At 42.3% G+C, this 144,179-nt stretch overlaps 6 protein-coding genes, 1 long non-coding RNA gene, 6 other non-coding genes and 3 pseudogenes across 15 annotated transcripts; 7 read left to right on the forward strand and 9 right to left on the reverse strand.

Annotated features, from left to right (window-relative positions):
- Positions 1-14,256: 14,256 nt before the first annotated feature.
- On the forward strand, positions 14,257-19,003 carry LOC135549158 (V-set and immunoglobulin domain-containing protein 1-like). Its single transcript, XM_064979201.1, has 7 exons — positions 14,257-14,474; positions 14,665-14,828; positions 15,896-16,100; positions 17,336-17,494; positions 17,595-17,711; positions 17,821-17,956; positions 18,060-19,003. The coding sequence occupies exons 1-7, from the start codon at positions 14,414-14,416 to the stop codon at positions 18,208-18,210; spliced, it is 993 nt and encodes a 330-aa protein (XP_064835273.1). The 5' UTR covers positions 14,257-14,413; the 3' UTR covers positions 18,211-19,003.
- Positions 19,004-24,054: 5,051 nt separating this feature from the next.
- LOC135549159 (P2Y purinoceptor 14-like) lies at positions 24,055-25,963 on the reverse strand. Its single transcript, XM_064979202.1, has 2 exons — positions 25,925-25,963; positions 24,055-25,703 (listed from the first exon to the last, which is right to left on the reverse strand). Exon 2 carries the CDS (start codon positions 25,688-25,690, stop codon positions 24,611-24,613), a length of 1,080 nt encoding a protein of 359 aa, XP_064835274.1. The 5' UTR covers positions 25,691-25,703; positions 25,925-25,963; the 3' UTR covers positions 24,055-24,610.
- Positions 25,964-44,684: 18,721 nt separating this feature from the next.
- LOC135550444 (55 kDa erythrocyte membrane protein-like) lies at positions 44,685-68,910 on the forward strand. Its single transcript, XM_064981239.1, has 12 exons — positions 44,685-45,038; positions 60,535-60,663; positions 60,830-60,908; positions 62,035-62,120; positions 62,269-62,337; positions 65,451-65,647; positions 65,955-66,058; positions 66,197-66,277; positions 66,394-66,474; positions 66,564-66,766; positions 68,029-68,103; positions 68,257-68,910. The coding sequence occupies exons 1-12, from the start codon at positions 44,916-44,918 to the stop codon at positions 68,431-68,433; spliced, it is 1,404 nt and encodes a 467-aa protein (XP_064837311.1). The 5' UTR covers positions 44,685-44,915; the 3' UTR covers positions 68,434-68,910.
- Positions 50,352-51,752, forward strand: LOC135550446 (uncharacterized). The gene is made up of 2 exons (XR_010457111.1): positions 50,352-50,695; positions 50,828-51,752. It is a non-coding gene; the product is annotated as an uncharacterized LOC135550446 (long non-coding RNA).
- Positions 68,911-69,160: 250 nt separating the features above from the next.
- On the reverse strand, positions 69,161-75,500 carry LOC135550443 (H/ACA ribonucleoprotein complex subunit DKC1-like). Its single transcript, XM_064981238.1, has 15 exons — positions 75,399-75,500; positions 74,534-74,595; positions 74,334-74,420; positions 73,910-74,001; positions 73,505-73,689; positions 73,327-73,391; positions 72,823-72,949; positions 72,562-72,692; positions 72,144-72,287; positions 71,912-72,032; positions 71,589-71,707; positions 71,376-71,479; positions 71,000-71,045; positions 70,558-70,725; positions 69,161-70,178 (listed from the first exon to the last, which is right to left on the reverse strand). The coding sequence occupies exons 1-15, from the start codon at positions 75,460-75,462 to the stop codon at positions 70,113-70,115; spliced, it is 1,581 nt and encodes a 526-aa protein (XP_064837310.1). The 5' UTR covers positions 75,463-75,500; the 3' UTR covers positions 69,161-70,112.
- On the reverse strand, positions 71,779-71,856 carry LOC135551173 (small nucleolar RNA SNORD83). The gene has a single exon (XR_010457219.1). It is a non-coding gene; the product is annotated as a small nucleolar RNA SNORD83 (small nucleolar RNA).
- Positions 73,023-73,233, reverse strand: LOC135551196 (small nucleolar RNA SNORD17). The gene has a single exon (XR_010457240.1). It is a non-coding gene; the product is annotated as a small nucleolar RNA SNORD17 (small nucleolar RNA).
- On the reverse strand, positions 73,782-73,861 carry LOC135551174 (small nucleolar RNA SNORD83). Its single transcript, XR_010457220.1, has one exon. It is a non-coding gene; the product is annotated as a small nucleolar RNA SNORD83 (small nucleolar RNA).
- Positions 74,076-74,283, reverse strand: LOC135551195 (small nucleolar RNA SNORD17). The gene has a single exon (XR_010457239.1). It is a non-coding gene; the product is annotated as a small nucleolar RNA SNORD17 (small nucleolar RNA).
- Positions 75,501-75,640: 140 nt separating the features above from the next.
- LOC135550445 (trimethyllysine dioxygenase, mitochondrial-like) lies at positions 75,641-85,450 on the reverse strand. The gene is made up of 7 exons (XM_064981240.1): positions 84,992-85,450; positions 82,219-82,395; positions 81,503-81,782; positions 80,518-80,637; positions 79,661-79,897; positions 79,169-79,307; positions 75,641-78,994 (listed from the first exon to the last, which is right to left on the reverse strand). The coding sequence occupies exons 1-7, from the start codon at positions 85,164-85,166 to the stop codon at positions 78,863-78,865; spliced, it is 1,260 nt and encodes a 419-aa protein (XP_064837312.1). The 5' UTR covers positions 85,167-85,450; the 3' UTR covers positions 75,641-78,862.
- A 1,008-nt stretch (positions 85,451-86,458) lies between these two features.
- Positions 86,459-95,020, forward strand: LOC135550447 (uncharacterized). Of its 3 annotated transcripts, none has more exons than XM_064981244.1 (6): positions 86,459-86,537; positions 87,880-87,978; positions 91,863-91,920; positions 92,148-92,180; positions 92,368-92,519; positions 92,713-95,020. In XM_064981244.1, the coding sequence occupies exons 3-6, from the start codon at positions 91,872-91,874 to the stop codon at positions 93,409-93,411; spliced, it is 933 nt and encodes a 310-aa protein (XP_064837316.1). In that variant the 5' UTR covers positions 86,459-86,537; positions 87,880-87,978; positions 91,863-91,871; the 3' UTR covers positions 93,412-95,020. The 3 variants fall into 3 exon arrangements, with proteins under 3 accessions (XP_064837316.1, XP_064837317.1, XP_064837315.1); XM_064981245.1 differs by lacking the exon at positions 86,459-86,537 and adding an exon at positions 86,604-86,974 and having other exon boundaries at positions 91,845-91,920; XM_064981243.1 differs by lacking the exon at positions 86,459-86,537 and adding an exon at positions 86,604-86,974.
- Positions 95,021-96,780: 1,760 nt separating this feature from the next.
- Positions 96,781-96,862, reverse strand: trnas-gcu (transfer RNA serine (anticodon GCU)). The gene has a single exon. It is a non-coding gene; the product is annotated as a tRNA-Ser (tRNA).
- Positions 96,863-97,247: 385 nt separating this feature from the next.
- LOC135551171 (U8 small nucleolar RNA) lies at positions 97,248-97,381 on the reverse strand. Its single transcript, XR_010457217.1, has one exon. It is a non-coding gene; the product is annotated as a U8 small nucleolar RNA (small nucleolar RNA).
- A 9,981-nt stretch (positions 97,382-107,362) lies between these two features.
- LOC135550448 (vesicle-associated membrane protein 2-like) lies at positions 107,363-115,411 on the forward strand (annotated as a pseudogene).
- Positions 115,412-120,391: 4,980 nt separating this feature from the next.
- On the forward strand, positions 120,392-129,206 carry LOC135550449 (period circadian protein homolog 1-like; annotated as a pseudogene).
- Positions 129,207-135,918: 6,712 nt separating this feature from the next.
- On the forward strand, positions 135,919-140,700 carry LOC135550450 (procollagen C-endopeptidase enhancer 2-like; annotated as a pseudogene).
- Positions 140,701-144,179: the final 3,479 nt, after the last annotated feature.

Here is a 144,179-nt window from a genome sequence, read left to right on the forward strand (position 1 = left end):
TCCAACCAGCTGATCATATTGTCAGAGTAGCACGAGATGTTCTACCAGCTGTATCATATTGTCAGAGTAGCACTAGATGTTCAAACAGATGATCATATTGTCAGAGTAGCACTAGATGTCCAACCAGCTGTATCATATTGTCAGAGTAGCACTAGATGTTCAACCAGATGATCATATTGTCAGAGTAGCACTAGATGTTCAACCAGCTGATCATGTTGTCAGAGTAGCACTAGATGTTCAACCAGATGATCATATTGTCAGAGTAGCACTAGATGTCCAACCATCTGATCATATTGTCAGAGTAGCACTAGATGTTCAACCAGCTGATCATATTGTCAGAGAAGCACTAGATGTTCAACCAGATGATCATATTGTCAGAGTAGCACTAGATGTCCAACCATCTGATCATATTGTCAGAGTAGCACTAGATGTTCAACCAGCTGATCATATTGTCAGAGAAGCACTAGATGTTCAACCAGCTGATCATATTGTCAGAGTAGCACTAGATGTTCAACCAGCTGATCATATTGTCAGAGTAGCACTAGATGTTCAACCAGATGATCATATTGTCAGAGTAGCACTAGATGTCCAACCAGCTGATCATATTGTCAGAGTAGCACTAGATCTTCAACCAGCTGATCATATTGTCAGAGTAGCACTAGATGTCCAACCAGATCTCGAACAGGAAACAACTAGATCTGGCATCATCTTGCAGTTGTTGTTCTTGTCCACAGCCTGTAGATAAAAAGTTCAGCTCTGTTGATTTTCGTCTGTTAGTGATCCAACATGCACTACACATGTTCCCTACCTATGGTGTGTTTGGTTTGGCCTGGATGGATGGAGCCAACTGGATATTAAATGTCATGCTAGGTAACCTCCCCCCCTCAAGTAGCCAGCACTTGAGTAAAATGAGATATGATTAAATAGCAAATCACCCTGGCTTACATAGCTTCAAGACGGTGGTCACAAAACATTTTGTGAAAGTGTTCAATGGCAATACACTAAATGTAATGATTTAAAGTGCAAAACGAGCCTTACAAAGGCATACTATACAAAGCGTTGAGAAACAAGGAGAAAATACATAAAGCCACCCAACTCTAACAAACAACTTTGGGCCAGATGTACTAGCTCAGCATTTGCACTTTGCATTTAAACTGCGTAGTGAAAATATCAAGTAAAGGTAAGAGATGGATTACAACCTTTTGGCCTTTTGTTTGGAAATAATCCATTTGATCTGAATTTCACTATGCACTAAATAGCTTATAAATGGTTTTTTGTTTTTCACACAATGACAGTTAATTTCATATAACCAACAGTGAAAAATTATTTCATTTTTCCCAGAAGTAACTTTTGATTGGTCTGTATGGAAACTCTTGCATGAGTGCAGTCAATATACTCATTACATTAAACTCACACCTACTCTACGTGCAAATGTAAACCACTTTCATGTCTCAAAAGCTGTGAGGAAATACCAGCTACATGTTTTTCATGTTATGATTTATTTTGGTTATGCCACATATGTTTTGTTGATACATTCATTTAGTGGAGGTAAAAATTAGTGGAGATTTAAAAAAACAAAACAACAGCTGTTGAACTGATTTCAATGTGAATTTTCTTGCCTCTTGTGTATATGTGTAATTATATGTGAATTGTACTGTAAATATGATATCTTTCACTGGATATTTCTTAATGCATGAACAAAACAGGGCAGTACGTAATAGCAGCTAGCTTCACTGCTAATGGCATGGACAGCTTCTATGGCATTGGCATACTTCTGCAAAGAAAACCTCAACAAAAAAAATGTTAAGAAGAGAAGATTAAGGTTTTGTTTTGCATGACCTAAGTTTGGAAAGGTTTATTTTCGTATTTTTCTATTTCACACTTTTCATCAGCTTCATTCTCACAGCCAGGAAAGGAAGGACCCAGTGTTTACATGCTCTAGTTGCACTTGTTTTACAGCCAGCTCGACAAAACACTGTAAAACAAACTGTACATTCAATAAAACTGGAGAAAAACTGAAAAATGGAATGTACATTTATATCTCATGGTCAACATGAATAATATGTACCTCTCAATCATATTCACTTACTGTGTACCGAAGCACATACAATTTGGAATCAATGCACCAAGTACATACTGTAGTTTTATCAGGTTTAGCTTTAGCATTAACATCAATCGCCCTTCAACTACAAAGGATGTAAAGGATGCTTAACAGTAGCATCTGAACTTAAGCCATGAGATTGCATGCTGAGCGGGTATTCCCAGCCGTTTCTCTTAAATGAGTTGCCTCTGGACTGGGGGGGTTCTGGTCTGCTGCTGATTATGATGGTACTTTCAGGAGGCTATGCTGAGTCCCAATTATACATCAGTATAGCTCCCTCTTTCAATAAGTTTTTACCAGGGAAAACACTACTTGTAAAACAAATAGCTATGGGGAAAATTCTGTAAAAATGTTTAAAAAATACATTAAATTGAAAGGCCACCAACCCATATCTATTTTAAAGATTTCAATCAGTATTTTATATTTATTTTTATTTAGATTTTTTTTCTTTGTAATTGGCTGTATTTGTTGCGTTTTGTTCTGGATTGTTATTATTACTGTTGTTTTCTCATAAAAAAAGGACATGTACTTACAACCTACCCTGGAAGTAAAAATGTATTCATTTTTTTGCACTGTAATTGATGAGTTCACATTGGGCGCTTTATTTGATTCAGTTATCTAATGAGGTGTTTTATTTCATTTGGGGTATGAGTTGTACTCATGGAATCAACATTTGTATAGTATGCAGTTGTATTTACTTTTCTTGTCAGTGCCAATTAATGTTATAGTGTCAATCAGCTTTTTTTAGGTGTTTGAGCAAAATGTGTTTTTTACAAATACAAGGTGTTAAAGTATGTGGTATAAAAGGGTTATCATTCAAACAACGGACTTTTTACTAATAAAGGCTTATACAGTAAAGAATGACAATGTCTTTTTGTTTGCCCTTTGAGGACTAATATCTATTGTTTAATTCACATTTTTGCTGAGTTCATTTTAATGTGTTAGTCCCCAAAAGGTAAATAACATACTCTGTTGCAAAAAAAAAAAAAAATCAATTGAAAAATGAAATAAGTTCTTTACCATTGCAATTCCAAGCTGTCGTGGGAGGTTTCACCTATTTGTTTGGTGTGTTGCTTTCTCATAAGGGCTTGTTGGGCTATCAGCCATGAGTACAAAAGAGAGAAAAGACAAGAGAGTGTCTTCTTGTTACAGATTTTAATTTGATTACAACCATGACGCATTAATGAGAGTATACCTCCTTTCGTGCCCTATTTCCTGAATAAAGACACAAAGTGACTCCTGCTGAGAAGTGCAATGTTTGCCCCTCATTCAACTCAAGCCATAGCACTGTTTACCTCTTATCTGCATGAAGAGAGATGGATAACATAATATAGACACCTAGCACTAACTGTGCTCTACTATCATTTAAGATCATTTTGCTGGACCGCTCAGTCCTCTGGCTCATACTGAGTCTGTTCTACGTTTTGGAGTATGTAGAGTGGTGAAGGTATTTGGAGAGATAACAGAGGACAAAGAGCATGTGACCAGAGTCATCAATCTGGTCTTGTGAAGTTAGCACATTGATACTTACAGGAGTTAAGGATTCCCATTCAGAAATGGTCAGATTCTTTTATTGAAAAGCTTCTGTAGATCCTAGTTCCATACATGTTTTCCATGACTTTTGGTGTGGGACATGTTAGACAGATCCAGGAGCAACCCTTACCAGGATGCCATTGGTAGCCAGACATCTTTGCTGTTTTCCCCCCTTTTCGCTCTGTCTTTCTTTCTATGGTAAACTTTGAAAATGGCCCCAGTGGAGGGGCTGGTGGAGGAGAAGCACTCACAGGATTGGAGTGCATTGCTCTGTTAAGAAGATGGATGCAGAGCCATTGAACTAGATCGGCAAAATGTGCCCTCCATTTCCGTGTTCTATTATCAGCACTCCCATATAAAAACATCAAATATTGAAAGGGTGCATTAACATGGGCCAGAAATTGATGGCTGCTCCACTGAGGAAAAAAGGAGCAGAACCGGTCATAAAGAAGATGATGCTTTAGCTTCCTAGCTTACACTTTCTACTGCAGTGATGTATTTTGATCTATTGTGTCACAAGCAAAACTAACCCTTACCCTGCACTGGCTGGGGTTGAGTGGTAAAATCTGATTTTTTTTTACAAAAGATGATGTTGACAAAAAACAGTTAACTGCCAAAATAAAGGAAACACAACTAAATGATGGATAACAATTATTTTGAAAGCAGGTTCTGTCATACAAGTGTGGTTCCTGAGTTAATTAAGCAATTAATATCCCATCATGCTTAGGTTCATGTATAAAGATGCCCAGTTGCCCATTATTTTGGCTACCATGGCTAGAAGAAGAGATCTCAGTGACTTTGAAAGAGGGGTTCTCAAAGGAGCATGGGAGGTTTAAAGGGGTTTGTGTGTCTCAGTCACCAGATCTCAACCAAATTGAACACTTAAGGGAGATTCTGAAACAGCTCCTGAGACTGCGTTTTCCATCATCATCAACAAAACGCCAAATTATGTGAATTTGTCTTAGAAGAATGGTGTCACATCCCTCCAACAGAGTTCCAGACACTTTAGAATCTATTTCAAGGTGCATTGAAGATGTTCTGGCAGCTCATGGTTGCCCAACGCCCTATTAAGACACTATGTTGGTGTTTCCTTTATTTTGGCAGTTACCTGTACATAGTTGTAAACGTGATGATGATATCAAGACAATGGATTCAAAACTGTGGTCATCATAAGCCTGACAGCACCATGCCATCTTATGCGATGAATGGAGTTGTTTAGTTCAAACACAGATTTTGACAATGTAAAGCGCAAGGCAGTAGTTGTCACAATTGTGCTTGATAAAAGCCACTGAGCATCGTCTATTCAAATATCTCATGGAGAAAGATATTTGGTGTTGATTTTTAAATAGACTTGGGAAACTGCTTGAGGAAATGAAATGTCTTGTTACAGGCCAGACTTCCAAAGGACTCCTTATGATTCTCTGGAAGGTGCTTCAGTAGTGGGAGAGAAAATGACTACTTAATATCAGCAGTCGCTTCCCCAACTCCCAATTATTGAGAACACACATTGGTAAGTGATGGTCTTTTAAATAAAAACAAATTAAAGATCAAAATGTTGCTCTTAGAAACATGTATTTCTTACTGGTGACTGATGACTTTATGAATACGCGCCTTTGTTGCTTTTACCTTCATAGAAACCATGTTCTGACTTTGGCCGTGGTGTGTCTCTCTAAGGGAGAGGTCACTTCACTCTGGGAAGTCCATCCATTTTGAGATGTTTTAATTTTGGAGCTCCTGTTTTGAGGTTGATCAGAAAGAGTGGAGAGATGAGGGTGAGTGGAGACGGAATGTGTCTACTAAAATATTAGGACACAGCTCTTTTATCCAATACAATGTGGCCATCGCTGCACGGCTGGATCTATGTCTTTCTCTCTATATATCCCTAGCGCTTTCTCGCTCTTTCTCTCCAACTCACTCCTCTCTCTCTCTCTCTCTCTCTCCCCGTCTCGCTCCTCTCTCTCTCTCTCTCTCTCGCTCTCTCTCTCTTTTTCTCTCTCTCCCTCTCCCTCTCTCTCTCTCTCTTTCTCTCTATATATCCCTTCCTCTTTCTCTCTCTCTCTCTCTCTCTCTCTCTCTCTCTCTCTCTCTCTCTCTCTCTCTCTCCGTCTCGCTCCTCTCTCTCTCTCTCTCTTTCTCTCTCTCTCCCTCTCCGTCTCGCTCCTCTCTCTCTCTCTCTCTCTCTCTTTCTCTCTCTATATATATATTCCTTATTTATTCAGCACATACAAAGAAACCTCTACAAATGTCTACCAAATATACTTGGAACGGCAGAGATGGAAAAAAGACAAGGAAGGCTGACTGTCTCTGTTCAGGCTTCTCTTATTTTATCTTGCTTCAAACAAAATGACTGCAACAATTCCAGTAGAACATTATTGCATCCCTGCAGTTGACGGCAATGCAGGACGATGGTTCATTGGCATTGCATTTGCCTTTGAGAAACGAACCCTGAATGTTTATTTTTAACAATCTAGTGAGAGTTTTTACATGGTTGTGTGTTGTCACTTATCTGAATTTGCAATGTGTCCCCTCCCTATTTTGTGTTGATGGTATTTCCAGTGGCTGTGGGGACTGTGTGAAGTCATGCTACATGCCTGGCCTGTTTTCCCCAGGCTGCTGGGAAGATGGGACGAGGGGCAAGGAGTGAGCCATGTTGAGGACAGAGAGGTCTTCTCTCTGTTGTCATCTCACGCCTCAAACTCCCCTCACCTCCATCTCCCAAATGGCCTTCCCTCCCACTCATCAGTCGGCAGCCAACACTGCTCTCTGTTGGCAGAGGATCTAACTACACCACTGCTAAATCACATCTCTTATGAACCGCTCTGGCTGAACAACAGCAGCCAAAACCAACGTCTTTGTTACCTAATCGAATCTAATATGAGATGATTATATGTAATTACAGGCAGACCTGCACACGGTGTCCTCCAGGCTAATATTCTCATCAAAGCACAGTAAGAGTGAAGCCCTTCTGCTCTTTGCGTTTGAGGGAGCTAGCATAGTTTATCATATCACTAAACATTGACACTTACTTGATTGGGATCATTTGAAGAGACCATAAAAATCAATGAGTGCAAGAGAGAGGTTTAAAATATGAGAGCCACGTTGGAATTTAAGACCATGTCATGACTCCTGGAAGAGTTACAAAGGCCTCTTTTTATGGCGTGATTAATGGACAGAGAGAGAGAGGACAGGTCACAAGCAGGGTTTTAATAGATAGCTTTATTAAACTAGGTAAATATGCTGCATCAATCAGATAGGGCCTCTCTCCATAGTTTTTTGGGAGGCAGGACCAGCGTGCAGTGGTCCTCCTCAGGATCTACATGGGCTGGTACCACTAACTTGGACATCTTCACAACCAGGGTCAGCATGACAGGACGACTGCTATTATCGCTCTGACCGGTCACCATGTCATAAATATGACCACAGTCATTCTCGGCATCCAACACTGATTGGGCAAGGCGCCGAGCTCTTTCCAGGATTCGGTGACGACTCGGTCCACTTCTCTGGACAAGAGTAAAAAGAGATCAAGTACCTGTGAGGAATTCAGAGGGGTCTTTGAAACATCTCCTCTTCTTCATCAGACTCGTGGTGGTGTCTTTTGATTGATGACCTGTCGATCACCTTACACCCAGGCACAAAGGTGTAGGATAGTACATGCCGTAGGAGAGGTTCTGGATGCCCTGGATGGGCTGGGAGTCCTTTGGCTGGGAGGCCCCAGCAGTCTTAGTCTTTATCTCCAGGTCACCCTGTCAGTGTCCATATCCATCGCTGGAGGAGATTACTTGGGTCTCATGAATGATAAACTCCTGTTCGAAACAGTTAACGATGTGTCATTTCTGAACAGAATTCCAAATGGAGTATTCATGATTAATCTAGGCCTTAATGTCATGTAAAATATTAAACTACTGTGTAATGTCAAACTTCAAACTACTGTGAGACTCCCTTTAGGCTGTCCTGTAATGCAAATGTTGATACGCTGTAGTTGTAATTTCAAATCCGGATGCAAAATAAAAATGTATTTAACATCTTATCCATCGTAAAACATTGTTGGGAGACTTTGCGGTTAATTTTTTGTTTACATTTCTCAAAATGGCAGACTGATAATGTTTTCCAAATGTGCTTCAAATATCAGAAGTTGTCTTTCTGAATGCTGAGGATAACTTTGAAAAGGTCTAGAGCATTTCCATGGCAAAGATGATTACTGTGACAAACCATAGACGCTTTAAAGGAGTCAATGGAACACAGAGGGGCGGCAGGGTAGCCTAGATTGGCGCACATTCAACAAATGTAACAGTGGATATTTGTCAAATCCATCATGATTTACTGCATGTATTGTAACAGGCCCACAATGTGGTTACTTAAATCCGACTTGGATACATTTGGCTGAAGTCCCTTTTCAGGTTTAGAAGAAGTGACTACTAAATTATTACTCCGATTTGTATAAGATGGTTAGCATAGCAACCATACATAAATCAATGGTGGTAGTCAAAGTTGTTTTTAACTGTAATGCAGTTGATTGGTGACAATGACATAAACATTTCTATTCATTTTACTAGGCAAGTCAGTTAAGAACAAATTCTTATTTTCAATGACGGCCTAGGAACAGTGGGTTAACTGCCTGTTCAGGGGCAGAACGACAGATTTGTACCTTGTCAGCTCGGGGAGTTGAACTTGCAACCTTCCAGTTATTAGCCCAACGCTCTATCCACAAGGCTACACTGCTGCTGGGGTTGACATCCATACAAGTATTATACTCCGATTTTACCTCAACTTAGTGAGAAATACACATTTAAACAATAGCCTAAATGTAGGCTATTTTGCTGGGGGGCAGTGAGGAGACTCAGGCTCTTTCCACCACAGCCCTTTTCCCCAACACGTTTCCATGGCAATTCCATTGTTTTGGTCGAGTTTGATTGACCTCTTTACCGCATCTATGGCCAATGTAAATTACTTGCATGTTGGATTTTTGGATACTCTCAGGGTCAATTGGAATCATGACCTGAACAGATCATGTTGGGAAGGATGTAGTTCTGAGTTCTTTGATTTAATTGGTGACAAAATGTTATTGTAATTGTTGGGCATTAAAACGTAACTTCCAACAACGTTGCCCCCCCCCCCCACCCCACCCCACCCCCACCAGTATGGTTGCTGTGGATGCATACTTGAGTTTCCGTTTGCAAAAACTAGATGAGCTAGCAGGGCCACACCAGTAAGGCCCTAGAGATTTCAATGATTAACCTATATGTTTTCTTTCTCTTTCGTGTGTTTGTTTAGTCATGCCGTTTGATTCAGGTTTTATTCACAATGGCCACGTTTCATTTTCATAAACCCAGCAGAACTATAACATGGACATGCTTTGCTCTGACATTTCTGGTGCTGTTTCAGATGATCCTTTTCATACATCCTAATGATAGTCATGGTATGACAACTTGGCAGACGTACAGTACCAGTCAAAAGTTTGGACACAGCTACTCAGTGTTTCTTTGTTTTTACTATTTTCTACATTGTAGTGAAGACATCAAAACACATATGGAGTGACGTAGTAACCAAAAAAGTGTTAAAGAAATGAAAATGTATTTAAGATTTTAGATTCATCAAAGTATCCACCTTTTGCCTCGATGACAGCTTTGCAAACTTGAGGCACTCTCTCAACCAGCTTCACGAGGAATGCTTTTCCAACAGTCTTGAAGGAGTTCCCACATATGCTGAGCATTTGTTGGCTGCTTTTCAGTCACTCTGCGGTCCAACTCATCCCAAACCATCTCAAATCAAATTGTCTTTGTCACATGTGCCGAATACAACAGGTGTAGACCTTACAGTGAAACGCTTACTTACAAGCCCTTAACCAACAATGCAGTTTTAAGAAAAATAAGTGGTAAGTAAAATAAATAGATAAATAAAAAATAGAAAATAAAAGTGACAAATAATTTAACAGCAGCAGTAAAATAACAATAGCGAGGCTATATACATGGGGTACCGGTACAGAGTCAACGTGCCGGGGCACCGGTTAGTCAAGGTAATTGAGGTAATATGCACATGTAGGTAGAGTTAAAGTGACTATGTATAGTTAATAAACAGGGAGTAGCAGCAGCGTAAAAGAGGGGGGGGGGGCAATGCAAATAGTCTGGGTGGCCCTTTGATTAGCTGTTAAGAAGCCTTTTGGACCTAGAATAGGGTGGCTGGAGTCTTTGAACATTTTTAGGGCCTTCCTCTGACACCACCTGGTATAGAGTTTCTGGATGGCAGGAAGCTTGGTCCCATTGATGTACTGTACGCACTACCCTCTGTCGTGCCTTGCAGTCAGAGGCTGAGCAGTTGCCATACCAGGTAGTGATGCAACCAGTCAATATGCTCTCGATGGTGCAGCTGTAGAACCTTTTGAGGATCTGAGGACCCATGACAAATCTTTTCAGTCTCCTGCAGGGGAAAAGGCTTTGTCGTGCCCTCTTCAGGACTGTCTTAGTGTTTGGACCATGACATTTGTTGGTGATGTGGACACCAAGGAACTTGAAGGTCTCAACCTGCTCCACTGCAGCCCTGTCGATGAGAATGGGGGTGTGCTCGGTACTCCTTTTCCTGTAGTCCACAATCATCTCCTTTGTCTTGATCACGTTGAGGATGAGGTTGTTGTCCTGGCACCACACGGCCAGGTCTCTGATCTCCTCCCTATAGGCTGTCTCATCATTGTCGGTGATCAGGCCTACCACTGTTGTGAAATCGTCAAACTTGATGATGGTGTTGGAGTCGTGCACGGCAGTGCAGTCATGAGTGAACAGGGAGTACAGGAGGGGACTGAGCATGCACCCCTGAGGGGCACCCGTGTTGATGATCAGCGTGGCGGATAGGTTGTTACCTACCTTTACCACCTGGGGGCGGCCCGTCAAGAAGTCCAGAATCCAGTTGCAGAGGGAGGTATTTAGTCCCAGGGTCCTTAGCATAGTGATGAGCGTTGATGGCACTATGGTGTTGAACACTGACCTGTAGTCAATGAATCACATTCTCATATAGGTGTTCCTTTTTTTCAGGTGGGAAAGGGCAGTGTGGAGTGCAATAGAGATTGCATCATCTGTGGATCTGTTGGGGCGGTATGCAAATTGGAGTGGGTCTAAAGTTTCTGGGATAATGGTGTTGATGTGAGCCATGACCAACCTTTCAAAGCACTTCATGGCTACAGACCTGAGTAATTTAGTTAGGTTACCTTAGTGTTCTTGGGCACAGGGATTATTGTGGTCTGCTTGAAACATGTTGGTATTACAGACTCAGTCAGGGACAGGTTGAAAATGTCAGTGAAGACACTTGCCAGTTGTTCACCGCATGCTCTGAGTACACGTCGTGGTAATCCGTCTGGCCCTGCAGCCTTGTGAATGTTGACCTGTTTAAAGGTCTTACTCACATCGGCTATGGAGAGCGTGATCACACAGTCATCCGGAACAGCTGATGCTCTCATGCATGTTTCAGTGTTACTTGCCTCGAAGCAAGCATAGAAGTAATTTAGTTTGTCTGGTAGGCTTGTGTCATTGGGCAGCTCGCAGCTGTGCTTCGCTTTGTAGTCTTTAATAGTTTGCAAGCCCTGCCACATCCGATGAGCGTCGGAGCCGGTGTAGCACAATTCAATCATAGTCCTGTATTGATGCTTTGCCTGTTTGATGGTTCGTCAGAGGGCATAGCGGGATTTCTTATAAGCTTCCAGGTTAGAGTTCCACTCCTTGAAAGCGGCAGCTCTACCCTTTAGCTCAGTGTTGATGTTGCCTGTAATCCATATGGTCACTGTGGGGATGACGTCATCAATGCACTTATTGATGAAGCCAGTGACTGATGTGGTGTACTCCTCAATGCCATCGGAAGAATCCTGGAACATATTCCAGTCTGTGCTAGCAAAACAGTCCTGTAGCTTAGCATCTGCTTCATTTGACCACTTCTAATTGACCGAGTTACTGGTGCTTCCTGCTTTCATTTTTGCTTGTAAGCAGGGATCAGGAGGATAGAGTTATGGTCAGATTTGCCAAATGGAGGGTGAGGTAGAGCATTGTATGGGTCTCTGTGTGGAGTAAATGTGGTCCTGAGTTTTTTTCCCTCTGGTTGCACATTTAACATGCTGGTAGAAATGAGGTAAAACGGATTTAAGTCTCCCTGCATTAAAGTCCCTGGCCAATAGGAGCACCGCCTCTGGATGAGTGTTTTCCTATTTGCTTATGGCCATATACAGCACATTGAGTATGGTCTTAGTTCCAACATTGGTTTGTGGTGGTAAATAGACAGCTACGAAGAATATAGATGAAAACTCTCTTGGTAAATAGTGTGGTCTACAGCTTATCATGAGATTCTCGACCTCAGGCGAGAAAAACCTTGAGAGTTCCTTAGATTTCGTGCACAAACTGTTGTTTATAAATACACATAGACCGCCACCACTTGTTTTGTACCACAATTGGTTACGGGACCGTAAATCGGCAGCCATCTCCTCCAGCGCCATTATTATCAATTTGATTGAGGTCTGATGATTATGGAGGCCAGGTCATCTGATGCAGCACTCCATCATTCTCCTTGGTCAAATAGCCCTTACACAGCCTGAAGGTGTGTTTTGGGTCATTGTCCTATTGAAAAACAAATGATAGTCCCACTAAACACAAACCAGATGGGATGGCGTATCGCTGCAGAATGATGTGGTAGCCATGCTAGTTAAGTGTGCCTTGAATTCTAAATAAATCACAGACAGTGTCACCACCAAAGCAACCCCAACACCATCCCACTTACTCCTACATGCTTTATGGTTGGAACCACACATGAGGAGATCATCCGTTCACCTACTCTGCATCTCACAAAGACATGTCCATTGCTCATGTTTCTTGGCCCAAGCAAGTCTCTTCTTATTATTGGTGTCCTTTAGTAGTGGTTTCTTTGCAGAAATCATCCATGAAGGCCTGATTCATGCAGTCTCCTCTGAACAGTTGATGTTGGGATGTGTCTGTTACTTGAACTCTGTGAAGTAGTTATTTGGGGTGCAATCTGAGGTGCAGTTAACTCAAATTAATTTATCCTCCGCAGCAGAGGTAACTCTGGGTCTTCCTTTCATGTGGCGGTCCTCATGAGAGCCAGTTTTTACAACTGCACTTGAAGAAACTTTCAAAGTTCTTGACATTTTTCTCATTGACTGACCTTCATATCTTAAAGTAATAACGGACTGTCGTTTCTCTTTGCTTATTTGAGTTGTTTTTACTATAATATGCACTTGGTCTTTTACCAAATAGGGCTATCTTCTGTTTACCACACCTAGCTTGTCACAACACAACTGATTGGCTCAAACGCATTAAGAAGGAAAGAAATTACACAAATTAACAAGGCACATCGGTTAATTGAAATGCATTGCAGGTGACCTCCTCATGAAGCTGGTTGAGAGAATGCCAAGAGTGTACAAAGCTGTCATCAAGCAAAGGGTGGCTACTTTGAAGAATCTCAAATATAAAATACGTTTTGATTTGTTTAACACTTTTCTAGTTACTACATGATTCCATATGTGTTATTTCATAGTTTTGAGGTCTTCACTATTATTCTACAATGTAGAGATAGTACAAATAAAGAAATACGCTTGAATGGGTAGGTGTGTCCAAATTTTTAACGGGTACTGTAAATGAGCTCTGTGCCCAATGACTTGATTTCCTCCCACTCCCCTTCCTCAACACCACCTCCATTCTCCACATCTCCCTCTACATCCCCCTTCCCTGTTTACCCTCTGACCTCCCTCAACACCACCTTGATTCTCCACATCTCCTTCTACATCCCCCTTCCCTGTTTACCCTCTGACCTTCCTCCACACCACCTCCATTCTCCACATCTCCCTCTACATCCCCCTTCCCTGTTTTCCCTCTGACCTTCCTCAACACCACCTCCATTCTCCACACCTCCCTCTACATCCCCCTTCCCTGTTTTCCCTCTGAAAGTTTAGTCACTGCTGATCAACATTTCCACATCATTCATTTCTTATGTCACTTTATTGTAATTATGCATAATTAATTATACTTGATTCATTGTCCCCCCTACCGCCGTGTCGATCACTTAGCACGAGCAGAGTGACACAGGCAAAACAGTCTTTTATAACTCAGCGGCAGTGCCAGGGAGTGAACTCCCCAAAGATAAGCAGGGTATTGTAGTGCTCTGGCTCACACTTCCTCAGGGCAGGTGATAAAAACCAAGTAGAGATTACATTACGTTAATTCCTTTTTCAGAAGCCCTGACCCAGAATGAATTACAAGGTACATTTAGAGCATAGAAGAGGGAGAGATGACCATCAGGCCAAATACTAAATAATGAATTACTGGAACAGTCATTGTCAATACATAGTGGGCCGTTGGAATAAGGTTAACAGACAGAATCAAGAAGGTATACTGTAATGTGTAGTACAGTATGGTGCAAAGTGCAAAAACATAAATTAAATTGTGTTATATATTCTTTAGCACAGACATCATGGCCTGCCTGTAAGTCTAAACATTGAAGTATGAACAAATAGCAGTCATTTGTAAATGCAAATCCTCATTTTGAAAGATAACAGTCAGAGAGTGGTCCCGCCCTGTCTAGGTGATATGGCAAATATGGTTGTGCAAACACCACCATGATACCTACAGGCACAAAATCAGCCTGAACACTACTACAGTGTCACCACGGGCTAATACAGTACACTCTGCCTGGCCATTGCCCATTACTCCTTAGTTGATAGGTAAGGACTGAGAAAGGTGAGGGCTTTTCAGGTACTGCTACGATAACGCTCTCGACTGGCTTATTGAAAGACACATGAACATTTCCTTTAAAATGTCCCCTACACTGAGAATGGCGCTGCTGTTCAGCATGATGGGTGAGTAACTATACGTTCCTGTGTTATACTTTTTTGAAACAATAATGATGAAGTATTGTGTACCTACTGTATATATCTTGGCCTTACATATTTGAGATTAAAGGATCATGTTCAAGCAGAGGAAAATACTCATAAAAGTAAAAACAACATGTGTTTTAAAAAAAAATTTAACAACCTCTTTTTTTTCTAGGATGTGGGCATTTAATCACAGTGACGGTTCCCGAGAAGTTTATGAACGTGACAAACGGTGAAAGTGCTCTTCTCCAGTGCACGTTTGTTACCACCGTGCAGAACACCAGCAACATCATCATCCAGTGGATTTTTGTTGCCAAAACCTCTAATATGCCACAGCAGGTATGTAGGTATGACGTTACTATGTCCTATGTTGCACATGGTCACACTCCCTCTGTGTCCTCAATGTCACCTGGACCGTTTGACACACCTAGTGCGCCAAAGGATATTGTTCTGTTCATGGACAAGAGTGCTAAAGGCAATGTTATGGTACTTACAGGGATTTACAGAGATGTCTGAATTTGAAAATGTGTGATCAAACTGCTTTCGGGTATACATGGAAGTTCAGGAGAGTCATTGCAGTTGCTGGGCATGCTGTTGGATAGCATGACTTCCCACAAGGATCAATGATTTGATTTGTTTTATAAGTACAGTGTCATGCATCTTCTGGATGCCCACATGGGCATATCAGACACTGTATTTTCTGTAGCAAAATAAAATCATTATGTCTATATGTGCACACATACATATACAGTATATAACCATACGTTCATGCAGCAGTGAAAAACTATTGAGAGAACAAATCAAAAACATTTCAAATATACAACTGATCTTGTCTTCCAAGCTGGAGATACAATTTGCAACCAGGAACACTTCTTTCCTCAATAACCATTAAAGTTTTTCTAATTCGGGAACAGTTCCTGTTATCTTTGCAACATTTTATCAAACAGTGCAGCTCTCAAATCATCACATAAAGTACAATAAATTAAGAAGTGCAGTTCATTCTGGACCTCCCCTCAATCACAAACAGTACATCGTCGCTCTTGATTGCTGTGCTTCCGTATTTTCATAAAAGCCAAGGCAGGTACTATTCAATATGGTGTTTGCTCTTGAGCGCCCATTTTGTGACACACCTTGGAACGACAAAAAAAAAAAAGCACAGTCACCAGAGCACAAGTGGCTCCCTGCCCTCTTACCAGAGGCAGTGTTACAGTAGAGCAGAACCTCAGGCCTCAGAATCCTCACGTCACGCAGTCTCACTAACACTTGTGGTTGCTCCGACTTTCCTGCCGTATTGTAACTTGATTCTGTAGAATGAGTAGGTCTCTGAAATATCAGCACGAAATCTGTTGGTTGTCCCGTGGTTGTTTTTATGTCAGCTCTAAGACATTCTTGCTGTTACTTTCTAGGTGTATTACTCTCAGTCAGGAGAGGACGTTATTTCGAAACCGTATGAGGGCAGGTTGAATGCTCCCACCTATCCAGCTACTAGCAATGCCTCAATAACAATAAGCAACATGCAAGTGTCAGATGCAGGGGCCTACACCTGCGAAGTCCACAACTTCCCTGATGTCAATGGGAAGACTGAGGCCACTGTCATTGTCAACATTCTTGGTAAGTTCTGTTTTACATTTGGTCAAATGCTTTGAAATTAGTCATGGTTTACTTCATAAATGAATACAATGATGTCACATTTAATAATTGAATAGAAGTAAATCTTCTTCCTATTTCAGTGTCACCACAACACACGAGCAGATCTATGAAATAGTTTCACTGTTTTTCCTAGTCTGAGTTTGGTGATCGTTGAATTACATGCCTTCTGTGATTCCACTCATCCACAGAGCTACCAGGCCAACCTTGCAGGCCTCAGTGTCCACAGTAGTTTCCATGGGAACTGGAGCAGACTAGTATCTTCATTGTCAGTGTCAGAAATTAGAACAGGAACACCGGAGTACAAGACCGTCTTCCGACATGTCTCGTACTCCTCAGGAATAGACTGGAGAGACACATGACTTTTTCAGATGAAATGAATGATTCCCAGTTTGGTAAAGCAGAGAGGTTGTAGTGAAGCATTATGGTGAAGGTAATACGCGGTATTCAGTCTGACCATGGAAATGGTCTTGGCCTTTTTGTTTCTCATGCTGTGTTTATATACACATTTGACTGTAGCAATGGCTGCTCATCTTACCAATATATCATTGTCTTAATTGGTCATGTCTGTTGTATAGATTCCTCATCTTCGTCACAGTAAACCCTGCCGGTATCATTGTGTACAGTACATTGCCACCTTTGTCACCATTGCAAAGCATAAGAAACACTCAGGGCGATGACATCCAGCTTCACTAGAATGCTCATGCATGAATGTACCACTGTAACGACTCGTATCAATCAATCATCCAGTGTTCGGCGTTCCAACGTCAATGGTACCTAGTACGACCAAATCCTGAGTGTTAAAAACCCCAAGTAGGACCAGAGCGCTGGCCTACAGTTGAATTTGTAGTTGACAGAGTGTTCTGCAGTGTATGGTGTATAACGTACAGATTCATCATTGATCGCTCATGAACTGCCCTTTTCTACCTGTATATATTGCATATGTTCTTTGTCTATGTTTGATCATATTTTTTTATCTATGAATAGAGCCGCAACCAAAATGTCCCCACCGGAATAATAAAGTCATTATTTTAAATAGCTAGCTACTGGTCCAGGGCAAAGTGTTGACTTTTATGTCTAACTTGGCCATACCATTTGGGCACTTTCTCTGATTGCCGGTAGTTGGATCAACTGGGTCCAGCTTGCAGCATATTACGTAAGCTTAACTCTCTCTCTCTCTCTATTACATGGTCTGTAAGAGAGGCCATCTGTGCCCTTCTGTGCTGTCCATGGTGATGTGGAGTCTGGTCACCTGGTTACCCTCACCTGCCACAGTGAGCGGGGAAGCCCCACCCCCACCTATACCTGGATCAGAGTGGATCAGGACAAGACCAAGACACCTGTAATGGGGAACCCTGGTGGGTTGCCATACTGTAACACACATTCCCTATCACTCTGTTGTTCTCTGATTCATTAGAATGCTTTTGCTAGACTTGTGTTCTTTCTCTTTCTTTTCAGATCCGAATATAGGATCCTTGTATTTCCGAAACATATCCCAGTTTGAGTTTGGAGAGTATTGTTGCAGTGCCTCTAACGCTGTAGGATCTGCTAGTTGCACCGTGGAGCTCAGCCATGGTATGGGTAATATATACGTATACTGTTGTTTCAACTTTTATTGAATGTGGCTATATAATCTTTAAACACACTGCTGTAACTAATCTTACCAATAACCCACCATTAACAGAGCTAGGTGATGGAGCCATTGCTGGTGCAGTCATTGGAGCACTTCTTGGTGCTGTCCTTATTATCCTTATTATCTGGTTCATGACACACTCCATGAAGAAGCAGAAATACAAGGCTTCAAAGGCAACAGAGATGCAGTGAGTGATTATGATTTGTGCTGCACTTTTAACGCATTCACACACAATACAATTCAAATGTGTGGTGCAGTGTTTTACCGACAGTTTCCTTTTCCCCCGCCAGAGCCATCCCTAAGAGTTCGGCCACAGTGGCGTATGAAGGCGTCCCTACCAGGGGGAGTGACCATCAAGCCTATGTGACCTCCGGAGGGGTTCCCATGGCAACAAACAGCCACGTCCATTCTGACGCTGACGGAGAGCGGGCCGAAGCTTAGGAGAGGCCTGACATGCTTCTGGGGTGACATCACTACTCTGAAAAACAATGCTCCACTGACGTTTGGGTTTTTGTATAATGTTTTCTTTTTAAGTCACAATTTAAGTAATGGTTCATATTTGTTTTATGTGATATAAGGAATTCCAATTGTCTTGATTTCACACACCAAAAAATTACAAATCACTCTACACCCTGATTAATGTGGTAATCCACCCATTCCCTGACAAAATGTTTATTCCCATTTCATATTCATTGTGACAAATCTAACCAATGCTCATCCATGCTTTCTGGAAGAAAAAAAATACAAATTCAATTTTGCATAACTGAGACAAGTGTTTAATTACTAATGTAGATATACACATGGTCTGGAATGACTTGGGGTACATCCTGATATGTTTGGTCTGAAATGACTGTGATGACTCCCTGTGGCCTTTCCAGGCAACCTGAGGAGAGCAACATGAGAGTAGCACAGCCAATCAGAGGTGGCCTCTACCACTTGACCTTAACACCTTGCTGCTGTCTCCAAGAAATACATTTCGAAGAATGAGCCCATGGAGAAAACTAATGGTGTAAAAGACTAGAATAGAGCTCCGTGTTAATGTTCTGTTAATCCTTCACCTTTTTCATTATCAGGAGAGAGACAGAGCTGTGTGAGTACAGAGTCCATCTGATCCCACAGTCACGATTCAGATATGCATGAAAATAGAGGAGTGTGGACCTTTAAGTCTCTGATGCGTACAGATGGATACTCCAGAAAATTGGCCCGAACAGAAAGGAAAAACATTGTTGTCAAATATTATGCCAGTGTTAATGACCAGTAGAGGGAGCTGAAAGGCCAGGAGTGATGTCACTACTAACAAAATCACAGGAAAATTAACTGACATTAGAGCCAGATACATACACAGATAAGATACATTTTTGTTAAAGGGGCACCTGCCCCTTTGCCCTCCCACTCGCCAAGTGCCCTTTCAGGGGGTAGTATATATACAGTTCATTCAGAAACTATTCACACCCCTTAACTTTTTCCACATTTAGTTGTGTTACAGCCTGAATTTAAAATTGATTAAATTTAGATTTTTGTTAGGTCACTGGCCTACACACAGTACCCCATAATGTCAAAGTGCAATGATGTTTTAGGGAATTTTTACAAATGAATACAAAATGAAAAGCTGAAATGTATTGAATGGCTGTATCATGTTATGGCAGGGATGCAACTTTCACTGGGGATGGGGGGATATGTAACTTTTGTCCCACTCAGTTTTATCATGGGGGGGACACAACGGTGTGCATTAGGACCACGCAGAATCCTCCAAGCATTGGGTAGGTGGTTTGGAGTGCTTATCCGACTGGATACAAAAAAAAACACATCTAAAAACCAAAGTTGCAGCGTTGTGATATGGGTATGCTTGTAATTGTTAAGGACTGGGAAGTTTTTCAGGATAAAAAATAAACGTAATGGAGTTACGCACAGGCAAAATCCTAGAGGTAAACCTGGTTCAGTCTGCTTTCCACCAGACACTGGGAGATGAGTTCACCTTTCAGCAGGACAATAACCTAAAACACAAGGCCAAATCTACACTGGAGTTGCTTCCCAAGAAGACAGTGAATGTTCCTGAGTGGCTGTGTTAGTTTTGACATAAATCTACTTGGAAATCTATGACCTGAGAATGGTTGTCTTGCGATGATAAACAACCATTTGACAGAGTTTGAAGAATTTTGAGGGGTGTGAATACTTATGTAAATTAGATATTTAATTTTCAATACATTTGTAGAAATGTCTAAAAACATGTTTTCACTTTGTCATTATGCAGTATTGTGTCTTGATGGGCGAGAAAAATAATACATTTAATAAATGTTGAATTCAGGATGTAACAACATATTAGTAAATACAAGTTTAAATTGAGGATAGTCTGATGGGTGAAAAGGTCAAGGGTTATGAATACTTTCTGAAGGAACTGTATGTTTTTTGTATACAGTTTTTGTCATCGTTCTGAACACAATGAGTTGACTCTTCACATGGGATGATTTCACTGAACAACAAAAGAAAGGGAATATTGAATGAGAAAACATTTTCAACATACATCTGGAAAATGATAGTCTAGAAACTAAAGCTTTAGTTGTCTTCCTCTCAGGCTTCCATGTCTTCTCCCTGAACCTCCTCAATGTCCACCTCTTGAACATCAGACTCTGAGGCCTCATCTTCACTGTCACTTTCCAACCTTGTTGAGGATGGCTCGTTGTCAGGCTCAAAAAGCCTCAAATTTGCCCGGATGGCCACCAATTTTCCACCCTTGTGTTGGTCAACCTGTTGCATGCTTTGGTGTGTGTGTTCCCAAACAAGGACCAGATGCGCTCTGAGGCGGCTGATGATGGTGGGATTTGGAGGATGAGGGAGGCAACAGGGGAAAGAGCCTCAGTCCTATGTTGGCACGACTGCCATATTGCATCTCCATCCCAAAGCCCTTGCTTGGAAGTGTATTTCGCCAGACTGCCAAGAACCTTGGCCTCATCCAGGCCAAGGTGGGGAGACATGGTAGTGATAACACCATAGACCTCGTTGATCTCTGCACCAGACAGGATGCTCTTGCCAGCATACTTGGGGTCCAAAATGCACGCTGCGGCGTGTATGGGCTCATTGATGACTGCCTTCAGCACATCTACAATGTAGAGACATGTTTGTCATCTCTTGTGTCTGTGCTCTAGCAGAATACTGGTTTGAGGGGTGGAGATGATGAAGTTAATTATTCCTTGCCCACGAACATTCGACCACCCATCAGAGATGATTACAATACAGTCTGCTTTCTCTATGATTTTCTTGACCTTCACTTGAACTCTGTTGAACTCTGCATCCAGCAAATTAGTAGATAAAGCATGTCTGGTTGGAGGGGTGTATGCTGGGTGAAGAACATTCAGAAATTTCTTCCAATACACATGGCCTGTGAGCATCAGATGTGAACCAGTTTCACACACAGCTCGAGCAAGACATTCATCAGCATTTCTCTGACTACGTTCCTCCATTGAGTCAAAAAACTTCTGATTCCAAGAGGACCATGAGCTGTTGCTATTGATAAGGTGTCTGATTCATCATTTTCACCTTGAATAGAAGTAGAGGGACTTTTGTCAGAGGCTGCTTGTTGTGAGCGCTGAGGGAACTTAATGCACTTGGCCAGATGATTCTGCATCTTTGTTGCATTCTTCACATATGATTTGGCACAGTATTTGCAAATGTACACAGCTTTCCTTCTACATTACCTGCAGTGAAATGTCTCCACACATCTGATAGTGCCCGTTGTCAATATTGTCGTATGAGTGAGACCAAGGCGCAGCGTGAGTAAAGTTCCACATAATTTTAATAAATCGAAACTCACTGAACAAAACAACAAACAACCAAACGAAACGTGACGCTACTGATGTGCACTAAGGCAACTATACATAGACAAGATCCCACAACACAAATGAGGAAAATGGCTACCTAAATATGATCCCCAATCAGAGACAACGATAAACATCTCTCTCTGATTGGGAACCATATCAGGCCAACATAGACATACAAAACCCCCTAGACATACAAAAACTAAAGTACCCACCCTAGTCACACCCTGACCTAAACAAAATATATAGAAAAACAGAGATATCTAAGGACAGGGCGTGACACCCGTGGCATTTTCCTGTAAACGTTAGAAAAAAATTAGAGAAAAAACAAATACAATTCCATATACAGATAAATAGTTAAGCAGTTAGATTAAACAACTCCTTTGTAAGATGTATATTTTTAAATGAAACATGTATGGAAACAGGTGAATTAACATTCCTCAGTTAGCAGGCTCAAGCAAGCTAAAGCCCACATGGTAGCATAAACTAACTAGCAGAAATTGTTAACAAGTTCTAAATGATTTATACACACTTTGCTGTAGGCTACTATTTACTAGTTAACAAAAAAATTGTCATATATCCACCCCACCCAGTATTGTCATCAAAACTTACCAGAAAGAATGTAGTCCTTGGCTCAGACAGTGTAGTAGTGTGGGCTCAACAGCATCTCATTAGTGTGCAAGATCTTGAGAATCAGCTGCACATGTGATGGAAGAATGCACTGTGCATGTAGAGGGTTGCAATTCCATAGATTTTTTTTAAAATGTATTTTTATTTATCTGTTATTTTACCAGGTAAATTGACTGAGAACAGGTTCTCATTTGTAGCAACGACCTGGGGAGTAGTTACAGGGGAGAGGAGGGGGATGAATGAGCCAATTGTAAACTGGGGATTATTAGGTGACTGTGATGGTTTGAGGGCCAAATTGGGAATTTTTGAGGATAGTTTAACCAAAATATGCCACAAGACCTAGAATTGCCTTATGTGTATCCCACAAAAAAAGGTTAACTGTTATAAGCTAACTTTTTTGATGAATTTAAGCAAACTTTCCATTAAAAAATTTCGGAAAATATACGGAAATTTACCGGAAAGTTTCCGACCCTTTGCAACTAGCCAGCTTCCTAGTTTAAATATCAGCAGTACTGCCACATCAGCATAATATTTTATTAACACTTGATAACGCTAGATTAAATAGCATCATCAATACCTGGTCTGGTTGGCTAATAAACGCAGCAGAGAGAGGCAGAAAGACAGAGGTGCGTCTTCATCAACGACCCTCTGACTCAACTCCATGCCTTCTTCATTCGGGAGTTGCGTCATGTGTCAGGGCAGCAGCAACACAGGTCGTCTACTGGCGCTGACCACCAGAATACTAAAATATCAATACAAGCCACTTGCCAGCAAGTCATATATCATGAGTTAGAAGATTATGAATGTTACATTATAAAATTATTATTGAAGAATTTAAGAACATCGAGGATAAATCACAACCAGTACAAAAAAATAAAAAAATCAAGCTAGCTAACTAGCAGGTTAACATCAATTATCAACAATGACAAGCTGAAAGCCCACCCTCTTTCCCCTGTCAATCATGTCTTTAGGAGGCTTACAATTTGTAATGAGTGTATTGTACAAATAAATAGCCCTTTTCTTCAAAATAAAAATACATCGCTACAGAGGCAGTTGATATTTTAGGAATATGAAAGTGTTTTTATTTTGAGCACCTACCCCCTGAAAGGTCTGTGCACTGCCTTGATTAAAAAGGATAAGAATCGGTTTGAAATGTCACACAAAGGATAATTTACAAGCTATTATTCAAATGACAAAAAAAATATGTTTGTCAGCTTTGGACATTGTTACTTCAGGTATTGTACGGCAAGGTCAACTCATCCAAATGCAATAAGCCTAAATACGCACCAAAACAGTATTTATCCAAGATAAAGACTGGAAATGGCTTTGTTCTCTTTAATGAAAGGCTGCTGATCATCCACCAGTGACAGTGATATCATCAAAGTGAGCTTCTGGCTTTGAACAACAGGTATTTCACTCTTTCCTCTGCTCCTCCGCTTCTCTGTGATCAATCTATGCTGTTAGTCGAAGCCCAGCCTGTTTTTGTGCAGTAGGTGATAAAACTAAATAATTCAACCCATAATTTATTTGATAAATTACTGAATAACTGAGTGAATCCTGACAGTGATTGGCTTAGACTACTTAAAAGTTTGATAATATACTGCCTCTTCTATACATACTTCTCAAATGCTTACTTAAATTGATCAGTACTCTATTATCATTTAATATACATTTAACAGAAATGTTTTGAAAGCAAGAAAATAAAAGTCTCAGTGTTATGAGACAATCCCTCATGAACTTCAAATGAAATGAACTTTGGTGAACTTAATCAGTACTTCACTTTTGCAACTGTAAAAGGCAAATATCCACATAAATAAACTTCAAGTCTCTCTATTGTGTGGAAATATACATTTATTGATCTCATGGCAGAATTTTTTTTTTTTTTTAAGTGTACAAGACTGACACAACATGGCCATTACAGCTTTTGTTAGTACTTCATTGAATTCATACGTTTTCAGACAGAGGTTGTGACAATAAACCTTTTTTTGGGGACATATCCGTGGCATACCACGGCTTTCAGCCAATCAGCATCACCCGTCAGGGCTCGAACCACCTGGTTTATAATGCCCTTTTAACCATGACAACCTAAGGTCACCATAAGTGTGAGTAATATACTCAAATAACAGACTGTACAGATACTTATACAAACACCATTCTTACTGGACCCACAATTATATCTACAAAGGCCAGTAAGAACCTGATAACAAGAGTTCATATATATATATATTAATCTTTCATAATGTACATTCAGTAATACCCTTCTATACTTTATTTTATAGAGTCAATAGTATCAACAGGATTAACATGTATTGTACATTATACATCATTTCTCAGTTACTAATCTAAATAGATTTTTAACCCCTTTGTGCAAAATGTTAAAAACTCTGCCTTAGATAGCTCTATATCTCTGTAAAAGATTGATTAATACTGATGCGTCTACTGTTGCGTCTACTGTTAACAGCATACATGGTCTTGAACTGCCCCTGCAGGGCACAGAGGATAGTCCTCCTATAGGTGCAAGACAGGAAGTAGTAGATTATGGGGTCCAGACAGCTGTTGAGGGAGGACATGAGCAGAGTGAGCTCATTGAGGATGTGAAGAATCTGCTTACTGTCCAGGGCCTGAATCAGATCCATTTGGGCCAACACGTAGGGCACTCGCACCAGGTGGTATGGCAGGAAGCACAGTGTGAAGATCACCGGCACCACAAAAGTCTTCCGGACCACCCTGCTCTTCTTCCGCTGGGCCTTGGGGTCCAGGTTCCCTAAGGACATGGTCCTCACCTTGGTGGTTATGCTGGCGTAGAAGCAGAGGAAGAGGATGAAGATGGCACAGAAGAAGGCCACCATGGTGAGGTTGGCCAGGCCCCCTAGGAGACCTTTATGGTGGAAGTGGAAGCAGATCTTTTCACAGGGTTGCTGCATGTCATTCCTGAGGAAGAACAGAGACATGCCCAGGATCAGGCTTGCCCACACCGAGAAGGACGCCCGGTGGCTCCACCGCACCCTGTGGATTCTCAGAACCCACACAGGCTTGATGATCTTCAGGTAGCGATCCAGACTGATCAGGCTGAGGAACAGGATGCTGGCATACATGTTGACGTAGAAGAAGATGCCCAGCACCTTGCAGATGTAGAAGGGGCCCTGGCTGTTGTGGTAATAGACCCGCATAGGCAGACACAGCACCAACAGGAAGTCAGCTATGGCCAGGTGTCTCAGGTACACAGCCATAGATGAGTCGGAGTGCTTCTTCAGGAAGAACACAAATATGGTCATGGTGTTGCTGACCAGGCCGAAGAAGCAGATTATTGAGTAGAGAATGGGTAAGGCAGGAGACAGGATGCCGTCATGGATCTCACAGTTGCCGGTTACATCAACCCCACTGGTGTTAACCCCTAGTTCCATCATCGTCCCACTAACGGTGGTATTCAATCTAGTCCCAAAGGCCGAGACACAAGCTGAATCACACGGACGACACATGCTGATCAATCAACTAAAGAAAGGCAAAAGTTGAATTAAAACCCATATATTTCAAAGACAGTGTTTTATAAACACCATGCATACAATTTATTTATTTCAATGTAAGAAAAAGTATAATCAAATCAAACAAACAAACTGTATGAAAGTTGCAATATTTGTTATGTTATGCTGTGTTGATTGAAGTCTGAATAAACTATCAAGCCATGTTATTACAACCAGAAAACAAGAACTTACATGGGTAGCTGCTCTGCCCTCCGCTCCACTCAGTCTCAGACTGAAATGAATGAGTTCCTGTGCATGAGCAGTGCTTTTGACAGAACCATGTCCCATCAAGGAAATACTGAGATGTGACGTGAGTCAACCATCAAATCATCCCTGTAAAGACAGCTTATGTTGCTTCCTCAATCTCAAAGCTTTCAGCGAAGGGAAAATGAGACAGACAGTTCTGAGGGCCCTGTCACGACGTTGATCTCTAGATAGATGAGGAGGATTAATATTTGAAAGAAAAACCAACATTGTCTTGACTTCATTGTTTTGGGGACTATATGAGGTTATGATGTACTGCTCCTGGGTCTATGGAGTACAAATAAGCGTTGTGCAGACAATAAATATTGTAATCAGATTACAGATATTTTTGGAAAAATAGATGATTACTTCTTGCATTACTTTTAATTTGCCCACACCATTAGATTACTGGGAAAAGATTCAAAGTTCAGTCTTGAATTTTATACGGAAAGGGAAACGTCACAACATTAAAATTACTACACTCCAGCAACCCAAAGGTCTTGGAGGGGGGGGGGGTCTAGGTTTACTCAACTTCAGGTTATTGCAACGATCCTCTTCATCTGATGAGGAGTAGTCAAGATCGGACCAAAACGCAAAGTGGTAAGTGTCCATGTTAATATTTATTTTAACTCAGAACACTAAGACAAAATAACAAAAATAGACCAACACGAAACAGTTCTGTCTGGTACAGAGACAGAAAATAACTATCCACAAACACAGGTGGGAACAGGCTACCTAAGTATGGTTCTCAATCAGAGACAACTATTGACAGCTGCCTCTGATTGGGAACCATGCCAGGCCAAACACATAGAAATACACCACACAGAACAAAACATAGAATGAACAACATAGAATGCCCACCCCAACTCACGCCCTGACCAAACCAAAAAAGAGACATAAAAAATGAACTAAGGTCAGGACGTGACAGTTGTATGCTTTGTCTCTAGTGCATTTAAGAAATGGTTTTATCAAGAAAAATGTCTTCCTTCGTTGGACCTAGAGGAAAATATAGTGGCACCATTTACATTGCAATATGTACTATTCTCTGCCTTATCTCCTAAGTTTTGCCGTACTCAGTTTGGACCAATCACCGCCCACTCAATACAGACCTGGATACCTATTATTATTGAACAATGGCCTGAACAAGGAATTCATAAACTTTCGGACATAATGAATGATGAAGGTTTATTGTCCTTTCATGACCAAAAAATATGTATAATTTATCTGGTTCGTCATTTAAAAACAACTTGCAGTTAACTGCTATGTGCACTTATGGAGTCCTATGGAGACAACCACTCCCATTCCATCCACTCTCTGAGTTTTTAGTTAGCAAGAAAACAAGTGGAGGTTTTGTATTCAATCTACAGGGCATTAGGAAAATATTCAGACCCCTTCACTTTTTCCACATTTTGTTACATTTTAGCCTTGTTCTAAAAATTGATTCAATCGTTTTTTTCTCTCATCAATACAATACCCTATAACGACAAAGCAAAAACAGGTTTTTAGATAATATTGCAAATGAATCACAAATAAAAAACATTTATATAAGTATAGGTTTCCTCCAGATGTGATACTTGGCATTCAGGCCAAAGAGTTCAATTTGGTTTCATCAGACCAGAGATTCTTGTTTCTCATGGTGATCTATAGATGGTGGTCCTTCTGGAAGGTTCTTCCATCTTCACAGAGGAACTCTGGAGCACTGTCAGAGTGACTATCAGGTTCTTGCTCACCTCCCTTACCAAGGCCCTTCTCCACGAATGCTCAGTTTGGCCTGGCGGCCAGCTCTAGGAAGAGTCTTGGTGGTTCCAAACTTCTTCCATTTAAGAATGATGGAGGACACTGTGGAACCTTCAATGCTCCAGAAATGTTTTGGTACCCTTCCCAGATCTGTGCCTCGACACAATCCTATTTAGGAGCTCTACGGACAATTCCTTTGACCTCATGGCTTGGTTTTTGCTCTGACATGCACTGTCAACTGTGGGGCCTTATATTCATATTTTATTTAATGCAGTCTGAATACTCTCCGAATGCACTGTATATCATTAGAAACTAATCTATGACTCTTTAGTGTCTTGCTACAGGATGTAGCAGCAGGATGTGTTCAAGATAGTCTCACTTCCTGTCAATGAAAAACCTCAGACCCCTCACCACACTAACCTTACAGAAAATATATAGGGCACTCTTTTCACATGACCCAATTATCTGTTTCATCAGGAAAAACGTTTTGAAAAACTCTTGGCCCTACAGTGACCATCCTGGAAAAAAGCTTGTTTTATAAGGAGCATGGGATCCACCCAAATCATTTGAGTTCCTGGATCCTTTCACAGCAGTATAAGGCTGCGTTGAGACAATTACTTATCAATGACCCAAGCCCAGCTCAGTTAATCCTTACCAACGTGTCGCTGTGTTCTCATAATGCTTAATAGGATGTCGGTGTGCGGAGCCGAGAGGATCGTTAGCTAATGACCCAAGAACACACCTGTGCTCGGGTGTGTCCCAGGATAAATACACCTCTTCCCCATTCATTGAGGAGACTCTCTCCATGCAGACACACTGAAAGATTTTGGTTGTGGCCTTTTTGTGTCTGTTTTGTTTGTTTGCGTTGGCACCGTTCAACACCCCTCATTATCACATTTATGCATACCGACTACAGACACACACCATTGTTATTTGTATTTAGTTTACTTCAGTTTATAAATATATTATGTTATTCCTTATCTCCACATTGCCTCCCTTCGAGCCGGTTCGTGACACAGGTTAGAGAGTCAACAACCTGTGTGGGGGGCTTGATTCTGCTGACGGTACATTACTGTATTAGCTGGTTCGTGACACAGGTCAGAGAGTCAACAACCTGTGTGGGGGGCTTGATTCTGCTGACGGTACATTACTGTATTGGCTGGTTCGTGACACAGGTCAGAGAGTCAACAACCTGTGTGGGGGGCTTGATTCTGCTGACGGTACATTACTGTATTGGTCAACAACCTGTGTGGGGGCTTGATTCTGCTGACGGTACATTACTGGTGACACAGGTCAGAGAGTCAACAACCTGTGTGGGGGGGGGCTTGATTCTGGTTCGTGACACAGGTCAGAGAGTCAACAACCTGTGTGGGGGGACGGTACATTACTGTATTAGCTGGTTCGTGACACAGGTCAGAGAGTCAACAACCTGTGTGGGGGGCTTGATTCTGCTGACGGTACATTACTGTACTAGCTGGTTCGTGACACAGGTCAGAGAGTCAACAACCTGTGTGGGGGGCTTAATTCTGCTGACGGTACATTACTGTATTGGCCGGTTCGTGACACAGGTCAGAGAGTCAACAACCTGTGTGGGGGCTTGATTCTGCTGACGGTACATTACTGTATTGGCCGGTTCGTGACACAGGTCAGAGAGTCAACAAACTGTGTGGGAGAGCTTGATTCTGCTGACGGTACATTACTGTATGAACTTTATACTGAATTATCAAACCACATTGAAAAACAAACTTATAGAACAGGAAATTATATGCTTTAGCAGCCTGCAAAAGCACACTCTCACAACCCACATGCTAAAACTCCAAGCCACCTATCGCAGAGATAAGTAATCAGATACGTCTATGTTATCGATGGTGCATTGCAACTTTGCTTCTCAGTTCATTCAGAAGAGGTGAAGCCACCTCATATATCAAGGTGTTTTAAGAAATGTTTCTCTGCACATTCGTCTTCTGAAATTCTGGATGCATTGGCATCGGGTGGCATTTATCATTTGGAATCTGAGACAATGGAGCAAGCTGCATCTGTGCTGGTGTGTAGTCTACTGTAGCATCCATGTGGACTGTGGCTGAGGATTCAACCTGTTCACAGCTCAAGCTACACACCAAAGCACAGCACTGATACACCCACAGCGGATGGCAGTGGGATTGTTCGTGATACCAAATCAATACACCACCCCAATAACTAATTTAACTGTTTGTTTATTGTCTACCATTATTACCACCCTCCTGTGTCAATCTGTGGTACCTGTAGTGTTTTGTCTGGTCACATTGTCAGGGAAACTCTTCATCCTATTTAAAGCTGTTCAAGGTACCCCCTCCTTCAGTTCTTTACAAAGTATGACATACACATGTCAACAATCTGCAACCCTTTTTGGTTTCACAAACATTAAAAGGAACAGTAAATGTCTGAGGTGGGCCTGGTTTCATGTAGCAGTGCATGCAGCTGTGCAAACACGCCATCCGGAGAAAACAGAACTTCAGGTTATTGTGGCCACAGAGCATAGCTATATTAGTCAGGCCGAGAGTGACATGTCTTTATCTTATACTTATTTTCCACCATAATTTGCAAATAAATTCATTAAAAATCCTACAATGTGATTTTCTGATTTTTTTTTCTAATTTTGTCTGTCATAGTTGAAGTGTACCTATGATGAAAATTACAGGCCTCTCTCATCTTTTTAAGTGGGAGAACTTGCACAATTGGTGGCTGACTAACTACTTTTTTGCCCCACTGTAAGTGTCAGTGTCATAACCCCTTGCCAGAGACTGGGAGCCCTAACCCGGAAATGCTTGGAAACACTATTAGTCCTATGTAGCCAAATTGGATCCCTTTTCCTTTGGTGTGGTTTCCTCTCTAATTCTCTTAAACACCATGATTGTATTTCAAATCCTGTTTCGCGCCGAATTAGATCCCTTATGGAGTTTCCAAAAAACTGTAAATGGGAGTTTCTTCTTATTGTATGTTCCCTGCCCTTACAGTATATGGTGTGTTTATAAACTCATTGGTAATTCCAAAAGGTCAAATGTACAGTATTATGCTCAAAGGACAAGAGAAAAAAAATATGTGTGAAAATACAAATTATTACATTTGTCTGGGATAATGAGTACAAAATTACTTTTCAATATTTTATTGCAAATTCCAAAATATTAAAAAGAAGTCAAACATTTGTATATTGATAAAGACAGTTCAAAGATCTGTAAGGTATTTATCATCAGAAACGTGACATTTTACACACTCATGGAAATAAATACAGGCAATGACTGCTAATGTTAGTAGTAGCACTCATACAAAACCTCAGCCCATGGCTAAATGTGATCCACCAGTCATCCATTATGCTAATGCCTGACCTGAGTATTTATTTTCAGATGATGGTACATGGCATGGAAGATTGTTCATATTAATATAAATCACAGTACAGTTGACTTTGATGATATGATTGACCATTGACTTTAGCCTGTGATCCTGGTCGGCTTTGGTTAGGATTGGCCAGCAGGGGGGTAACGTAGTATGTACAGTGCCTTGCGAAAGTATTCGGCCCCATTGAACTTTGCGAACTTTTGCCACATTTCAGGCTTCAAACATAAAGATATAAAAACTGTATTTTTTTGTGAAGAATCAACAACAAGTGGGACACAATCATGAAGTGGAACAACATTTATTGGATATTTTAAACTTTTTTAACAAATCAAAAACTGAAGAATTGGGCTTGCAAAATTATTCAGCCCCTTTACTTTCAGTGCAGCAAACTCTCCCCAGAAGTTCAGTGAGGATCTCAAGCTTTAAACATCCCAAGGAGCACTGTGCAAGCGATAATATTGAAATGGAAGGAGTATCAGACCACTGCAAATCTACCAAGACCTGGCCGTCCCTCTAAACTTTCAGCTCATACAAGGAGAAGACTGATCAGAGATGCAGCCAAGAGGCCCATGATCACTCTGGATGAACTGCAGAGATCTACAGCTGAGGTGGGAGACTCTGTCCATAGGACAACAATCAGTCATATATTGTACAAATCTGGCCTTTATGGAAGAGTGGCAAGAAGAAAGCCATTTCTTAAAGATATCCATAAAAAGTGTTGTTTAAAGTTTGCCACAAGCCACCTGGGAGACACACCAAACATGTGGAAGAAGGTGCTCTGGTCAGATGAAACCAAAATTGAACTTTTTGGCAACAATGCAAAACGTTATGTTCGGCGTAACGCACAGCTCATCACCCTGAACACAACATCCCCACTGTCAAACATGGTGGTGGCAGCATCATGGTTTGGGACTGCTTTTCTTCAGCAGGGACAGGGAAGATGGTTAAAATTGATGGGAAGATGGATGGAGCCAAATACAGGACCATTCTGGAAGAAAACCTGATGGAGTCTGCAAAAGACCTGAGACTGGGACGGAGATTTGTCTTCCAACAAGACAATGATCCAAAACATAAAGCAAAATCTACAATGGAATGGTTCAAAAATAAACATATCCAGGTGTTAGAATGGCCAAGTCAAAGTCAAGACCTGAATCCAATCGAGAATCTGTGGAAAGAACTGAAAACTGCTGTTCACAAATACTCTCCATCCAACCTCACTGAGCTCGAGCTGTTTTGCAAGGAGGAATGGGAAAAACTTTCAGTCTCTCGATGTGCAAAACTGATAGAGACATACCCCAAGCAACTTACAGCTGTAATCGCAGCAAAAGGTGGTGCTACAAAGTATTAACTTAAGGGGGCTGAATAATTTTGCACGCCCAATTTTTCAGTTTTTGATTTGTTAAAAAAGTTTGAAATATCCAATAAATGTCGCTCCACTTCATGATTGTGTCCCACTTGTTGTTGATTCTTCACAAAAAAATACAGTTTTATATCTTTATGTTTGAAGCCTGAAATGTGGCAAAAGATCGCAAAGTTCAAGGGGGCCGAATACTTTCGCAAGGCACTGTATGTATGTATGTATGTATGTATGTATGTATGTATGTATGTATGTATGTATGTATGTATGTATGTATGTATGTATGTATGTATGTATGTATGTATGTCTGATTTTCTACAGGGAGAGAGAAATAGCCAATAATCTCAAACAATAATGATACTACATAAATGCATAATTTGGTTATCAAATGTTAGAGCTGCCAATTGTCACACATAGGCAATAAGACACACGCATTTGACACTCTTCTCACACTGACACACCACCCCTCATGTCTCACACATCAAAAAGTACTGGTTTTATTTTTAAAGTACTGGTTTTCTTTTTTTAATTAATCCAGTGTGTTAACTTTTCAACTGCGCCCAAATCATTTTGAAAACCTAGTATCTGCACCAGAAATGTAAAAGAAAAATCCATCCAAAACCACTAATTTCTTTAAATTCCAGTGTTAAATAACACTAATATGTGGGAACAATATTTTTTGAACAAATGTTTCATTTTGATGTTGGGGCGGCAGGGTAGCCTAGTGGTTAGAGTGTTGGACTAGTAACTGAAAGGTTGCAAGTTCAAATCCCTGAGCTGACAAGGTACAAATCTGTCATTCTGCCCCTGAACAGGCAGTTAACCCACTGTTCCTAAGCCTTCATTGAAAATAAGAATTTGTTCTTAACTGACTTGTCTGGTTAAATAAAGGTAAAAAAATAATACGGTTGGTAGCAACATGGAAAATCTTTGTGGAAATTGTTGCAGCTCAAGTCAACTACAAAATACACATTGCAATGCTATGTAGCTGGCTGGACAACGCAACTACACACCAAAGACCCAACTTATATGGACCCTGACTTAACTTTCATTGTTAATTTGTTTATCTTTCATGGAAGATTCTTTATCCATAAAAGGAAATGGGCAGAGAACTCTTCACATTATTTAAGATATAATTTAAATATTAATTTGAAATGATCAGTGAATGTAAAAACAAAAAGCAATATGCACCATAAAAAGTATTTAACAAATTGAACATTTATCTTGATATGTAATACCCCTGTCTGTTAAGTTTATGTACTCTTGTTTGTATATTTCTGTTTTTTTGTGTTTATTGTGTTCATAGTAAAAAATAAATAATACACATTTAAAATAATACCAAAGACAATATCAGCATGTAAAGTAGCTAGTTAGCTGTTCAATCTTCTAAACATCCTGCAATATCAATTTAGGCGTCTCACCATGTTCAACCTGTATATGCCTCAGAGTGAGAAAGTCTTACATTCACAAAGGCATAAATATATATATATATATATTTATATATATATATATATAACGACCCTGGGTTTATAAGCTTGGAAATGTATAAACCCAGGGTCGTTACAATATATATACTTGAGGCAATGGGAAACGTTGCCCGTGCTACGTCAATGGCCCGCTCGGGGCATTCTGGGCGATTCTGAGACAAGGAGCGGTCCTGCAAGGATTGAATGGGGGTCTATTGGGCGCTAGCTCAAAACCCAAGATCAGCACGAATTTCGTCAACTACAAGTACAAGATTACACATATTTTCCGAGATGTGAGATAATTAACTTGCTCTTTGTAATATCGTATCGCTTTGAAATCTCAAAATTACGTACTTTCTAGAAAAGAGGCACGTTTCTCGACACAGACACTGAATTTGAGAAGGGATTGCGTGACGATAGGTTTAACAATCACGTGACGCAGCATGACAACGTGAACGCGATTGGTCGACAGTCTACTGGGTGTGGCGTTACACAATCCTTCATTGGTTTCATATCTCCTTTCTAATATCAATTCAAGGGGCTTTATTGGCATGGGAAACACACACACTTCGAAACATTAAATGACACAGGGATAGAACATCCCTCAGAGATGCACAAAAACAATATAACATTAAAAATGGGTGAACCTTTCCTTTAAAATCACGAGTGGAACCTCTATCATTTTTGTCCTGTTTTGCCACTGCACTGTGAACGGCGGCACATTGAAGCATATGATTGGTCAAGTTACAGCCTTATTCTAAAATGTATTGGATATTTTTTTCCGTCTTTTAAACAATACCCCATAATGACAAAGTAAAAACATGGGAAAAAATTATGTAGTACATTTTAATGGAGACAAAATGTGAAAAATGTCTCGGGTCTGAATCTTTGAATGCAACGTATGCTTCAGTAAGATTTTTTTTTTTTTAGCATTTATAGCAATGGTTGTCAACTGTACTGCAGGGACGTTTTTTACTATTTTAAAGCTTATTTCCTGCAATTCTATGTATTTTGATATGGCTTAGGCCAATGAGCAGGGTGGAAAATTAAAACCACAGGTCAGGTGTATTTAGGATCCTTTGAACATTAAATTTAACACTCAAAATATGTTGACTTTGTCACTTGAAATTTCATCCCCCAAAAAATCAAGTATGCTAATATCATTTTTTACATATTTTGGGGGTGATTTTATACTTTTTTCAGAATCTCTGGTGTAAATTTGTAGGCAACACGTGCCAGGGAGTGGCACCACTACAGTAAGGATGGAAGATAATCCTGCTCTCTGGGAGGGTTGGCCAGCTCTGATCTGTTTCCCAAGTGCTGTGTGTTTGAAAATGTTCTTCTTATAACAACTAATTTCTCAAAATCACCCAAACTTCAAGAAAAATTGAATGAATATCAATCATTCTGGTGGTTTATGCCTACCAGTTGAAGATCCTTGCCATCTTACTCTACGTAGACAAAATATGATGCATTTATGAGTTGTGTCCCCCTACCATCTCTGCCTAGCATGTGCACAATACTAAAATGTCAAATATAATATCTGAGTCCTGGAGCATTTTATCCAATGCTTATTTGAAAAAAATGCATAGCTTCATATGATTCATTTTCAAAGACACAAGTAGGCATATCATATTTCAAATATGGAATTACACTGTCAAAATTGTGAAGAAGCGAAATAATAAAATAAATGTAGGGAATAATAATTGCCCTATATTTTAACCCAATATTAAGAATGAGAATTGTCCAACTGATCAGGTAAATAAAGTAAATAGATAATAAAATATCCTGATGTCTAGACTACATCCTAAACAAAATATTTGTCTATTTATTTTCCAACCTCTAGAATCAAACGTACACTTGGGTTCACATCACAATCTGTTGGACATAATTATTTTCATAGTTACAAATCAGGTCACCCTGCAAAACTTCCCTGCTAAAACATACTGATAGGTCTGTTTGCTGCCTTTTCATTGTCACAGTCTAAAAGCCCATCTCGAAACGAGGGGACTAATGTTAATGTGTATTAAATCGACTTTAGTACATGCTGTAAAAAGGCTGCATTCTGCAATAGGGACGGAAGTTACAGCAACCTCATTTTGTTGACAACATTGTACATAAAACAGCACTAGCGTGCTGCTCTTTTTGCAATGTTATAAACTCAGCAGAGAATGTTTTCATTGTCTCCATTAAACGCTACTCTAATCGCGAGGGGCGTTTCTTTAAAACACGCATCCAATCCCCATGAGCCCTTACATAACTTGACCAATCATATGCTTCAATGTGCCGCCGTTCACAGTGCAGTGGCAAAACAGGACAAAAATGATAGAGGTTCCACTCGTGATTTTAAAGGAAAGGTTCACCCATTTTTAATGTTATATTGTTTTTGTGCATCTCTGAGGGATGTTCTATCCCTGTGTCATTTAATGTTTCGAAGTGTGTGTGTTTCCCATGCCAATAAAGCCCCTTGAATTGATATTAGAAAGGAGATATGAAACCAATGAAGGATTGTGTAACGCCACACCCAGTAGACTGTCGACCAATCGCGTTCACGTTGTCATGCTGCGTCACGTGATTGTTAAACCTATCGTCACGCAATCCCTTCTCAAATTCAGTGTCTGTGTCGAGAAACGTGCCTCTTTTCTAGAAAGTACGTAATTTTGAGATTTCAAAGCGATACGATATTACAAAGAGCAAGTTAATTATCTCACATCTCGGAAAATATGTGTAATATTGTACTTGTAGTTGACGAAATTCGTGCTGATCTTGGGTTTTGAGCTAGCGCCCAATAGACCCCCATTCAATCCTTGCAGGACCGCTCCTTGTCTCAGAATCGCCCAGAATGCCCCGAGCGGGCCATTGACGTAGCACGGGCAACGTTTCCCATTGCCTCAAGTATATTTAACGACCCTGGGTTTATACATTTCCAAGCTTATAAAAGGGTCGTTATATATATATATATATATCTTGTTTATATATATATATTTATGAATGTAAGACTTTCTCACTCTGAGGCATATACAGGTTGAACATATTTTGAGACGTTAAATTGATATTGCAGGATGTTTAGACGATTGAACAGCTAACTAGCTACTTTACACCTGATATTGTCTTTGGTATTATTTTAAATGTGTATTATTTATTTTTTACTTGAACCTAAACACAAAAAAACAGAAATATACAAAAAATACATAAACTTAACAGACAGGAAATAATGTTCAATTTTTAAAACTTTTTATGGTGCATATTGCTTTTTGTTTTTACATTCACTGATCATTTCAAATTAATATTTAAATTATATCTTAAATAAGTACAGTTGCCCATTTCCTTTTATGGATAAAGAATCTTCCATGAAAGATAAACAAATTAACAATGAAAGTTAAGTCAGGGTCCATAGTTGTAGTTGCGTTGTCCAAGCTACATAGCATTGCAATGTGTATTTTGTATTTGACTTGAGCTGCAACAATTTCCACAAAGATTTTCCATGTTGCTACCAACCGTATTATTTTTTTTACCTTTATTTAACCAGACAAGTCAGTTAAGAACAAATTCTTATTTTCAATGAAGGCTTAGGAACAGTGGGTTAACTGCCTGTTCAGGGGCAGAATGAAATTTGTACCTTGTCACAGGGATTTTTTGCAACCTTTCAGTTACTTCCAACATCTAACCACTACAATACCCAACATCAAAATGAAACATTTGTTCAAAAAAAACATATTATGTTATTTAACACTTTTAGAAATTTTTGCAAATGTATTGAAAATACAAAACAGAAATACGTATTTACATAAATATTCAGACCCTTTGCTATGATACTTGAAATTGAGCTCAGATTGAGATGTTTCTACAACTTGATTGGAGTCCACCTGTGGTAAATTCAATTGATTCGACATGATTTGAAAAGGCACACATCTGTCTATATAAGGTCCCACAGTTGTCCATAGAGCTCTGAGACAGGATTGTGTTGAGGCGGAGATCTTGGGAAGGGTACCAAAAATGTCTGCAGCATTGAAGGTCCCCAAGAACACAGTGGCCTCCATCACTCTTAAATAGAAGAAGTTTGGAACCACCAAGACTCTTCCTAGAGCTGGCAGCCTGGCCAAACTGAGCAATCGGGGGAGAAGGGCCTTGGTCAGGGAGATGACCAAGAACCCGATGGTCACTCTGACAGAGCTCCAGAGTTCCTCTGTGGAAATGGGAAAACCTTCCAGAAGGAAAACCATCTCTGCAGTACTCCACCAATCAGGCCTTTATGGTAGAGTGGTCAGATGAAAGCCACTCCTCAGTAAAAGGCACATGACAGCCCGCTTGGAGTTTGCCAAAAGGCACCTAAAGGACTCTGACCATGAGAAACAAGAATCCCTGGTCTGATGAAACCAAGATTGAACTCTTTGGCCTAAATGCCAAGCGTCACATCTGGAGGAAACCTTGCACCATCCCTACGGTGAAGCATGGTGGTGGCTGCATCATGCTGTGGGGCTGTTTTTCAGTTGCAGGGACTGGGAGACTAGTCAGGATCGAGGGAAAGATGAACAGAGAAAAGTTCAGAGAGATCCTTGACGAAAACCTGCTCCAGAGCACTCAAGACCTCAAACTGGAGCAAAGGTTCACCTTCCAACAGGACACTGACCCTAAGCATACAGCCAAGACAACGCAGGAGTGGCTTCAGGACAAGTCTCTGAATGTCTTTGAGTGGCCCAGCCAGAGCCCGGACTTGAACCCAATCGAACAGAGACCTGAACATAGCTGTGCAGCGACGCTCCACATCCAACCTGACAGAGCTTGAGAGGATCTGTAGAGAAGAATGGGAGAAACTCACCAAGTACAGGTGTGCCAAGCTGGTAGAGTTATATCCAAGAAGACTTAAGGCTGTAATTGCTGGCAAAGTTCAACAAAGTACTGAGTAAATGGTTTGAATATGTGATATTTTAGAAAAAAACAAATATAGATTTAACTGTTTTTTCTTTGTCATTGTGGGGTATTTTGTGTAGATTGATGGGGGAAAAAAAAAAAATATATATATATATATATATATATATTTAGAATAAGGCTGTAACATAACAACATTTGGAAAAAGTCAAGGGGTCTGAATACTTTCAGAATGCACTGTATATCACTTGAACTGGTACAGATATCCTATTCACGCCACTCCTCTCAGGATCCCGCCTCCTTGACCCATCTTTCTCTACTTTCTTCACTGTCTCAGCATATGACAACTTCTGCACTACTCTAACCCTGGAAACCTCAACCTGCCTCTCTCGCAATGGACATTTCTGATCCCCAGCCCCATGGGCACCCCTACAATTAACACATACCACTACTTTCCCCAAAGATACACATTGCTTTGTCTTCTGCACTTCTGCACATCTAGGAACCTCCCCCTACACACTGCTACCACATGCCCACATGCTTGACACCTGTAACAACGTAATGTATTCGGCACAAAAGAACAGACAACGACTCTTCTGTTTCACCACTCATGCCAACCTGTCTGTCACACCAAATGACGAGCATCACAAACACCAGGAATTTTCCTTCAGTTGGTCAACTTTCACATTTACCGCTCCCCCCATAATAACTCCTTCAATGGCACCCTTTTCTTGAGAGCAAAACAAGTCACATCTTTTGTCCCCATTCCTTTAACGCGGAGAGCCTGCTCCCTCTGACCAGCAGAAACACAAACAATTATCACAAGACCACTTCTGGTTACCTTCACCGATTCCACAGCACCCAACTCTGTTTTCATCCACCCTGAAACCACAAATGAATCAGCCAAAAGGCAAAAGTCCACTTTTTACAAAGATGTCACTCCTTGTAACGGATTTCCTCCTCTTCGTAGACCTACATAAACACCTAGAAGGAAACAACCCCATAAATCTACAAAAAAACCTAGATAGTACAAACACCCTAGACGAGACAAAAACACACATATCACCCATATCACGCCCTGACCTAACCAAAATAATAAAGAAAACAAGAATACTAAGGTCAGGGCACTCCTACCATCAGACTCATCTTTATCCTGACCCTCGATGCAAGCCTCGGGCTCCGAGAATTTCACCACACCATTCTTCTTTAACAAACCATCTCTTTTTCCACAATTTTTAACCGATTCCAGCTCACCCTCTTCCTCCCTCTCTCTTCAACCTCCTCTTTCTCCCCTTTTCCCTTCATTCCTTCTCTGTATTCCAATTATCCTTATGATAATACTGCAGTTCTCCTGACATACGTCTTGTTCTTACCCTGTCAAGGGACACCATTTCTCCATTAGGCGTCCAGCCACTTCCGTCCAGGGGAAGTGCCCGTGAGTGCCCCTTCTCCACCACTATGCCTCAGACTGGGGGAATTCAGAAAAGTACACAAGCACAATGTTTGAGGTTCACATCTTGCCTTTAATCTAAATATTTGTCTTCTGATATGAAGTTATGAAACAATAAAGGTGGAATTTCACACAAAAAAAAAACATTCTCCCTTGGCCCTGTTCAGACCTGAGGTAAGTTGATTTAACGTGGACTAATGACTGTTGTAAATGTTATCTTGAGTCCATGTTAAGTCATGTTTGATCAGCACAACAGTTTATTCATGAAGACTGGCTGAGTGGACTAAGTCAGTTTTTAACAATCAAGACTCCTGAGTTCACACCCACGTTCTCACATGAATACCAGTGATCACGGTGCACTTTATACATGTGACCTCATTTTACCTCTGCGATAACTTACATAGCCCTAAGAATTTCGATTGGCAACTTTTTATACTTTTTATAGGCAACGTTAGCCTATAATTAGTGCCTAGCAAAAGTATTCAATTCTTCAAAATATTGACTGAAAATTCAATCAATATTTATAATCAATCAATATTTATGCTATAAACCACTTGCAATTTAAAAATATTTGATTATATGAGCAACACAGACTGCCAAAACACGTTTGTTTGGATGCTGCCTAGTTTTGATGTCTTCACTATTATTATACAATGTAGAACATAGTACAAATAAAGAAAAACCCTGGAATGAGTAGGTGTGTCCAAACTTTTGACTGGTACCTTACATTGGGTTTACATTCAAATGCCCTCCAAACACCAGATTTCAGTTTAGCTGCACTACTTTTCATCGTTTTACTACACAACGATGGTGTTTTGAGTCGTTCTATTTTAACAGTGTAGCTATGAAGAAGTACTGCTTTCATGTTTGAATTGGTTATCAGAGCCGAAGTTTAAGGACAAGGGAACTAGTTACATAGCCTACATATAACAGATACATTAGGAAAGCAAATGATGTCAAACAAATGGTTCAACGTTCATATTAATGCTCATACTACCAACATATATTACATACATGGATTACCAACTGGGGTCATTTTGACGCCAAGAAGAAACCATTGTAAAAAAAACAACAGCATAGCAAAATATTAACTTAATTCTTATCAAAATGTCATTAGACATGTAAACAATGTTACATATGAAAAAAGGTTGATTTGCATATCTGCTGTCAAACTAAAATGTCAATCGTTGCCTTAAATATGTGCAGCATTTTTTCCAAAGTACAATGCACACTGGTAATAAAAAGCTGATTTACAACCATTTGATTGTAGTATGACTTCGTTTTTAGAATTTTGAAGTAAATATGAATTTTGTCTTATGTGGTAACAATGAATGCCATTTATAGGGCCGGTAAACCATTATTAGCATTTCTGCTATGGAAATAATGGGAGTGGTAGTGCTTATTGCAGGATGCTTCAAAAAGCATGCTGTCACGTTCTGACCTTTATTTCCTTTGTTTTGTCATTTTTTAGTATGGTCAGGGCGTGAGTTGGGGTGGGCAGTCTATGTTTGTTTTTCTATGATTTGGGGATTTCTATGTTTCGTCCTAGTATGGTTCTCAATCAGAGGCAGGTGTCATTAGGTAGGCAGGTTGGCAGGTTGAGAATCATACTTAGGTAGCCTGGGTTTCACTGTTTGTTTGTGGGTGTTTGTTTCCGTGTCTGTGCTTTTCACCACACGGTACTGTTTTTGGTTTTCGTTCGTTTCACGTTTATTGTTTTTGTATCAGTTGTGTTCATGTTGAGATTTTCTTATTAAAAGAACCATGGACACTTAACCACGCCGCATATTGGTCCTCCGATCATTCTCGCCTCTCCTCTTCAGATGAAGAGGGGGAAAACCCTTACACATGCCCAAAAGTCATTTCAAAGTAAATGTTATACCAACCCAAATACAATAACAAGTTACACATACAAAATACTGGAGGATATTTCAGGAATTCTGGTATTCATATAACATTTTCCGCAGAATAACTACATAGCACCATGTGCACATTCAGAGGGAAGCTGCTGGTTTATCTATTACAGTTGTACCAAGTATATATACCACCGACAGACTTTTATGAGCTTTTTTGACCTCAACTCAGCACATATCTATGGTAATTTTGATTTTGTACTCGGCCATACCTAGTTATAACAAGTTATAACCATAGGTGAGTATAGGTGCTCCATTTCTGCAGGATATCTGTTGATCGAACAGGCCCCCCTCCACCATCTGAGGATATGTATAACTTAATATTTTGTCTCGAGAGAAACCTGGATTCAAATGAATACTTTTTTAGATTTGCCCTAGAATAATTACTCTTTGGAAGTACATACCAATACAGCTATCTGTGTATATTCAGAGTGAATCTAATGTCTGTATTGCAGTTATAAGAATGTATACCACTGGCAGATTGTTATACGCACAAAAATAAGGTAATTTTGTGTTTTGTTCATCATAAGATACATGGTATAGAAAAGTACAATCCTAGGCGAATACATGGGAATCTATGTCTCTGCAGATGATTCGTCTCTATCTGGTCAAAATCACTGATACAGGTCCCTGTCCACACTCTGGTGGTATGGACAACTTGTTATTATGTCTCCAGAGAAATTTAGATTCAAATAAAGGTCCTATCTATCAAATTACTATAGGCAGAATTAGGTGTTTTTGGCTGGGTGTTCTTCATAGTCCATAATGATACAGAAACATGAAATCATTATTTAGATGTGTTTTGAACAAGTTGAGTGACAATGTCAATTGGAATAATTTAATAAAACAGCTTTGGGCTATGATTTAAAAAAATATGCCTCTTCAGTTGGCAGGATGAGGGAAGAAACCCACTGGTCACACACTGGTTGAATCAACGTTGTTTCCACGTCATTTCAATAAAACTAGTTGAACCAACGTGGAATAGACATTGAATTGACGTTTGTGCCCAGTGTGAAAGGGTTTATAAGAGTTTGGGTTTTGGAGTAGCCTATATGTGAACTTTAAGTTGGTTATTTTTTTTAAACAAATCAACTCAAAACAAACCATAAAAAATGTTACAGTTGGACACTCAATTATATTTTGATAAGACAGAAGACATTTATTTGATATTGGATTTTGTCCAAACAAAACTGGCCTTTTATGTGGCGGTGCCTGTGGCCCTGGCCGTGGGTGCAGTAACACAATTAAACCACAGGATGGCAGACACGCGTTAATATGATATGAAATAATGTGTTTGACAGGGCTTTTCTCCAAGCTTACTTTGGTAGTCATGAAATTCTGCGTCTTGGTTTCATAAGGCACTTTAGTTATTTATCATACGGTCTATTTATCACACTATTTAGCTCCCGAGCGGTGCCGCGGTCTAAGGCACTGCATCTCAGTGCCAGAAGCGTCACTACAGACCCTGGTTCGATCTCGAGCTGTATCACAACCGGCTGTGATCGGGAGTCCCACAGGGCGTCACAATTGGCCAGCGTCGTCCGGGTTAGGGGAGGGTTTGGCCAGGGTAGGCTGTCACTGTAAAATAAGAATTTGTCTTAACTGACTTGCCTGGTTAAATAATACAAATATTATTGTGGGGCACATATGTCTGGACAGCCCGGTCTCATAGATGAGATGTAACATAGTACATGTTAATCTGGTACACTCAAATTAGTATGATATGTTACATTTGGCATGGTTATATAAGACAGAAGGTTACTTAAGGCAAAAAACGAATCTCACCACAGACAACTTTAGCATTTTCACTCATTTAAACTATTTACTACTTTTTTTTAGCTACTTTTCAACTACTTAGCATGTTAGCTAACCCTTCCCCTAACTCTTACCTTAAACCTTTAACCTAACTCCTAAACTTAACCCTATCCTTAGCACCTAACCTTAATAGATAACGTTAGCCACTTAGCCACCTAGCTAACATTAGCCTCAACAAATTGGAAATCATAACATATCATACATTTTCATAACATATTGTACGAATTGCGATTCGTAACATAGCATACGAATTGCAATTCGGAACATATCATATATGAGTTGTAATTCATAACATATCATATGAAATGGATGACGCACATCATAAATTAATACATACCATACAAACCTAACATATCATACTAATTGGAGTATCCCGGAATAACATTTACCATGTTAAGTCTACCCATGAGTCCAGGTTGGTTTAGGCTACTCTTTATCATATTGTAGAGCTATTTATTATATGCCTAGCCTAATTGACAGCTGTATGGCACTGCATATAGATTAGAGGACAACACCATTTCTGAGTATATTCTAGGTCGAGGCTGTAGTGGTCTGTGGCATTTCCCATGTTTTTCATTTAGCGGTCAGCTGAAAACCAGTGGTGCTGTAATACCACCTTTATTCAAGCCTCGCGTCACGTAGTTCTCCGGCGCGCGTTCCCCACTTTTGGTATGACCCCCTGACTGTGCCAGCAACACGTAACAGCTCTACCACTGAGGAAGCTGCAGTGGGCCTGCCCCCTTTAGCAATCGGATGTTTACTTGCTTTGTCAGCTGTGTCCTCGCAGCCTAGCCTACTGTAGTCTACCTCCGAATTGATCAGAACCTCGGACTTGAACCCCAGAACAGCAATACATCAGACCGCCAAGGTTCCTTGTCACTCATTTCCCATTCTCTGCTACTATAGGACATTGAACAGGGGTGCATTACGTTCACTTTTGTTTTTTTCCTAACCAGTAAAGATGACATTAAAATCGAATAAAAACGAACCCGCTGTCATACTTGAGCGGGTGAACAGTGCTCGAACAGCCCTCTCCGACCTGTACCTGGAGCAGCTGCTTCAAAACAAACCAAAACCAGAAAAGGTAAGCGGTTTACAATACATTCATACGATTGCCATAACATTAAAATTATAGAAAAGATGTCTTAAATCAGATAATCAGTAGGCCTATATGTCTGTCTGGTAGGCTATAGCCTACGTACGTTCCTTGGTGATGTCGTAAAAGCTATACAGATGTGTCTGTTAACTTCATTGCAGGAGTTTAAGACGCAGGGGATATAATGCGCTGGTCAGCGCTGGTAAAATCCGGTTTAAGACGATCCTCTTGGTGTTCATGTGCTTTTTGTGTTTTTCATATATAGCCTACATTATTAAACATATTATTATTCATATATTTATATATAATTCATATATACATGATTAAATATAGGTTTTTCCTATTTGTAAATAGTTTAACATGATGACCACACAGCCTATTATGTCATATAGGCTATCATGTTCAGAGCTTCACTCCAAGACGTTACTGCGTGAGGAGAGTTCAGTGCTTGTCAAATCCTATCTTAGTTTGTTCCAGACAGGTAATAAGCAAGATTCAGTTCTGCAATTTCTCTTTACAAGGAACAGAAACCACACACCAGGCACAAGGGCTGCATTTAGACAGGCAGCCAAATTCTGATTTTTTTTTTCACTAATTGGTCATTTGACCAATCAGATAAGCTCTGAAAAGATGTGCTGTGAATGGTCAAAATACCAATGAGTGGAAAAAAATATCAGAATTGGGATACCTGCTAAATATGTGTATGTGACCAACAACATTTGATTTGATTAGTTTAAGCACAGCTTAGCAGAATCAGGTTAACCATTTCACAGCAATTAGGGGGAAGTAGGCCAAGATGTGATGTCTACATAATGGATGAATGTATTTTTCAGAAGAGGGGACTGACGATGGTACTAATTGCCAGCATAGGTCTACTATGCCTACTGTAGTTTTTAACACTACTTTTACCTCATGACGTTTGTTTAGACATGTCCATATGGTGATCATGTACAGCATCTGAATTCTACAATGTGTTATGCTCCAGTTGTCATCTTCAACTGTGTCGTTTCTAGGCATAAGCAACATAAGCGGCCGCTTAGAGCCCCACAGACACTAGCAGGCTCCAGGATGTCTCAACTTACTGTTAGGATAGTAGAATACACAACTGGCACATTTCCATTGAGGATGTACCCGTGTTTTCCCCGTGTCTTCCCCGTGTCTCACTTGGCCAGGGCTCTGGCAGACCTGCTCTGACTTGGAGCCAAGGCAATGCCGTGGGTACTTTTCAGCGGGCATTTACATAACAATGGATAACTGTCAACTTTAAAGTAACTGTCCAATATTTCCAGATTTCTTTGAAATATGACCTATAATTAATTACAGTAAAAGTGAAATACTTTTCCTTCCAAAAAATCGTAATTAAGTATGTAGGATCTGCCCCTTTTTTTAAATTTTCGCCTAAAATGACATACCCAAATCTAACTGCCTGTAGCTCAGGCCCTGAAGAAAGGTATCATTTGAAAGAAAACACTTTGAAGTTTGTGGAAATGTGAAAGGAATGTAGGAGAATATAACACAATAGATCTGGTAAAATACAAAGAAAAAATGTGTATTTTCTTTGTACCATGATCTTTGAAATGCAGGAGAAAGGCCATAATGTATTATTCCAGCCCAGGTGCAGTTTTGATTTTGGCCACTAGATGGCAGCAGTGTATGTGCAATGTTTTAGACTGATCAAATGAACCATTGCATTTCTGTTAAAAATGTTGTATCAAGACTGCCCAAATGTGCCTAATTTGTTTATTAATAACTTTTCATGTTCAAAATTGTGCACTCTCCTCAAACAATAGCATGGTATTCTTTCACAGTAATATCTACTGTAAATTGCACAGTAGATATTAACCAGAATTTAAGCTTTCTGACAATATCAGATATGTCTATGTCCTGGGAAATGTTATTGTTACTTACAACCTCATGCTAATCGCATTAGCCTACGTTAGCTCAACCATCCCGTGGAAGGGACACCAATCCTGAAGAAGTAAAAAAACAACAGCTTTTCTATGTTGGAATGATGTGGGTGTACCCCAGCAACAGAATGGTGGGGGCATATACCGGTCATTAAAAATATTAATGTGAGTAGACCACTGATTGGCCAGCTCATCTTCCTTAGAAGGATGACATCATCGTCTATGAGGAAATAGCAAGTATTTTTTGTTTGAGAAGTTTGAGGTGGGGGTTTTTCAGTGTTTTTTCTCCAATTTATGCTTTGGCCACAAATATGAATATAGGATGAGTGAACAACATTATTTGGGTATGAGTTAACAGAATATGGACGTTTTCACTGAACAGTTACTGTAACACCTTTTCACAAAGCGACAGTCTTGAATGATGCAGAGGTTGTTGATTCTGCTCACCACAAGCCTTAAAGTGGAACTGACAGTGTTTTAACTACTTTTCAAATATGAAACAAACAGACAATCATAATTTCAGTCAAAAATATTCAATTCCCAGTTTATGCTACAAAACCAACTTTATAAGGGGTTTTAAAAATAGGTTGTTTTTGACAAAAAAAAATCAATGACATACAGTTAGGCATTGTAGGCTAGCACACCTGTCATACACAAGGCTTGACACATTTCTATCTGGTCCGTGCTAGGATTTGGGTTGTCAATTCATTTCGTCCCGCTATCATACCACCCGCGATGTGCTGCACAACAAGTCACAAGCGAGTATAAATGAATCAATAGAGTCATCTACTTTATGAAATTACAGCCTGATGCGCTCGCGTCAGTGAATTAAAAAAAACATGTTTTAAGTTGAAATGTTATGACAACCTATAGCTACATTTTTGTTATTTGGAGTTATTAAATACTTTTCTGATTAGGGTCACAGTATATTATGCACATCTGCATGCATAGCAGCAAAGGCTGGACAATATAATTTATCTCTTCTATTGTTTAAATATGTTAAAATGCTATATACAGCATCCTATGTACGCGAGTGGACATTATAACGGCCATATTTTATTAAAACAATGGGCAGTTTGGGTCGCAGTTGCACATTTTTTTGTTAAAACAAGTAGTCTATGTGTAGCTAGCTGACATATTGTTTTTTTCAGTGGCTACAGCTAGAGATGCAAGTGTCATTTGGTTAGCTAGCAAGAAATGTGAATCACTTTGCCAGCTAGCTATGCTAAACTTGAAGAACTTTTAGCATATCTCTTAGTTGTCAATCAAACAAGGGCACTGCGTTCATCCACCTCTGGCCTGCTCGCCTCCCTACCACTGAGGAAGTACAGTTCCCGCTCAGCCCAGTCAAAACTGTTCGCTGCTCTGGCCCCCCAATGGTGGAACAAACTCCCTCACGACGCCAGGACAGCAGAGTCAATCACCACCTTCCGGAGACACCTGAAACCCCACCTCTTCAAGGAATACCTAGGATAGGATAAGTAATCCTTCTCACCCCCCCTTAAATGATTTAGATGCACTATTGTAAGTGGCTGTTCCACTGGATGTCAGAAGGTGAATTCACCAATTTGTAAGTCGCTCTGGATAAGAGCGTCTGCTAAATGACTTAAATGTAATGTAAATGTAAATGTATTTGGCATGTGTGGGCAGGCAGGCAAATTCCCATTGAGTTGTCAAAACGTGGGTTGGGACCAACATGCATTGGCAGGCAAGCTGCTGGTGATGGGTTGTTTGCGAACGAGTCGGCTCTAAGAGCCAGCTCTTGTAGGTGAACGTTGGGAGCCGGCTTGCATGTCAGAAGAGTCTAATCTATTTATAAAAATAAATAAAAAATAAAATATGAATTACATTTACATTTACATTTAAGTCATTTAGCAGACGAACTAATTCAAAGAACGAAAAAAGAAATAAAATAATATAGGCCTAAATGCTCAAGCGCACACACATTCCTTCTGACTGTCTGCTCAGACTAACAGCCTCACCTGTTGTTCCTGTCAATCAGACACAGTGTCAACCAATGAACCAAAGATGCGTGAGGGAGGGCCGAGCCAACTCACTCACAGTCACACACTTAGCAGCGTGTGAGAGAGGAAGAACAGCTGTGAAAACAACAGCTGGAAAATGAGTCGAAAGCACAGTAGCATTTGGATGCATTTTAATGTAGACAATGTTAGAGCACAGTGTAGAATTTGCCAAAACAAAATCTCATATAAAGCCGTTTCTACGCACAACCTACACCGGGAATATGCGAACTGTGCACCCAACTGTGAAGCTAGCTGTAGCGGAGCTTCGAGAAACTAGCGGCACTGCTAGTGATAGTGGTGGAGCCAGCACCTCCGCACATCAAATCAAATCAAATTGTATTTGTCACATACACATGTTTAGCAGATGTTAATGCGAGTGTAGCGAAATGCTTGTGCTTCTAGTTCCGACAATGCAGTAATAACCAACAAGTAATCTAACTAACAATTCCTAATCTACTGTCTTATACACAGTGTAAGGGGATAAAGAATATGTACATAAAGATATATGAATGAGTGATGGTACAGAGCAGCATAGGCAAGATACAGTAGATGGTATCGAGTACAGTATATACATATGAGATGAGTATGTAAACAAAGTGGCATAGTTAAAGTGGCTAGTGATACATGTATTACATAAAGATGCAGTAGATGATATAGAGTACAGTATATACGTATACATATGAGATGAATAATGTAGGGTATGTAAACATTATATTAGGGAGCATTGTTTAAAGTGGCTAGTGATATATTTTGCAAGATGTATTCACTCAGTCAAGTAGGCCTACTCCGCGACCCACAGCAACACAGTCTTCTATGGACCAGTTTATGCCAAAGCCTATGTCTGTAGCGAAACAAGGCCAAATTGATATTGCATTGGCTAAAATAATTGCCACCGATTTCCAGCCGTTTTCGATCGTGGAGGACAGAGGTTTTAGAAATTATAGCAATAGTCTAATCCAATATACACAATTCCAAGCAGGGAAACCCTTTCAAAATCACTTATTCCACAACTGTACGAGAGCACACAGGCTTCAGTGTGGGAAAGAGTCCAGAAAGCTACTGCAGTTTGTCTTACCACTGACAGCTGGACATCGAGGGTAACCACTTCTTACATGTCAGTTACATGTCACTTCATTGAAGATTTTCTGATGTCTGGCTGTCTTCTGGACTGCTTTGAGTTCAGCGACAGACACACCTCAGAGAACTTGGCAGAGGAACTGTTGAGAGTGGCCAGAGAATGGCAAGTAGATGGAAAAGTGGCCTGTTGTGTTAGCGACAATGCAGCTAACATAACCAAAGCCATGAACATTTTAAAATGGACCCATCATCCATGTCTTGCCAGTGGGTCATCACCTTCAGAGCCTCTCTTACAATCAACCTGATTGTAAGAGATGCTCTGAAGGTGATGACCCACTGTGGACAAAGTGAAAGCAGCTGTGGAATACTTCCACAGGAGCACAGTAGGTGCTGAAAAACTAAAGTCTACATAACGCCAGATGCCGATGCCTGAGCTGAGGCCTAAACAAGACTGCACTACAAGGTAGAATTCAATATTTTATATGTTGAAGCGGTTTCTTGAGTCAAAGGATGCCATCATCTCTACCCTGGCCATTGTCAATGCACCAGTTGATGCTCTGACCCAAGAGGAATCGGAGGTGGTGGAGTAGGTGTGCAAAGTCCTGGAAGCCTTTGAGCAGGTCACTGTGGAGATCAGGTACAGTAAGCAGTTATTACAACATCATTGTTTAATCCAGTATTATATATGTATATGAGCAGTAGATGAGAATGTAGTATCAGTAGACAAAACATGAACCTGAACTAATAAATTATTCTTCTCTCTTTTCAGCTATGTGACAGCCTCAAAAATGATACTCCTGTGTGAGGGTCTGCAGCGAATCACAGCCAGCCGCCAGAGAGAAGCAAATGTAACCACAGGACATGTGACAAAGTTGATGGACACCCTATGTTCATCAATGGACAGAAAGTTCCACAGAATGGAATATAATCAGGTGCTAACAGAAACCGCTGCACTTCACCCCAGGTTTAATAAGTTAGCCTTCAGTGATGCCAGAGCGATTGATGAGGCTCATCAAAGAATAACCTCAGCAGCAGGGAGGGGCATCCCCAGCAGTCATCTGGCTCAGGCACCAGGGCAACAGGAAGAAGAGGGATCAGATGCAGCAGAAGCACCAGCAGTAGTGCCACAAACATCTGCTGTTTGAATGCTGTTTGACGAGAGAGCAACCGGGGATGCAGCACAAAGGAATCCCTCAGCAGATGTCATAATGGAGGTCCGATCCTGTTTGGAGGAGCCCCCCTCCAAAGATCTGCAGATCTTCTGAGCTGATGGAAGAACAAGGCCTCTGTCTACCCCCGACTTACTAAAGTCATGACAGGGAGACTCTGCATAGTGGTCACATCCGTTCCCTCTGAGAGGGTCTTCTCGAAAACAGGACAAATTATTACTGAGAGAAGAAACCGCATCAGCCCCTCGAAAGTGAGGCAGCTTGTATTTCTGAATGCAAATCTCTCATAAAAGCAAAACATGGTCAGCATTGCTGTGTGCTGCAGGTTATAACATGGCAATAAAGAAGAGAGAGAAAAGAGGGACCAGCTTAATGTTTTAAGTGGGATGCTGCAGTTTTGCAAATTGTTATTTATTTTTCTTTGATATGATGCAATATTCTATTATGTTGTTCAGATTGTATTAGTTTTGAATGGTTAGATTTATATGCACTTTGTTGATGTACATTAAAAAGTTAGACTTTAAATGCAAATGTTTAATAGCATTCTTTTTCCTAACAAACCAATGCATTTTTAAATACATTGTGGGTAAGGTAAAGTATGATTTCATTTAATAATTTAATTAGAATTGTTTTAACACCAATCGTAGTCAAACTATTGCAAACTGTTTGACTTGAAAAAATAGAAAACATATTTTTTTAAATAGCCGTTTGGGATCCAAAAGAGCCGGCTCTTTTTGGTGAGCTGAGCCGAACGAGTTGGCTCACTGAAAAGAGCCAGAATGCCCAATACTACAAGCTGCAGAAGGACGAGCAGGCTACTAGGCAATTTTGATGGTCAACCAGCTGAAAAAGTTTGAGAGACTTTATCTAATGTTCCCTCATTAGATTTTTGCTCATTTTGCTCTGGCTAGCATTAGTTGTTGATCTTGTTGTTATCGATGTGCATAGGCAACTTAGGGGGAGATAGCCTACCTTCTCATGGTTGTTTGATCACTAGGACTGTGAAGTCCCCAAATGTAAGAGGACTCCCGTGGTATTTACTGTACGTATTTGCAGAAATCCATTCAAATGCGTTCTAATGATCTAAAGTCGCATTGTTGCTACTGCCTGTAAACACACAGTCCAGTTCAAAGTGAATGATGCCAGGCCCGTGTGGCAAGTGGCTTATTTACATATAGTCCTGCTGTAGCTCTGATTGGCTATGGTGCACCAGTCTGCATAGGCTCCGGTGCTGGACAAGACAGATGTTTTCATTAGGTTTTATTTACTGCAGTGTCTATTAATTGTCCAAATGCACGGCCGCTTTCCCACTCTATATTTATATAGAATCTCCACAAATGTCTTACTCTATGTCATTCCCAAACATTCTATGAATTTATGAAAACGTGAAAATGACCATATCTAAGTGCTCGCGTGTCTGAAAATGAACAAAAAAGGTGTCATATTCTTCCTGGGGGTGTATATGAACAGATTTGAATACGATTTCATGTTGATAACATGCTGTCAGTACCACTTCAAGTGACACACTACTGATGGAAACGCAACAACTCTAGAGCTTATACACATTAACTTAAAACATTGGCGTCCCACTGGTCTGTGGGTAAATCTCAATGGAGAAGCACCAAATGTGTACGTTTTCCTCTTGTTATCTCAGTCACCGACAGTCACTCAATTAGCCCATGTTAGCTATCATTTTATAGATTGCTAGGTAAATTAATCTAGCTAGCTATCTAAACCTTGTAGTAATTCTGGCCAAATTACTGACCAGGCACCTTGTGTGCCTAAGGGCTCTGACCTCCAGGGGGCCCCTATTGGTTTTTCTCACTCAGATATCATATGAATATGGCATGAGTCATGGAAAAATGTGTAGAATTGCAGGCAATTCGTTTCAAAACAGCAAAATGTTCTCTCCATCGCATGGCAAAATGCATAGAACTGCAGGACATTTCCTTTAAAATTGCTAAATGTTTCTCTCAACCCCATGGGAAAATGAATAGAATCTAATGAAATGTATTTTAAAACTGCAAAATGTTTCTCTCAACCCCATGGGAAAATGAATAAAATCTCATGAAATGTATTTTAAAATTGCTAAGTTTTCTCTCCTCCGCCAAGAGGGGGGCGACTAAAATGTTTGGACGGTGAGGTGGGGGGGCCCCCCAACCAAATCTTTCTTAGGGCCCCCAAAATGCTAGAAACGTCCCTGAGCGTCAAGGGCAGCTGTTCTGGATGTTTTAATATGGATTTTCGTCTGTCTTCTTAATTATTTTTGAAAGACTTCCGTATGTCAAGTAAGGGTCTTACAGTAGTAGTAGGCTCCCATTCCAACCACACATTTCACCATGGACCTTTGACCCCACAGGTGAGGAGGGCTTAATGCTATCAGTGTCTCTTAATGAGGCATAACTATAGAAGACCGTTAATCCCCTCAGTCCCGTTGGTCCCCTAGGTCAGGATGGCATTCCCATGTCCTTGTCTTTGTTTGCTTGCCGAGCCAGGTGTGCCTATTAGATGCAAGCAGGAGGTTGTCCTTTGTCTGTCTCAAGTAGGGATTTTTTGGTATGTAATGATTGTACAATAGGCCTCGCCAGTTTCAGAGGACTAAGGCTAAGGTGCACAGCAGCGCCTTTACTGCCTGGAGTTTGAGGGGATTTACTTGAGGAATGGGTCACCCATAGAATTATGAATTAGAATACTAGAATGGACATTAACCTTCTTATGATGGTCAAAAAGATCAGCCATGTTGGTCTGGGAGTTGGACAACCATGATTTGCTGGTGCTGTGATAAGATATTGTGCAAAACAATGAATTTGAAGATAATCTGCTCTATAGCCAGACAGTTTTAGAGGAATTATTCAAATGAACTGCCAAAATGCCAACATTCCATTTTAAAAAATGCAGTCAATCCACAGCCCTACACTGGCTGAAATCGGTTGATGACAGAATTTAGACAACTTGTAAATACATCAAGTACTGACATTGTAACACTCACAGCATTCCAAGAAAACAAACATTTTGACATTTATGGTCTGTTTGCATATATATATATATATTTTAGAGGCTATTTATACAGATCATTTGTATAAAACCCGTATGAACTTTTTTACAGTTACACAACAATATTTTTGAGGTGACAATATTTTCTACTACACAATTTCTGTTATCACATGCCTCTAGTAATTTAATAGGATCTCTATGGTGTCACCCCTCTATTGAAGTGGAATGACGGGTTCAAATGCTCTGCTTGATCAGAGAAGGAGCCAATGAGTGATAGAGTAAGCCAGGCAATCAAGTTCGAAAGAAGCCATGACACTTCCAACAAGGACTTAGTAGCAACTTTGACATGGTAAGGGGAAGCCTTGCGTGGAGACGTTTCCCTGACATCAGCAACGGGTGTAATAACCTGGTGCAGCAGTACCTCAGGGAGAAGCTGAAATGTGAAATCATCATCTATTGTGAGATCTGGACTGTCGCCAAGTCAGGATCATATCTGCTTTGAGGAGGCAAACTAATACCTTATCTTAAGAATATCGAAGAGATGAGTGCTGGTGTCTCATTCGTTGTGTGTGTGTGTGTGTGTGTGTTGCTTGTGTGTGAATAAGGCTTCCCGTATGTGCTCGCTGCCTGGAGTGTGCAGACTACATAAGCTGAGTCATGTTTCACTGGACACTAGCCTAATCTTCTAGGCTAAAGAACTGCAGCTTTCTATAAATAGACACACAGCAATGTCTGCCTAATGCACGATGTCTCCCGTCCTAAACCCTTGTCTCATCGGAGCAGTTAAAACAGGGACAGACAGACACGAGAACATTGCGGATGTGCTTGTGTTATGTTCCGTGCTCTCATCCTCTCATTGAACCAAAAGACATGTCCTCATGAATAATGTTGCTCTGCTTTTTATATCAAGCTTACTTGAAATGATGGTACCTGCTTGCGGGTTGTATAATTACAAAATTATTATGCATTACATTTGTTAGCTGTGTATTCTACATAATAAGTACTATGTAACAATGAGAACCAACCACACTACTTCACACTGTACCTGTAGTTGTAATTCCAATATAAATACATACTGTATGTTTTCGCAACACTTATTGTGAAGTGGGACTCATCCAACATGAGCTCGACTAAACAAAATGGCAGAAACTTGTCTCATATTTTCTTCTATATTTTGAATGCCATTTATTGTAGCATTTATGTTTAGATATAGGGAGAGGCTCACAGATATGTGCTGCCTTAGGCTGCATTTACACAGGCAGCCCAATTCTGATCCTTTGCCCAATTATTGGCCAAAGAGCTGATCTGATTGGTCAAAAGACCAAATAGTGGCAAAAGATCCGAATTGTGCTGCCTGTGTAAACGCAGCCTTACCGCTGTGGCCCTGCAAGGTCTCGTGGATCAATAGTTGTTAGTCTATTGGTTAGAAATCTACCCTAACCTAGCCCTGGTATGTTTGGGAGGGTTTGATTATAGAGACATTAGATCCAGTTTGTACCTTGAACTATTTGTCTAGCAACCTTGTGTTGTTGCTGTTTCACTGGAACACTCTGTCTTTCACATTGTGTATCCACAGCCATTTTCACAGCACCTCCTGTTCATTTCTTATCTAAATGAATACAAAAATATCCTACATTCCAACATAACAGATGAATGTTATCGTCACTGGATTAGGTGATGGGAACCACAGATGAATGAAAGAGAACACAACACAACACAGCATCACAACACAACGCTGTGTTGTGATGCTGATTCAAAACACGGACCTTAGTCTCTGTTGTTTTTGACACTACTCCCCTGCCCACTTCAATTTTTTTTAAATGTATTTAACATTCATTTTTATCATGGGGGTCATAAATAGTCATCAATAACCAAGCTTCCATCACTGGTGGATGACTACAACTCCCAGAGGCCTGCTGTTCACACACTGAGGTCAGGGGTCAACACCAACTAGGAAATCACATGTTCAAAAGACCCAAAGGCTTCAAGACCAGATTGTTTTTCTTTGACTCTGAGACCCTCCCCCTGCCCTCCTCGTAATCGGACACCGCTCAGTGCAGTGGAAGTAGGAAGCCACAGAAGAACATAGTGTTTTTCTTCTGGGAGACTGGGAGGGCCAAGGACCTCCACAGTTGAATCCACCCGGGCACTTTGGAGCCTGAAGTGTTTTGTTTTTTAGATGGTTTATAATTCGGTATTTCTGAGTCCTGTTGACTCTGTTAAAGCGACATTAGGAGGGATTGTACCATGAGCGGCTGTAAACTTGTAATAATGCTATAGTTAAACTGTGTTACCTGTTGAGGAGGATTACCCCATGAGTGGCTGCTTGTCTAATTTGACACTAACAGCATAACGAGTTTGGTATTTCACATGACATAGTAACAGGACTCTTTTGGAATTGTATTTATTTAACCTTTATTTAACTAGGCAACTCAGTTAAGAACAAATTCTTATTTTACAACGACGGCCTACCCCGGCCAAACCCTCCCCTAACCCGGACGACGCTGGGCCAATTAGCTCTAACTGGGCTGTTGATTACTCACTAGGTAAACTGACTTTCAAACTGTGTTGGGTATTAAAAGGCTGTCAGATCTACCTTTTCTGTCTCACTTTAGACCAGGGGAGTCAAACTTATTTTTCCCCGGGGGCCGCATTCGGTCTTCAACGAGGTCCGGAGGGCCGCACTGAAAATCAGCAAGATAGTCATTTTCAAGTATACTGAGTTATATATAACATATCCTTTTTTTTTATTCAAACCACCTGCGGGTTGTATGTTTGACAGCCAAACTTTAGACCCACACCTTTTTCATTCTTGGCTGTAACTATAGAAACGGGATCTTGTTAAATACCCTTGGTTCCCCTTTTGGAGAAGTTCCAAAAAAGGCTTCAGGAAAACTAGCGCTCATCAATTATACAAAGCTGACCTTGAAATCACGGCCCAGTAGGCAGACAGTTCACCAAGGTCGGCTTGTAATATTGGGAACCAAGTATGCCCGAGTCATCATTAAAACAAAAATGGAACGTTTTTCAACTTTGTAGTAAGCTTGTTCAAGAAATGCATGTGCTGTGTGTTCTTCAGCTGACCTCAGCAGTTTTCTGCTATTAAAAAATATTCATTATTCAGATGACACCAGTTACCCTTTAGACCAAAGTCTGGCAGTTTCCTTTGAACATGTGACTTCCTTCGCAGTCCAACCAAGGTCAGCACTTTGTAGGGGGATTTATTGAAGACTGGGTGAGCCTGTCCTTTTATGACTTAGTCCTGTGTGCTGAACAATATGATTAATGAACTTCAACCTTTTTGCCAGGACAGGTCCGTCTTGGTAAACATGCAGCATACTGCGCTCTATGTCCCCATGGGGATGTTATCAGTGTTACCTTGGATCCAGTCTGAAGAGTGTTCCACTACAATGATGTGCTGATGTGTTATGACAGACACTATTTCTACACTCCTGGTACTGGTCTCCTGTAATATCAGTATTATGTTGCAGAGTAAACAACGTGTTTACTTCCATTGACCACAAGACCCCTCTAGGCTTTTACTGGAACACTGCAGACTAGTCCACATGGTGTTGAAGCCTAGTGTGTGTGTGTGTGTGTGTGTGTGACCTTTCTTCGTTTCCGGGAATACATCTTCCGTAGAGAAGAGGAATCTCCCATAGACTCTGCATGATTAGCCCCCCCCCCCCCCCCCCACACACACACACACACACACACACACACACACACACACACACACACACACACACACACACACACACACACACACACACACACACACACACACACACTCCCCATGGCCAGTGGCAGCAGCACCAAACAGGGCACAGAATCTTAACATCTGTCCCCGGTCATTGCTGTTTTAACGTTCAAGTCTATTCAAAATGTCGGAAAGAATCCACAGCCTACTGGGGTTTGTGTTGAAAGAAAAATGGACCTGTGTCAGGCTTTGACAGTATCCTTTTTGTCATTCTCAGTCAGGGAAAGTATGGTCAGGATCAGGGTTCAATTTTCCCTACCTCAGCATTTTTCTCAAGGCTACCCACACCCAGTTTGTTTGAGCCTGGGCGTGTGCGTAGTGAGATAGTGTACACAGTTCCTCCTTAAATGGGGAGAACAGACAAACATCAAACTGGTTTTTCTTTGGCTAATGGCCAAGACAACAATGCATTTTTAGACCCAGTCAAAGTGGTTGGGTGAAGGGTCAGTCTATAAGTAACAGCGGTAACAAGTTTGACAGTTTGCTTTCCATCTTTGTTCAAAACCCATCTGTCCTTGTGGTTCCTCCGAGGCAGACAACTTTAGGAGTTTTTTTTAGGGGTTGGTGAGCATAGAAATAGGCATAATAGACCTTGTCCTAAAACCTCCACACGATTTTTCAATAATATAATATGCCATTGTTGCACATAGAACACACACTCTAATGATAACCCACTCAGTTACAAGGGACAAGGAGAGACTAAAACCGATAAGATAAAGGAAAATTGCTTTGTGAAAATATTATGCCATTGGAGTTGTTAGTCATTTTTATGGCCTTGTTGTTTTCCCTCAAAGACATCACTGTCATCATCCGTTCTTTAGTCAGTGGATCTGACTACACTAGACAAGACTACTGGCGTATTGATTCCTATTCGTATACAGAACTATGACAGATTACCCCCTTCTTAGAGGCCTATTTATGTTTCGGTGAGCTGATAATTATGGAAACCAAACAAAGCTGTCAGAGTCATTGCGAATGAACTTGTGTCAGTGTGATGTGGCCAAGCACATTGAACAAATGATTAGCTCATCTAAAAAGAGAAGTTGTTTACGTGGTTTGACAAAGGCACCATTGGATTTCTCTGAACTAATATTATTACGTTCCATGTCCCCCATAGAGCTTAAGATCATTAACATTGAAGGGACACTTGCAGTTATCTGTTAAAAGATACTCAAACTTATCTACGTTAGATAGCGTCTCTCAAGCCACAGAGCTTTGAATTAAACAAACTCACACCACTGGAGCTGGCAGCAAGGTTCCATCAGGGAGCGTAGGAGGCTTAATTCCATTACTGCACCTTACAGGTGGTAAGTAACCTTTGTCACCCAGGGGTCCATGTACAGAACAGTCAGGGGCTAGATTAGTCTGATGGCTGTCCACCTGAGTGGTTTTACTCATCCCTGGCCGTGCTAGTAATGTGATAATGCCCACGGGGCTGGGGGTGAGAGCAGTAAAAGTGAATTAGGCAGTGTGATAAAAGCTTGTGCCGCACTGTGTGTAATGGAGGGACATCCGCACAACAGAGCAGGCCAAATCCCACGGGAGGTCCCATCTGGACCGGTCTTCTTCTATTATCCCCTCCATGTGTGGAGTGGAAAGGAAAGGCTCCAATCTGCTTTAAATCATTTCATGGCCTACTTTTGGATCCCTGTTTTGAATTAGCTGCTGTGGTATTTCAAGGTCATAGAAAGGTCATTCACATAGAGCACTTTGGTGTACTTAAGCGTTTGGCATTTGTATTCAATCAAACCTGGTTTGCACATCGCTGAAATGGAATGGGTGGAGTGGAGGTGAGGGATCATCAGCAAAGGCCACATTCCTTTGAGTTACATTACACACAGCTCAGTGTTCTTGCAGCCAGACAGTGGTCAAGTGGCCAGGGTTGCTATGTGTCGCTGTAATGGATGTCATAATCTTTACGAGGGATTTGTTTGTTCATATCAATACTTTTCTTCGAAACACGATCTCACTCAGGCGTAGCCATGGCAATCATTTAGCAGGTGAACCAGAGCAGCGGATATGGGTTGTCCCTGCCTAATGAGCTGGTGAAAATGTGGAGTTAATTTTCAACCCTGAACAGATGCTGAAACTGCGAATTAAACATGGCTCTTGGGACACAGCCGAAAAAAAGCTTTTAATAATGCCACTAGAAATGCCAATGTTCAAATAATCTGACATCAGATGATCAGAATGCTGAACTCGTTGTATTTACAATGTATTTATGTATTCCTAGTAAACAAACAGCTGTATTGCTGCAACTGGCAATGCTTTTGAGTTGTTTGGGTGCTTTGCATGAGATGGTCAAAAGGCTTTTCCATGATTGCATTGTTCCACAATTTCTAAAACAAATAGGGACAACCATTGACATCTAGTAACCCTGCAAACGTGGCTGTTTTGGATGGATTATGACATTTTGTCAAGATGATAATCCAAAAGTCTTATAGGAGCACACTGCAGTTGTGTTCACAGTGAGTTTTTCACCCCAGTATCCTATTGTCAATGAATCCATCTCCTGTGCCTGTTGATGTGGAGTCTTGATATGTTTTCCCATAGGGGGTTATGCCAGCCTATGAGTCAAAAGGAGCAGAAGTATACACCAACGGCAGTGCTGGTCACATGAATGGAACTGAGCCAACTAGGATGCGTGAGGTGGCGTTTGAAAAAAATCCCTCAGAGCCCATGGTAAAATCATTCAGATGCCAATTCCTCTCTTTTTATGTCTCGCTAACTCCCTTCCTGTCTTTCTCTCCTCTTTCGCTTCCCCATCTCTCCTCTATCTCTGTGACTCACTCTGTCATTTTGAAGATGGGTTGATGTGCGCTGTTTTCATGTTTTTTTTTGCCTTTAGGGGGTGACTCTGAAATTTAATGGAAAACAGAAGTGCACTGTGGCCAGAATATTACATGGTGGAATGATACATAGACAAGGTACAGAACTCAACCACATCGGCGAACATACTGAAGTGATTTGAATGAATTTGTATTAGAACAGCAACATTATCCCCATACTTGTATGGAAAATAGACTGGTTATTTGCCTGATAACTCTCTCTGGCCATACTGGTTATTTGCCTGATAACTCTCTCTGGCCATACTGGTTATTTGCCTGATAACTCTCTCTGGCCATACTGGTTATTTGCCTGATAACTCTCTCTGGCCATACTGGTTATTTGCCTGATAACTCTCTCTGGCCATACTGGTTATTTGCCTGATAACTCTCTCTGGCCATACTGGTTAATTGCCTGATAACTCTCTCTGGCCATACTGGTTATTTGCCTGATAGCTCTCTCTGGCCATACTGGTTATTTGCCTGATAGCTCTCTCTGGCCATACTGGTTATTTGCCTGATAACTCTCTCTGGCCATACTGGTTATTTGCCTGATAACTCTCTCTGGCCATACTGGTTATTTGCCTGATAACTCTCTCTGGCCATACTGGTTATTTGCCTGATAACTCTCTCTGGCCATACTGGTTATTTGCCTGATAACTCTCTCTGGCCATACTGGTTATTTGCCTAATAACTCTCTCTGGCCATACTGGTTATTTGCCTGATAACTCTCTCAGGCCATACTGGTTATTTGCCTGATAACTCTCTCTGGCCATACTGGTTATTTGCCTGATAACTCTCTCTGGCCATACTGGTTATTTGCCTGATAACTCTCTCTGGCCATACTGGTTATTTGCCTAATAACTCTCTCTGGCCATACTGGTTATTTGCCTGATAACTCTCTCTGGCCATACTGGTTATTTGCCTGATAACTCTCTCTGGCCATACTGGTTATTTGCCTGATAACTCTCTCTGGCCATACTGGTTATTTGCCTGATAACTCTCTCTGGCCATACTGGTTATTTGCCTGATAACTCTCTCTGGCCATACTGGTTATTTGCCTGATAACTCTCTCTGGCCATACTGGTTATTTGCCTGATAACTCTCTCTGGCCATACTGGTTATTTGCCTGATAACTCTCTCTGGCCATACTGGTTATTTGCCTGATAACTCTCTGGCCATACTGGTTATTCTGTACCGGTGCTGATTGTTTCCTGTCCTTCTCCAGGTTCCCTACATGAAGGGGATGAAATAGCAGAGATCAATGGAACGAGTGTGGCCAACCAATCTGTCGACCAGCTACAAAAGATCTTGGCGAGTCCCTACTGTCTCTATTTTAACAAAGAAATATATGCTGAAGAACATTCTGCCCCTGAGAGAATGGGTGACATGTTGCAATCTCACAATCCTAGTTTTGATAGTGTGGAGTGTAAGTAAAATGGTTGCCATCCTCCCATTACAGAAAGATACCAACGGAGTAGTCACAATGAAAATCATCCCCAACCAGCCAAGGTGCTCTCTTTTGTGTGAGGTAAGCCAATAAATGACCCAATGAATGTGCACCCTTCCCCTTCCCCTGAATGGACTTGGCTATAATCACTATCTGGACTGAATTCGTTTTTATTTTTTTCACCCTTAAGTCAAATTTCAATTGCATGCATAATCAAAGAAATGGTTACTATTCAAGCAGCGTTATTATGCTCATTGTGAGACTAGTTCTGCCATGATATCCCAAATTATTTCATCAGAGAAATACTGCAGGTACAGTTGAAGTCGGAAGTTTACATACACTTAGGTTGGAGTCAATAAAACTCATTCTTCAACCACTCCACAAATTTCTTATAGTTTTGGCAAGTCGATTAGGACATCGACTTTGTGCATGACACAAGTCATTTTTCCAACAATTGTTTACAGACAGATTATTTCACTTATAATTCACTGTATCACAATTCCAATGGGTCAGAGGTTTACATACACTAAGTTGACTGTGCCTTTAAACAGCTTGGAAAATTCCAGAAAATGGCTTTAGAAGCTTCTGATAGGCTAATTGACATAATTTGAGTCAATTGGATGTGTGTCTGTGGATGTATTTCAAGGCCTACCTTCAAACTCAGTGCTTCTTTGCTTGACATCATGTTAAAATCAAAATAAATCAGCCAAGACCTCAGAAATATAATTGTAGACCTCCACAAATCTGGTTATCCTTGGGAGCAATTGCCAAACGCCTGAAGGTACCACGTTCATCTGTACAAACAATAGTACGCAAGTATAAACACCATGGAACCACGCAGCCGTCATACCGCTCAGGAGGGAGACGCGTTCTGTCTTCTAGAGATGAACGCACTTTGGTGCGAAAAGTGCAAATCAATCCCAGAACAACAGCAAAGGACCTTGTGAAGATACTGGAGGAAACAGGTATAAAAGTATCTATATCCACAGTAAAACGAGTCCTATATCGAAATAACCTGAAAGGCCACTCAGCAAGGAAGAAGCCACTGCTCCAAACCTGCCATAAAAAAGCCAGACTACGGTTTGCAACTGCACATAGGGACAAAGAGCGTACTTTTTGCAGAAATGTCCTCTGGTCTGATGAAACTAAAATAGAACTGTTTGGCCATAATGACCATCGTTGTGTTTGGAGGAAAAAGAGGGATGCTTGCAAGCTGAAGAACACCATCCCAACCATGAAGCACGGGGGTGGTAGCATCATATTGTGGGGTTGCTTTGCTGCAGGAGGGTCTGGTGCACTTCACAAAATAGATGGCATCATGAGGAAGGAAAATTATGTGGATAAATTGAAACAACATTTCAGGACATCAGTCAGGAATTAAAGCTTGGTCGCAAATGGGTCTTCCCAATGGATAATAACCCGAAGCATACTTCCAAAGTTGTCTCAAAATGGCTTAAGGACAACAAGGTCAAGGTATTGGAGTGGCCATCACAAAGCCCTGACCTCAATCCTATAGAAAATTTGTGAGCAGAACTGAAAAAGCGTGTGCGAGCAAGGAGGCCTACCAACCTGACTCAGTTACACCAGCTCTGTCAGGAGGAATGGGCCAAAATTCACCCAATTTATTGTGGGAAGCTTGTGGAAGGCTACCCGAAATGTTTGACCCAAGTTAAACAATTTAAAGGGAATGCTACCAAATACTAATTGAGTGTACGTAAACTTCTGACCCATGGGAATGTGATGAAATAAATAAAATCTGAAATAAATCATTCTCTCTACTATTATTCTGACATTTCACGTTCTTTAAAATAAAGTGGTGATCCTAACTGACAGGGAATTTCTACTAGGATTAAATGTCAGGAATTGTGAAAAACTGAGTTTAAATGTATTTAGCTAAGGTGTATGTAAACTTCCGACTTCAACTGTATATTTTTTATATATGTGTGTATATATAATATATATATATATATATATATATATATATATATATATATATATATATATAGTACATCCTTTAGTTTGCAAAAGGTTGACAGTCATTACAGAGGGCCTCAGTCACCTATTGGTGCCATTGACTCATGACCTACTCTACTCACGTGCTATAACGTAATCTAAATACTGTTCCTATTATCTTTTGACCTGATCAGCAAATTGGTGAATTATTATTCACTACCACCATTGTAATAAGACAAATAAACTGTGTTCCACAGTGTTAATGTTCTTTTTCTACGATACCATGCTTGAAACGTGACCATATCTTAGATACGGTACCTTCTGTACCTCCAATGATATCTTCTCCTAAATCCTCTTTATTAAATAGAGTTTGTTCTTTATCAGGCGAATCCTCCCCTTAAGCCAATGAAAGACACAGGTGACTATACAATCACTAGATTCCACTAGTGTCCCGATATACAGATCATCACTCATGTTAGACTGGCGAACTGAACTGAAACACATTGGTAGTGTTCAACTTTTCATTCACTCTGCCATCTGCTGGTCACATTATGCCATCACATCTCCCCCAATTTATGGCAGTGGATAATGATTGTTCTGCCTTTACAACCTAAAATGATGAAACATTTCGAGATATGAGTTTCACTTGAAATGTGAACTAATTGAAAAACAGTGTTATACAACATAATGACAACCCCTTCAACCAAGGTCATGTTTGTCAATTCCAGAATAAAAGAAGCATGTCCAGGCATTATGATAACTGCTCGAGTAGTATGGTCAGTGATGGCAGTCTAATGTAAAGCTTTTTGCCCATTGATAGATACTAATCCAGCCAATCGTTTTCTATATAATTATAATAGGCTACTAAGCCTATCCTAAACTATATGGTAATTATATAGAAAACGATTTTGGAGCCCAAATCACTCCTGTGGATGGTACTATGTCCTCTGTGTGTTGCGTCAGAGAGCACAATACCACGGGAAGCGTTTGTGACCCATTAACTGATAGATTACTAACTAACTCTAACATCTAGGATGCTGTTGAGACAGGTAAGTTATCTCCTTATTTTAGAGTAATATACAATTCTACCATATGCTGGAAACTGCAGTGCTATAAATCATTGCAAAGACCATATTAACCGCAATACACATATTCCAAAATGTTTTGCCCAATTCCCAGCAAAGGAGATCATGTCCTCTCAGCCATCTCTGTGTGTGCAGCTGTTCTGTGTTACTCAACAGACGTACATGAGGGCTCAGTTTGACTACGACCCTGCCAAGGATGACCTCATCCCATGCAAAGAAGCAGGGCTGAAGTTCAAAACGGGCAACATCATTCAGATCATCAACAAGCATGATCCAAACTGGTGGCAAGGCAAGGTGGACATCTCTACTGCCGACTTTGCTGGAATCATCCCCTCCCCAGAACTTCAAGAATGGTATGATCCGCAACGTAGAGTAGTCCATCCACATCTGATTACCAGTAAAAAAAAAGCTTTTGCCTCAAAGTTGCTCTAAAGTCCTGGGATCTGAAGTACTGGAACCCCTAGGATCAGCTGACCTTAACCTGAACAAAAACATCAAACCCTTAAAAAAACACTTTGCTCTAAACCAAAAAAGAAAGATCACTTTGCTCCAAATAAAATATAGCGGTAATATGTTAGAGGTAAAAAACGTTGTATGGATTGTAGGTGAGAGTAGGTTTTCAGTGTGTGAGTAACACCAAGTCTCTCCTCTCTGCTCCAGGCGGGTGGCAAGTAAAAGCAAGGCCACAGAGGGCACCCAATCCTGCAGCCCCTTTGGAAAGAAGAAGAAGTGCAAAGACAAGTATCTGGCCAAGCACAGCTCTAGTAACACTTGTTATTTGTTTATACCCAATACAGTCTTGAGAACTACCTATACTAACTACATGTATAATGTATTCTACATGGCATGGGATTGGTTTAGATCCCTAAACCACCCATGTATTATTTTCTCCCTTTTGTTAGTCTTTGACCAGTTGGACGTGATTTCTTATGAAGAGGTTGTCCGGCTCCCTGCCTTCAGCAGAAAAACCTTGGTGCTTATTGGTAAGCTCCCAATGTGATCGTCATAATCAAGACCTGCCTGCCATAAAACAAATTGAAATCACAATAAAAGTGAGTATATTAATCTCCCCTGGCCTTCTGTAATCTCTCTTTTGCAGGTGCACCAGGTGTAGGAAGGAGCCACATCAAAAGCTCGTTGCTGACCAAATACCCAGAGAAGTTTGCCTACCCTGCACCACGTGAGTATGACCTTTACTTCTAATGCTCTTCTGTCTGATTTTGCCAAATCCACCAACCTACATTAACTGGGGCTCGATCCAAACAACAGACACCACCAGACCCCCACGTAAGGACGAGGAGAACGGGCAGGAGTACTACTTCATCTCCAATGACGCCATGACCAAGTGCATCACTGGGAATGAGCTGCTGGAGTATGGCAGCTTCCAGGGGTTCATGTTTGGAACCAAAATGGAGACTATCCAGAAGATCCATGAGCAAGGAAAAATTGCCCTGCTCGATGTGGAGCCACAGGTAAGCATAGAACTTAATATACACTACACATGACCAAAAGTATGTGGACACTGCTCATTGAATATCTCATTCCAAAATCATGGGCATTAATATGGAGTTGGTCCCCTCTTTGCTGCTAGAACAGCCTCCACTCTTCTGGGAAAGCATTCCACTAGATGTTGGAACATTGCTGTGGGGACTTGCTTCCATTCAGCCACGAAAGCATTAGTGAGGTCGGGCACTGATGTTGGGCGATTAGGCCTGGCTCGCAGTCGGCATTCCAATTCATCCCAAAGGTGTTCGATGGGGTTGAGGTCAGGTCTCTGTGCAGGCCAGTCAAGTTCTTCCACACCAATCTCAACAAACCATTTCTGTATGGACCTCGCTTTGTGCTCGGGGGCATTGTCATGCTCAAACAGGAAAGGGCCTTCCCCAAATTGATGCCACCAAGTTGGAAGCACAGAATGGTCTTGAATGTCATTGTATGCTGTAGCATTTAGATTTCCCTTCACTGGAACTAAGGGGCCAAGCCCAAACCATGAAAAACAGCCCCAGACTATTATTCCTTCTTCACCAAACTTTACAGTTGACACTATGCATTGGGGTAGGTAGTGTTCTCCTGGCATCCACCAAAACCAGATTAGTCCGTCGGACTGCCAGATGGTGAAGTGTGATTCATCTCTCCAGAGAACACGTTTCCACTGCTCCAGAGTCCAATGGCTGCAAGTTTTTCACCACTCCAGCCGACTCTTGGATTTGCGCATGATGATCTTAGGCTTGTGTGCGGCTGATCGGCCATAGAAACCCATTTCATGAATCCTCCGATGAACAGTTCTTGTTGTGGAACTCGGGTATTGAGTGTTTCTACCGAAAACAAACTTTTACGCGCTTCAACACTCGGTGGTCCTGTTCTGTGAGCTTGTGTGGCCTACCACTTCGCGGCTGAGCCGTTGTTGCTCCTAGACACTTCCATTTCACAATAACATCACTTACAATTGACCGGTGTAGCAGGACAGAAATGTGATATACTGACTTGTTCGCATCCTATCTGACAGTGCCATGTTGAAAGTCACTGAGCTGTTCAGGAAGGCCATTCTACTGCAAATGTGTCTATTTTATATACCTGTCAGCAAACGGTGTGGCTGAAATAGTTGAATCCACTAATTTGAAGGGGTGTCCACAAACTTTTGTATGTATAGTGTATTAAAAAAAACTGTTGGTTAGCGTTGCAATTAATTTGTGTCAGATGAATAACATGGTGCTTATTTTTCCTTGTGATCAAGACATTGAAACTTTTGCGGACGGCAGATTTTGCGCCTCTAGTGGTGTTCATTGCACCTACCAACTCAGCTACCCAGGTACACTACTGCTCATTCGTTACATCCAGGAATTTTGGCTATTTGTTGAGGACCTTTCAAAATGCACCATTTATACCATATCAACCTTTCCAATAAGTAATGAAGTCCTGAAACTCTAAGGAGTCTGAAACATCTCTGTCCCTTGTCTTGTAGTCGGAAGCTGTGCAGTCGATCCAGAAGGAGTCAGATGCCATCCACTCCACCTACAGACACTTCTTTGATGTGCTGCTGGTTAACAACGATGTTGATGAGAGTGTGAAAGGAGTGGAGGCGGCCATAGAGCAAGCCACTTCCACCCCACAATGGGTGCCGGTATCCTGGGTCTACTGACCCGTGTACCCCCGAAGAACAGTCTAACAAAACTGTTTTAATATCACAAGACCTGGCCACGCATTACTGATACACCACCAAGTTTGGGTAGCAGCTAATCGCTATGGTTACTGTCAATAAGTTTTGCACAAGTGCATAAAAAAAAGCAATACAGAAGATACCATTTTATTTCAGAAAGTAGAATGAAACTCACCACAAAGGGATATTTTACATCTTTGTAAGAGCTTAGTGCTTCTGGCTTTTCAGGTGCGGAATGATGGGTGCCATATGACTGCAGCTGATTATTAGCATGTGAATGCATAGAGGACCACTACTGTGAACGTAACACTTCACCTGACAGGGTTTCATCATCAGTATCCTTATCTCGGGTTGAATTGTAAACAGGGTGTCATGAAATGTTACATAACTATATTGTCCATATGGTCATGTATTAAAATACAGGGAAAACGTGTGTTCTTCATTAAATTGTCAAGGTTCCTCGTGAATTATTTTGTTGACCTCATTAAATGGTCTCAGCTCAGAAAGGTATACCACATGTAAGGCACTTTCAAACTGAATTCAATTTCCCTCCTACACCATATTACTGGTCATGTTTCACCATCAGTTGGTGTGAAAAGTACTTCTGAATAGGAAACTCAATTATTCTACCTCTCCCCCTGCAAGTCATTATATACTGCAGAAAATAGCCTCAGATCCTAAACACTGGGTAGACAGGACAACGGCAGCATAACAACAAAAACCATTTCATTTCAAATTACAATTTATGATTACAGCTCATTTGTATTTACAGTACAATAAAAAAAAATGCCTGAGGCATTTCACACAGTCGAGCGTACGCGCAGAGTAAACCAAAGTCCACATAGGGACAGTAGTTAAAACACGTAAAAACAAGATTTGAGTACAAAAGCAAGTTCATACAGGGATTGTTGAAATCAGGGCTCTGCTACCCAACCACGACATCAGGTTTGGGCCTGTTTTCCCTCATAAAATAACTAGGGTATGGGTATCACTAAATTGATCACTAACACGTTTTAAGCTGGGCCACTTGCTAGTGCTCTGCTGCACATTAGTCACATCAGACTAAAGTCTGAACATTGTGTCAGAAGTGCTTCAACCGCAAATAAACACCCGAAGAAACTTATTTCACAGAAAATAAATGTTCCTTGAGTTGGGAGTTTAGTGTGACAAAAGTACTTAAGCTTCTCTGCTCAATAATCGAGACATGTTAAGTGGAGCCGCTGCTGTGGATATTCAGAGTGCATGTAGAGCCAGCCGCCTTGTGCCCAGGGACTGAGTGACAGATAGAAGTCGCTAATGGATTTATTAACAGGGGAAGTTACTTCTGATTTCGGGTAGGGCCGGGCTTTAAATTTGGAAGCAGCAATCGGCCTGGGTAGGGTAAAGGCCTGAAAGTCCCGGATATGGGTAGACTGAACGTGGCAGGCATGGGTAGGGCCTGAATGGCTCTAGTTGAGATGTCACAACCGTATGATCATAAGCCCCTTATGATTCGCCATTGGTGGTCATTCTGGACAGATTAACAAAACAAAAAATGTTATACTCGGTTCTTGCCCCGCCTGCTGTCTCTTCAGCACCTGCTGCATCTGTAGGATAAATATCTGCAGGCACACATTCTGGGCCCTCACAATTCTATGGTCCTTTCATTGTCCATAAGCTCTTCACTCCGCTTCTGCATCCGCTTCCTTCTTCTTCTTCTTTTTCTTCTTCTTGGCACTCTCGCCCACCTGCGCATAAGGAGATGTGTTATTCTTTGGGTAAATGTTGAAAGCAATTCAAAGTTCTAAGGGAAAATGCTCTCTGCAGTTTAAGTGCATGTTGGCTGTAGCGACTTGCTAACAAAGTAGATGTGGAAAATGTAAGGACCCAACATGACCGGATGCTCACATGCTCGAATGACCCACACCCCCAATAATGTAGCAGACTGACTCCCTCTGAAGCCACAGGCAGGTTGCAAAGGGATAACTGTCTGCACTGGTTGGCATGGCACATTAACTCACTGTACATTACCAGTATAGTTACTGAAAAACTACCAGCATGTCCCTTGCTACGACCAGAATTTCTCTAGCCACAAGATTATACAGCTGTCCAGCAGCAGAAACCCACCTCTCCTTCTGTCTCTGCTGCTGGCTCCGCCGCCTCTGCAGCTGGGTGCTCCAGTTTTTGCTTTTTTTCTTTCTTTTTCTTCTTCTTCTCCTTCTTGGGGTCTTCTGCCAATGGAGTGGAAGGTGCAGAGGCTGCCGCAGCATCACTGTCGCTGTCTTCCCGCTTCCTCTGAAAGATTTGAGAAATTGTCATGTAGTCCATCTCTTGAGCTTAATTTATGTGGAATAAACTGCTTATTTGGCATGTGCCAATACCACAGGAGGCTGGGAGCACCTTAATTGGCGTGGTAATGACTGGAGCGGAATTAGTGGAAGATATCAAACACACGGTTTCCAGGTGTTTGATGCCATTCCATTGCTCCGTTCCGGACATAATTATGAGCCGTTCTCCCCTCAGCAGCCTCCCGTGGCCAGCAATACCCGAGTATAAACTTTTAGCATACCTTTGCGTCCCCATTGCCGGTTTCTTCAGCCTTGGGCTTGGACGCACTGAAAATGAGAAGGCAACATGTCTCACTGTTTCAGACGCATACCTTATTTAATTTACAAATACACCTACATCCACAAACTAGTCAAGTTCCTCACAAGTTAAACCACATGGGTGGGAAATAATAGCTACGCATGTTCACACAGCTCAGCTGCCAGACATGCAGAACGGATGACCAGCTCTGCTGAGCTATGAGAGTTGATGTTGCAGACTGACTCCCTCAGAGACCACGGGGCAGACCAGAAAGGGATAACCGTCTGCTGACTAGAATCAGAACATGTAGGTTTCAACACCACTGCTCCATCAAGCGCCTGTTAAGACTGGCTTCACACCTGTAATCTACGTAGCCATCCTTCCAGTCTGATGGAGTGCTGTCGTTGGCTTTGCCGCGTTTGTCCAGCAGTCCCTTCTGGATCATCATCTTCTTCTGGCTGGCCTGTTCATTACAAATCAAAATCTTACTAGTAAGAAGAATAACAATGTGCACTAAAAGCATAAAGTTGTAAAATGGGAAGACTTCCAGTCGCTTGCACAAGAGGTGATACCTTGGGCCCCAAGCCCCACTTGCGGGGGTAGGTGTCGCGTTCCATGATGACCCTCTTTATCTTGGCCACGACACCGTGGTCACACGTGGAGATCACTGCAGTAGTCATGAGGGCAGTAGCTGAAAAATCAAAGGGGGAAACTTGAGACACAAACATAAAACATGTATATAGAAAAAATGTGGTTTTTCAAAGCCATCAGTCAAGGGTGATAGATAATAGGTCATCTTTGCACAAAGCGCTAATGCCGCCTATGAGATCATCATGTGGCCTTTTGGAAAAAACCTCCCAATTGCTTTGCAGAACAGCATATTTCTATTGCTCACCTATACATATGGCCTCTCCTTTGGTTGTTATCACCACAATATCTTGGTTCATCTCGATGCCATCCTCATATCGTAGGACACCAGGCAACATTATCTTCGCTCCATAGCAGATCGCATTCACCTGGGGAGAAAATAAACCACACAGGTTATTTAAAGACATGTTCAGTTCTCTAAACAAGGTCAGTTTGAAAATGACACCCAGACTATCAATTACAAGGCCGAAATAACTCACTGCACTGTCTTTCATGACCAAACGTTTGTGTGACACCAGAAGCTTCTCCAGTGGGTAGATGACTCTACGCAGGTACGTCTCGTCCTTGTTGTGGTCATACTGCCACTGAGCATCCAGCACATCGTGCATGGTCACCAGGTTGTCCTGCAGAGAACAAGTTCCAACATTGAAGGAGTCTAAAATACATGACACAAACAGAACACAGGCCTAAATATAATTTCCATAACACGCTGGCTGGCTAGAGTGGAATCAAGTGGCTGGGCATGTCTACTTCCTACTCAGAGCCACTATGCCATTTCTGTGCCAATGAATAATTACCGTAACTGGGGAGAGGCCCAGAGCTGAACTCAACACATTGGACTTCAATTTAACCACTGACAAGACACAGCCAAAGGATTGAGAAAGAGGTGCGACTCACCCTCTCTCCCAGAACACCAGAGCGAACTCTCCTCAGCTCCTGCATCTGACCACCAACACCAAGGAGGAGCCCCAGGTGGACACACAGGGTCCTGATGTAGGTCCCCGCCTCGCAGCTCACCCAGAAAATACCTGCAACAAGCACGGTTAGTTTATTATCTCTGTGCTAACAGCTTCTAGTTTAATGATATTGAATTGGAATTTCATGTATTAAAAGTACCCCCCCCCAGAGCACGAGGAAATATTGCATTGGATTCCTTACCCAATCTCCTCTCTGGGTCGTACTCAATGAGTTTGCTTTCATAAACGGTCCTAACTCTCAACTGGCGCTTAACGGCTGCGATGAGAGGTGGTCGCTGGAACAAGGCACCTGTGAGGGTTTCAATTCCCTAAAAGAAAAAAGTGTTGGATTAACCACTATCTCCCAAAACACGGGTATATCACCCATTTCTTTTCTAATGTGTGATCAGGCGTGTCAACTCGTCTTTGTTATCGCAGGGCCCTCCAGTCCTGCCCCTGTCTCCAGCATGAGCTACCCCAGTAGAACACTGAGGTGGCAGAGTGGATCCCGGGACACAGCAGACACCCATGGCTAAAACAGACATGCGCACCACAGAGAAAGCAGGACCCTAGCAAGCACTCAGAGAATGGATAAACACGTTCATCATCTCACATCAATGTCAAAAACCTTCATATGAAAAGGTATAATTTTACAGTTAAATTAAAACGCTGAGCTATGCTAAGACAAGACAAACTATTAACTTACCCTAGCAAGTGTGTGCTCATTCTCAATAGCATTGTGCAGCCGAACAATTCCCACATACTCTTTGCCTGAAACAGACGGCAGAAGAGTAGTAAGGAGTGGCCAATTTTAATGTGTTTACATAACTAGCAGGAGGTAAACAGTCGGAGCAGGAAGGGGTTGGGTTTACAAGGCGACTCACCTGCACTCTGCTGGGACTTGACCAGTCGTGTGGCTCTGTCCACACACACAATGAGGCAGCCGGTCACCTTGGGGTCCAGGGTGCCACTGTGGCCAGTCTTCTCCACTCGCAGGATACGTCGGATCCAGGCCACCACCTCATGAGAGGAGGGATTTGCAGGCTTGTCCAAGTTGATGAAGCCTGTCCTGCACATCACATGGATCGACATGGGGTTAGAGAAGAGCAGCAAAATGAAATCACAGACAAGACGTCAATACTTTCAAATGCATCCACGTAGAGCCATCAGACAAGGGTGATAGATAAGAAGTCATCTTTGCACATAGTGCTAGTGCAATCTATTTACATTCATCATGTGGCTTCATAAAAATTTGACACAGAAGAAAATAATTAAGAACCAAGGATTACCGAACATAATCCTGAATGCTCCTCTTCAAAGGGTTTGAGCCATTTGGCAAAGGTGTGTAGTGAGCTGTCCGAATGTTGAGTTTGTCAAAATTCTGCAACACAATGAGTTAGAATTAAACTAATTACAGTTACAAATAACTAAATGTAACCGCAAAGGGACGTGCATGTGATCAGGAGTTTACGCTCGTCTTAGTTGTGACCAGGCCCTTGACACATGCTTCAGCACACCTGCCCCAACAGTTACCCCAGTAGAACACTGGGGACAAAAGCATAGTCAGGCCGCTGAACCCCCTGAGTCAAGAACAGACACAGGAGGCTGCAATGCCAGGGCCCAGCAGCACTCAGCGAATGGATAAACAAGTTCATCACTTCAGATACACCATCCTGCTTCTGCAGATAGATGACAAGCACAAAGAAAACTCACTTTCAACAGCAATGGCCACTGAGATGTGTCCAGACTGGCAACTTTGGACTCTGGTTTGATGAGGAAATCACCACTCTCCTGAATATCCTGTAAAAATATATATTTAGGAAAATATACACTACCATTTTCATACCATTTGAATCTATAACAGTGAGAAGCTTTTAGCCAACTGGAGCATAACAATTATAATAAGGACTTACCCCAACTTCATCCACAGAAACGGTCTTTTCCTTCTTCTTCTTCTGTTTTTTGGCAGAGTTCACTTGAAAGCAAAAACAGAGATACACGTTACTACTCACTACATTTTTCGCTCCATGGCATGGCGTTTATCTACAGGGGGATCCCCCGTTTTCAGAGGTGGTGGTTGATAACTAATAGATCTCACCTCCATACCATTATTGTGAGCTATTTCAGACAGCGAAGAAATCGGTATATAACGAGTAAGAATAATCGGTATTTCAAGTCATCCATCATTGGAAGCCCACATTGGATTTGGTAAGGCACACCCACGTGGCCGACACGGCCTGCACATGGTATAAAAAAACAGGCCTTTACGGCCAATTTGACCAAACGAGGTACTATGCCAGCGTTCACAGCAACATGTATATCTACAAACAGCCACATAACTCGGATATGCCAAATGAACGAGCTAGTTAACTGAACATGTTTATATTAATCTACTTGCAACTTACTACGGTTAGCTTCTTATTACGACTTGCTAAGCTAACTAAAGTTAGCTGGCCATTTTGCTAACAAAATTCGGCAAGGATGCAAAACCATCTGGGAGCATACGCAGGTAAATAAATATGCCATAGACCTAGCTAGTTGGATAGTCACACGGTTTACACTAGATCAGCAAAGGCTATTGCGAACGTGGCCGCCTATTTGACCATGCCTCCATGTTGAGGGTGCAGCAGTGCTGCTAAAAACATGCAACAATTTCCAAGTAAATAAACATCGTAACTAGCTACACATCCTTCACACACCTCCCATTGCGTAGCACTTGTAGCCAGCTATATAAATAGTACCATTAGGCTGTGCAAAGACGGGCTGCAGACCACTTACTTTCAACGTCCGCCATCTTCGGTGTGCAATTAGACTGAGGGGGACACGTGTGTTCAATGCGCATGACTTTTCAGGAAAAAGCGCTACCTCCCATCCAAGCCACGCGATAGTTCATTCTAGAATCACCAGAACGGAAAAACAGGACGTTTGAGTTCAACTAATTAGAGTTCAACATTTTGTGATAACATAACACCATTAAACTATAAAATAATTCATGACACTCGTAAAAAAATAAATGTTCCTTTGATGTTGGATACGTTTTAATGCATGTCAGTCTGTCTTTGCATGACAACAAAAGAGAGCCACCAAATTTTATTTGTCACATACACATGGTTAGCAGATGTTAATGCGAGTGTAGCGAAATGCTTTTGCTTCTAGTTCCGACAATGCATTAATAACCAACGAGTCATCTAACCTAACAATTTCACAACAACTACCTTATACACACACAAGTGTAAAGGATGAAGAATATGTACATAAAAATATATGAAAGAGTGATGATATAGAACAGCATAGGTAAGATACTGTAGATGGTATAGAGTACAGTATATACATATGAGATGAGTAATGTAGGGTGTGTAAACATATTAAGTGGCATTGTTTAAAGTGCGCCTTCTTCGCCACGCTGTTTGTGTGGGTGGACCAATTCACTTTGTCCGTGGTGTGTACACCGAGGAACTTAAAACTTACTACCCTCTCCATTACTGAGAGGGTAGGGCTAGGGCTCAGAACGCACCCTTGTGGGGCCCCAGTGTTGAGGATCAGCTGGGTGGAGACATTGTTACCTACCCTCACCACCTGGGGGCGGCCATCAGGAAGTCCAGTACTCAGTTGCACAGAGCGGGGTCGAGACCCAGGGTCTTGAGCTTGATGACGAGTTTGGAGGGTATTATGGTGCCAAGGCTTTCGACTCTGTCAATCACCATATTCTTATCGGCAGACTCAGTAGCCTCGAGTTTTTCTGATGACTGCCTTGTCTGGTTCACCAACTACTTTGCAGACAGAGTTCAGTGTGTCAAATCGGAGGGCATGTTGTCCGGTCCTCTGGCAGTCTCTATGGGGGTGCCACAGGGTTCAATTCTCGGGCCGACTCTTTTCTCTGTATATATCAATGATGTTGCTCTTGCTGAGGGTGATTCCCTGATCCACCTCTATGCAGACGACGCCATTCTATATACTTCCGGCCCGTCCTTGGACACTGTGCTATCTAACCTCCAAACAAGCTTCAATGCCATACAACACTCCTTCCGTGGCCTCCAACTGCTCTTAAATGCTAGTAAAACCAAATGCATGCTTTTCAACCGTTCGCTGCCTGCACCCGCACGCCTGACTAGCATCACCACCTTGGATGGTTCCGACCTTGAATATGTGGACATCTATAAGTACCTAGGTGTGTAGCTAGACTGTAAACTCTCCTTCCAGACTCATATCAAACATCTCCAATCGAAAATCAAATCTAGAGTCGGCTTTCTATTCCGCAACAAAGCCTCCTTCACTCACGCCGCCAAACTTGCCCTAGTAAAACTGACTATCCTACCGATCCTCGACTTTGGCGATGTCATCTACAAAATTGCTTTCAACACTCTACTCAGCAAACTGGATGCAGTTTATCACAGTGCCATCCGTTTTGTCACTAAAGCACCTTATACCACCCACCACTGCGACCTGTATGCTCTAGTCGGCTGGCCCTCGCTACATATTCGTCGCCAGACCCACTGGCTCCAGGTCATCTACAAGTCCATGCTAGGTAAAGCTCCGCCTTATCTCAGTTCATTGGTCATGATGGCAACACCCACCCGTAGCACGCGCTCCAGCAGGTGTATCTCACTGATCATCCCTAAAGCCAACACCTCATTTGGCTGCCTTTCGTTCCAGTTCTCTGCTACCTGTGACTGGAACGAGAAAAAAAAAAAAAAAAAAATCGCTGAAGTTGGAGACTTTTATCTCCCTCACCAACTTCAAATATCTGCTATCTGAGCAGCTAACTGATCGCTGCAGCTGTACATAGCCTATCGGTAAATAGCCCACCCAATTTTACCTACCTCATCCCCATACTGTTTTTATTTATTTACTTTTCTGCTCTTTTGCACACCAATATCTCTACCTGTACATGACCATCTGATCATTTATCACTCCAGTGTTAATCTGCAAAATTGTAATTATACACCTACCTCCTCATGCCTTTTGCACACAATGTATATAGACTCCCTTTTTTTCTACTGTGTTATTGACTTGTTAATTGTTTACTCCATGTGTAACTCTGTGTTGTCTGTTTACACTGCTATGTTTTATCTTGGCCAGGTCGCAGTTGCAAATGAGAACTTGTTCTCAACTAGCCTACCTGGTTAAAGGTGAAAAAAATATATTTAAAAAATAAATGCTGAGCTGCAGTCGATGAACAGCATTCTCACATAGATATTCATCTTATCCAGATGGGTTAATGCAGTGTGATTGCGCCGTCTGTGGACCTTTTGGGGCGGTAAGCAAATTGGAGTGGGTCTAGGGTGGAGGTGATATGGTCCTTGACTAGTATCTCAAAGCACTTCATGATAACAGAAGTGAGTGCTATGGGGTGGTAGTCGTTTAGCTCAGTTACCTTAGCTTTCTTGGGAACAGGAACAATGGTGGCCCTCTTGAAGCATGTGGGAACAGCAGACTGGGATAAGGTTTGATTATTCAATCAAATCAAGAAAAAGGGTATTGAAAAAGGCAAAAGTTCATAAATACATGAATCCCAAATGTCTGGTAATTGTAGTGATTGAGACATACTATAATATTTTAAGATTAGAAATGAATCCCTAAAACAAAGCCAATATGTTAAACATCTCAATAAGTTAAGTTCCAGTTCAAAACATGATTGTTGTTCTAACAAGAGCATATGCATGCATAATGCAGATCACAGTCTATGTTCTTCACTTTAAACACTTAAAAATAGTAAAAGACTCCAGTCACCCATAGACTGTTCTCTATGCTACCACACGGCAAACGTTACTGGAACGCCAAGTCTAGGATCAAAAAGCTCCTTAAAAGCCTCTAACCCCAAGCCATAGACTGCTGAACAATTAATCAAATGGCCACCAAGACTATTTACATTGACCCCCACCCACCTTTGTTTTTACACTGCTGCTACTCACTGTTACTTATCTATGCAGAGTCACTTTACAAAATTACCTCGACTAACCTGTACCCCCACACGTTGACCCGGTACCGGTTCTCCCTGTATATAGCCTCGTTGTTGTTATGTACATATCTTGTGTTACTTTTTGATTATTTTTTTAAAACTTTATTTAGTAAATATTTTCTTAACTCTATTTCTTGAACTGCATTGTTGGTTAAGGGCTTGTTTTATTCGGCACCTGTGATTTTTTTTTGTTTTTGATTTAATAATATGCTATTCTGAAGAAGCAGGGTTGCAGCCTTTATCTCCAAAATACTGCAGCTTTTGGCTGGAGACTCTTCTTCACTCAGGCCTGCAGACCCAGGGAGCGGGCAGTGTTCAAGGCGTCGTCTCTGGTCAGGTAGCAGCCACACAGTTGCCGCAGGCCTGTGAAGGACTCCCGACCATGCAAGACACGCCAGTTATCAATGAAGAGAACCTACCAGAAAAAGAGGGAACATACTGTATTGTTTGTGTATGATTTTGTAGTACATTACCCATCCCCTGAAACCCAATCCTGGTTTCAGAATGTCCCCCACCCCCCTCTTATATCAACATGTAGTGATGAATCCTTTCTGTCTAGATCAATGAAAAGGCATCTCTTTTTCCTTACCTTTCCAGGCTTCAGTTTGACCCACAACTCATTCTCTGGCTTCCTCAGCTCTGTGGTCAGCTGTCTGTGAGCCACATACCATCGATTGACAACGTCATGGGGGATAGTGTTTATGACTGCACGGTCATAGTTATTGTATCTGTGAGAGAGGCAACCAAGCAGGAGGTGATACCATATTAATCTTCAATATCAGATTAAATATTCATAACATTGAGCTCAAAGGATCTAGCTCTGGATTAACAAGTGTTACGCTGTATACACTATTATTTTTTATTATGAGCAAAAGATCCTGAGCTTCCCACAAAGAACCCTCCCAAGGGACTTAATTCATATTGATGGGTGTAGCATTTCTCAAATGTGTACAACATTGTGAATTAATAGCTAACAAATACTGGTTAGAGGTTGTATGGCCTAAGATGACAATGGAAATATGTTTAAAGCAAGACATTCAGGGAGATATTCACATCTCAAATGAAAACAGACTGGTCATACCGGATCATGTACACCTCATTGTTCCAGGGATACACGTTGAGCACAGGGCCGATGCCTATCATGTGGTTGCGGTGGTCGCTGACATTTTCAATGTACTCATGCTTGATAGGCACCCGTGCTAGCAGCTCAAAGTTGTCAGGTGTCTTCTGGAGTACTTGGTCTGCAGAATAGAATCCATCCACGAGTAGTGTTCTTCCTCCCGTTCCCTCGTGTTTAAGGCAATGGAACACTTGGATCCTGTAATTCAACGTCAATGGCATCAAAGTAAATCACATGATGTCATGAAATGCCCAATAGATGGCACATTACCCTGTCATTTCATGGGACACCAAGGTGGAGCCTATCACACTATATCTTGTTTTATCAAGATTCAAGAAATCTGTGCCATAGCAATGTGCATCTGCCTTGCATCTTATCAGTTAAAAAAAGCCATAAACCGGTGTTGAAACAGTGTCAAACTGCAGCTTCCAAACGGAATGGCCTGTTCCACAATGCTGAACCTGTTGTTAAAACTGTCCATTTAACTAACAATATATATTCCATTTAGCAGACCCTTTTATCCTAATCGACTGACAGTCATGCGTGCATACATTTAAAGTATGGGTGGTCCTGGGAATCGAACCCATTATCCTGGCGTAGCAAGCACCATGTTCTCTCAACTCAGCTACAGAGGACCACATCATTGTAATCACCAAACACAATAACCTACATATATGTCTAACGTGTCTGCATCTGAAGAGGAATCTCAACCTAACCAAGATACAGATCAGCATGTGTGCTGCCGTGCTAAATTGACCTGCCATGATAACTCAAACAATTAACACCCATCCGTGTGTGAACATCTTCTGAATACGTACCCACAAGGTTCCTGGAAGTATGAGGTGTCTGTGTGACGGTCCAGGGCCAGTTTGGTGTAGGCAGTGTCTCCTCGGGAGAAATCTGAAGTGAAGTTCCACATCTTGCCATACATAGTCTCCCTAATAGGAAACAGGAATGAAAACACAAAGTAGAGTCTGCCGTCTCAAAAAGAATATCGACAACACTGTACAAGAACAATTCAAACATGTTTATAATGGCAACTTTACTCCAAAGAGTTATCTTTTGTTTCTTTGGGGTGTCAGAAGGAGGACGATTACTTCTGATGGCCAAACAGTGTTACTGGACTAGAATAATGGCCTCATCTGGCAACCATGTGCAATGCATTTCTTCTAACACACTTCTTCCTCCCTCCCTTCCCTCCTTGTCACCCCAAATTAGAGTCTAGTATAAAGAGGGATTAGTGTGCTGGTTCAGGCATTGGAAACTTCAAAACCACACCACCCATGGAGTCCTTAATGACACTGGTGGATTAATGAGAAGGCAGTACCACTACCCTCTCTTCTCCTCTTTGACAAATCCACACTCCATTCTAAGTGCTGAGAAAAGTTTGTTGTGCATGTTCACTTGGAAAAAGTATCAAGGGCTTGTTGTTAATTAAGAAACCAACATCTTCCCTGTAGCAGGTAGCCTAGTGGTTAGAGCGTTGGGCTAGTAACCGAAAGGTTGCTAGATTGAATTAAAAATCTGTCATTCTGTCCCTGTACAATACAGTTAACCCACTGTTCCTAGGCCGTCATTGTAAATAAGAATGGGTTCTTAACTGACTTGCCTAGTTAAACAAAGGTCAAATACATTTTTTAAATGCACTGTTGCTTTGTAACACAAGCATTGTAACAAGCTAACCCTTATTAAATGATCTCCCATTCTAAAACCATTTCTGTTTGTATGTATTGTGGTGGGTGGTATGCAGCTACTTTTAAGACCCCTGAACACCCCCTTCCCATTCCCTAAATAGGCCAGTACCTGATGAGGCTGACCCTCTGGGTAACAGTCTCTGTGGCCTCAACAGTTGGTGGGACACCCTCCACAAAAGCAATGCCATACAGCAGAAAGTTCCTGAGGAACTTCTTCAGTTCATCATCACACGTCATAAACTTGTCCCAATTGGCAGGGGACACCTTGGCATTGGCATAGATGTCAGAGTTCCAGATGATGCGTGGCTGCATGGCACTCTGCTTCTGTCCCTCATAGCTGTTCTGAGCCAGCCAACTCAGGTTGTAATTTGTCACATGACCATCGGGCCCTGGGGTACACAAATCAAAGACAATTCCTTCTATTATACAATTCAATAACTGTTCCAAATAATGATGAGTAGCAATAGGTGCATATATCACAGTGCTGCCAAAAAGGAAATGGGCTGAAATAAATAAAAAACATCAAATGACTGGCAATGGATTTAGAGGTTTTGACGACATCAAACAGACCTAGATATACGACCTCAAATTAAATGACTGATTGCAACCAGAGTAAGGGATTTAAAGGTTATAGTGTAAAATAAATCATATGGTAGCAATGTCTGCACTGTCTACAGTATGTCATTATAGCCTTTTTACAAGAGGCAAAGGTCTCCCTGAACAATGCAGTAACTATCTCAGGATTGGCAGTGGTCAAGTTCCAGGCTACTTCACAATGTGGGCTTTCTCTTAGTTGAGAAAAGCAATCTTCAAACCAAGACTTACATGTGAGGAAGAGATTCTCATCATCCACCCTGGTGTTGGTGGGATATATGTTCAGCTCCACATGTGACGTATCTAGGTTCCTCTGGTTAGTCTTGCTGTTGTAGCAGGAGGCAGAGCGGCAATGATCCCGTAGCCACACATAGTCAAAGTGCATCACAAGTCCTCCATAGATGAGCTCTGAAGATTCAAATGTTAGATTTATAAGTAAATATTAGTGTATAATATGGAAACTGGCCTAGTCAAGTGTCAGGTCCAGACACTATTCTAACCAATGTACCAGATTAAAGTCCAATATTGGACCGAGTACGCCCCCACTCATCGACGGGGCTGTAGTGGAGCAGGTTGAGAGCTTCAAGTTCCTTGGTATCCACATCAACAACAAACTAGAATGGTCCAAACACACCAAGACAGTTGTGAAGAGGGCACGACAAAGCCTATTCCCCCCAGGAAACAAAAAAGATTTGGCATGGGTCCTGAGATTCTCAAAAGGTTCTACAGCTGCAACATCGAGAGCATCCTGACTGGTTGCATCACTGCCTGGTACAGCAATTGCTTGGCCTCTGACCGCAAGGCACTACAGAGGGTAGTGCGAACGGCCCAGTACATCACTGGGGCTAAGCTGCATGCCAACTAGGACCTCTACACCAGGCGGTGTCAGAGGAAGGCCCTAAAAATTGTCAAAGACCCCAGCCACAGACTGTTCTCTCTACTACCGCATGGCACGCGATACCGAAGTGCCAAGTCTAGGACAAAAAGGCTTCTCAACAGTTTTTACCCCCGAGCCATAAGACTCTGAACAGGTAATCAAATGACTACCCAGACTATTTGCATTGTGTTCCCCCCCCCCCCAACACCTCTTTTACACTGCTGCTACTCTCTGTTCATTATATCTGCATAGTCACTTTATCCATATCTACATGTACATACTACAGCAATCAGCTTGACTAACCGGTGTCTGTATGTAGCCTCGCTACTGTATAAAGCCTCGCTACTGTATATAGCCTCGCTACTGTATATAGCCTCGCTACTGTTTTTCCACTGTCTTTTTACGGTTGTTTTTATTTACTTACCTATTGTTCACCTAATACCTTTTTTGCACTATTGGTTAGAGCCTGTAAGTAAGCAAGCATTTCCCTGTAAGGTCTACACCGGTTGTATTCGGCGCAGGTGACAAATAAACTTTGATTTGAAAGTCCAGCATTGGTTCTCAAGTAACACGAGGCTGAAAAGACCTGGCATGGGCTCTCAGATTCTCAAAACGTTCTGCAGCTGCACCATTGAGAGCATTTTGACTGGCTGCATCTGCACTTGGTATGACAACTTGGCAAGGCGCTACAGAGGGTAGGTGCTACCCAGTACATCACTGTAGCTGAGCTCCATGCCAGCTCCATGCCAGACCCACTGGTATAGAGGCTGTTCTCTTTGTGATCGCACAACAAGCGGTAGAGATGCACCAAGTCTAGAACCAACAGAACCCTAAACAGCATCTACCCCCAAGCCATACGACTGCATTGACCCCTTTTCGAACAACCTTTTTTGACTCATCACATATACTGCTGCTACTGTTTACTATCTGTCACTTTATTCCTAGTTATATTGAACACAAATATAAAAACGCAACATGTAAAGTGTTGGTTCCATGTTTTATGAGATGAAATAAAAGATCCCAGAAATGTTCCATACTCAAAAAAGCCTTATTTCTCTGAAATGTAGTGCATTCATTTGTTTACATCCCTGTTAGTGAGAATTTCTCCTTTGCCAAGATAATCCATCTACCTGACAGGTGTGGCATATTAAGAAGCTGATTAAACAGAAGGATCATTACACAGGTGCACCTTGTGCTGGGGACAATAAAAGGCCACTCTTAAATGTGCGATTTTGTCACAACACAATGGCACAGATGTCTCAAGTTGAGGGAGCTTGCAATCAGCCTGGTGACTGCAGGAGTGTCCACCAGAGTTGTTTCAAGATAATGTAATGTTAATTTATCTACCATAAGCCGCCTTCAATGTAATTTTAGAGAATTTGCAGCACGTCCAACCGGCCTCACAGCCACAGACCATGTGTAACCGCGCATGCCCAGGACCTCCACATCTGGCTTCTTCATCGTATGCTGGTGAAACTGAGGATTATTTCTGTATGAAATAAAGCCCTTTTGTGGGGAAAAAACTCAACCTGATTGGCTTGGCCTGGTTGGCCTGTGGGTGGGGCTGGCTCCGCTGTAAGTGGGCCTGGCTCCCAAGTGGGTGGCCTATGCCCTCCTAGGCCCACCCATTGCTGCATCCCTGCCCAATCATGTGAAATCCATAGATTAGGTCCTAATTTATTTATTTCAATGGACTGCTTTTCTTATATAAACTGTAACTCAGTAAAATCGTTGCATTTATATTTTTGTTCAGTATTCTTGTACATATCTACCTCCATTAACTCATACCCCTGGTATATAGCCAATAACTCATACCCCTGGTATATAGCCAAGTTATCGTTACTCATTGGTAAGCTATTATTACGTGTTTTACTTTTTTATTATTTCTCTATTTTCTTTCTCTCTGCATTGTTAGGAAGGGCCCGTAAACAGTTTCACTGTTAGTCCACACCTGTTGTTTACGAAGCACGAGACAGTTACATTTGTTTTTGATATGAACAACTTGAACTTCAATAACAAACACATAGGAAACTAGAGTGAATTAAATGCCAAATAATCATAGCCTTTGGTAATGGGAAGCGCAGATTTAAAAAAAAAAAAAAAAAAAACAATAGTCAAGACACTCACCAAGGCATTCTTCCTGAAGTTGCAAGTGACAACTCGTCGACTGTGGAGCAGCAGTACACTGCCAATACCTCGCTTCATTCTGGGTCCGTATGAGTCGGGAGACCAAAGGAGCCTGTGTTTTCGATATGGATCGCAAATAGCCATGTAAACGGAAAAACCCCCGAGCCAAAGCCATTATCTGTTCATTTAAAATCGGTTTAGATGGAACACTGGACAGATGCACAATTATATACAGCAGTTGATGTGGATTATTCGCGTCAGAGACTCCTACACAAATGATAAATTCGACGATTTACTTAATTGCTTTGATTGAGAACAAATCAACTCGTATGGTTTGATAATCTGAGTATACAATGCTCACAGAACAGATCTCGTGTGGATTCCAGTCAACTGTTGATAGCAGCACAGTGACTAGGCTGTAATTCAGATTTCGTGGACCTTCTTCTGCGTCGGTGAACACCTACAATGACAATCGCGGGGTTTAATTATTAAACAAGTTTGCTCAATTTTTCCTAGTAGTTTATAGTCTTTGCTGGCGAGCGTTGCAGTATTGTAAACTTTGGCCTCGTACCTTGCTAACATTGACGCTGAGAACTGCTAGTATAGCAGCTTTAAAATAGGGACAGAACAGTTTGTCACATGTCATTTTACACCCTGATCACACCAGCAGTGAGATTGTGCAAAATGGTATGCAGCATCATCTGGATGTACAACATACACATTCTGCTACCATTTCTGTTACGCCATCTGCGCATACAGTTTTATGCATAGTTTTATAAATCTAATTTATGCACCACACAGAACGCACTGCCAATGCAATGCAAACACAGCGTTCCATTGGACATGAAAGTACTTTTGGTTTACCCAAATTAAAACACACTGTCAGTGTGATTGAGGCGTTCCACATGTGGATGGGTATTTTACATATCAACTAACTACATCATATGTTATATCAAACTGTCACTTGATGACTCGGTCAATGACGTGTCACACAACAATTGGTTGATGCAAGCTTCGTCTGAGTAGGGGTACACGACCTAATGCCTCGATCACACCGAGAGATGCGTACTCAAAAGGGTACGCAGTATCATCTGGATGTGTGCAATAAAAGTTCAACATTCACCTTTTGCTACCATTTCTGGCAATCCTTCTACACATACAGTTTGATGCATAACGTATGCCCCACACAGAATGCACTGCAACTGCCTCTGCAACGCAATGCTGCAAAGCAAACGCAGCGTTCCATTGGAAATGAATGTGCCTCTGGTGTACCAGAATGCAAAAACTCTGTCGGTGTGATCAAGGCGTGTGGAAATGAATGTACTTCTGGTGTACCAGAATGCAAAAACTCTGTGTGATCGATGCGTAAGTCTTCGAGTTCTCGTGCTTGCTTCTGCCTCCCTCTGGTAGACTGGCATAATGCAGCTTGGTTCCGAGTTCTGAAATGTTGAAACAAAAAATGTATTTGAGGCTCAGGGCTTATATTACAAAGGCGAATTGTGTCAGGGATAAATGTTTACCCACGATTGTCAAATACTGTAGCTAGGTAAAGTAAAATCGAAATCTCGTACCACAGATTTTCTAAACATATTCACCCTATGCGTCACAGGTTCCATCCATCCGGTTTGCACGGACAGGGATGACCGCTGAGGACTCGCGGCTTGCCTCGCCCTGTTTTGCAACATCGAAGCAGCATTTTGAAGACATTCGTTTTAAAAATATATACAATGTATCCTTTCGTTGATATAGGGTGGAAGTCTCTCTAGAACAACTACTTTTTTTCATGTCTGACAAGCCAGTAAATGAGAAATGGAGTGCCGGTACTATTTGATGAGCGGAGGAAAATTGATTTCGTTTAAAAGATATGGCTGTGAAGCCATGTGCTTCTTTGTTTACAAAAACATAGGCTATTAGTGGAGTGGTGAAATTGTGTGAATAGTTCTGTAAAGAATTTGGACTTGTAAGAAGTGAGCCGCACAACCGGTAAGGAAGTCTGCGTTTTGGTCTAGTTGAAGACTAATATAATGAATTGGTTGTCCTTTTGTGTTGCGTGAGACATAAAACGCGTGGATTTACTTTGTCGATGGCCTTTGACATGCGCGCGCCTATTTCGGATTATTTTGGCATCAATGTTGCTTTGACCATCAAAACAAATTGTTTGCGTAAATTAGTTAAATCTTTCGGCATTTACTGCTATGGAATTTGTCCGTAATTTTGCGGTATCGTGATTAATGTCTGGAAACGCCGGATTGTGTGTAGCCACTAGCCAGCTTGCTAACGTTAGCAAGCTAGCTAGTTACGCAACAAAGAGATTTCGGAAGGAGGGTAAAGACCCCTGAAGAAAGTGGCACAAATGTTACCTTTCATTAGCTGCATTTGTAAGGACGAAAATCTCAAAGAGCCCAAAGTTTGTTTAGCTCTGAACTACATCACCAGATCGATTGTCTATCTAGTTAGATTTACCCAACTATATTGTTTGATTTGTCATAATAGCTAAATGTGTCATGACTCGTGCATTAGCTAATTTTGAAAGTGCACTTTCACATTCGGTATTTTGGAGAATAATTGACTGCGCACTGAAACCTATTTACTCGAAGCCAGCTAGCTAGTCTGCAATAGATTTGCGCTCTAATAACTTTTCATAGCGCGTACATGTACTATTACAGGGATGTCCTCGTGTGGATTTTATGTGGGTGAGGGAAGGTCACGTGGGTAAAACGTTTGTTTACAATCAACCTCTGCACCCACCAATTCCTCCCATTAGTTTGATTGAGGCTATGGTCATTGCTACGCGAATGTTTTTACAATGTTACATTATTTATGGATTTTTGATATTGTGGATTCATGATTTGTTATTCAGATGTTAACATGCAATATTATTTCCCCAGTACCTGCAACTTGCCTGGAGCAGTCTATTCAGACAGTGGGACAAACTGTATCTGCCAACTCAATGCCTAGTTTCAATTCCCCACCGACCATTCGTAAGGGTGAGTGTTGTGGACTGTGGGAACATGGAAGAGTCTATGCATAAACATTTTGCTTGCATCTTTTTAACACTTCGCCCCCTAATTATACATACCATTAAATTAATGTTTTGAGACCCCTGGTGCCTTACAATGTTTACTGAGAATGTGCTTTGTGGGGAGCTTGTCTGCTATGTAATAAAGTGCTTACAGTGCAGGTAATGGTTATGTCCTACCTACCGCAATGTGAGCACTTCTGTCACAAGGCAGTCGTCATATCTGCTCAAATCTGACGTGGTCATCCAACATTTTGGTGAAAAGAAAGAAGTCCACTTCATTGTATTTTCCCAATTACATAGTTTCTGGCTTTCGGGTTACTGGCCCAATGCTCTAACCACTAGGCAGCCTGCCACCCCATAAATGGTGGGATCCACTGAACTTGCTGTTTTTGCCCATTGGTGTCAAAAGTGCTGTTTGTGCAGGTAGATAAACTCATCAGACCTACTGCAAAAGCAGCACTTCCTGACTCACAGGGTGCACCACTCATCCAGTTCCACCAGAGGGTAGGAATTCCTTGGTCGCAGTTGCTGCAAATAACATTGCCAGGGATCTCTAGTGTGGGTTTTGCGCTATAATGAAAGCACAGCCCAGATGCTGTGTCTCTGATGTGAATTCACAAAGGTTTAGATCCCTTGAAAACATCCAACTACGTTGCTGCTGGTTTTGGACAGCTTTGCTGGGTGATCAGCCTGTGCACCTCAGAGTCGCTGTGCAAACCCATGCAAAACTGACTATAACTGGAACTGATCACCCTTCCTAACTTACTACCCCTTGTCGACACAAATAAACCTAATATTGACTTGCACCTTTGCTGTCTCATCGTTGACCCAAAAAGGGCCCTTTAGCTGCTAGTATAGCTGTCGGAGTCACACTGCTTGTCTCTTTCCCTGAACAGCCCAGGAGTCATTTTGTTTCACCATTTTCTCCAATTTATTGGAATTTAGTGCAACTGGTCATGGAACATGCTATGCTTCCTTGTGGTTTTACATTCTAAGTGGGGCCACTAAGACTGGCTTGTGTTGAGAGGCGGAGTCTTGGGCAATTGCCGGCAATCTTAAGAGGCATTGCACTTGTCTCGGTCTGACAGCACTGGCAGAGCGCGACCACTGGAGTAGATCACATGGGAGGTGACATACAGAAAACAGGCAGGGCAAGAATGCCAACCATATTTCTGTAAAGGATTTTCCAGTGGAGGATAGTAAGATCAGATGGCAAACAGTACATGAGAGTTATTTGAAATGTGACATGAAGTGAATGTTTAGATGAACAAGTCAGAAATAAAGTGTTTGTTTGCACCCTATCTATCTTGCAATGAGACTCTTGTTTTGTTGTCGAATAGGAAAGAATGTAGTGTCACAGAATGAAGTGAACTCAACTGTAGCTTGAAGGTATTTTGTAAGCAAGACCCCTCAGTATTGAGGAGGATAGCAGTCTCCTCCTCAATAGGAGCTACAACATCCCAACTTGTGGCCAAGGCCAGTGACGAATAGCATATTTTGAACATCATGCCATATAGATTTTTACACTGTATCAATCAAATGTATTTTATAAAGCCCTTTTTTTTACATCAGCAGTTGTCACAAAGTAATTTAGATACCCAGCCTAAATACTATTGAACATTGTGTTTTATACCTAATGTGGAGCATTGGGAGAGGTGTCATGCATGGCTGGGAAAGAATACCTTCAGCAGTATTATGATGAAGTTCTCCTAAAGGATATAATATGACATTTCCACTGTCTGCCATATAATGGTGGTCATGTAGTATGTTAATGTGTGCCCCAAAACACAACTGCTAATTTTCCTTGGAATGTATGTCTTTGAAGGGGGTGAGGATAGACTGGTCAGGACATGCTGGCCATGAAAGTGGTTTATAATCCTCTGCTGTATCACTACAGGATATTCTTTGATTATTATGGTGACTGTGTGTCTCTCAGGGTCTCCCGACTGTTTTGGCGCATTTCTCAGATTCCTGCCCTGTTCCCCTCACACCTGTTTAAACGCCCCTCTGCCTCCTTAAAAGTGTGGCTCTAGCCCATTCAGGGGGCCTCTGAATCTGCCTATGCCACGACTACAGCCCAGATGAAGGCCCCTACAGCCATATTGCCACTCCTCAGTTCCCATTTTCCATTGATGTTAAAACATTTTTATACAAATTATTTCTGTAGGTGTACAAATAGGCCTAATGTTCCTCCTTGGGTGTTTTTAGATAGTAGTGACTGGTATTTCCCTTAAAGATTGCAGAGGTACAATGTATTTGTCTCTCTTAGTGTGATAGGTAAGTAACGCAATATGAGCTCTGACAGCAATTTGGCAGAAGCTTGCTGTGTGCTTGTGTGTAGCATTCTATACTAATCCATCTCATACAGACTATTTGAGTTGGCAGTGCCCTATAATTTGAATGTGCAAACTGCTAATGATGACCTATAAGGTTGTTCTGTGGTTATGCTCGGTGGACTTTTAGTGATGCAGGCCTGCCTCAAAGAAACAAAAGTGTTGTCATTTGTTAGTAACCTGTGACAAGGCAGTAAAGACTACTTTTGATATCCCTTTTCAGCGTTAGTTACTTGAAACAAGTCAACCTTTACACCCCCAACCTAATTATTGTCTTGCCAAGTAACAAGTTAAAACGGAAAACCCCAGCTGTTTTGAGAGAAGGGTTTCATTTTGCTGTTCAAGCAGGTTTTGTCAAGAAAATGTCTGTTTTGCTAATATTACCCCCTTGGAGTCCAACATATGTCTGAACAGAGGTTAATTTGAAAAGGGGTTGAGAAGTTTCAAGTATTCTGTACTGGGACATTTTAGAATTAATCTGGCATGTTGTGTCAGTTGATGATCATCATGCAATACCATATTGGTATACATATGACATGAAGAGAGAGCCTACAATGTATCTCTTCTGAAGAGTACTTCTAACAGGACCAAATGCAGCTGTAGTGAGGCCAAAACATCAAGGGACCCTACCACCCCATGCACACGTTCTGCCCTCAGCGGGTGCCTGGCTGTCACGGTTTTACGAGTTGTAAGCCTATTTAATTTTAAGTTTCCATTTTATCGTTAATTCCCTCAGCTACACACTTATTATAGTGCTTAATGAGCATTTTAACCTTGTCCACGTCTCGAGAAGAAAAGGATGGTAGAGGTGCAAGGGGTGGAGTTTCTTGGGATCAATAGCCAATGGAAAGCACCCAAATTATGAGTGGCATTGAGTTCAGTATTTATGAACTGTAAAGTTGTCTCAAACTGACACTGGGCTGTGAAGAGAGATACGAGTACAGGCGAGTAAGAAAATTATTTGAAAATGTTCTGCTTCATATAATATGTGCTTTGATCATTAGGCTGGTCAAGAGGCCTGACATTCAATTCATATATTTATCATTATTGTATAAGGGGATGTTTGATTGCATGCATCAATGATTGATCGTGGGTCTAAAACAGGATTTCTTTAAATGTGTTCATTGATGCTGTGGACACAAGCTTGAGCACCAGAGCCTTTCCTGGAGTGAAGTGGGAAGATCTTTATATTCTATATAAAATATCACTGCTTTTCAGTCAAGGTTTAACTTGTCAGTTTAGGGTCATGTGTAATGTAATTAATCTATTAAAAGGTGGACAGGTGATTTTAATTGATTCATGTGGTAAATTGAAAGTTTTCTGTGTAGTCTGATAAAAATGAAAGGATATTTTGGTGTAGGTAGTTTCACATGTGAAAGAAACTAGTCAGTTTACCATCCAATGTGCCAATACAGCTACTAAGTGAACAGCAAGTGTCTGTGTTCTATGATCAAAGCAGAAGAAAATGGAATTCCTACTGTATTTTACACCAGTCAAGTGTCTGTGTGTTTTCCAGGTGGCAAGGATGATTTCTCAGGTTCTCCTGACGGGGACACTATGTTGCCTACTCCCAGGTCTGTTTCCACTCTAAACCAACATGTATGCCGAGTTGGCAACTAAATATAGCGTATATAATGGGGGCATAGCTTTCTATTGCAAACGTGATAACGCAAACAGATTTTATGAAATAGAAAGTTATAAAGTTTTCCTAAACTTCTGAGTCTGCAGAGATTTCTGCAGCAAGACCCCTCTCAACACCTTTGACCCTGTGGTATCCTCTATCCCTTATCCCGCTCTGCAGGTTTGCTGGATGCTACACCACTGAAGGCTAGAGGTAAAAGAAAATACAACAATGGCACGCGCTTGTTTTACTGTGTAGCCTAATCTTTGATTTATGTTTGACTTGCGTATGTGTGTGCGCGAGTGTTCGCACAGGCAAGAAAAAAAGGTTTCATTATTTTTCCTGAATGTGTTTTCTCCATCCCCCTCTCTTCCATCATGGTTCCTGCCATTAAATGCAGCTGTTAGGGAGGTCAGCATCAACTCTGCCCAGGCTCGTGGCTTCCTGTCTCAGTCACGCCCCAAACGGAACGTCGATCACAGGGGGCACCGCGGCACGCCTGATTTCCAGTCCTACTACAAATTCTACAACAGCATCGGCCATATTGAAGGAGTGAGTAAAGGGAGCAAATCATGAGACATTCCCTAGCAGATTTTTCATCACTGTAATGAATGTTAAACAGAATTTAATAACGGTTCTTTTCGCCTGCCCATTCGTCAACCCACCTGATCACTTATTTTCTCTTTCTCTCCCTCCCTCTCTCATTCTCAAACCCTGTGTGGATCTCTCTCTATATTCCTCCCAGCTGTATGAGATTGACAGGATCAGGATGCTGTATCAGCAGATGCGTCACCTGGAGCAGGTCTATGGGCCAGACGCCTCCAGCTACCAGAATGCCCTGGGTGTGATAACCCCACCACCCACCACCATAGCTCCTACTACCACCACACTGCCTGCTACCACTCAGCCCACTCCTACTACCCAAGCACCACTTTCTTTTACTAAGACTGACGTCCTGTATCTGTGTAACCCCAAAGACCCCCTATGTAAAGCTCACATCGTCTACCTGCCTGCAGGGGCCATCCCAGTCCTCTGTGACCCACGCTACAACCCTGCCTGCAAGCCCCAAACTGGTAAGGTGGTCCTTGCTGCTGTACCTATGGAGCCAGCTTTTGCAGCACCTCTGGAGCCAGCTGTTGAAGCACCACCTCCACGATCTCCTAAGAAGTCTCTCCAACCTCCTCGTCCTCCTCCCATCGTTATTAAAGGAATGGAGTATGACTGTGACCCTTACTGGGACCCTGACTGCCTGATCGATCACCCACCTCGCCCTGTCAAGGCGACTGAGCCACTAACACCACCCCATACACTCCCCGTTGTTGTGGAGAAGAAGGTGAAGGAAGACGTTGCTCTTGAGACCAAAACACCTTTTGACCTGCGTAATTTTCGGCATGACATAATTGACCCTTACCGCTATTCTGACCAAGCCCATGACCCGCAGTAGATGAATAAAACAACATAAATTTGACATACAAATAAAACAGTAGTGTTAGTTTACAACAGAAGATCAGTAAACAAATACAGGTAGAACAAAACCATAACTTTTTTTAATGCAATTTCCCTCCAAGTATGACACTTTTTCACTTCATCAGAGAATATGGTTTCAGTTTTAGAGACAAGCCTGACAAAATCTTGTATTCAACGTGTGTATGTGAGCCTGTTATTTTCCTTAACATTAGGACATTTGTCTGGCTGTGGACTCTACGAGGTGTTGAAAGCGTTCCACAGACACAGTTGTGTCATGTTGGCTGGATGTCCTTTTGATACACACGGAAACTGTTGAGCGTGAAAAACCCAGCAGCGTTGCAGTTCTTGACACACTCAAACCGGTGTTCCTGGCTCCGACTACCATACCCCGTTGAAAAGCACTCAAATCTTTTGTCTTCACCATTCACCCTCTGAATGGAACACATACACAATCCATGTCTCAATTGTCTCAATGCTTAAAAATTATTCTTTAACCTGTCTCCTCCCCTTCATCTACACTGATTTGAAGTGGATTTAACAAGTGACATCAATAAAGGATCATAGCTTTCACCTGGATTCATGTGGTCAGTTTGTCATGAAAAGAGCCGGTGTTCCTGATGTTTTGTACACAGTGTATACAGTGCATTTGGAAAGTGTTCAGACCCCTTCACTTTTTCCACATTTTGTTAAAATGGTTTGTCATTTCCCCCCCCCCATCAATCTACACACAATACCCCATAATGACAATGCAAAAACAGGTTTTTAATTCACAAAAAATGTATAAAAAATATACAACTAAAATTTGACATTTACCTAAGTATTCAGACCCTTTACTCAGTACTTTGTTGATGCACCCCTTGCAGCGATTACAGCCTTGAGTCTTCTTGGGTATGACGCTACACCTGTATTTGAGGAGTTTTTCCCCATTCTCTGCAGATCCTCTCAAGCTCTGTCAGGTTGGATGGGGAGCGTTGCTGTACAGCTATTTTCAGGTCTCTCCCGAGATGTTAGATCGGGTTCAAGTCCGGGCTCTGGTTGGGCCACTCAAGGACATGAGACTTGTCCCGAAGGCACTCCTGCATTGTCTTAGCTGTGTGCTTAGGGTCGTTGTCCTGTTGGAAGGTGAACCTTCGCCTCAGTCTAAGCGCTCTGACGCAGGTTTTCATCAAGGATCTCTCTGTACTTTGCTCCATTCATCTTTCCCTCGATCCTGACTAGTCTCCCAGTCCCTGCCGCTGAAAAACATCCCCACAGCATTTTGCTGCCACCATCATGCTTCTCCGGAGGGATGGTATTAGCCAGGTGATGAGCGGTGCCTGCTTTCCTCCAGACTTGACGCTTGGCATTCAGGCCAAAGAGTTCAATCTTGGTTTTATCAGACCAGAGAATCTTGTTTCTCATGGTCTGAGACTCATATCAAGTTGTAGAAACGTCTCAAGGATGATCAATTGAAACAGGATACATCTGAGCTCAATTTCGAGTCTCATAGCAAAGGGTCTGAATACTTATGTAAATAAGGTATTTGTTTTTTATTTTGAATAAATTTGTTAACATTTCTTTAAAATAAAACTGTTTTTTCTTTGTCATTGTGGGGTAGTGTGTGTGTCTGTGTGTGTCTGTGTGTGTGTTGATTTAAAAAATAAATACGTTACAGCCTTATTCTAAAATGTAATAACATGTGACGTGGAATAAATTATATATAGTCATATTGATTGTGGTCAAAGGGCGCTCTCCAGTGGTGAGAAACATAAAATGAATCCAGTTCTCTGGACAGTGTTAGGAAAATAGACTGGAATATTTAATAAATGTGTAGTGATCGCATTTTCTAAGGTGTAACACACTATGCTAGAGTATTATGACTGGGAAATTGGCAGGACGAATTTGTGTGTGAGTATGTCGACATATGTGAGTATGTATAATGATGTTATTAAGTCGCTACCTGTGCATAGTTTTTATTTAGTTATTAGTATTATTTTTACTTTTCACCTCTGAGCAGTCTATGGCGCTGGATATAGGCTCCAGTCTCTGGAGGCGTTTTTTCGAATTCCGCCGCTGCCATATGAGTTTTTATAGCATTTCTCGCGGTGATCCTATGGTCATAGGTTCACTTAATCAAGCGCTGTAGTATCATGTAAATATGTCTCCTGACGACTCCAATTAGTCGGCCGGTCTATATTCGCTACATACATCCAATCTAAAACTGCAATCAATGAAATTGTTAGGAGAAATAATGTAGCAGGTTAGGAAAAAGGGTTAGGGTTAACGAAAATGCACACCTAACCACTTCTAACCAGCATTGGGCAACCTGTCATCAGCATCTGGCTCTGAGGAGCATTCCTCGAAGACGAGGCCTATTGTATTCTGTCTCCGTTGTCATTCAGTTAAAGATGCACTATGCAGTAAACCCTAATTTCAGTTTGTGCGACAAAACAAGCAAGTGGTGTATTAAAACCGCATTGAAGTATATTTTCCATAACCCAACATATTGCATTTTCGGCTCTTTTTAAAGCTGGTGTACAAAATCGAACGTAAGACGAATTTGTCCAGATGGACCAAAAAGTTACATATTGCAGCTTTAAGCCTGTATTTGATTGAACTTCATCCTGCAGCCATCGCCTGCACTGTGGGACTTGATATTGTCAACCAATCATTGGTGGTTTTGCAGATGCGTAGACCACTCAAACGAGCTCCCAATCGTCTATCGCCGTGGCGTAGTGTTTGTAAGAAGCAATATGTTTTGGTAGCCAGGCAAGAGAACATGATGAAATAAAATATTTAACAGTGACAGTAATATAGAGTATTTGAAAACAAAGTACTCTACCAGACACTTTCTGTGAAATGAATTAGTGACTGTTCATACACCCTTTATAACTCAATCAAGTGGATAAAGGTAAAAGGCACCGCTGAGATTCGAACTCAGGATCTCCTGTTTACTAGACAGGCGCTTTAACCATCTAAGCCACGGCACCACCTGAAATACTGAGAGCGGAGTGTTTCTTTGTACGTTGAATTAGGTGCGAAACTGATTCCGACTGTAGGTATTCATAGCATGCTATTTTAATGGTGACTAAATCATTTAGCCTGTAAATTAGTCAAATGTATAACATTTAACTCATGTATACAGGATACAGCCTGGTTGTATGTTTCTGATTAGGCCTACATTAAATTACATTTCACTATACAGCTCCGAAGTCAAATATTATTTTCAAACATATTCTCTTAAATACTCGAGTAGAATTCTAGCTAGGTGTACGTAACATAACCAATACAACGGTTGTAGTAACGTGTTTAACGGGGAAATAAACTCATATTTCAAATCCTCCATCAATGACAAAATCTCTCCAAACGACGAGGATGGGATTCGAACCCACGCGTGCAGAGCACAATGGATTAGCAGTCCATCGCCTTAACCACTCGGCCACCTCGTCGATGTATGTACGCTGTTCCAGTACCATATTATGGAAAATACATCGTACACAGGAATACTCAAATTCACATTTGACTTGTCAACTATATTTCCCAATTGCCATTACAGGTCAAATCTCCTGGTAGTTGTTGTGAATTTGTTAGATTACTTGTTAGATATTACTGCACTGTCGGAACGAGAAGCACAAGCATTTCGTTAGACTCGCATTAACATCTGCTAACCATGTGTTTGTGACCAATAACATTGTTTTATTACAGTATCACAATTAGAAGCAGTATTTTAAAGGTGTGGGTGAGTGGAAGACTCGTTCAACATACATTTGAAGACTGCAGCATGCGCAGAGAACTCCAGGTTTACTTTCACAATAGTTACTACATCGTCAGCTAATCAGAAAGGGATCATCGGAGTGTTGTAGTTCTCCGAAGATCAGGTGAGAATAATCACTTCTCATCAAATTCCATTCATCATGTTCTGATACTTCATTACTGAAGTAACAGGTAAGGATGTACCTCACTGACGATACTTTAATCCGATGGCAGCAATGCTCAAGAATGCGTGGGAACTAATTTTAGGTCATGGTTACAATATTAAATTTTTGCCGATGCTGATACATTTCAAACTGTAATTCCATGTCAGTCCTACACAAATGTGTATTTTGTATCCTTATCGTTACATTTACGTACATGTCATGGAAAGTCGGTATCTTTTACTTATTTGAGAATGCTTTGCGGCAAATATTAGCATAACCTCAGACCAACAGCCTTCCCATTGGTGCATACTCTGGTTGGTTTATTTGCTTTAAAGTGGCACGTTTGTACTATCATCTTAATGACAACAACCTATTTCTACAAGAAAACGTTTTGTAGTGAACTTTGTCCAAGTGTTCTGTGTTGTTTCGCTGAATAATTACAAAAGAGAACGGTCGGAAATAAAATAGCGTGACTGCTACTCCATTACTAACACCGCACTCGTGACAGCAAAGGTTTTCCGCTTTAGCAGCTAGTGGTTGCTGCTCCACGCGGCAGATAAGTAAAACGACATCACCACACCAAATAATTTACAAGACTGTGTTGCTCCAAAGAACATTGCACTTGCTTATTATTGAGACCGTGACAGAAAGAAACACTCAGAAAACCATTTCAGCAGCAGGACTTGTCGTACGTAGGCTAACCCATGCAGACCCAGTTGATTTCAATATGAATTTACCATCTCCCATCTGGTCCTAGCCTATTATCACTTTTTATCCAATGTAATGGAACACCATGCCAGTTTGAAGTATATGACGCACCATCACTGTTTCGTTTTTATCTAGCCAGAGTTAAGTCATTGCAAAACTATTTTCAACAGAATTGATCTGAGTTAACCATCATACAACCGACTGGGGTCAATTTGACTACATTACCTTAGTTGGCTGCTTTGAGCAACACTTTAATATAATACAAATCTATTCTAGGAGCATATTGTTTGTGAATAAGCTTTTTTCAAAGTTCACTTGAATTTCAACAATGTCAGGTACAGGCAGGGATGACTGGGGCCTTCAGCAAGTAAGACACAAGGTAAGATTCACCGGTATTTAATTTAATTTTACTAGGCAAGTCAGTTAAGAACAAATTCTTATTTTCAATGACGGCCTAGGAACAGTGGGTTAACTGCCTGTTCAGGGGCAGAACAACAGATTTGTACCTTGTCAGCTCGGGGATTCGAACTTGCAACCTTTCGGTTATACTCGTCCAACGATTTTCCCACTGTGCCCATGACAAAGTTAACTACATTACTTTAGTTGGCTGCTTTGAGCAAACTTGTATGTAATATAACCTATTCTGGGAGCCTATTGTGTGTGTATGATCTATGTGGAATATTGTTGGACCATTGGTTTCCCTGAACACAGGAGGACTAATACTTTACAGACGACACCCTATTCAGCGACTGTGATCTGAGAAGCCTTTTTAGCAGCAACGCTTGGCCCTAACCACTGCTCCATAATTACTGTCCGTCAACCTCCCTCTCCTCATGATGTGCCAGTTGGGGTTGGTGCGCTGGCCAACTGTTTCCTGTCGTATAGCCTCTTGCTGCTCCATCAACAGTGCCATGCCAGCCAGGATGCCTGCATGCCCCAGGTGCCCTTGTTTTTTTTTTAACAATGTCTAGTACAGAAAGGGATGACAGGGAGGGTAGCGGTTGTTCTGGCTCAGTTTCAAGGAGAGATGCCATTCCACTGAACGTGACCCGTAGACGGTTCCTCAGCCGGGTCCTCCACTGACATCACCTGGTTGGGCACGGCTGGCTTCCTCCACCCGCATTACACATCCGTACGGCCGATATTGTGAACCGCCAAAATAGGCTGCATGGCTACACTTAAGGGCTCTACGGTGGCATTTGCATGTGGTAAAGGGAATCAAATCAAATGTTATTTCTCACATGCGCCGAATACAACAGGTGTAGACCTTTCCGTGATATGCTTACATACAAGCCCTTAACCAACAATGCAGATCAATAAATAGTTCAGAAAATAATTGCTAAATCAACTAAAGTAAAACATGTAATAAAAAGTAACACAATAAAATAACAATAACGAGGCTATATACAGTCGAGGTCATTTGTACATCAAATCAAATTTGTCACATACACATGGTTAGCAGATGTTAATGCGAGTGTAGCGAAATGCTTGTGCTTCTAGTTCCGACAATGCAGTAATAACCAACAAGTAATCTAACTAACAATTCCAAAACTAATTTCTTATACACAGTGTAAGGGGATAAAGAATATGTACATAAAGATATATGAATGAGTGATGGTACAGAGCAGCATAGGCAAGATACAGTAGATGGTATCGAGTACAGTATATACATATGAGATGAGTATGTAAACAAAGTGGCATAGTTAAAGTGGCTAGTGATACATGTATTACATAAGGATGCAGTAGATGATATAGAGTACAGTATATACAGTGCCTTGCGAAAGTATTCGGCCCCCTTGAACTTTGCGAAGGTCGCAAAGTTCAAGGGGGCCGAATACTTTCGCAAGGCACTGTACGTATACATATGAGATGAATAATGTAGGGTATGTAAACATTATATTAGGTAGCATTGTTTAAAGTGGCTAGTGATGTATTTTACATCATTTCCCATCAATTCCCATTATTAAAGTGGTTGGAGTTGAGTCAGTGTGTTGGCAGCAGCCACTCAATGTTAGTGGTTGCTGTTTAATAGTCTGATGGCCTTGAGATAGAAGCTGTTTTTCAGTCTCTCGGTCCCAGCTTTGATGCACCTGTACTGACCTCGCCTTCTGGATGATAGCGGGGTGAACAGGCAGTGGCTCGGGTGGGTGTTGTCCTTGATGATCTTTATGGCCTTCCTGTAACATCGGTTGGTGTAGGTGTCCTGGAGGGCAGGTATTTTGCCCCCGGTGATGCGTTGTGCAGACCTCACTACCCTCTGGAGAGCCTTACGGTTGTGGGCGCGGAGCAGTTGCCGTACCAGGCGTTGATACAGCCCGCCAGGACGCTCTCGATTGTGCATCTGTAGAGGTTTGGACATGTAGGTAGGGGTAAAGGGACTATGCATAGATAATAAACAGCGAGTAGCAGCAGTGTAAAAACAAAGGGGGGTGTCAATGTAAATGGTCTGGGTGGACATTTGATTGATTATTCAGCAGTATTATGGCTTGGGGGTAGAAGCTGTTAAGGAGACTCTTGGACCTAGACTTGGCGCTCCGGTACTGCTTGCCGTGCGGTAGCTGAGAGAACAGTCAATGACTTGGGTGACTGGAATCTTTGACCATTTTTTGGGCCTTCCTCTGACACCACCTAGTATATACATTACCAGTCAAAGGTTTGGACACACCTACTCATTCCAGAGGTTTTCTTTATTTTTACTATGTTCTACATTGTGCGGCTGCTTGGCCTTGGGAACCTATTTCATGAAGCTCCCGACGAACAGTTATTGTGCTGACGTTGCTTCCAGATGCAGTTTGGAACTCCAAAGTGAGTGTTTTTACACGCTACGCGTTTCAGCACTCGTCGGTCCCATTTTGTGAGCTTTTGCGGCCTACCACTTCACGGCTGAGCCGTTGTTGCTGCTAGACGTTTACACTTCACAAAAACAGCACTTACAGTTGACCGGGGCAGCTCTAACAGGGCAGATATTTGACAAAGTGACTGGCATCCTATGACAGTGCCACATTGAGGTCACTGAGCTCTTCCATTCTACTGCCAATGTTAGTCAATGGAGATTCCATCACTGTGTGCTAGATTTTATACATCTATCAGTAAAGGGGTTGCTGATATTATTATTATTATTTAACCCTTATTTAACTAGGCAAGTCAGTTAGGAACAAATTCTTATTTTCAATGACAGCCTAGGAACCGTGGGTTAACTGCCTGTTCAGGGGCAGAACGACAGATTTGTACCTTGTCAGCTTGGGGGTTTGAACTTGCAACCTTTCTCTTAACTAGTCCAATGCTCTAACCACTAGGCTACCCTGCCTAGCTGAATCCACTTATTTGAAGGGGTGTCCACATACTTTTATATATATAGTGTGTACATATAGTCCACACATACACTATATATATAAATATATAGTGTTTTTGTGTGTACAAGTTTGAACACACCTACTCATTCCAGGGTATTTCTTTATTTTTACTATTTTCTACATTGTAGAATAATAATGAAGACATCAAAACTATGAAATAACACATGGAATCATGTAGTAACCAAAAAAGTGTTAAACAAATCAAAATATATTTTATATTTGAGATTCTTCAACGTAGGCACCCTTTGCCTTGATGACAGCGTTGCACACTCTTGGCATTCTCTCAACCAGCTTCACCTGGAATGCTTTTCCAACAGTCTTGAAGGAGTTCCCACATATGCTTAGCACTTGTTGGCTGCTTTTCCTTCACTCTGCGGTCCAACTCATCCCAAACCATCTCAATTGGGTTGAGGTCAGGTGGTGATTGTGGAGGCCAGGTCATCTGATGCACTTACGTTCGGATGCCGAGCAGTTGCCATACCAGGCGGTGATGCAACCGGTCAGGATGCTCTCGATGGTGCCGCTGTAGAACGTTTTGAGGATCTGGGGATTCATGCCAAATCTTTTTCGTCTCCAGAGAGGGAAAATGTGTTGTTGTGCCCTCTTCACAACTTTCTTGGTATGTTTGGAACATAACAGATGGTTGGTGATGTGGAGATCAAGGAACTTGAACTCTCGACTCACTCCACTACAGCCCTGTCGATGTGAAAGGTGGCGTGTTCGGCCCTCCTTTTCCTGAAGTCCACAATCATTTATTTTGTCTTGCTCACATTGAGATTGAAGTTGCTGTCCTGGCACCGCACTGCCAGGTCTCTGATCTCTTCCCTATTAGGTGTCTCATTGTTGTCGGTGATCAGGCCTACCACCATTGTGTCGTTAGCAAACTTAATGATGGTGTTGGAGTCGTGCATGGCCACGCAGTCGTGGGTAAACAGGGAGTACAGGATGGGACTAAGCACGCTCCCCTGAGAGGCCCATGTGTTGAGGATCAATGTGGCAGATGTGTTGTTGCCTACCCTTACCACCTGGGGCAGCCCATCAGGAAGTCCAGGATCCAGTTGCAGAGGGAGGTGTCTAGTCCCAGGGTCCTTACCTCAGTGATGAGCTTTGTGGGCACTAGGGTGTTGAACACTGAGCTGTAGTCAATGAGCAGCATTCTCACATAGGGATATGTTCCAGGTAGCCTCTGAGAATAACATTGACGAGTATACTGATACGGTGACTGAGTTTATCAGGAAGTGTATAGAAGATGTTATACCCACTGTGACTATTAAAACCTACCCTAACCAGAAAACGTGGATAGGTGGCAGCATTCGAGCAACACTGAAAGCTCGAATCATCGCATTTAACCATGGCAAGATGACTGGGAATATGTCAAAATACAAACAGTGTAGTTATTCTTTCCGTAAGGCAATCAAACAGGCAAACCGTCAGTATAGAGACAAAGTGGAGTTGTAATTTAACGGCTCAGACACGAGACGTATGTGGCAGGGTCTACAGACAATCACAGACTACAAAAGGAAAACCAGCCTTGTCGCGGACACCGACGTCTTGCTTCCAGACAAGCTCGCTTTCAGGATAACACAGTGCCACCGATGCGGCCCGCTACCAATGACTGTGGGCTTTTAAGACATTTAAGTGTGTTAACCCTCGCAAGGCTTCCGGCCCAGATGGCATCCCTAGCTGTGTCCTCAGAGCATGCGCAGACCAGCTGGCTGGTGTGTTTATGGACATATTCAATCTCTCCCTATCCCAGTCTACTGTCCCCACATGATTCAAGATGTCCACCATTGTTCTTGTACCCAAGAAAGCAAAGGTAATGGAACTAAATGACTATTTCCCCGTAGCACTCACTTCTGTCATCATAAAGTGCTTTGAGAGAACAGTCAAGGATCATATCACCTCTTCCTTACCTGAAACCCTAGACCCACTTCAATTGGCTTACCGCCCCAATAGATCCACAGACGATGCAATCGCCATCGCACTGCACACTGCCCTATCCCATCTGGACAAGAGGATTACCTATGTAAAAACGCTGTTCATTGACTGTAGCTCAGCATTCAACACCATAGTACCTTCCAAGCTCATCATTAAGCTTGAGGCCCTGGGTCTGAACCCCACCCTGTGCAAGTGGGTCCTGGACTTCCTGACGTGCTGCACCCAGGTGGTAAAGGTAGGAAACAATACCTCAACTTCGCTAATCCTCAGCCCTGGGGCCCCACAAAGACTTCAGGAAACAGCAGAGGGAGCACCCCCCTATCCACAATTTCGTGACAGCAGTGGAGAAGGTAGAAAGCTTCAAGTTCCTCGGGATACACATCACTGACAATCTGAAATGGTCCACCCACACAGACAGTGTGGTGAAGAAGGTGCAACAGCACCTCTTCAACCTCAGGAGGCTGATGAAATTTCTCTTGGCACCTAAAACCCTCACAAACTTTTACAGATGCACAATTGAGAGCATCCTGTCAGGCTCACCCAGAAGGCGAGGTCAGTACAGGTGCATCAAAGCTGGGACCGAGAGACTGAAAAACAGCTTCTATCTCATTTGTACAGTTGAAGTCGGCAATTTACATACACCTCAGCCAAATACATTTCGTGTAGCCTTCCGCAAGCTACTCACAATAAGTTGGGTGATTTTTGTCCCATTCCTCCTGACAGAGCTGGTGTAACTGAGTCAGGTTGGTAGGCCGCCTTGCTCCCACACGCTTTTTCAGTTCTGCCCACAAAGTGTTCTATAAGATTGAGGTCAGGGCTTTGTGATGGCCACTCCAATACCTTGACTTTGTTGTCTTTAAGCCATGTTGTAACAACTTTGGAAGACCCATTTGTGACCAAGCTTTAACTTCCTGACTGATGTCTTGAGATGATGCTATTTTTGTTTCATCAGACCAGAGGACATTTCTCCAAAAAGTACAATCTTTGTCCCCATGTGCAGTTGCAAACCATAGTCTGGCTTTTTTATGGCGGTTTTGGAGCCGTGTCTTCTTCCTTGCTGAGCGGCCTTTCAGGTTATGTCGATATAGGACTTGTTTTACTGTGGATATAGATACTTTTGTACCTGTTTCCTCCAGCATCTTCACAATGTCCTTTGCTGTTGTTCTGGGATTGATTTGCCACTTTTCGCACAAATGCACGTTCATCTCTAGGAGACAGAACAGGTTTCCTTCCTGAGCGGTATGACAGCTGCGTGGTCCCATGGTGTTTATACTTGCGTACTATTATTTGTACAGATGAACGTGGTACCTTCAGGCGTTTGGAAATTGCTCCCAAGGATGAACTGAGGTCTTGGCTGATTTCTTTTGATTTTTCCATGATGTCAAGCAAAGAGACACTGAGTTTGAAGGTAGGCCTTGAAATACATCCACAGGTACTCCTCCAACTGACTCGAATTATGTCAAATATCCTATCAGAAGCTTTAAAAAGCCATGACATAATTTTCTGGAATTTTCCAAGCTGTTTAAAGGCACAGTCAACTTAGTGTATGTAAACTTCTGACCCACTGGAATTGTGATACAGTGAGTTATAAGTGAAATAATCTGTCTGTAAACAGTTGTTGGAAAAATTACGCACAAATTAAACGTCTTAACCGACTTGCCAAAACTATAGTTTGTTAACAAGAGATTTGTGGAGTGGTTGAAAAACAAGTTTTAATGACTTCAACCTAAGTGTATGTAAACTTCCAACTTCAAATGTATATACTGTATTATATTCTACTGTATCTTAGTCTATGCCACTCTGACACTGCTCATCCATATATTTCTATATTCTTAATTACATTCCTTTACTTAGATTTGTTTATATTGTGTGTATTGTTGTGAAATGGTTAGATATTACTTGTTAGATATTACTGCACGGTTGGAGCTAGAAACACAAGCATTTCGCTGCACCCGCAATAACATCTGCTAAACATGTGCATGTGACCAATAAAATTTGATTTGATTTGCCTAACCTAAGTACATGGGGTCTCTATTGTAAACTGGAGCTCATTCCTCCATTGGGAAAGCCTATAAGACTGTCCCACTTTAGCTACTCAACGCTGTCCTAATTTAGCTAGCTATGGTTGGTAAAGTGGGACAATTTTTTTTAAACTAAATTGAAACATAATATTGCCAACTTTTTTATGTGTTTTGATGCACCAGTATATTATGCACATTCACATCAGAATTTGTCAATCTTAATTATGTATGACAGTTTTCTAGCCTTAACATCAAAACAGAAAAAGCTGTCACTGATTTTAAGAAATCCTCTTTTATATGCACTTCAATACCGAAGTGACTTTTTGTAGCAGGTTAGGAGAATTTAAGCAGCATGTTAGAATAATTAATTTAACAGGTAAGAAGACTGAGGTTAAAGTAAGCAAAAGAGTTACGGTTACGGAAAATACTCTCTTAACCTGCTATTAAAATCACTTTGTATGGAAGTGCTGTGAAAGGGTGTGGGTGCGTTCGAGCAGATCACTTTTGTCAAGACCGTCTTTCAAGGCGTGTTGCGTTATGGGGATAAAAATTGTCCAACTTGCGCCTACATGTCTACTGCATGAACTTTACAAATATCATGTGCTCAAATATCATGAGGTTTTGACTGAAGTTACTCTTCACCAACCGCTATCGCCTGCATTGTGGGAGACTCTATTGTCAACCAATTGGGATGCTTTTGTTTGACCAACGCCAATGTGACCAAAGAGATGACTGAAACAGGAACCAATTTTGCAGCGATTCATTCAGTGGAATGAACCTAATATTTAAGTCTCTCTCGCACTAATTGATTGCACAACGTACACACCAGAAGCTGGCGGGAGGAGCTATAGGAGGGCGTGCTCATTGTAATGGCTGGAATGGTCTAAAGATGGTTTATTAGCCGCGTCCATGTGTTAGTCGGAACTAGGAAACTCTGAAATGTCCGACTGGTTGAATGCAGCACGGTACGTGTATAACTACAACCAGTTAGCATGTCGGAAATGTCAAAGTTTCTAATTCCGACTAGAATGTGAATGCGACATTAGGCCTCCCATTCAAACTGCCCCCAATGATTTTACAATGTGCTTCCTGTTGTGTTTACGCCGAGTTCACGTACTAGTTGGAATTAGGAAACTCGGAGATTTCCAATTTGCCAACTGGTTGAACGTGGCACGTGTATAACTACACCAACTTTCATGCTGAAATTTCGGAGCAAGAAATAAACGCATCAGGATGAAGATGTTCCAGTTTATATGATGTCCCACTCTTTCCGAATTCACTCTGCGTTTTCTTAACCATGATTGTTTCTTGCACAACCAATCAGTAGTGTTACCATGTTGGGTTGGTAGGCTTCAAATGTTGCCTTTTGGAATGTTCATATCCTACCGGTAGTTGGTAAATCGAAATGATCGGGATTAACCTGCGAGTTTCAACGTTTGGCTGGAGTTTCACCCCACCCCCTTTCAAGGAACGCCATTTTGTTGACGTTTCATCCACCTCAAACGAGTCTTCCCCATCAAAATGACAGTAGGCTACTGTGCCCTTTCAACTAATCGCATAGGTTTTCAATGACATAGTTTAATCCCGTTATAATTTATATGGATTTCAAAATTGATCAACCCCTGCTAACGCTTGACAGTACATGGACACACTGTCATGTCATAGTTGTGCAATCCGGGATCCTTGGGACGTCCATACCCCGCCATTAAAGTTGAAATGTAAAACCTAAAGGTTAAGGTTAGGTAAGCGTTGTAGGTAGTGTACGCGTAGGGGTTAAGGTTAGGGTTCTGCACCCATTTCAATAGGTCATATCTAGATGGGACACAGTTTTTGTCAAATTGAAGTCAAACGTAGATGTTGTATTTTATTTTAGCTAACCCTAACCCTTTTCCTAAATGTAACCTAATGTTCCTAACCGGTTACGTTAATTCGCCGAGCATGCTGAGTAAATTATCCTAAACCTGCTACGAAAAGACAAAACCCTTTCAACCTGCGGCTCCCTGGATGGCGAATGACGTCATCAAGCCATCTTTGTTCTCCTTACACAAGCGTGTTTATTACTTGTTCATTACAGTAGTGACACAGAGGAGACCAGTGGTAGCATTGGCGAGGTGCGGCATAAAATAAGCGCACGAACTGAGAAAAAGGGAATATTTACAACGGGGGAATAAAATCAACTTGGTGGTAAACATTATCACTCCCTCCTATTGAAAACGCCAGAAGAGTGAATCGACTGAGAGGGAGCGAGAGGGGAAAAGAGCGCTGAAGGCAACCCACTCAACAGCCACTTATTAGGCAAATACATTCCAGTCGGACTTGCGTAGCCTGCATTAATAAACCACCATAAGAAATGTGAGTATCACACTGTTGCCTCTGTGTGACGTTTATTTTCTTTGTGTTCCTGTTGTTATGTCTAGGCCTATGTGTATTTATTTATCCGTGCTCGGTGGGTAGCAGAATGCAAGCCTATTTGTTGTTCAGAAATGATTTTAGAAAGGAAATTAAATGAACCATTGTCTCCAAGGCATATAGGCCTATTGCATTTTAATCGTTCGTCAGGGTTAAAGAACCCTATAATTACAGGATATATGTGTTGATTTACTGTGGGATGTTTATTTATGAACATTTACTGACAATCCACATGGGCTAAATAGCATCCAACATTCGCCTATAGTCTATTCCATAGGCGTCGAATAACGGTTAGGCGACTCTTCGGTGGTTGGCCCCTGTTGTCAGCCACATTTCTTTACGAAATATTCAGTCATGTTGGCTAGTTATGATGCGTTAGTTATATTTATTCAAATGTAAAATATATATGTTATTATCATTGGATTTGGACACGCACGCCTTTTCTCCAGATTGGACTGGTTTGATTTGAATGGGTTGACGTCCGTGTATTCGCATGTATATCCATTTGAAAATTGAAATTGGAATTGAAAGTAGAAACCTACAAATATGTAATTTGCTTATTTGGACGTATGCATTGGTTTCTGCCACAGATGAATGTATAGGCCTACGGCTAAATATACACGTATCATAGGCTGAGCAACTTAGACCTAATAACACATTTTCTCCCATTCAACGTGTTGAACATCTTAGAGAAGCAACAAATCCATATTATCTTGGATGTAATGGATGTAGTAGGGTAGACTATCATTAGCCATATTGTGGGCTTAGCCTACGTGATATTGCTAACCAACTGTGGGGGTGGGGGTAACTGACGCTCATATCTGTCGATTGTCAAGCAAGGACGGGCAATTAAATGTAGCCTATTTAATTTGATGATTCAAGGGTACACCGGGGATGTGGCCGTTTCCGCTCCTTTCCTTGACAAGCTATACCAGGTTCAGTCGTCTGAGGTTGTTTTTGTTTAGCGACTGCTAGGCTACAGGAGGCAGGTGATTCACTGTCAGGGAAGATGGCCGTGGCATTCTTGTCTCTGTCGATTCGTGCATACAAACAAGCTGCTGAAACAGACAGCATCTCATTGAGGCCAGGCAACAAATGTTAGCGTTACATCGTCAACATGCTGTTGATAAACAAATCTAGCCATATACATTTTTATCCTATTTTCTCACTGTAATTCCCGCGATAAACTGGCGGTGACATTGATGTTAGACGAAATTGAGGACCCTTTCAACAAATATGAAACCCCCCTTGATAAAAAATAAATAAAAAAGCTAACTGCGTTAGGCAAATTTTGGGAACCACGCAAAGCCGTTGCCAGCACTGGACAGCGCTGCCTGTCGCTGTCTTCCCCAACAGTGCTGAAACAGACTTGTAGACGAGAGTCCACTGTTTTTGTGGCTATGGTGTGTTTGCGCGCTGTCTCGTGTGTGAGAGACGATTTGTAAATGCTTCATCAAAATGTCTATGGCAATCGGCCATATACAGCCCAATAAAGCAGGGAAGAAAGACGTGATTAATGTTGTCGTCTATTGATAACAAAAGGCCGATCGTCGTGTCTGTATAATAATTCAGAAGAGCATGCGAAAGGGAATAAGACCATTTTACTGGCCAATGTCTTGACAAGGGGACTTTTTTTTCCACCCGGTTGGTGGAGGACGTTGCGAATGTGAGGTAGGCCTTGCCCTGGGTTCCCCCCAGACTGCTGTCGACACTCCATTACTCTTATTTGAAAGCCTACACAATCCATTTCGTCGTGCCCTTTGAATATGTTCCCCGTCACTGTGCACACACACATACACAATCCGCCCTCTTCTTTTATCTGAGGCCCCGAGAAAACAATGGTTGTTGTAGCAATGTGGGGGATGATGTACAAAACACACTAGGGGAGTTGCCAATAACGTCCTCGTCCATCGTTCATCTCTAGTTTGCTCGCTGCACAATGACGATGGCCTCTTCCGCAGAGAAGGTGAAAGAGTCTGGGTAGGATTTGGCCTCTAAAAATTGAATTGTTGTAATCGACATGAGAAAGAACACTTCCTAAACATCAACATAATGGAGGCTCCCAGTAGACCACATACGAGTTGGGTAGCATAATGATTAATGTGGCAAGGTGACTCAACGCATCAAATTAGTGTTTCCAGACAGCGCTTGCTTTGGACTGACAAATGCAAATGAAAACATGAGTGTACAGAAGGATTTGTAGCCACATGAGGATTAGCTCTGTGTGTCACGGCCTTAAAGGTGACCTTTATACAGAGTTTTGTCTCACTCTGCTGGAGGAAGGGGGCCACTACAGGCAGGAAGCAACCTCAAGATGAAGTTGAGAAACGAGATTGAAAGCGGTTCATGGTCGATGCTGTGCATTATTTACAGCCCACTTATCCTTAAATTGTGAACCTATGATAGTACTATAATGAAAAGGCTACAGACACTTAAAATTAAATACCAAGTTAAGCTTGATACTCACTCTCACATACAGTATGAAGCCTAAAGATATTATGAACACTAGTACTTCACTAAAGCCTGAATCCATTTATAGAACGTGAACTATAAATGGGGTTGAAGTTACAGTTACATGACTATTGCTCTACATGGGTGCTGGAAATACTGGAGGGACACAATACACTCCATTACCACAGTAAGACACAAAAGGATGCCTCCTCTTTGATATACGTATGTTACTCAGCTCCATGGTCCACACAGTGAGTTGATAACACAGCTCAGCTCCATGGTCTACACAGTGAGTTACTAACACAGCTCAGCTCCATGGTCCACACAGTGAGTTACTAACACAGCTCAGCTCCATGGTCAGTGAGTTGATAACACAGCTCAGCTCCATGGTCTACACAGTGAGTTACTAACACAGCTCAGCTCCATGGTCTACACAGTGAGTTGATAACACAGCTCAGCTCCATGGTCTACACAGTGAGTTGATAACACAGCTCAGCTCCATGGTCCACACAGTGAGTTGATAACACAGCACAGCTCCATGGTCTACACAGTGAGTTGATAACACAGCTCAGCTCCATGGTCTACACAGTGAGTAACTAACACAGCTCAGCTCCATGGTCTACACAGTGAGTTGATAACACTGCACAGCTCCATGGTCTACACAGTGAGTTGATAACACAGCACAGCTCCATGGTCCACACAGTGAGTTGATAACACAGCTCAGCTCCATGGTCCACACAGTGAGTTGATAACACAGCACAGCTCCATGGTCCACACAGTGAGTTACTAACACAGCTCAGCTCCATGGTCCACACAGTGAGTTACTAACACAGCGCAGCTCCATGGTCCACACAGTGAGTTACTAACACAGCTCAGCTTCATGGTCCACACAGTGAGTTACTTGATAACACAGCTCAGCTCCATGGTCCACACAGTGAGTTACTAACACAGCGCAGCTCCATGGTCCACACAGTGAGTTACTAACACAGCTCAGCTCCATGGTCCACACAGTGAGTTACTAACACAGCTCAGCTCCATGGTCCACACAGTGAGTTACTAACACAGCTCAGCTCCATGGTCTACACAGTGAGTTACTAACACAGCTCAGCTCCATGGTCCACACAGTGAGTTACTAACACAGCGCAGCTCCATGGTCCACACAGTGAGTTTACTAACACAGCTCAGCTCCATGGTCCACACAGTGAGTTACTAACACAGCTCAGCTTCATGGTCCACACAGTGAGTTACTAACACAGCTCAGCTCCACGGTCCACACAGTGAGTTACTAACACAGCTCAGCTCCATGGTCCACACAGTGAGTTACTAACACAGCTCAGCTCCATGGTCCACACAGTGAGTTACTAACACAGCGCAGCTCCATGGTCCACACAGTGAGTTACTAACACAGCTCAGCTCCATGGTCCACACAGTGAGTTGATAACACAGCACAGCTCCATGGTCCACACAGTGAGTTGATAACACAGCTCAGCTCCATGGTCCACACAGTGAGTTACTAACACAGCGCAGCTCCATGGTCTACACAGTGAGTTACTAACACAGCTCAGCTCCATGGTCCACACAGTGAGTTACTAACACAGCTCAGCTCCATGGTCCACACAGTGAGTTACTAACACAGCTCAGCTCCATGGTCCACACAGTGAGTTGATAACACAGCTCAGCTCCATGGTCCACACAGTGAGTTACTAACACAGCTCAGCTCCATGGTCCACACAGTGAGTTACTAACACAGCTCAGCTCCATGGTCCACACAGTGAGTTTACTAACACAGCTCAGCTCCATGGTCCACACAGTGAGCTACTAACACAGCTTTGCTCCACGGTCCACACATTGAGTTACTAACACAGCTTAGCTCCATGGTCCACACAGTGAGTTACTAACACAGCTCAGCTCCATGGTCCACACAGTGAGTTACTAACACAGCTCAGCTCCATGGTCCACACAGTGAGTTACTAACACAGCTCAGCTCCATGGTCCACACAGTGAGTTACTAACACAGCTCAGCTCCATGGTCTACACAGTGAGTTACTAACACAGCTCAGCTCCACGGTCCACACAGTGAGTTACGAACACAAATTCAGCAGGACTATCAGAACAATGAGGGCATGCAAAGGAAGGACTACCCAGCATACACCTTTGCATCATAGTGTTTTTGGCCTTGCCAGTAGGCTTTCCAGTGCCTTTACATCTTTTCTACAACTAGGCCTAATGGTAGATTAATCTAGCCTATAGTCAAGGTTTAGAAAAAAGAACAACTGCATTGAGATCATAATGAAAATAAAGATACCACATTCAGATAGTTTGGTGAGAAAGAGTGAGTTACTGTACTCAGTTGTAGATGGTCAACATAGATGGTCAGAATAGATTGATAGGACCAGACATGTAGTAATTGCTTCAGGACTTTTGATTGTCGTCCATTAGTTTCCCCTTAGCACAACCCTAACAATGCCCAGCTGAGGGTTGTAGGATAGGATGGTGTCTGTCAGATATGGTATGCAGAATATATGGCTTGTGGTCATCTTGATGTTTTCTTGAGGAGGACGCAGTTAGGACAGAGAGCTTTATTTTTTATTTTTCTTGTCTTGTAAAACATTTTATTTCTGGCATTATTGAGAGCATTATTTATCAATTTATTCCGCTTTTTATTCAGCTTTCAGATGTAGACGCCTTCTTGGGACATAGAAAGTGATGGTTTGAATTAATTAATTCAGAACAGCTTTGAATGTGCTTTAGTAGTGTGTGTTATGGATACAGTTGGAAAGGGCCGTAAGCAAAGAGGATACACATAATTGTATTTCATGCTTGGCGGATCCTTTTATCCAGGCCCTTTTAATTCAGGATTAGTAAACCATTCAGCCTGTTGTTGAGGCTCATTAAAGAGAGATATTCTGCCTCCTATTCCAATCATTCAGTCATCATGAAGCTGTTGACTTGATTCAAACCTATAACGTTGAGATTCTACCTCAGTGAGTACTGTCACGGTGGATAATTCCAATCAGCCATGATTTGATAGTAACTTGTCTTTACTTCTATGTTCCAAAGGGACAGGTTGGCCTATTTAGTAGGTGCATGCATTACTACGCGGTCATTCATACGTCGTTGAAGGTGAATAAACTGACGAGTTGTGTTTGATTGACAGGTCTGCCCCAGCTGCGCCCGGCGCCCGCAGATGGAGCGGCGCCCCCTCCAAACCTCACCAGCAACCGCCTGCAACAGACACAGGCTCAGGTGGATGAGGTGAGGAACATGCAGACACACTCACCTTGTATTACACACATACTGACCCACAGAAACATCAGAACCTTCTTCACACGTTGTGAATAGTCACAAGCCGACATGGACTGGATGAATGCATGTCCAACACACTTAGGTCAACAATCAATACTTTGTGTAAATATACTGTGGAGAAAACACAACTCAGTCTGAGTTGATTGAGGGATTTACCCTGTCCCTGTTTTCCGGCCCGTGTGTCTGCCCTCCCCAGGTGGTGGATATCATGCGTGTAAACGTGGATAAGGTTCTGGAGCGTGATCAGAAACTGTCAGAGCTAGATGATCGGGCCGATGCCCTGCAGGCTGGAGCCTCACAGTTCGAGACCAGCGCTGCAAAACTCAAGAACAAGTACTGGTGGAAGAACGCCAAGGTAAGGGCTACATTGAGATAGATAAAGATGTACTTTGGTCCACATTTATTCATGATAATAGTCATTTCCTTTGAGGCTTTCAAGATGAATGTTAAAACATAATAAAAAGGGATTGTAGCTCATGATTTTCCGCATGTCCCATCCCCCCTGTTTTACTACCTCTCCATGTCCAACTTCATTTTGCTGGACCACAGGAAGAGTAGCTGCTGCCTTGGCAGCGGCCAATGGGGCTCCATAATACATTAAAACATACAAAACTCTGCTTCCTCTAGATGATGATTATCCTGGGGCTGATATGTGCGATTGTCCTCATCGTCATCATCGGTAAGGGTCACACCCACACTCTCCCTGCCATGGCAGTTTGAATTAAGATATAGTCTGTGCTTCAGTAATAGTCTTTTTTTCTCACCATCCCTTTCTCTCTCTCTTTCCCTCTCTCTGTTTTTCTCTCTCTCTAGTCTACTTCAGCACTTAAGATGAGTGGCTCCTACCCCAGTCTGCACACGAGACTGCCCGCTTCCTTGCAACAGAAAACCCTTCAAGTCAACAACAAAAAATTTCCACTGATGATGAATTAATTAAATTGCTCCCCAAATAGTCTCAATATGACCCTGCCCAGAACCCCCTGAACCCTCTCAGCCCCCGTTTCCACCACCTCACCTCTGGACCCCTGTCAATTTTCGTCCTGTGAGTCTGTGGCCCTGCCTTCTTTGTAAATACTTCCTGCTTTTCTAATCCGTCATTCATACTCAGAACCCAATACTTGTTGTGATTGTTACCGATGACAACGACAGAAAAGGAAATGATGACCCTGGCGATAATTGTTATATACCAGATATGAAATATATATATAGTTCTTTGTAGGAATTTTATTCTGATATAATGTTTTTGTAGGTTGTGTGTGGGTGTGCGTTTTGTATTTTTTAATTTTTGTATTAATTTTACTTATGCTTCAGATTTGAACTACTGCCTATTAATCAGAGTGTGTATATCTTGCACGTTCTCTCTCACTGTCTCTGGCTTTCTCTGTCTTGCTCTGTCTCCCACAGAGTATAGGTGCATCTTTGCACAGTGGAGTTTGTCTCCTTTAACCGAGGTACTTAATCAATATTCCCATCCTGTTCTCCATCTTTTGCTTCTCTCTCTCTTTTTCTCTTTCTCTCTCCTACACCCTTTAGCCATACTGTCTCTTTAGAATCCTTACTTCCTTCTCTTTCTTTCTGTCTCTCTTTGCCTGTTTCTCTCTTCCTGATCATGTACCTTCTCCTTATTAACTGCCAATGGAATTGGACCAATGTCTGTAGATGTTTTTTATTTGACTTATTTAGTGTCTTATTTCGAGAACATTCCTCCATTGCTGTCTAGTAAAAATGCTGTCAGTGTAGCACATGTATGTGTAAGTATCTTTAAAAATATATATATATGAAGTGATCATAAATATTATCGCCGATATCAATCTAACAAGCCAGAGTTGGAAAAATAACAATATTGATATATAAAAAATAAAAAAAATGAGGCTTGCTAGTTTTTGTTTGGTGGATCAGGATTCAAACCTGTTTCATTTTTTTTTCATTTCAGCAACATAACATTGCATAAAGTTGCTGTGACAATACACCAAATCCTACAGAGATGTCATTACTAACAAATAGCTAAAAAGGATACTTACACTAAGGGATCAAAAATGCGGACACAGTAAAGCCTTAGTCTCTGATCAAAACGTATCACATTGATGATTTTTAAATGGTCAAAATATTCCCATACACTCTTTATTTTGTGTAGGGGGAGAGGCTGACTGAAAAGGGGGAGGCGGTGTGAAATGCACAAAGAACCTTGTTTTTGATGGCGCTGTCTGTCTGGCTGGTCAACAGCATGACCGGCCGAGAGAGAACCTCATGCAGCAAAACCTCACCTATTGATGAGCACATACACAGACAACTCAGCCTTATTTGAAAGTGAAGGTAGAAGTATGAAGATGGATGAAGCAACTGGCATGGACATACAGTAGTAGAAAATGATGATCTAGAGAAAGGGGCTAACTTGGCCCATGGGGGCCAGCTTTGTTGACAGATTAAGAGTTGCTGTAAACCTTAAGTGAACTTTCCAAGAAACGTCATGAAAAGCAGTCATAGTATACACACAAGCTAGAGGGAGCGTTTGCTTGTGCACTGGTTCTCTCTCTATCTTTCTTACATTTTCTCCCTAGTTACTATCTTTTTATTTTTTAAACATAGTAATAGCGTATATTTTATATAGTATATTTGTGTGTTTGTTTGAAGCAGATAGGTAAAGAGGAGACTGAACTCAATCAGGACTTCACTAACTGCTATGAGCAGTGAGCTCCTCTCTACCTCTGTGTGTTGTGTGTACGTGCATTTTTGTGGTTCAGCTCTGTAAGTTAAACACTGCCAAGCAACTAGGAGAAGCTTTTGTTTTCTGCCATTTTCTCTTTGGTGCCCTTACTGATGTGTTCTTAGTGGATTGCTCTTGCATGGTCACCTCTTGTCCCATGCCCCTGTATAGGCCTAACTGTTTCTAGTGCTATCTGTTTCTAGCATAGGAGGTTGGGGGCACCTTAATTGGGGAGGATGGGCTCGTGGTAATGCCTGGAGCGGAATAAGTGGAACGGTATCAAGTACATCAAACGCATGGTTTGATGCCATACCATTCGCACCGTTCCAGCCATTATTATGAGCCGTCCTCCCCTCAGCAGCTTCCACAGGTTTCTAGTGCTATCTATCTGCCAGCTCTGTTAGTCTACTTTATGAGTAGTAGCAGAAAGACTACTGGACCTGTGGATAATACAGTTGTTCCCATAGGTTAAGCCACCTTAACATGACCTCTTGGCCTCTGTCCCACCATTCCCACCTACTTCTCCTCATTGATTCAGGATCCTACACTGGGGATGTGTGTGTTGTTGAAGCTCTGCCCGTCCTGGGAATATCCCTAGTTTATCCTGACAGATTTGGCCGCTTAGTCATCAGCGGTGAGGGCAAGCTGTTTCCATGACAACTAAATTAGATGAGCAGAGTGGGAGGTAACAGATCAGCCCACTGACTGTCTTTCAGACTGGTAAGATTTTCCATATTTGTGCTCAAGGAATATTCCTATGCTACATGTACACTGGCAGAGCCCCCCCAACCACCCATAATATGTTACAAATAACACACATATATATTTCCTTGCTCTCTCTCTCTCTCTCTCTCTCTCTCTTTCTCATTCTATTGTTATCTCCCTCTCTTTAACTATCTCTATCAGACACATGTAAAAGGAAATGGCCTTAGCACATTATCTCCCAGCAAAGCCTATCTCCCAGCCCCACCCTTCCTCTTTATTCTACCTAACTAGAGCAAAACTAATTCAGAGGAAAATTACCAAAGACTAGATGTTCTTGCTGCCAACTGCCATCAAAAACAAGTAGAGGGACACAACATATTTTACCCGAGTCACTTTAACAGCAATCCTTACTCCCCTGTTTTTGAAAGCATACCCTTAACCCAAAATACCTAAAGTCACATGACCGTTTAACCCTTTCAGATCTTATTCAATAGCTCATGTTGGCAAATAGATGATGACATAATGTGCTATTTGAAGATATGCAAGAGAAACAAAACCTACAAAAAGACGTGCTTCAGCCCCTTCCATAAGACTACTTTAATCTGTACCGAGTCTTTAGACACAAGCTCCTATAACTAATAATAGCACAACTCCTCTCCTTGTGTGTGTCGCTGTCGTGCTGACAACAATTTACAGATTAAATAAAATATTAACTTTATCTATAGCTGTTAAACAAAACAAACAAAACATGCATAAAAAAAGTCTGTATTGTCTGGTGTTGTAGTGTGGGGGTGTATTTGGGGGAAGGGGGGTCCTATTTCTTCAGGTCGGAGATTAGAACGGTTCAACAAAATCTACTGGGTGAGGTCAAGAAAATTCACGAAAGCTGTATAAAAATTGGAATAGCAAATAATTAGAATTTATTTTGAAGGTGACAAAAAAAGAATGCCACCTTCGAGTTATTATCATCTCATGACACCACTGGTCGGGGTAGGACTCCTGTGCTGTTCACAAATCCAAGGGTTGTCCTTAAAGTGCTCAGCAAATTTAGATTTAAAAAAAAAATAGACAAATTGATGTTATGTGAGTGCTCATTTTCTGTTGCTTTTTTTGTTCCGCAAGGATGGGTGTGCGCAACTTTTAATGTCCTGGCACTTTTTTATGTTGTATTCTGGGTGTATTTTGGGGGGCTAGGATATGATGTGGTGGAGAATATTGTGTTATTGCTAACACTAAGAGGTGTTCAGTGACTTCAACATAGGAGGGAACCTTTTGAGGCACTGATCCTTCACAGGTTGGCTATAAAATCACAATGCTCTCACCAATACACGTTACATTTATTTTTATTTTTGGACCAAATGTTTCCTTTGTATTTTGCATAAAGTTAGTAATAACTTTGGTATGATGTCATTGGCTTAGGTTGTGTGTACATCAGAAGAGGAGGAAAGATTAAATAAAGACATGTTCTCTATGTTAATCGTATCAACCAAGTCAAGAAGAAGAGATGTTACTGGGAAAACAAATGTCCAGAAGGCTTAGAATGGTGTACAATACAAGACAGATTCCTCTGTTGTTACTATGTTTATATTTTGTTTGATCTTCATTTTGTGGAGGGAATATTATTTTGTTCTTTTTGGGACTGGTGTTGGGGAGGTTACAGTCCACATTACCTCTGTTTACCTGGTCTTTCAGGAGGGAATAGACTGGGGGATCATGAGTAATGTGTTCGGTTCAGTCTGTTTTATTTGATTGATTTATTTATTTATTGTGTTTTTGTTTTGAATGGGATTGGATATTAAAAACAAGGTGGATTACAATGTACCACAGGATACCAATTGAAAACCAGAAGTACATTAAAAAAACAATTGTAGTGTAAATCGATCAATGTCTTGTTATATTGATGAACATCATGGAAATATATATATATATTGGAAAAACAATAATTCTGATGACCTGTGTTTATTGTTCCCAGTGTGTGTGTGTGTGCGTGTTTAAAAACAATGATGACATTAAATAAAATCTATGCTAAAATGGGTCCAAATATAATTGAACTGTGTTGCAAACCAAAATATTTTGTTTGACTACATATGTCATCAAGACAGAATGGTATATCTCACTGGAATTTAAGCTGGAAATAGATGAAGCACACGCCAAAAACATGAAATATCTACAGTGTAAGTTGTCCTCACCAACTCTTATTTTGCAGATAACCAGGTATCTCATAGCCTATGTGGAATGTATGAATCACACACAATCGCTCACCTATTTAGGGCCTAATCATCCTGGAGAGAAGATGTGGAACATACAATTATATTTAGGCTAGATAGATAGGGTTACTATGGAAGATTGCCCATCCACGTTCGTCAAGATGACATTTATTGAGTGTTCAGATAACCAACAATGTGAATCTAGTCCAAAAAGAATCAGTACTTGAACCAAAATACCAAGGCAGAAGAAAGCAGTGTGGTCAGTACACTCAGACAAAGTTGGATGTAATTGGACTGGGCAGCACATTCATAGAATTATTATAACACAGATGTATACACTTTTTCCATGAGTGTCGAGGTATATATCCCCTCACAATGTCTAGAGAGTTTACTTCATGAATTTCTGAATGCATGTCACCCCATGTGATACTCCATATGGTCAGCCCCGTAGTCGAGCAACACAACACATGTTGATGATGTTACTGCTCAGGAGAGGTTAGATGAGAGGACAATTGCATGTCCCAAAGGGAATCTAAACAATATAAAGAATGAAGGTATCATAAGGATCTAGGAACAATTACAATCAAAAAAACAATTCTAGGGAATGGAACTGACTGACAATGTAAGCCTATTTGATTGAATTACAGTTTTAGGGTAGAATTATGGCTGTAGGGTAGAATTTTGGAGAGGAAGGGGTTGATATTTGTGGCTAGTCATACTGCTGCAGTAGCATTTGTGCACTTATTTAGTGTAATTTAGGGTTGTAGTACGTAGGCCTATCTGGATATGTCTGTAATTGAGTCAGACATATCCATATTCAGACATATCCAGTTAAATAAAGGTTACATTTTTAAAAATATATATATTATCCATGCCTCAAAATGATACAAAAAAAGTCGTAAACATGCCTGTTTCGTGGTTAGGGAAAACACGCAAGGAAACAATAAAGAAATGACATTAATTCAGAACATTGGCAGTGGCACGTTGCCAATAAATGTTGTTTCTGATGTTCTGAACGGAGAACACCGCTGGGGCAACGTGATAGAGAAGCATAGAAGAGCCCCGTGCAGTCAGGACACCGCCCTACTCAACCAATGAATGCATTCGCTGGGCGTGGTATATTTGGCTCGAGCAGAGTCGGAGTCAGTTGAGGACCAATCAATGCCACACATGGGAGCAGACAAGGGGCGTCATCACGTGTGCTTTTGCGTGTTCCCTCCCAGTACTGCGAATACAATGTGCGGTTTTGTTCAGTGTGTGCTACTTGTCTTGCAGTCTGTTAACATTGGACCAGGTCGCTGAAGATGTCATTTCGGGTTTCTGCAATTAAAATAATAATTGTAAACCTACTGAATACACTGTGGAATAAGTTTCAATAGTGTTTGCCTCGGAACGTATTTTCTCTTCATGGAATAAGGTGAGAATGTCAACTGATCAAGAACTAACTATGGTTTCGTTAACGTTAGTTAGCTATTTGGTTGTATTAGCTTACAGTTATCTATTTATTTTAATAGGCAAGTTAGTTAAGAATATATTGTTATATACAATGACGCCCTACCCCGGACAAACCTTAAAGACGCTGGGCCATTAGGGACTCCCAGTCACGTTCGGTTGTGATACAGACTGGAATCGAACCAGGGTCTGAGATGCAGTGCCTTAGACTGCTGCGCCACGCCGGAGCCCCAGAATCTAGCTAACGTTACATGTTTATGTTTTTTTTTTAATGATCAGCATTGACATTAGCAAGTGAAGCATTGTTGTGACATGGCAAGAGTGTAAAGCCAGGATTTATTTTGTGTGTGTGTGTGAATCTAATTAGCTAGATACAGTTTAATATTTATTGGTCAGTTTGTGTTTCGTACAAGTGAGACTCATCTTTTACCAGGTTTGTGTCAGGTAGAATAAATCCATGAGCTCATTCGGGACCTAGCTAGCTATGTGCCGTAGTCTTAGTAGAGGCACGTTGCCTTCACTGTCGTCAACAATAAATCCCACAGCGGTGTCATCCTGATAGTTACAGTAACCCACAAGACATGCCAGATAGGGAAAAGGACTACAAAGTCACTTTCTCTAGCATTTGGTTACCTGTTATTGTCAGTTTACGGTTCTTGACAGGGATTTTATTTTTTATGGTCCTATATATGGAGATCAAGTTCTTTGAGCCTGTCCATACTTGGATACACATGACTTTAGGCGACTTGAAATCAAGCAATTTAGTTATGCACATATGTGATTTGAGTTAACTATTGCCTTTACAGTGATGTGGTTTTTGGTAATGTTGCAGTGAAGTTAGATGTACTAGTGTTTACACAGATGTATGACTCATGATCTCACGTGACTCACCACTCATGATTGTGAATGATTTCTTCTAGCAGGTATCCTGCCAAATCATCTAGTGCACTGAGTGTGGACACACGAGGAAGAGCAAACGGACAAAGAAAGGCTCGTCCCTCTTCTCTTCAATTGGCCTGTCAGGTTCATAAGCTTTGACCTGACAAAAAAACTCAAGATCAATGAGATACAGTCCATACTTTGTCCATATCTTCTCTGTCATTTTTGCTTTTCCAAGCCATGACTCAATCTAAGTTTAGTAGCCCCACCTAGTGGCAGGGTATCACAGCTCTATTTTGACAGATCATTTTTGTCATACAGCAATAGTCAATCACTCATACTGCTTATTATGAGTGATGAGAATGCATACACCACTTCTGGAAATGACACTAGTGGAGTAAGTTTAGCAGAAGATGTGGTGGCAGGACAAGAGGCAGGCTCCCAGTCCGCTGAGTCTGGACTGAGTCAGACTGGCAGCTCCAATGGAAATGGACAGAGGACTCGGTCTGGGGGCAAGTCCTCAAACTCTGATGACACCGATGGCCACTTGAGCGGGAACGACTCAGCCGAGAGAGAAGTGGAAGGTCACATGGGGCATGAGGCATCAACCTGCAGCAGCTCCCATAATGGAAAGGACTCTGCCATGGAGACAACCGAGAGCAAAAGGTAAAAGTTTAACAGAATACATACGCCAAACACCACAACCATGTACAGATGGTAGCCGGTAGACACCGCTTATACTATTGTAATGAATGCTCAGCAGTGATAGTAACATCATGTTATTTTGGCCGGTCAGCTCCAACTCCCACAGCACTTCCCTCCCAACAGCTCCATGGTCTACAGCCTGCTGAGTGGCAGCTCAGAGCAGGACCACCCATCCACCAGCGGCTGCAGCAGTGGCCAGCCGGCCCGGCTGCAGACCCAGAGAGAGTTGCTCAAGGCCCTGAAGGAGCTGAAGATCCGCATGCCTGCAGACCACCGGACAAAAGGCCGCTCCAGCACTCTGGCCTCCCTGCAGTACGCTCTCAACTGTGTCAAACAAGTCAGAGGTAAGATACTGCCTTTTCAGCCATGCCTTTTGCTACATGTATACTGCAAGGCTTTAGCATGAAATAGCATGACTACTCTCTATATATAATAGCTATTTATACTGTCTGAATGTGTGTGTGTTTTCAGCGAATCAGGAGTATTACCACCAGTGGAGTGTGGAGGAGAGCCACGGTTGCAGTCTGGACCTCTCAGCCTTCACCACAGAGGAACTGGACAACATCACCTCTGAATACACACTCCAGAACACGGTAGGAACTAGAGAACAATCTCTGTCTACTAGAACCAGACTAACAGGTCTTAAACCCAACCGAACATTGTTCTGACCTCTGTTTCTTCTCCTGTACAGGACACATTCTCTGTTGGAGTGTCCTTCCTCTCTGGGAAGGTGGTGTACATCTCTCCCCAGGCCTCTCCCATGCTGCGCACTAAACCTGAGCGACTACAGGGAGCGCTCTTCTCTGAGCTGCTGGCCCCCCAGGACGTCAGCACTTTCTACAGTAGCACGGCTCCCTGCCGCCTGCCCCCCTGGGCCTCCTGTACTGGCTCCAGTAAGTTTCCACACCTCTAATTCAGCTCTGATTTCACATGGAAATGGATCATCACATTTGTGTATGTGACGTAAATATTGTTGTGGTGCTAATATCTCCCTCTCTCTATCTCCCTCAGTGACCTCCCCTGTGGACTGCACCCAGGAGAAATCCATGTTCTGCCGTATCAGTGGTGGGAGGGACAGCGAGGGGGAGGTGCGGTACTACCCCTTCCGTATGACCCCTTACCAGCTGACACTGCGGGACTCTGATATGTCTCAGCCACAGCCCTGCTGCCTGCTCATCGCTGAGAAGGTGCACTCAGGATATGAAGCTCCCCGTATCCCAGCTGACAAGAGGATTTTCACCACTAGCCACACCCCAGCTGTCTCTTTCAGGAAGTCGATGAAAGGGCTGTGCCGTTGCTAGGCTACCTGCCCCAGGACCTGGTTGGGACCCCTGTCCTCATGTACCTCCACCCTGATGACAGGCCTGTCATGGTGGCCATACACAAGAAGAGTGAGTACTCCTGTCCAACAGTCATGCCTTATACATTCTGTAAGGATTCATAAACCAGCAAATGGATGAATGATTATGTTCTTATACTCAATCAAAATGTTAACATATTTGGTTCTCCGCTCAGTTCTCCAGTCAGCGGGCCAGCCCTTTGAACACTCGCCCCTTCGTATGTGTGCCCGGAACGGGGAGTATCTCACCATAGATACCAGCTGGTCCTCCTTCGTTAACCCCTGGAGCCGCAAAGTGGCCTTCATCGTTGGTCGACACAAAGTCAGAACGTGAGTAGTTAACCTCTCTGCTACGACAATGACCTTCACAATCTTGCAATAGCCACATTTGAACTGCTCTGTAACCTATTTGTGTAGCTATCAAGCCGTGTCTTGTTCTAAACCCCATTCCCTTGTCCTTCTCCCCTCATCTACAGGAGTCCCCTGAACGAGGATGTGTTCACGCCTACTGTGGAGGTGGAGGCGCGGGCCATGTCTCCAGAGATCCCCAGGCTCAGTGAGCAGATCCATCGCGTGCTGGTGCAGCCTGTCCACAGTGGCGGCTCCCAGGGCTACTGCAGCTCCCACGGATCCCACCCACAGAGGCCCAGCCCAGGCTCCTCGTCAGGCAGCAACAGCCCCTCCACCAAGGAGCTCATCCTGAAGACCATCCAGAGACCAGTGAGTACTAACACAATCATAACCTCACGCATGTTTCTGTTGTCTATTTGATCAGGTAACAAGATTTGAACAGGGTCATTTTAGTTTGTAATGTTTGACTAGCTTGTAACTAGGCCTAATTCTCCCCCATCTCTGTTCCACAGCAGCAGATGACATTCCAGCAGATGTGTAAGGACGTCCACATGGTGAAGACCAATGGCCAGCAGGTCTTCACCAAGTCCCGCAACCGCCCAGCACTCCGCAAACACACCAGCACTGGTAAACACCTGGAATTATTTAAAAAATAATGAGTTTGTTTCAGGATTTTGTTCTATAAAATGTCCCAATTCGAAATGTATAGCGTATATAATGCGGTTCTTCTTCCTCTCAGGAGCCCTGGTGGTGCCAGAGAATTTAAACAAGGACTTGGGACCTATTGGAGCTCTGGGGCCAACTAAAATCCTGGCCTCCGTGCAGTCAAGGAAAGACCCGTCAGCCAACTACTCCTACCAGCAGATCAACTGTCTGGACAGCATCGTACGCTACCTGGAGAGCTGCAACGTCCCCAACACAGTGAAGAGGAAATGTGGCTCCTCCTCCTGCACCACGTCATCAACGTCAGACGATGACAAGCAGAGGGAGTTGCCTGGAACAGCTAAAGGTACACAATAAAGATCACATTGAAACACCTCAAATTATGTTTTTTTTTTTCAATGCCTTTTTTTTAATGCTCTGCATGTATTTTTGGTGTCTTAACTGTGTGTTTCCTTATAGATCTCGAAGGCCCCCAGAGTAATGAAGGGTCTAAAGGGGGGCCACAGATGAGCCCTCTGGCGCTGCACTGCAAGGCTGAGAGTGTGGTCTCTGTCACGTCCCAATGCAGCTTCAGCAGCACCATTGTCCACGTAGGTGACAAGAAGCCCCCAGAGTCAGGTAGGCCACATCCCTTTATTGTCCGACTGTTTGTTTACCTATCTTCTTGGCCTCCGTCTCTTCTCGCTCATCTCTGATGTATTGTCAACCTTATTCCTTGCAGATATAGTTATGATGGAGGAGACACCAGCCACCCCCACTCACACCGTCACCTCTCCAGCCCCAGCCACTAACAACGCCATCACAATGTTAGTGACCCCCCGGCCATTGGCCCTGTCCAGCCCGGCACCACCCAGCCCTGCCCAGCCCGATAGGGACGGCCGCAGGTCAGCTGGATGCTCAGGCCGCCTGGGTCTGACCAAGGAGGTGCTGTCTGCCCACACCCAGCAGGAGGAACAGGTGTTCCTGAGCCGGTTCAGGGACCTGGGACAGCTCCGCCTTCTGGACCCTGGCCCTCCTCCTCTGAGAGGACTCACCACCACACCCAAAGGTAAGACGGACACTTCAAGTGGAGATGTGGTTTTTATTATGACTGTGAAAGGTAATATGAACGAGAGACCATTGTTTTTCCATGCAGCTCACCCCTGTGTTCTCTCGGTGTCTCTCCCTCTCTATGTGTCTCTGTCTCAGGAGTGCACAGCTCGAAGGACTACCCAGCAGGTGGTCATGGACGGAGGAGGGGCCGCGGGGGAAAGAGGCTGAAGCACCAGCAGGAGGGCTCCCAGCGTGGGATGAACGGTAGTTTCAGGAGGGAAGGGCAGCGGCCCCAAGGCCTCACGTTCCCCATGGGTCAACCCCTGATGATGCAGGGACCCCTGACCTCGTCCTCTTCCTGGCCCACCTCTGAGGTCAGTCTCCCTCCTGCCGTGGCCCAGTACCCTCCAGGAGTCCTGCCCTTCTTCCCACTCTACCCCAGCGTGCAACAACAAGTCCTGACCCACACCGGAGTGAACCCCAATGCCATGCAGATGGGCTACCCCAGCCCCCAGCCAGGCTTACCGTACCCCATGCATGCCAATCAGATGCCCATGCCGATGGCTCCCCCAATGATGGTTGTTCTGCCCAACTACATGTTCCCTCAACTCAACGGAGGTGTCCCACCGCTCAATACCACCATGCCTCAGTATAACACAACCATACCGAACCTTTGCCCCGGTATCCCTGGTATGGCACAACTTAACCAAGCACTACCGCTGTTCAAACAGACTATCCCACTACCACAACTCAATCCTGGATTGGCTCAGTTCAACCCCGCTATGACGCAGATGAATGGCATGCCTCGTGTTAGTCCCGCCCTAGCTCAACTCAACCCGTCACAGGTCAAACCGACTTTGTCGATGATCCCCCAACATTGTTACAATCCCAGCCCAGCATTACCTTTCCCAAATCCCATTCCGATTCCCAGCTTTGCCTTACCCGAGATGGATCCCACCTTTGTCCAACATGGCAACTCCCGCTCCAGCACCCCTCAGTCCACCTGCCAAGCCCCCCTGGAGGGGACAGACTCGCCCCTGTTCCAGTCACGATGCTCCTCCCCCCTCAACCTGCTACAGCTGGAGGAGTTGCCAGGCAACCGCCAGGAGGGCATGTCGACAGGGGCGCAGCAGACATTGCCCCCACCTGGCTCGGTATCACAGTTCGGAGGTCAAGGCTCTGTTAAGCGAAGCATGAAGGGTGACGACAGAGAGGACGATAACGTGAGTTTTAAACTTGCAATCCATTTAGAAAATATAATTACCAAAAGGTTCATTTGAGTCTAGTGAGTTCTAGTCATTAACCCTGTCTCTCTTGTGTTCTCTTCCTCCAGGATAATGCTGATGACCAGGATGCAATGTCCACCTCCAGTGGCCTGCTAGACCTACTGTTGCAGGAGGACGCCTGCTCAGGCACCGGCTCGGCCGCCTCTGCCTCCGGGTCCTCAGGCTCTGGCTCGAATGGATGCAGCACCTCAGGGAGTGGCACAAGTGAGTTTAACACCTCCCAGATTATTGTTAGCGCTGTGATTGGTAAAGGATGTTTATATATTGTGACTGATATGTCATGATACGAACTGAACATGTTCCTTTTTCAACCACAGGAAGTAGCAACACCAGCAAATACTTTGGCAGCGTTGACTCGTCGGAGAATGACCATTCCCATAAGCAGGCACCAGGGGGGGCTGAAGAGGCCCAGCTCATGAAATATGTCCTTCAGGAACCTATCTGGCTCCTTACGGCCAACACAGATGACAAGGTTATGATGACGTACCAAATGCCCACCAGGTAAGAATTCATTATGGTCACTGCACTACACTGTTGTCATGGCAATTGTAGTCATGATTAATATGAAATGCTATTGTAATTGTATTTATGAATGATGATGTAGTAGTATATTTATATATTATTTATTCATACAGACTATGAAAAAGAGAAATGCCTGCTCACCGTTCTGCTACTAATACCACCTTCTACAGACTATGGCATATCTATGGACAAGTGAAAGAGTTTCGGTGTGTGTGTGTGATTTTTAAAGGGACAAGGAGACTGTTCTCAGGGAGGATGGTATGATACTGAGGGCGGTGCAGAAACAGCAGCCGCGCTTCACTGAGGAGCAGAAGAGAGAGCTGATCCAGGTCCATCCCTGGATGGGCACGGACGCCTGCCACAGGCCATCAACAGCCCTGTAAGTCAGCACACAGACACATACTGGAGACCGTAGCTACAACCCCGCCTCTCTCAGACCGGAAAGATTCACAGGAATCAGTATAGATGACAGTGGAGATTAATAAATAAAAAAATACTTGTGAAGAAGGGGTTTATTCAACTCTTGTCCCTCTGCTTGTGTTTAGACTTGTACAGGGTGCGGTTCTCCTCCCACTTCCTCCGCCCCCCGGCCCTTTAATGTGGAGCTGCAGGACATGGATCTGACAAGGGTCCTCCAGCTACAGGAAGAGACCCCTGTTACCATGGCAACAGTCACACATGACACCTCCATCCCACCACCACAAACACCCCCAGACAGAGACTAAGGGGGGTGAGCGGCAAGGGGAGCAGGAACGAGACGGTCACCAGAGTGAACACCAGAGTGAAAGAGTTGGAGGTGACGTCATCATCCGGAACAGAGTGAGGGGACTCTGGCTGTAAACGGCAACCAAGGAGTTCTATATGGCCAATGACTCTAAAACGCAATGCATTGGGACAACCGGGAGCCAAGTTTGCTGTTAATGTGTTGTGTTTGAACAAAGAAGAGAACATGGATAAGGAGTCAAAGAATACCCGACCCTGTTTAAAGACATAGAGAATGTAGCTCAACGTATATGGAATCTAAGGTGTAAATATTCAATGTATTTTAAGTGTAAAAATGGAAAGAGAAGCCCTTAGTAAATATTTAATTGACATGTTTGGTTCCCTGTCTAAGGAGGACTGAAGACATGTTCCATTTGTAATTCACTGCTTTGGGACTTTTCTCCCCTTATAGTGACACTTTGATAGTTTTACAAGTTATTGTGTGTATCAACGCAATATAATTTATTTGTCCACAATGTCCATATTGGAAAATGATGTCAAATCTATTGTGAACCATTAAAACGCAAATTCGTTTAGAAAAATATATATTTGGTAGAATACTTATTTCAAGTATTTTTGATATTGTACCATGTGTATATTACAGTATACCACCGATCAGGAGCTGACATACTACAGTTTTCTGTGGGCTGTTTTGTCATGTAATGTTCTGAATGGTTAATTTCTTTCATAATGTAATTGTACAACACAATCGTTGTACAAATATGTAAAGTTTTAGCCATTATTGGGAAAACATCCTAATTTTTTTTTTAATCTCCAGAGAAATACACAAAATACATAAAGACCATGTTAAAAGAAATACCCTGTTTTGTTTGAGTTGTTATGGGTATTTCTGTACAAATAGTATTTCACATTTGTCACGAGCAGAGATGGGCATTCCCATGTTAACAACAATGGAGCCCGTTTTGTTGATGAGGGAGAGGAGCAGGCCTTGATCATGCAGTTGGTCAAGGCCAATATGTTCTATCAATAGTTAGTCTGCCCCTTCTTCATTACTGTAAATGAAAGGATTAGTTACTTATTACAACTCTTTGGGGGATTTTGGTATGTAATTCATATTAAAAAGTGAAATGTAATTTGGTTCTGTTTTCTTTTGTCCGTCTTGAAGAAGTTGTGGTGTGTAGTTTATATTCTTACAGGTATGCGAAGGACATCAGTGTCGCTAAAATCATCTAGTCCAGTATTTATTCCTTGACCTTCTCTGCCACCAGAGGTTTTGGGGACAGTTGGTTGAAGGCTCCAGGTCCAGCCTGACTGGTGATACATTACATTTCTGAAATTGTCTACGGTAGATTAGCTAGGCATTCGAACATATTGAAGTCATTTTTAATTTGCCAGCACTGCCGGCCCGCTCATTAGGCCAGATTAGGTTTCCGCCTATGGCGGAAGATTGGCGAGGGCGGCATTTTCTGAGCTAAACTGGCCAAGACGCACCAACGACAACAAATAAAACCTCACATAATTCTGCCCAAAAACAATGACAATTTCTCTCAACCAGTGGAATATGTTTTTTTTGAGTGAGCGCTGTTTCGGCCCTGTAAAATGCAGTGCCTACTTTGTCAAAGGAAAATAAATATTTTGTTTGTCCATTCCCAGCATGCCTTTCCAGGGTGCTGTTGATACAGGATATGGTAGAAAGAGTATGTGGCATTTTCTGTAGCCTACAGGCTGGAGATAAAATGAATGCCAATGTATTGAGACGGACACTTTTTACACCTAAATGGCACCTAAATCAAATAAAACATTACCGTGAACAAACAACATATCCTGAAAACAGGACCGGTCAATGTAATAATATAATAAATAATAATAATATATAATGTAAAATGGACAATACGGAACAGGCAATCACAACTGTTCTCCAGGAGTTTCACCCCATTCTCATGATCAGTGGTTTCTAGTTTGTGTCCGTAAAATGTTTGATAAGCTGATCATAGCGAAAAAGAAAATCCTTCAGCATTTCCAGCTGTGGAAACACGGCAAATAGGCACAAGATAAGTCCTAAAAAGTTGGGTAGCTGATATTCAGAGCTTAAAAAGAGAAATTGTTTAGTCGCAGGAATCAGGACTAATAAAGCCAATGTAACGGCCTGTTTTTACAAATGGTGGACCTACCATATGGATGGGCCTTCATACCCTAACAAAAAAAGACTGCACTTAAGAGTGCAGTATAACTACAATATGCTGCAAATACTGCATCCAAAATACCACAGTCGACTGCAGTTATTGCACTTTTAGTGTAGTTTCAAAATTACAATATTTTTTATTTTAAAAATGTTATTGCTGGCTGACATTTTAAGCACGAACCGACGTCTTTTGGATGTGTTTTTTTTTGTCATGTCCAGATGTCTTTTTTTTTGTTTTTGTTTTTTGTAGATGGGCATTCATAAAATTCAATTTCAGTGAACACTGTAGGCTACACCTCAGTAAGCAGGGACCAACACCAATGCCTTTTGGAATTATTTTTTTTTTGGGTCAGTCTGGACCGGCCTTGATTTCCACACCCACGGACATTGGTTTTTTGGTCCATCTATGTGAACATAGATGACTATGTTTTGTTCAGATCTGTCCGGTCTGGACCAGCCAGAATCGTCTAGAATGTCATTGTATGCTGTAGTGTTATTTCCCTTCACTGGAACTAAGGGGCCTAGCTCGAACCATTAAAAACAACCTCAGACCATTATTCCTCCTCCACCAAACTTTACAGTTGGCACTATGCATCAGGGAAGGTAGTGTTTTCCTGCCATCTGCCAAACCAAGATTAATTTGTCAGACTGCCAGATGGTGTAGCGTAATACATCACTTCAGAGAACGCGTCCAGCCGACGCTTGGCATTGCACATGGTGATCTTAGGCTTGTGCGCGGCTGCTCGGCCATGGAAACCCATTTCATGAAGCTCCCAATGACGTTGCTTCCAGAAGCAGTTTGGAACTCTGTAGTGAGTGTTGCAACCGAGGACAGATGAGCTTTATGCGCTATGCGCTCCAACACTTGGCGGGCCCGTTCTGTGAGCTTGTGTGGCTTACCAATTCACGGCTGAGCCATTGTTGCTCTCAGACGTTCCACTTCTCAATATCAGCACTTACAGTTGACCGGGGCAGCTCTTGCAGGGCAGACATTTAACGACTTGTTGGAAAGGTGGCATCCTATGACGGTGCCACGTTGAAAGTCACTGAGCTCTTCAGTAAGGCCATTCTACTGTCAATGTTTGTCTATGGAGATTGCATGGCTGTGTGCTCAGATTTTATATACCTGTCAGTAATGGGTGTGGCTGAAATCGCCGAATCCACTAATTTGAAGGGGTGTCAACATACTTTTGTATATATAGTATATATCTCTATCACTAAGTGCTCCAGTTCTAAGTAATATTCAAAGTAGGGAATTGGCATGGGTCAAAACAATTCCTGAAATCTTCCCCTCTCCAAATCCACAGGTTAAGTGCAATAGGCAGCGTGATTTAGAGCAGATTAAATATCTGCTTGGGTCTTAGGTCAGATTAGCCCAGTATGGGTCTCAGCTGGTAGTAACAAACAGTCACAAGACCTCAACTCTTAAATCTAAGTCTGCATTCTCCCTTCCTGATTTGCAAAACGCTGTTCAAAGTGTATCTGAACATTCCACTGTCTTTTCCGTGTGCAGGAAGTGACTGAGCACTGCTGGACAATGACCATGGGGGAGGAGGCAGAGGGACTTATCTTACACTGGCACTCTCACATCCACCCACGGACAGAGTCATGGCCAAATGGTTAGGCATTGTGCAAGTCAACTGTACTTTCAACAGATGCTAGACTGTCCATCTGTGGGCTGCTGAAAAGAGACTCACATTACTATTTTGTTGTTAGCCTGGGAGCAGAGTTCTCTTAGAAAAAACAAGACCTGCATTCTAGAATGCACTCATGCTAACTCTCTTTAAAACCACATTAAGCCTTTTATTTTCATAGTTGCTTGATTTGCTATTATCTGATATAGAGTATGGATTTCCCATGAGACCTGAGTTGGATGGAAACTAACACCGGATATACTGTGTTACATAACCATTTTGGGACAAAAACTTCTGAGTCTCATGTTCATACCTCCCTCATTGTTGCCAAGGTAGAGGATATACGATCCAAATCCGAACACAATACTTCCCAAAAGATGTGGCCTGTTGGCAGGTCACAGGGTTTACTTGACTGTTTATATTCATACTGTTCATCCTCATTCTCATAATTATGGCCACACTGTCTCTACTTCAGTGTCTCCTTACTGTTTCTCTGTGCCTTGGACATTTCTCTGAATAACCTGACTCACCCATTACTCAGTAGGTTTTATTCATGGTTTATTTAAAAAAAAAGTATTTATTGCAAGAGCACACGTTTGTGAGGCAGTTTATATTCTGTCTGTGCATGTGCATGCGGTGGACACAGATCTTTCTTAAGCAGGAGCGAATCCTTTGGAGTGAAACCACAATGAGAGAAGAGATGTTTTATGATTCGTCCGGGAACAGCAGTTGCTATTGTCACACTCCATTTCACACCTCCCTCACTGTTGTTCGGTTTGAGACATCTCTTCTTGAAAACAATTTCCTCTCCAATTAGTTCCAGAGATATTTTGTAACTCCAGACAGTGTGCATGCATGTCCACTGCCGGTCAAATGTTTTAGAACACCTACCCTTTCAAGGGTTTTTCTTTATTTGTACTATTTTCTATATTGTAGAATAATAGTGAAGACATCAAAACTATAAAATAACACATATGGAATCATGTAGTAACCAAAAAAGTGTTAAACAAATCAAAATATATTTTATGTTTGAGTAGCCACCCTTTGCCTTAGCATTCTCTCAACCATTCTCTCAACCATAGTCACCTGGAATGCATTTCAATTAACAGGTGTGCCTTCTTAAAAGTTAATTTGTGGAATTTCTTTCCTTTTTAATACATTTGAGCCAATCAGTTGTGTTGTTTTAAGGTAGGGGGGTGTACAGAAGATAGCCATATTGGGTAAAAGACCAAGCCCATATTATGGCAAGAACAGGTCAAATAAGCAAAGAGAAACGACAGTCCATCATTACTCTAAGACATCAACACGGAAAATGTCAAGATCTTTGAACATTTCTTCTAGTGCAGTCGCAAAAACCATCAAGCGCTATGATGAAACTGGCTCTCATGAGGACCGCCACAGGAATGGAAGACCCAGAGCTACCTCTGCTGCAGAGAATAAGTTCCTTAGAGTTACCAGCCTCAAAAATTGCAGCCCAAATAAATGTCAACTATTCAGAGGAGACTGTGTGAATTATGCCTTCATGGTCAAATTGCTGCAAAGACCACTCCTAAAGGACACCAATAATAAGAAGGGACTAGCTTGGGCAAAGAAACATGAGCAATGGACATTAGACCGGTGGAAATTTGTATTTTGGTCTGGAGACCAAAATTTAGATTTTTGATTCCAACCGCCGTGTCTTCGTGAGATGTGGCTGAACGGATGATCTCCGCGTGTGTATTTCCCACCGTGAAGCATGGAGGAGGAGGTGTTATGGTGTGGGGGTGCTTTGCTTGTGACACTTTCTGTGATTTATTTAGAATTCAAGGCACACTTAACCAGCATGGCTACCACAGCGCACTGCAGTGATACGCCATCCCATCTGGTTTGGGCTTAGTGAAACTATCATTTGTTTTTCAACAGGACAATGAGCCAATACACCTCCAGGCGGTGTAAGAGCTATTTTACCAAGAAGTACAGTGATGAAGTGCTGCCTCAGATGACCTGGCCTCCACAATCACCAGACCTCAACCCAATTGAGATGGTTTGGAATGAGTTGGAACGCAGAGTGAAGGAAAAGCAGCCAACAAGTGCTCAGCATATGTGGGAACTCCTTCCAGACTGTTGTAAAAGCATTCCAGGTGAAGCTGGTTTAGAGAATGCCAAGAGTGTGCTAAGCTGTCATCAAGGCAAAGGGTAGCTATTTGAAGAACCTCAAATATAAAATATTTTTGGATTTGTTAAACACTTTTTTGTTTACTACATGATTCCATATGTGCTATTTCATAGTTTTTATGTCTTCACTATTATTGTACAATTTAGAAAATAGTAAAAATAAAGAAAAACCCTTGAATGAATAGGTGTCTAAAACTTTTGACCGGTAGTGTATATGAGTGTGCAGGGGGGATATCCGTCTCAAGCAGGAAGAAATAAATATGACTCAATTTCCATCATAAATACTTGCACTGCTGAGTATCCTCGGTTTGCAGTGGCATTTAAACTATCTCATTTTCCTCCCCATTTTCTCCATCGGCTTAGTTCATTTCTCCTGGAATCTTCCAACTATCCACCCTCCCTCCATCCCCTACCACAGTCCCATACTACCCATTTTGCCTTGCTGTCTCTCCTGCAGGAGGAATGTGTGTCTCGTGATGGACTGTTCTGGAGTCGTGGCAGAATCAGAGGCCTACACCCTTGGACTCCAGCCAGGTGTTACAGTCACTCATGCTCCCCGCTCTAGCAGCAGCAGTCCTCACACACAGACGCCATCCGCCCCCAGCAGACTCACTCTGCACGTCATCACATTCCTGCTGTCTCAGCCTCTTATCAGAGATGTAGCTTAACACACAGCAGGCAGCAGACACTGACTGGGGAGTTCAAGGCAAGCTAATGAGCAGCCGTGTCATAGCATTGTTGATAGGGGGTGTATCATAAAATGATCATAACACAACCATAACAACATTTCAAGCAGTTCAAGCAGTCCCATAGGCTCTGGCTTATATCAATCAGTCAATTGTTCATGAATCCATGTTAAAGTGAGAGACCACCTGTAATTATGACTAGGGGATGTGAATGTATAAACATATACCACCTCCTATGTTCTTTGGTCATGGTTTTACTGCTCTGTCCGTCTGAAAGAGGCTGTTTTATGGTCTGTATGAAACGGCACCCCCTCTAAAGGCCCCAGCCCAGCGATGCAGGCGAAAGGGTCGGCTTTACAGATCCACATCATGTGAACACTCCCCAGGCCTCTCTGGGGTGTTGTTCCTATCTCGTTGCATTGTGGGGGCTGATGAAGACATTCCGACTGGGAGGCTGTGTGTCTGTGTGTCTGTGTGTCTGTGTGTCTGTGTGTGTGTGTGTCTGTCTGTCTGTCTGTCTGTCTGTCTGTCTGTCTGTCTGTGGAGCTAAAGGAGCTCTAGGGTGCTGGGGAATATGGTCAAACATAAATACGGGGCTTCAGATACTGGGTGTACCTTTATGTTCATCTAACTTTGAAAGTTGCTTGGCTAAAGCCGTTCTAATAGCCTATGCTATTCATGAATGTCAAAAGTGTCATAAATTTGATAAAGAACCATTCCTCTAAATACATCAGTCAAGCTAGTGGTCAAAAGGTCGCACTGGAATTTAAAGAGAAGTGACCTTCTTTGTAATGGTCCTGGCCACCTGGTACCCCAGGCTCTACCTCCACCTGTGCAGCCAGGAACCAGGCATCATAACGATCCAGCAGACTCTGTGATCTACTGAGACCAATGCCGTAATTAACCTGGCAACAACCAAGATAAAAGCTATAATTTAGCATGCTCTGTGTGCAACGGTAATAAGCTGTTTCAGTTATTTATGGCCTTGAATTAGTCTATTGCACAAACGTTTGTGCAGCCATTGTGGGACGTTAGTCTCTCGTTCTGTCTTTTCCTTTTACCCCTTCTGTTGCATGGAGGCCAATGTTAACATTGAGACAGCATCTGGTTCTAATTAAACACTCCCCTCCCCCTCGCGACGTCTCCCCCGTCATGTCTCCTTCTAGCTCCTAACCTCTCAGCATCTCTCTTCTTCTCGCTCTCTCTCTCTCACTCCCTCTTTATGCCTCTCCAGTGGCTCCCTCCCCCTGTCCTCCAGCTCTCCCCTCTCTTGCTCCCATCTCTCTCTTCTGGTTTACCCTCTTACTGTGTCTGCTCTCGGCATCATGAAGTGTGAGCATTGTATCTGGGGTCTCTCTGTGCTCCTGGCTCTATGTTTAGGATGGGCACAGGGCCAGAGCCAGAGGCAACCAGAGACTAACTACACCAGGTAGGGAATATGAGTGTATTGCGCTTGTTGGAGTGTGTGCAATGTATGTTTGCAAGAGGCTTTACAGTGTGGATAGCTCCATTTGGGTGAATGCACATTGTATTGTCTGTGGCAATATCCACAAGGATGCACTTGTTTACATTATTTCTATGGTTCACAATATAAAATAACCATATACAGAGCGTGTATGGTTTTGAGTGTGCCATGTTCAGATTTCACGCAGTGTGCTCTGAACCTCCTATCGGAGCTTCCTGCATTTGTATGTTAGCTTAGGGTATGGCAGTGTTGTTGTTGGCGTTGTGAATGGTCCATGGTGTTGATGTGGTTGAGCTGCCCCAGATGTCAGTGCTTTGAGGTCTGTATGTCTGTCTGTATGTGTCTGTGTGGGGTTGGATCAGGATGGCTTGACTCTGGCTGGATATCTTAGCTTTCATCAGCTTGCCTCTGTCTGCTGGGGTTCTGTAAGTCTGAGCTCCTATAATGTGACAGACTGAGCACTTTCTCAATGTGTCTGAGGTCAAGCCTTGAGTGTTGGCTGGAGTCCTAGAAAAGTTATTTTGTCCTTCGGTTGTGATAATGGTAACGACTAAGTCTGTGGGTTTTATTTGTTCTTCTTGAGTATGTCTCTACTATCTGTTTTGATGCTCCACACTAGGTATGAGTTACTTTTGTGCACCTTTGTCTCCTGTACAGACAGTCTCCAATGTGTCTGTGCCCATGACTGTCTGTGAGGCCACTGGCAAACAATTATATATTTATCAATGAAAGTATTCTGGTATTAGTCCAGGTTTGGTATTTTTCCGTTGGAAAAGGAGCTTGGATTAATTATTTGAGCAGACGTGGAAATGCATGGGGTGAGGGGGAGACTGGGTGGTTGGATTAGAAACTTGGACAAACATAGGGGAGAATTCTTTAGGGGGAGGTCTCATTGATGAAGCTCTAGTCAAGAACACCTTTACCTCCACTAACTTGGCCCAGTCTCCATCCTGTCTCCATCCTGTCTACATCCTGTCTCCATCCTGTCTCCATCCTGTCTACATCCTGTCTACATCCTGTCTACATCCTGTCTACATCCTGTCTCCATCCTGTCTACATCCTGTCTCCATCCTGTCTACATCCTGCCTACATCCTGTCTCCATCCTGTCTCCATCCTGTCTACATCCTGTCTACATCCTGTCTCCATCCTGTCTACATCCTGTCTCCATCCTGTCTACATCCTGTCTCCATCCTGTCTACATCCTGTCTACATCCTGTCTCCATCCTGTCTCCATCCTGTCTACATCCTGTCTACATCCTGTCTACATCCTGTCTACATCCTGTCTACATCCCCTCTCTCTTCCCATTCTCCTGAAACTGACACCAGTGTGCCAAGGAGGCATTACATTGTTGGGTGCCTGATGGATTTAGAGATGATCTGTTGAGGAACTGTGTGTGTGTGTGTGTGTGTGTGTGTGTGTGTGTGAGGGTGTGTGTGTGTGATGTGTGCGTGTGAGTGTGTGTGTGTGTGTGTGTGTGTGTGTGTGTGTGTGTGTGTGTGTGTGTGTGTGTGTGTGTGTGTGTGTGTGTGTGTGTGTGTGCGTGCGTGCGTGCGTGTGCACATGTGCGTGTTTCCCAAAGTGATAGTGATGTGGTAAGCCTAAGCCAACGTTTATAAAGTACAGTACATGATAATACATCACTTTTTTTCCCACCTACTCTCTCTCAGGCCTGTGTTCCACTGTGGGGGAGACATGGTTGCAGACTCAGGCTTTGTGGGCAGTGAAGGATTTCCAAACTACTACAAACCCAACAGCAAATGTACCTGGCGCATTACAGTGAGTCACTGGCCCTGCACTACATACCACTTCACAATTACTCTGAATTTAACCTACATATTGATCTGTTCTGCCCTCTCTCTAAACTTCAGGTCCCAGAGGGCAATGTGGTCATGCTCTCTTTCCGCATCTTTGACCTGGAGGCTGACCCCATGTGTCGCTATGACTACCTGGATGTGTACAATGGCCACTCCAACATGGTGCAGAAGCTGGGAGGTTCTGTGGAACGTTCAGGCCTGGTTCTCTCATCTCCACCACCAACACCATAATGCTGGAGATGGTGAGCGACTCTGAGACTGGAGGGAGGGGGGCCTGGCTTACTTCAATGGAGGAAAACCACATGTGGATGGTAAGCTTTACAGTATAACTTGGGCTCTCACTCTCTATTTTTCTAAGGAACAACATCTTTGCAATTTCCTATGTCTATTAGCTCACATAATGTAACATAGGCTTATACCCACTGTCAAATCTTTTAGTCACCTGATTATTTATTGATCTGTGTATCAATCATTTTCAGAGCCACATTCTGTGGAGGAAAGATGACAAAAGCCCAGGGTGAAGTTAAAACACCCAACTGGCCAGAGAAGAATTACCCAGCAGGCATCAGTTGCTCCTGGCTCATCACAGTAGAGCGGGATCAGGTTATTAGTCATCATGTTCAGCTTCTATGCTCTTTATTCTTAATGGACTTCTGCTAATGATGCTGTCATTATGTTGCGCCAACCACAGAACCAAATGTGCACCAATATGCATAAATGTATTGGAGTTTCAAATGATGTTCCTAGTGTGTAACGTTGTTGTATTTGTCATTCTGTTTATTTCTGTGTGTGGGCTAGGTGATTGAGGTAAAGTTTGATAAGTTTGATGTGGAGTCAGACAGTTACTGCCGCTTTGATTATGTGGCCTTCTTCAACGGTGGAGAAAAGATGACTCTCGACGCATTGGAAAATACTGTGGTGACGTCAGCCCCCAGTGAGTGGTACACAACTCTATGTGTGTTTGCCTGACTTCCTGTGTTTATGATTATGCTTGTTAGTGGTCTACATCTATGATCATATATTGTATATCTGTTTGTTCTTGTCACTCTACTCTCTTCCAATCCTCCCTCTGTATTACTCTCTGCCCACAGAACCATTGTGACCAATGGGAACGTGCTCCTAGTACAATTTGTGTCTGACCTCAGCGTGACCTCTGATGGCTTCCTGGCCAGTTACACCAGCGTCCCCCGCGGATCCAGAACCCCCACAGTAGACAACACAGGATCAGGACCCCGTAAAGAGTCAGTCCTCAGGAAGACTGCTGTTAAACCCATCCTGCTTGAGAGAACAGTCATCACCACCACTACCACCCAACCACCCACTACAACCAGACACCAGCCACCCCCAACCCCACAGCCCCAGGAGCCCATTGCCAAGCCCAAACCAATCAAACCAGTCAGGACCCGCCCACCAAACAAGCCAGGCCCAGACAGGGCCAGAGTTACTAAACCGGACATCAAGAAGCCAGGTAAGAGAAGCTGAAGAAATGGTGTAGCAAGACCTAAGTTTATGTATACACATGTCTGTGTGTTTGTGTCGCTGTGTGTGTAAACAATGTTTGTATTTTCTAGTTCACTTGAACCCACTGTGTGAAAAGGCATGTAAGAGGGATGGAAATATCAAGAGCAGTTTCTGTGCCAGTGAATTTGGTGAGTTCCACTAGACGGCTAGCATCATTGGATAGCCAAATTAATCAAGCGATTTAAGGTCATAACAAATTCACAGTATTGCTCAGGCAACTAAACTAGCTCGCTCTCTCTCTCTCTCTCTCTCTCTCTCTCTCTCTCTCTCTCTCTCTCTCTCTCTCTCTCTCTCTCTCTCTCTCTCTCTCTCTCTCTCTCTCTCTCTCTCTCTCTCTCTCTCTCTCTCTCTCTCTCTCTCAGTGATCACGGGTAAGGTGACAGCGCTGACCCCTGGTCCTCAGGGCAGTGTCTATATCAGTGTGTCTCTCATCAAGGCCTACAAAGCTGGCCAGCTGACCATCACCCAGGCTGGAGAGAACATGTCTGTCAAACTGGTGTCAGCCTGCAAGAAGTGCCCTATCATCCGCAAAAGGTAACCTATTTTTCTTCCCAGACAATCTGACTGGCATGTACAGCATTATGCAACACATACATGTACACACACATGCATGCACAGATGCACACACACTGCTGACTTATCAGCATAGACTGTTGTGTCATCATAGACAGTGTTGCCAGATTGCCTAATAAATGCATTTTTGATCAATCTCTTTCTCAGGAATGCCTTACATCTTGATGGGCCAGGTTGATGAGGATGGGCGTGGAACAATGGCTCCTGGGGCTTTCCGCCCCATATAAGGCCCCGCATCACAAACTGCTGACCAATATTAACAACCAACCATGCTAACTTCACAACCCAGTCCACCAATCAGGGAAATTCAGCCTCGTGCATGGATACCATGACGAGCAAGGTTACGGTGACCCCAAAAAATGTTTTTATTACTGAGGAGTACTCAATGAAGTGAATTATCTTGTTTTTTCACTTAATGTTTTGATGACACTATCTTAATTGCTAAAATCTCCTTTCATGGGTCGCTCACAGGTTCAGATTTAAATGACACGCATCACATAACAACAGTTTGACCCACCTCATAATAGGGCTATATATTATATTATTTTTGTAATTTATGTCTCTCAATAAAGGATTTATAACACATGGTGTTGGTTTGATGTGTTTATTACATTAACTTTATGTCCCATTCACTATAGTTTTACTGCAATACAATGACGGTGTGCCACCTAGTGGTCAGATTTACAAAATAACCTCCTATGACACACAAAGCAGGTGCCACTACCCTCTCAATGAATTAGTGGCCTACTTGGTATGTGAACTGCTGACTGCTCATCATTTGCTCATCATTTGCAGATACTTGTTGACACATCAACCAGGATTAAGGGGCAATTTGTTACTTGTTTTTGGCAGTAAGTGGCTGTATTGGAGGGAGATTGGTTTCACCTCTCCTAGGCAATCAGCAGTTAGTGTTAGTACTTCAGTCTCCCCTGGTTACTCAGCAGCAGCTGTGTCAGTGGCAGTTTTGTCGCAAAACTAAGACAGTTCTGCTTGAGTTGTTTGAGGAGTTGTTTGAGGAGTTGTTTGAGGAAGAAAAGAGAGTAAGGCTCCACACCACTTGAGTTTCTTACCTAGTTATTTTCAGATGATCTCATTTTTGCTCTTTTTGTAGCTTTGGCAACTCTGTGTGTTGTCTACACCTGTTCGCTCTTCTTACTGAAGGTTTTATAGATGCTCCCCACACCTTGGCAGCAAACCTTCTAATTTAGTGTACCCTGCATGCTCAACCTATGTGGAATTCCTGGTCTCTGGCAGCGCTTTGGAACTGCAGATCTGCGGTCAAGAACGCTGAGTTCATCTCAGCCTATGCTGCCTTTCAATCCCTTTACTTTTTGGCCCTGACAGAGACATGGATCACCCCAGAGAACACTGCTACTCCAGCTGCTCTCTCTTCATCTGACTTAGTTATCTCTCATAGTCCAAAAGCATCTTGTCGTTGTGGTAGTGGTACTGGTCTACTCATTTCTCCTAAGTGGAGATTTTCTCTTTTCTCCCTATCTCACCTGTCCATCTCCTTATTTTATATTCCATGCTGTCACTGTAACTTGTCCACGCAAGCGTAACATTATTGTCATCTATCGCCCACCAGGTGCCCTTGGAGGGTTCCTCAATGAGCTTGACATCTTGATAAGCTCATTTTCTTACGATGGCTCACTGCTCTTCGTACTTGGCAACTTCAACCTCCCGATGTCTGCCTTGGATGAATTTCTTTTCAACTCTCCCTTTCCACTCATCTCACCTTACACTTTCCCAGTCCTCTCCAACTCACAAGGCAGGCAATATGCTTGACCTCATCTTTACTAGAGGCTGCTCACCTACCAATCTCACTGCAACCCCCTCCAGGTCTCTGTCTCCTTTCCTCCAATCTTAACCATTCAGCCCTACCCAGATGGTCATGCGCATTCACAATCTTTATCATATCTCCCATCTGCCTGCTAAATCCTTCTCCCTTCTGTCTCCCGATCCTGCCTCTTCAACCCCACTCTTCTCCCTTTCCGCATCCTATGACTCGTACTGTCCCCTTTCCCCCTCCCTGCTCGGCCCTCCTCCTGCTCCGTGGCTGCGTTATTCATTTCAAGCTTACAGAACAGGGCTGCAGGCTGCGGGGCAGCTGAGCGATAAATGGAGTAAAACTAAACTTCCGGACGACCTATCATCCTTTCATTCCCTTTCTCTACCTTCTCTTCCTCTGTATCCGCTGCTGAAGCCACTTTCTTACTTCTCTCATCAACTCATCCCAAGCTACTGGCTGCAGAATGGCTAGAGTCACTCTACTCCTCAAGAAACCAACACTCGACTCATTTTACGTCAAAAACTATAGACCTGTATCGCTCCTTTCTTTTCTTTTGAAAACACTTGACCATGCTTTCTGTGATCAACTCTCCCGTTATCAGAATGATCTTCTTGACCCTAACCAGACAGGCTTCAAGACGGGTCACTCAACTGAGACTGCTGTACTCTGTGTTACGGAGGCTCTTTGCACTGCCAAAGCTGACTCTCTCTCCTCTGTTCTCATCCTCCTAGAGCTATCCACTGCCTCCGACACCGTGAACAATCCGATCCTCCGCTCCACCCTCACAGGACTGGGTGTCTCAGGCTCTGCATGCTCTTGGATTGAATCCTACCTGGCAGGCCACTCCTACAAAGTGACGTGGAGAGGATCTGTGTCTGCACCATATACTCTCAATACTGGTGTCTCCCAGGGCTCGGTCCTAGGCCCTCTCCTCTTCTCTCTATACACCAAGTCACTTTGCTTCGTCGTATCCTCACATGGTCTCTCCTATCATTGCTATGCTGATGACACTCCACTACTTTATCTCCTTCCCTTTCGTGTGCCTGGCAAATATCTCAGCTTGGATGTTGTCCACCACCTCAAGCTCGACCTCGACAAGATGGAGCTGCTCTTGCTCCCTGGGAAGGCCTGCATGCACAAATACATGTCCATCATGGTTGACAACTCCACAGTGTCGCCCTCCTAGAGTGCAAAGAACCTTGGCATGACCCTGGACAACACCCTGTCGTTCTCTGTAAACATCAAAGCAGTGACTCACTCCGGCAGGTTCTTGCTCTACAATATTCATAGAGTACGACCCTACTTCACACAGGAAGGTCCTCCAGCCACTTGTCCTCTCCCCTCTGGACTACTGCAACTCGCTGTTGGCTGGGCTCCCTGCTGGAATGGAATAAATGGTACGGAGTCAAACCTGGTTTCCATATGTTTGTGTTAGATCCCGTTCCATTAATGGTATTAAAATATTTACAATGAGGCTGTCCTATAACTCCTCCGACCAACATCCTCTGGTATACACAGTTGCTTAACTTGCTTGCTACAAAACACATATAGATGTAGGATCTTCATTTGATCACCCTATTGGTGAAGAATTTTGCAGGACATTTCAAACTTGTAGTGTATGTGAGTTTAAAAAAGGCTTCTAAAGTTTGTAATTTCCTCTTGAGAAAGTGGGTGGTAGCCTTGCGTTTAAGAGTGATCAAAAGTTCGCTGGTTCGAATCCACGAGCCAACTATGTGAAAAAATCTGTAGATGTACCCCTGCGCAAGACACTTAACACTAATTGCTCCTGTAAGTTGTGCAAATGTATTTTTACCTTACAGAAAATGTATCAACCACAAAAAATCTCTGTTAATTACAATCCACATACTAATTAACATTTCCAATTTCTGCAGGATTATTTTCCTGCTGTAGGAGACGGGCTCAAATTAAGATCCTACATATGGACTGCCTTTTAAATGAAAATAAGATCATATGCATAAGGATTTCAGAGTGACGCTTATCTGGTATTGTCTACTAGGGCTGGAGTCGCCATAATGGACTCTATAGGGAACTGCTTTGAACATCTTTCTGATGCAACAGTGCCACCATTTGACCAAACTCTGCTGTAATTTTTGTGCTGTCATTTCAGTTGAAAGTCACGACTCAGAATGATGTGAATTGCCAAAGTAGAGCTATGCTATTAGAAACCAAGGAGTCCAGTCATATTATCCAAGGCTGCAGGTATACTGCCAACATAATGCTATGATAATGTGTGTTAATATACTATCTGCAT

The sequence above is a fragment of the Oncorhynchus masou genome, chromosome 12 (genome assembly GCF_036934945.1).
Source record: "Oncorhynchus masou masou isolate Uvic2021 chromosome 12, UVic_Omas_1.1, whole genome shotgun sequence".
Taxonomy (NCBI): Eukaryota; Metazoa; Chordata; class Actinopteri; order Salmoniformes; family Salmonidae; genus Oncorhynchus; species Oncorhynchus masou.

Coding starts and splice junctions, on each gene's coding strand:
- LOC135549158 (XM_064979201.1), top strand. CDS start 14,414: ATGAACATTTCCTTTAAAATGTCCCCTACACTGAGAATGGCGCTGCTG. Junction 14,829..15,895: donor CCTCTAATATGCCACAGCAG/GTATGTAGGTAT, acceptor GTTACTTTCTAG/GTGTATTACTCTCAGTCAGG. Junction 16,101..17,335: donor TGTCATTGTCAACATTCTTG/GTAAGTTCTGTT, acceptor ATGGTCTGTAAG/AGAGGCCATCTGTGCCCTTC.
- LOC135549159 (XM_064979202.1), bottom strand. CDS start 25,690: ATGTGTCGTCCGTGTGATTCAGCTTGTGTCTCGGCCTTTGGGACTAGA.
- LOC135550444 (XM_064981239.1), top strand. CDS start 44,916: ATGACATTAAAATCGAATAAAAACGAACCCGCTGTCATACTTGAGCGG. Junction 60,664..60,829: donor AAAATCCCTCAGAGCCCATG/GTAAAATCATTC, acceptor TTTTGCCTTTAG/GGGGTGACTCTGAAATTTAA. Junction 62,338..65,450: donor GGTGCTCTCTTTTGTGTGAG/GTAAGCCAATAA, acceptor GTTACTCAACAG/ACGTACATGAGGGCTCAGTT.
- LOC135550443 (XM_064981238.1), bottom strand. CDS start 75,462: ATGCGCATTGAACACACGTGTCCCCCTCAGTCTAATTGCACACCGAAG. Junction 73,690..73,909: donor AGCATTCAGGATTATGTTCG/GTAATCCTTGGT, acceptor TGTGATGTGCAG/GACAGGCTTCATCAACTTGG. Junction 70,726..70,999: donor CCGGCAATGGGGACGCAAAG/GTATGCTAAAAG, acceptor CAAATCTTTCAG/AGGAAGCGGGAAGACAGCGA.
- LOC135550445 (XM_064981240.1), bottom strand. CDS start 85,166: ATGGCTTTGGCTCGGGGGTTTTTCCGTTTACATGGCTATTTGCGATCC. Junction 79,898..80,517: donor TACTTCCAGGAACCTTGTGG/GTACGTATTCAG, acceptor GTTGAATTACAG/GATCCAAGTGTTCCATTGCC. Junction 79,308..79,660: donor AATGAGGTGTACATGATCCG/GTATGACCAGTC, acceptor CCTCTCTCACAG/ATACAATAACTATGACCGTG.
- LOC135550447 (XM_064981244.1), top strand. CDS start 91,872: ATGATTTCTCAGGTTCTCCTGACGGGGACACTATGTTGCCTACTCCCA. Junction 92,181..92,367: donor TACACCACTGAAGGCTAGAG/GTAAAAGAAAAT, acceptor CATTAAATGCAG/CTGTTAGGGAGGTCAGCATC. Junction 92,520..92,712: donor GCATCGGCCATATTGAAGGA/GTGAGTAAAGGG, acceptor TATTCCTCCCAG/CTGTATGAGATTGACAGGAT.